This window comes from Heloderma suspectum, chromosome 1 (genome assembly GCF_057233095.1).
Source record: "Heloderma suspectum isolate Gila_16-S chromosome 1, 16-S_ref, whole genome shotgun sequence".
NCBI classification, from domain to species: domain Eukaryota; kingdom Metazoa; phylum Chordata; class Lepidosauria; order Squamata; family Helodermatidae; genus Heloderma; species Heloderma suspectum.
Window position 1 is genome coordinate 354,176,137 of NC_139458.1, and position 117,572 is coordinate 354,293,708.

The 117,572-nt window shown below is 43.0% G+C and overlaps 5 protein-coding genes, 1 long non-coding RNA gene and 2 other non-coding genes across 12 annotated transcripts; 2 read left to right on the top strand and 6 right to left on the bottom strand.

Annotated features, from left to right (window-relative positions):
* Nucleotides 1-19,343: 19,343 nt before the first annotated feature.
* SOD2 (superoxide dismutase 2) lies at nucleotides 19,344-31,626 on the bottom strand. The gene is made up of 5 exons (XM_084827942.1): nucleotides 31,490-31,626; nucleotides 29,233-29,435; nucleotides 24,227-24,343; nucleotides 22,869-23,048; nucleotides 19,344-20,310 (listed from the first exon to the last, which is right to left on the bottom strand). Exons 1-5 carry the CDS (start codon nucleotides 31,522-31,524, stop codon nucleotides 20,165-20,167), a joined length of 681 nt encoding a protein of 226 aa, XP_084684068.1. The 5' UTR covers nucleotides 31,525-31,626; the 3' UTR covers nucleotides 19,344-20,164.
* A 4,313-nt stretch (nucleotides 31,627-35,939) lies between these two features.
* WTAP (WT1 associated protein) lies at nucleotides 35,940-59,260 on the bottom strand. Of its 2 annotated transcripts, none has more exons than XM_084827941.1 (8): nucleotides 59,210-59,260; nucleotides 55,060-55,097; nucleotides 54,924-54,979; nucleotides 53,256-53,314; nucleotides 49,882-50,009; nucleotides 46,043-46,221; nucleotides 39,684-39,838; nucleotides 35,940-37,136 (listed from the first exon to the last, which is right to left on the bottom strand). In XM_084827941.1, exons 2-8 carry the CDS (start codon nucleotides 55,087-55,089, stop codon nucleotides 36,553-36,555), a joined length of 1,191 nt encoding a protein of 396 aa, XP_084684067.1. In that variant the 5' UTR covers nucleotides 55,090-55,097; nucleotides 59,210-59,260; the 3' UTR covers nucleotides 35,940-36,552. The 2 variants fall into 2 exon arrangements, with proteins under 2 accessions (XP_084684067.1, XP_084684066.1); XM_084827940.1 differs by lacking the exon at nucleotides 59,210-59,260 and adding an exon at nucleotides 58,834-59,022.
* Nucleotides 59,261-69,905: 10,645 nt separating this feature from the next.
* Nucleotides 69,906-87,426, top strand: ACAT2 (acetyl-CoA acetyltransferase 2). The gene is made up of 9 exons (XM_084827946.1): nucleotides 69,906-70,011; nucleotides 73,218-73,352; nucleotides 77,244-77,425; nucleotides 80,684-80,801; nucleotides 81,187-81,330; nucleotides 82,868-82,990; nucleotides 83,216-83,370; nucleotides 83,671-83,781; nucleotides 84,762-87,426. The coding sequence occupies exons 1-9, from the start codon at nucleotides 69,957-69,959 to the stop codon at nucleotides 84,927-84,929; spliced, it is 1,191 nt and encodes a 396-aa protein (XP_084684072.1). The 5' UTR covers nucleotides 69,906-69,956; the 3' UTR covers nucleotides 84,930-87,426.
* TCP1 (t-complex 1) lies at nucleotides 85,065-104,812 on the bottom strand. 2 transcript variants are annotated; one of them, XM_084827943.1, is made up of 12 exons: nucleotides 104,726-104,812; nucleotides 102,279-102,364; nucleotides 100,207-100,335; nucleotides 97,353-97,450; nucleotides 90,422-90,532; nucleotides 89,936-90,117; nucleotides 89,255-89,381; nucleotides 87,604-87,779; nucleotides 87,275-87,398; nucleotides 86,750-86,942; nucleotides 86,302-86,465; nucleotides 85,065-85,945 (listed from the first exon to the last, which is right to left on the bottom strand). In XM_084827943.1, exons 1-12 carry the CDS (start codon nucleotides 104,793-104,795, stop codon nucleotides 85,729-85,731), a joined length of 1,677 nt encoding a protein of 558 aa, XP_084684069.1. In that variant the 5' UTR covers nucleotides 104,796-104,812; the 3' UTR covers nucleotides 85,065-85,728. The 2 variants fall into 2 exon arrangements, with proteins under 2 accessions (XP_084684069.1, XP_084684070.1); XM_084827944.1 differs by having other exon boundaries at nucleotides 104,233-104,812.
* On the bottom strand, nucleotides 92,614-95,581 carry LOC146359700 (uncharacterized). The gene is made up of 2 exons (XR_014786749.1): nucleotides 93,719-95,581; nucleotides 92,614-93,316 (listed from the first exon to the last, which is right to left on the bottom strand). It is a non-coding gene; the product is annotated as an uncharacterized LOC146359700 (long non-coding RNA).
* LOC146359701 (small nucleolar RNA SNORA29) lies at nucleotides 99,672-99,806 on the bottom strand. The gene has a single exon (XR_014787063.1). It is a non-coding gene; the product is annotated as a small nucleolar RNA SNORA29 (small nucleolar RNA).
* On the bottom strand, nucleotides 102,857-102,991 carry LOC146359702 (small nucleolar RNA SNORA29). The gene has a single exon (XR_014787064.1). It is a non-coding gene; the product is annotated as a small nucleolar RNA SNORA29 (small nucleolar RNA).
* A 2,099-nt stretch (nucleotides 104,813-106,911) lies between the features above and the next one.
* MRPL18 (mitochondrial ribosomal protein L18) lies at nucleotides 106,912-111,740 on the top strand. 3 transcript variants are annotated; one of them, XM_084827947.1, is made up of 5 exons: nucleotides 106,912-107,123; nucleotides 107,295-107,437; nucleotides 109,264-109,450; nucleotides 110,676-110,910; nucleotides 111,527-111,740. In XM_084827947.1, the coding sequence occupies exons 1-5, from the start codon at nucleotides 107,020-107,022 to the stop codon at nucleotides 111,596-111,598; spliced, it is 741 nt and encodes a 246-aa protein (XP_084684073.1). In that variant the 5' UTR covers nucleotides 106,912-107,019; the 3' UTR covers nucleotides 111,599-111,740. The 3 variants fall into 3 exon arrangements, with proteins under 3 accessions (XP_084684073.1, XP_084684074.1, XP_084684075.1); XM_084827948.1 differs by lacking the exon at nucleotides 107,295-107,437; XM_084827949.1 differs by lacking the exon at nucleotides 107,295-107,437 and having other exon boundaries at nucleotides 109,318-109,450.
* The last annotated feature ends 5,832 nt before the right edge of the window (nucleotides 111,741-117,572 follow it).

Consider the following 117,572-nt stretch of genomic DNA (forward strand, 5'->3'; position numbering starts at 1 on the left):
AGTCCTCTGATCATCTTTGTTGCCCTCCTGTGAACCCTCTCCAATTTGTCTCCAATCCTTCTTAAAGTGTGGTGCCCAGAACTGGACACAGTACTCCAGATGAGGCCTAACCAGTGCTGAGTAGAGGGGAACTAGTACTTCCTGGGATTTGGAAGCTATACTTCTATTAATACAGCCCAAAAGAGCATTTGCCTTTTTGGCAGCCACATCACATTGTTGGCTCCTATTCAGCTTGTGATCCACAACCATTCCAAGATCCTTCTCACTTGTAGTGTTGTTGAGCCACATATCCCCCATCTTGTAACTGTGCATTTGGTTTCTTTTTCCTAGGTGCAGAACTTGGCATTTATCCCTATTAAATGTCATTCTGTTGTTTTCTGCCCAGCACTCCAGTCTATCCAGATCACTTTGAATTTTGTTTCTGTCTTCCAACGTATTAGCTATCCCGCCCAATTTTGTGTCATCTGCAAATTTGATCAGCATTCCCTACACCTCCTCCTCCAAGTCATTCATAAAAATGTTGAAGAGCACTGGGCCCAGGACTGAGCCCTGCGGTACCCCACTCGTTACCTCTCCCCAGTTGGAGAAGGTCCCATTGATAAGCATTCTTTGAGTCCAGTTCTGTAGCCAACTGTGGATCCACTGGATCGTTGTTTCATCTAGCCCACTTTGAGCTAGTTTGCTCATCAGAGTATCATGGGGCACTTTGTCGAAAGCTTTGCTGAAGTCAAGTTATATGATGTCTACAGCATTCCCACGGTCCACAAGGGAGGTGACTTGATCAAAAAATGAGATCAGATTTGTCTGGCAGGGCTTGTTTTTGACAAATCCATATTGGCTTTGAGTAATCACTGCATTGTTTTCAAGGTGCTTCCAGATGGATTGCTTTATGATCTGCTCCAGAATTTTCCCAGGGATTGATGTCAGACTGACTGGTCTGTAGTTCCCAGGTGCCTCCTTTTTACCCTTTTTGAAGATAGGGGCAACATTAGCCCTCCTCCAGTCATCTGGCACTTCCCCCGTCCTCCATGATTTCTCAAAGAGAATAGACTGTGGCTCTGAGAGTTCTTCTGCCAGTTCCTTTATTACTCTAGGATGCAGTTCATCTGGCCCTGGAGATTTGAACTCATTCAAAGTAATTAGGTGTTCCTTGACCATATGCCTATCAATCTCAAGCTGCAATCCTGCCCCTTCAGCCTGCACTTCGCCTTTGCCAGGGGGCTCATAGACCCTCTTTTGGGAGAACACTGAGCCAAAGTAGGAATTGAGCACCTCTGCCTTTTCTTTGTCATCTGTTATCGTTTTGCCATCCTTATTTAATAGCTGAACCACCATTTCTTTCCTCTGCCTTTTACTATGCACGTAGCTGAAGAAAGCCTTTTTGTTGTTTTTAGCATCCCTCGCTAACCTCAGCTCGTTCTCAGCTTTAGCCTTCCTGACGTCATCCCTGCAATTCTGTGCTACCTGCCTGTACTCTTCCTTTGTTGCTTGGCCTTCTTTCCACTTCCTATATGTGTCCTTTTTTGTTTTCAGGTCATCCCTAAGCTTTTTGTGAGCCACATTGGCTTCTGCTGTTGTCTTCCACCTTTTCTTCTTGTTGGAATTGTTTGTAATTGTGCCTTGAGAATTTCCTTTTTTAAAAGCTCCCACCCATCTTGGACTCCTTTTCTCGTTAATGTCGCTTGCCATGGGACCTTACTGATCATTGTTCTGAGTTTATTAAAATCAGCTTTCCTAAAATCCAGTGTACATGTTTGACTACACTCGGCTTTTGCTTCCCTTAGAACCAAGAACTCAAGTGCAACATGGTCGCTTTCCCCCAGAGTTCCTGTAACTGCTACTTTACCCACTAAGTCATCTCTGTTGGTTGGGATCAAGTCAAGGATAGCCGATCCTCTAGTTCCTTCCTCTACTTTCTGTAGGAGGAAGTTATCTACCACAAAAGTCAGGAATTTCCTGGAGGGGCAATTGATTGATGACCACATATTGATATTGATAAGATGACCACAGAAAGGGATCGTGAAGAGCTCTGAAAGCAGTTTAATTTGCAATCGCAAGATGTACTGATGGCCAACAATGTAAATAGCTTTCAAAGGGGATTCAGGGAAATTCAGGGAAAGCAGGGCTATCCCTGGCTACTAGTCCTGATGGCTGAATGCTGCTTCCACAATCCACACAGCAGGCCTTTGCATGCCAGTTGCTAGGGCGGGAGAGGGCTATTGCCCACATGTCCTGCTTGTGGACTTTCCATGGGCATCTGCTTGGCCACCGTAGGAACAGGAACTGGAAGAGACTGGCCTTTCGTTTGATCCAATAGGGCTCTTCTTACATTCTTATGTTTGACAATAGCTAGCATGTAAGCGTCCTTGATTCAATAGCTAAAATACCACTTCAAGCTGTGGATTTAATGGGTGACCATTATTCTCTGCTTCAGAATGCATCACTCATAAACCCCATAGTGAGTCATTATTATTGTTCTATACTGTATTACAGGTGAGATTCTAATAATGGTAGATACAGTAATAATGGCTTTCTATGAGGATATATGAGAGATGAACAGTAAAATATGCATCATAGTACCATGAATGGAATCCAACAGTGTCTGTCCACCAGTGGTGGCGGAATGGATTCACCTCCCCCCTGCAGCCCCCCACTACCCCCAAGATCTGCCAGGGGGTGCAGGGGGACAGTAGAAAAAATCCCATTGCATGAGCAGAAGTCCACTTGTGTGATGTTGGACGTTGTGTTGCCTGATATAAATGAATTATGAGCACAGTTTGAGTCTTGTCTCTCCTCTGGAACCAAAAGACATAAGCTGAACACTCTTCATGCAGCTGTGCTGGGTGGCTGGTGATGGCAAATGAGGCAAGCATTTTTCCACTGCAGGCAAGTCTTTCCAGTATGCTAAGTAAAAAGTGGCAAGCATAGTTCCAAATTCCATCCATTGTTTCAGGATGCCATAAAGTAGACTGAGACCAAACAATGAGGGAAAGGGTTTTTAACCTTCACTGACAAATAAACAAAGGGATTTAGCTTTCAGATGGTGTTGTTTTCATGTCCTCGTTGGGCCATGAACTTTGTTTTTGAAACAGGAGTGAGGAGAGGCAAGAAGCTACTGGATAGACAAGGAGAATGATAAAGAATGCTTTGAAGGGCTTTTAACAATATTTTTTTCATTAGTTAACTGACAGCTCCACAGCACAGAGCATCTGTTTCCAGCTGTACGTTAACTTATGGAAAATCCCCTGGAAACTGCGAAAACTCTCCCCCTTCTTCTCTCCCCCCCCCCCCCCGGCCGCCAAATGCACAAGTGTTGAATCACAAGGCACTGTGGCATGGGAGCATTTCAGCTGTAGTCATTGGCACCTGATTTAGAGCCAGAGTCCAAGGGCAGCTTCAGGTTTTATTTTATTTTAAATTTATTGTTCTAATAGGATGATTTATACAGAAAAGAGATGACACCACTTAGTCTATTCAAGCAGGACAGCTTGGCTTCTTCTTCTTCTGTATTCTTAGCTTATTTCTGTTTAGCTGCTTTTGTCTGGCAGGTAGGGATGTACGAAACCCCACTTACCTGGCTCTGCCAGGTTCCTCGGGGGGAGGGGAGGTACTCCGTCCCTCCCCCTGAATCCTGGCCAGCCGGATCCGCTCCGCAGGGATTCTGCAGAGCCGCCGGCTGGCTCCGCCAGCAGCTGGACATCCAGACATCCGGCCGCTGGCTAGCAGGGACGCAAATGGCGGCGGCTGTAGCCGCCGCCGTTTGCATCCCTGTATTCAGCCGTGATAGGCTACATAAAGACTTATGTAGCCTATCATGTCTGGGTTAAAAAACAACAACAACAACATGTACGCAAATGGCGGCGGCTAAGGCCACTGCCATTTGCGTTCCTTATTTTTGGCCATCTTAGTCTACATAAATATTTACGTAGACTAAGACGGCAAAACTAAGGGGGAACGCAAATAGCGTAGCAGACGCTATTTGCATTCCCCTTTATTTTCACCATCTTAGTCTACGTAAATATTTACGTAGACTAAGACTGCAAAAATAAGGGGGAACACAAATAGAGTCCGCAACGCTATTTGCGTTCCCCCTTAGTTTCGCCGTCATAGTCTACGTAAATATTTACATAGACTAAGACAACCAAAAATAGGGAACGCAAATGGCAGTGGCCTTAGCCACCGCCATTTGCGTACGTGTTGTTGTTTTTTAACCCAGACATGATAGGCTACGTAAGTCTTTACGTAGCCTATCACAAATGGGGGGGGGAAAGACTGCAAATGGCGGCAGCAGCGGTGGCAGCCGGTCGGAAGACCAGCCGCTGCTGCCGCCAAAGTCACAGCTGGAGCCGCCGCCATCCGGAACATCCGCCCCAGGTAAGTCTCGTCCCGGGGGAGATCTGCAGGGGAAGGGGGGGTGGCAGGCCATTCCACCACGGAGTTCAGGGGGCCGAATGCACTGGCATTTGGCCTCACCGAGATCTGTGGCAGAATTCTCTGACATCCCTACTGGCAGGTGGATTTCCTTCCAGTGAGAATTGAAGGAGGGGAGAGGGCAGTTATACAAATGAATAAGAGAATCCACGATACATACACCTTCAGATATTGGATGTAGAGATTTCATTCTTGGTGGCAGGCAAAGAACTGATGCCACCTGTGGGCAGACCACTGGATCTGCTTTCACAGTTCCTTTTTCTCCACGAAGTGTGCTCTCTGAAGGCCAAAACAGGCAGTACTTTCATTTTTTACTCTAGAGTAGGTGCAGGGGGCCTGAAGTGGATTGGGACCCTAACTTGGGGGGGTAGGAGGATTTAACCCTTTCCACAGTTCCTTTCTCTCCTCAAAGTGTGCTCATTGAGGGCCAAAAGAGACATTACTTTAAAGGTGTAGCTATGGCGTCCCCCTCACTTTTATTCTAGAGTAGGTGCAGGGCCTCCAACATGGATCTGACCCATACCATGTGGGATATGGGACATTTGATCCTCTCTCCAGTATGGGCCCAATCCAAATTGGCCTTCCGCACCTGCAATTTCTATTGCAAAATAGCGATCCGTTTGCTAGCAGCTATGTCTTTAAAATACTGTTTGGGGCCTGATAATTACATTTTCTCTGGATGTGCCTTAGCACAACCACAGTCTGTTCAAGGCTACACTCTGGACTTAATGCTCTGGTGTGGGGAGGGTTCTTAGCTTAGATGCTAATGTGCATTACTTCACTTACTTCAAAATATTTTAAGCCAGCCCTACAGGCCCTGGATTTCTCCTCCATTGTACTGCCCTGAGGGTGCCACAGATTCATACTAAAACCACACTCCTTTTTCTCCTTCTAAAGTGAAGATTGGTTTACAGGAGCGCCTGGTGATCTTCTTACAATTAACCTAATACAGGAAGATGCCTTATACTAGGTCAGACTAATTGTCTGTCTGCTAGTCCAGTGTGGTCTACTGTCACTGGTGGCAGCCAGGATCTCAGGCAAGGGGATCTTTCTCATCACCTGTCACTTGATCCTTTTAAAAGTGATGATGTCGGCCAGGGATTAGACCTGGGTCCTTCTTCATCAGTGGAGCCTGGTGGCTCCGTTTTCGGTGGAGCTGTGAATCCATTCTGGGTTTCAGTCAGAACCAGCCAGAACACTAAAGGAGCTAGCCAAGGTGCTGAACCTATTCTGGGGCTAGGGTTCAGCACCTTGAATAGCGGTGTTAAAATATTGGCTGGTTCAGACTGAAACACAGAATGGATTCACAGCCCCACCAAAATGGGAGCCACCAGCTTCCAGCTTCTGTTCTACCACTGAGCTATAGTCCCTTTCCAACCTTATCCTCTAAGACAGATGAATCATAGAATGGTAGGGTTGGAAGGGGCCTATAAGACCATCGAGTCCAACCCCTGCTCAGTGCAGGAATCTAAGTCAAAGCATCCCTGACAGATGGCTGTCCAGCTTCATCTTGAATGCCTCCAGTGTGGGAGAGCCCACCACCTCCCACCACCAGTATCATTACCTTCATGTTACTTAGGGTGGGGGGGGTGGGGGGAGATTGTGAGAGACAGTGATTTGGCTAAGACCACCTCAATCATCTGTGCAGAGGCGAGTTTTGAACCAGGGACTTACCAATCACAGATGCCTCTCCTCTTCACAGCACCAAGGGTGGCAAGTTAACGCATCTTCAAAAAAGAGGAAACACATCACCTCAAAAGAGGACACAGATGTGCACAAAATACACATATGCTAATGTATATGTATAGATGCACATTTTAGAAATAACTGTTTGGAAGGGAGGGATTTGGGTGTACTGCAATTGGAATGGTTTTGTTACATCTGCGGACAGATGAGTACCTCACACGTTGCAGGATATTTTCTCCTCTGCATGTGGAACCAAGGAGGAAATGAATTTAATATATCATGTCACAGTCCCTCAGTAAGTCATCTCAGGATATCATCGTGGAACTCCTGTGTGACTGACGACCTACCGTGTCACTGACAACCTTTTGTCAGTGACATGGTAGCCTCGTTTGCTGTGGCTGCGAAGAAATTACCCAACTGAAGAATAGGTTTCTAGCCTAACTTGTTCCTCTTATTTTGTTTTTGGTTTTATTGTGGTTTCATTGAAATGGGCTATGGCTAAATACAAATAAAGTACTACAGTTACCAGTGCTGTACTTCAAACAGAAATCCAGTATATTTCAGCAGCGTGGGGAAGGCTGCAACCAGGGCTGGTGTGCCTGTTCAGTCTGCTGTCCAGGTGCTGCTGACAGGCAACTTCAAGGCTGCCCTGCCCGCTCGCCTTTTGTATGGTTCTTTATCTTGAAACCAGACTTGGACTCACTGGGCAGCCTTTCAAACAGAGGATGCCTTCAAACAGAGGGCTATCCTCTGTACAGTAGGCCACGCGGCCACTACGCTAGTTCTCTCGACAAACAACTGATCTGTCGTGCCATAGGCTCTGACAACAGCCTCAGATTTTAGGGATCCTTTAATGCCTTAGGAGTTAGAAACAAATGTTGGCATGAAATATAAACAACAGTTTAAAAGCTCGTGTATATGCACCTAGCCCAGCAGTGACAAAATGTGTTTTACGTTGTTTCCATTACTCTGTCCTGTTTTCCACAATTATAATTCAGCTTCTCACACAATTCATGGGCTCCATATATTATTAGTTTTTCTAACCTTGCATGATAACTTTTAAAAACTTACACAAATAGACATATGAGAAAGTCTTTTGGCCACAAAACTGACATTCTCGGTGTTTAAATCAAACTCATATGGGAAGCATATTTATTATGGAGAGGCTATTTAGAAGCTCTCAAGGAAAAAAGAAATACTTATAGCAGATGTTTCTTCTTAAAAGAGAATGGATTAGAAAAGCCAGGAAGAGCTCATCTTGGGCCAAATTGATCTCCAAGTGGAGAACAATCCCTGTGGTGTTCACTGTCGGGATCTAGGCAACCTCCCCATGCTATGTACACATTCTACAGTGAACAAATTATCTGCTGAAGTTCCTAGCTCTCTTGACTCAACTGAATGAGTAAGTGGAAAGACTTACTCTGTAAACAAAAGAGAAGGGGGAGGTTAAAGTTCTTTAGAATTAATCTTCAAAAGCAAATTATGCCACGTCACAGTGTTAGAATCAAAAGAGACAGTGAGTCTAGTCTGAAACATGATCATGGACTGGGAAACACATCCTACAGTCCTGATGATGCCAAGCAGGTTCTGAGATTCTGAGTGTAGAGGTTTAGCTATCTTTCCTACTAACAGGAAATTTGGGTGGTGAGTGCCGACAGGACTGGAGTTACAACAAGGCCACTGACAAACAAGAGGGAGGTAGCAGCATGCTTGGGAGAACCCTGAGCAGAGCACTAATACAAAGATTAAAACCTAAGGAGGCCAAAAAAAGCCCCCACCCACAAAAAACAGCCCAAGTGTGTGACCTAAAGGAAGCAGCAGCTTAGAATTGATACATTCAGGTTTGTATCCCATGGGCTGAATCCAGTGCGAGTATAACATAAGTTCCATTCATTTCAATGGGTCTACTGTAAGTAGGACTAGCATTGATTCCAACCCTCAGTTCGCATGCAGCTCTTTTTTATATACTAACCAAGTTTCTCCAGGGTTAACAAAGAAAAGATGCTTGCAGTTATTCCATTGCCTACTTTGTTAAGGATGTGGTGAATCAGCCAGTCCAGAATGACACACATGTTGGCCACTTCTAGGAATTTCAACAGGCTTGGGGTTTATAGGTAGACTCTAGCTAGAAGTGGAGTGTGTGTGTGTGTGTGGTGAATGCATTTGGCATTAATTGCTGTCTTTCCAGTCTACCATGCTAGTAAGTGCTCCACTCCAAGTTGGCTCATGGAAGCTGCTAGAAAGCTGATGTATTTTCAGACCATTACTATGGCTTTTACTTTATAAAGACAGAATAAGTTACCTGTTCAGGGCAAAAGGAAAAAAAATAGCCCTGTATAGTGAACAAACATCCCCCCCCCCCAAGACGATGAGGATGATTTTAGAAAATAGACCTATTCCCAGTGTCATAAATTCCTAAGCAGTGGCCCAGCTGGCCTGATATAGTCCAGAACTGTCTTCCAGACATTTCCATATATGCTCCTACATCCCTCAGATTTGCCCTCAGACTCCAAGTCACCAGTTCCGTTCTGCTTTGCATAACTATTTAAAATATTGGGTGATCTTAATGTTGGAAAGCTAGGTCAATCTATAAATAGAGGACCCTCTTTAGAGAGGCATCGCTCACAACAGTGTCCCAACTACCATGTTTTTGGGGAGGGAGCAAGCTGCCTAGTGTTGGGCTCCTGCAACAAGAATGGGAAATGGGAAATGAGTACTTAAGATGGCACTGCTGGTTCTCCGTATTTTTAGAAATATGATGTTTTTAATGTAGAATGTTTTTGTTTTAAACTGTTTTTATTATTGTACATCGCCCAGAGTGGCTGGGTGACCAGTCAGATGGGCGATTAATACATTTAATAAATAAATAAATAAATAAATAAATAAATATTAATTAATAAGGAATATGGCTGATATTAAACATTTTTTAAACATAATGCAGAAAAGATAAAATAGTCAACTCAGCTTGTTCATTATTTTTGAGCTCTGGAGCATTAAAGAAGTTTTGTCTCCTTCAGAAATGTTATTCATGACTTTGAACTACTGCTATCTTTTGCACTGCTTAGTTGCTTTAGGGGTGGCACACAACTGAAAATCTCTCTAGGAAATCCAGTCTTATTCTGAAAAGCATTTGAATCAGCCTCAGAAGAATCGATACAAGTACTGGAAGGAGCGGGAACATCAGACATTATCTCTGATGCTACCATGGATGCTCTGGAATATTTCACAGGTGCTGCCTATATAAAGACGAACATTTATCTCAACAGATGCTAAGGTGATGGATGTTCACAAAAAAGCAGGTGAATTCTGCAACAACAACAACAAATCCAACTAGAGGAGCATTGGGTAAAGGCTACTAAAGGCACAATTCTATGCATGTTTAGACAGAAAATGTCCTACAGCTCCCAGCATTCCCCAGCCAGCCATGCTGGGCGTTGCAGGACCTTTTTCAGTCTACACATGCATAGGATTGTGCCCTAAGTCACTGAACTATCAAGCAATGGGATGGCATCCTGAGAATCATGAGGTGGTGGAATGTAATGAACTACATGATCCTTTCCTATAAATGTCTACTCAGAAGTAAATCCCATTAGATTTAATTGGGCTTACTCCTGGGTAAGTGGGTACAGGATTGCAGCCTAGTATTATTCCTACGGATTCCACTGAGATGACTGTCTGTAGGTCAGTGGTCAAGCACATGCTTGGCATACACAAGATCCCAGGTTCAATTGCCGCTGTAGCATCCCAGGCAGGACAGACTCTTGTTTGAAATCCCGGCGGAGCGGAGAGCTGTTGCCAGACAATGTAAAACAGTCGTCTCAATTGGAAACCCAGGGAGGAGGTTTTAACCTGATGGAGCTTTAACTTCCCCTGCCCCTTCACGACCCTGATGTAGAGATCGCTGTTTCTTCCGTTGCTAATAGTAGCAGGGAAACAGTGATTTGACTCAGGATCACGGGGGAGAGGCTTTAAATACCCCCAGTGGAGGCTGGTGGCTCCGATTTTGGTGGGGCTGTGGCTCCATTCTGGGTTTCAGTCAGAACCAGAATTCTAAGGAGCCTTCCAAGATGCTGAACCTCTTTGGGGGAAGGGTTTGGCACCTTGGATAGCTCCTTTAAAGTTTTGGATGGTTCTGACTGAAACCCAGAATGGATTCACAGCCCCACCAAAATCAGAGCCACTAGTCTCCACTGAATGACCCACCCCACCATCACACGTGGCTCTCAAGGCCAAAGAGGTGGTTGACCTCTGGCGAAAACAACTCTGAGCTTGATGGACCCATAGCTGGACTCAGCATAAGGCAGCTTTCTATGTTCTCAGTTCTATAAATAAACATGTCATTAGCCTCAAAATACAGTGTTTTGTCACCGTTACTAACCGTTTTAATTATGCACCTTTTGACACAACATATTTATTTTATTTTATTTATTTATTTGCAATATACTGCTCCACATCCAAATATTTTGGAGCAGTGAACAGCAGATAGGATAAAAGAATAAAAGCCATGATAAAATAATTACTATTTTTTAAAAAATAAACAGATTTGTAATAAACTGAGTTCTGGGAAAACCACAGCCAGTCACTCAAGGAAGTCTTCCTGAAATAACAATGTTTTCAGGAGGCTCTGGAAGCAACAACATTGGCACCTGCCTGACCTCCAAAGGCAGGGAATTCCACAGAAAGGGGACCGCCACAGTGAGTGAAGGCTTTTCTCCTGGTGGACTCCAATCAGGCCATGGGTCCATGTGGAACCACCAGGAGCATGTTAATGGTGATGTTAATGATGAGGTTTCACATTACTAGCAACATTATGTAGTCAATAACATTACATGGTTTCATTTGCCTAGAGTTCGATACCTGGCAACCTGAGAAAGGGTGTTCTCAACCGAGGCACCCCCTCATATACATCAGTGCCGGGTCTTACAAGCCTTTGGCACCAGCTAAATACCTATTTGTTCACCCAGACTTTTGCCTGAATTTGATTTGCTGCATTGTGTGAACTGTTATTTATCTGTGTTACTGTTCTCCCCTGTTTGACTGGGGGCGTGCGGGCAGGGGGGTTGGTTAATGCTGTATGATGTACTGCATTTAATGGTTGAACTCCTCTAGGATTATTTGATAATGAAAAGTGGGTTTAGATTTCATAAGTAAGTGTTGAATGTATAAGCTGAACATAGTGTTTCACACAAGAGCATCAGGAACTCTAGGTTGATACCGAACATGACCCCTTTTAATGTGGACAGGTATGCCTAGGAACATGTGTGCACGAAACAACTGAGCGGGTGTTGAATCTCCCCAGCCCTGGAACTTGTTTGACATTAGGAATCAGTAGACCAACCTTCCCCAAACTGGTGCCTGTGTTGGACTACAACTTCCAGCATCCCCCAGCCAGCAGGAGCAAAACACAAGAACCAGTGGAGCACACAGCCCAGCTTTTGTCCTGCTTCTCATTACTCGTGTGGGGAATGAGAAGCAAAAGTGATGCCCAGTTGGCTGTGACTAGGGATGCACGGACTGTGTAAAATCCATTCCATCAGCATATCGCAGATTGTCAAGTGCCTTTCATTCCATCGTCCGCTCATCGACGGAATCTGATTTTTTTGTTATTTACACAGATTAACAGTTGAGCAAGTTTGGACTTGCGAAAATGTACAAATCACACACACACACCATGCACAATCCCCCCAATGCACAGTTTCACGCTTTAACCTATGGGGAAATGCACAGTTTCATCCAGATTTTTTAAATTTTACATATTTTTTCTATTACCACATTTGTGCAAAATTCTGGAAAGTTAGGAAAATGGTCTGCAAGTCTGAGGAATCCACCCGACTGGGGAAAAGCCAGCCTGTTGTGGAATTGATGCTCAAATTCATAAATATCCGAACTCATTTGATTCCGTTGTGGATTTCTCTGAAATCCCTAGCTGCAACTTGCTGGAACTCTTGCATACCAGCAAAATGGGAATCCCCTTGTTCTCTCCAATCACAGATCGGAGATAACAAGGGGATTCCTCTCCTCAGCTCCACCCCATGCCCCCAGTAGCCTCCAGACAAGAAGGCGGGGCTTGGGGAAGGATTGGGCAAATTAGGCCCATGGGGAGAAGGTTAGAATATAAGAACCATGCTGGATCAAAGCAAGGATCCATCTAGTCCAGCATTCTGTTCACACAGTGGCTAACCAGCTGTTGACCAGGAACCCACAAGCAGGGCATGAGCACAACAGCACCCTCCCACCCATGTTCCCCAGCAACTGGTGTACATAGGCTCACTGCCTCTGGTACTGCAATACTGCCTCTGGTTCCCCCCATCCCAGCGTTAACGTTCTTGTATATTGTATTTTTGGGATTTTAAAATTGGAAGCTGCTTTGAGGACCTATGCTATGAAGCATGGTAGACATTAAAAATTAATTTTAAGAAATATTAATTGCATTCTGAAAGCAGGGTCAAAAGGACTCTGAAATTAATTCCTTGAACCTAAAGGGGCTTTAGAGACCTGTTTTTCTCAAAAAGCTCCCCACCCCATGATACATGTTAAACTGTTTTTGAAACTGACAGGATTCCAAAAGTGGTTTGTAATATGACATGGGGATAAAGAAAAATCCAAAGTTGGAGAGGGGGAGTAAAAATTCCATTAGGAAATAATAGCTTGTTGGATCCCAACCTGTATTTGGAAAATGCGATATTCTTAGCAAGAGAAGGACAACCTGAAGAAAAGATGTGTGGAGGATTTACACAAATATATAACAAGTGCACATTTTTGTACTAAAAACTGATTGTTTAAAAGACCTTCATGTATATTATTTTTCTACTATAGAAAATTCTTCTAATAAACTGCTGATCCACCCATCATAAAAGCTTCAATAAGTAAGCAGTGTCTCCCTTCCCTAATTCTTCTTACCGTAATATTTCAAAGCCATTTCTATGGAAGTCTATAAACAGCCTTCCTAAACCTAACATATACAATAGCCACTGCATTTCCTCCTTTTATTATTATTTTTATCCTACTAGAGAAAGCAGAAATGAAATAAGTTTGACATGAGTCGTTTTGTGGATTACATGAATTGCCTGGGGTCATCATTGTTCCCGGAACTGAGATTATCTCTGGTTTCTCACAATGACATCCATCCAAACATTCTGCATGAGATAAACTGAACATAGCCATTTTGTTTTGTTTTGTTTTGTTTCTTTACTTCTATTTGGAGACTAAAACTAAACAAATGTATTCACCTAATCCACATAAAAAGTTAGGACTACACAGAAAAGAGAAATGGCTCTAAAACTCTGAAACTGAGAAAAGGAGGGAGGGAGGGAGGGAGGGAGATAAAGTCTGCCTTATCTTGACTAATGATGATTCATGCTTAAGGCACCCGGGAGGTACAGCTGCTTTAAATAGCTTTCATTGCCAAGGAGAACAGGTTGGTGTGGGCAGATCATTCTCCAAGATTTTGGAACAGGAAAGAAAGATGAATTTTAAAGAGACATTCTAAACAGGCTAAAGAGGAGGAAAAGAGAAACTGCCCTTGTGCATTTCTTTATGCTAGTTCAGTCTTCTCCAATCTGGTGCCCTCCAGATGTGTTCAGTTGCAAGTCCCATTGTCCCCTATGTTTAGGATGCTGTTCTAGTTCATTGATGTATGTGAATGTTTAAGACTGTGCATTGAGGGACAGGCTAGAAGAAAATGGCCAAGTGGGGGCATCTCTATCATCAGGGATGGGTGCTTTACAACCTGCAATATGTCTGATCCAAGTGAGGAGTAGAACACTTAGTTAAAATTAATTCGGCTAAAATACAGCTGGATTGTGTTGAGCAGATGTGTTTTGTTTTGCTTGAAAGGATTCCTTTGAGATGTATCGTCCATGCTGTCCCTTTGAACACATGGCTTTCTGCTGTGTGTGTGTGCATGCGCACACACGCACACACAACCTCCTGCAGCTGGAGAGGATGTAATTAAACTCTCAGTGTGTACAGAGGCAGATGGACATTTGCACTTTGCCGATGCTTCATTGCCGTTTTGCTGAAGTTAAACTATTGCTCCAAAGCAAATCCAATTCCCGTTTCATTTAGAAAGAAGAGAAGCCGTTCTCAGCAAGACACATGCAGTGTAGCCATGTTTTCACAGTATTTTACTCTTTTGTCTCTCCAGGTTCACAATCACAAGTGATCCATTTGTTATTAAACTCACAGTTTTTATGCAGTTGAAACAAAATAAATATCCATTGTACATTCTTTATTCTCTGGACTTTAAAAAAATCAAATTAAATTAAAGAATAAAGTCTGTGAGTGTTTTTCAACAAGTCTCATCAGAAATCTATTTAAGAACCTGCCAAATTTTTGCAATATTTCTTCTAAGTCACTAGTAGCTTATGCACTCCACACCTGTTCCAATTCACATTTTTCTGCCAAGACGTTTAATGTAATTATTTATGTTTCATAAAGTAGGTAACTACTTGACCTCAATAATAATTCAAATGCTTCTCAGTTCCATCAGTCCCTCCACACTCTGCCTTTTTTCCACTAACTTTCTATAGAGTGTTTTTAAAATATTTAAGCATGGACCATAGGTGAGTGGTAGAGAGCATGTTTTAGAAGATCCCAGGTTCAGTTATTGGTATCTCCACTTAAAAAGATCAGGTAGCAAGTGTGAAAGGCCTTTGCAAGAGACACTGGAGAGGGGCTGCCAATCAGAATAGATAATATTGGGCTAGATGGACAAATAATTTGACCTGGCAGGCAGTTTCCATTGTTCCTATTTATTTTTAAAATCTGATCGTGCACATGTCGACATCAGCAGTGAGCTTTATTGGGCTTTCGGGGGGGGGGGGTCACTGATTTTGCATATGACCACCCATTTTTCAAACTTTGACTCAGAGATGCCTTTTCAATTACTCCCAACAGTGTGGGAATTTAGTAAAGCAACAATTAATGCTGCTATAAAAATAGAAAGAACTGCCCAGTTATTGCAGCTGGAGGAAGTCTGTATGTAGTCTAAACAGAAGTACTGTACACATTCAGAAGTATTAGAATGTATATGTTCAGAAAAAGCATGTGGTACCACTCTTTCAGGTGTGAATGTTGGGGTATTGTAACTCCCTGCACACAGAAAAGCAGCACATCAGGGAAAAGCCTGCACTAGAACCCTTCTCTCTGATGCACTGCCATGTGCTAAGCATTTTTAATGAGAGGCAGCATTCCTTATTTTGCTTTTATTTTATTTTTATAGATAATGTTTAAGGCTGTGCATTCTGCCCTTCAGAGCTGGAGTGCACTGATTTTTTAAAATTGTATTTTAAAATGGACACTAAGCAATACAACCTGTCTCTCCATGAAGCCTGTGTCTCCCCATCCCCTCACAGTATACATAGACTGGATACCAATCTTTTGAATAGTGAGATTATCATGCAAAGGTTAAAACAGGGGGCCTATTTCCACCAGTGATTTACTCCAAACTGGCTGTGTGTGGAGGTCGTTAGGAATACAGGATGTCATGGCCATCCAGCAGTCACCGCGGAGCTTATTGCAGAAAAAACAGATTTTCTAAGACTGCTTAAAGTCCAATTCCTTTCCTTAAGTCAGGCTCTCCCTAGTATAGTTGGTGTGTGCCCCAACCTGTACATTTAGTTCAGATATACTAGCCCTGCCCAGGGGTTGTGCTTTTCACCATGACCCGTCAAGGGGTGTTTTCTGTGTGTTTCCCATCCCTGCACAAATCAATTTGTGTCTCCTCAGAAGTAACTCCCATTGTGTTGAATGAAGCTTGCCCTCTGAATACCCACATAATTTATAGAGATCCCTCTCAACTGACATGGCACAGTTTAAAGCCCAATTCCCTAAGTGCGGTAATGTGTGATCTCAAGGCTCCGATTCTCCTTTTGTTTATTGCATTAGGAAGAAACTACTTCCACCCTTCGTTATAGAGATCCTGCGAGTTAAAATGGGGGCTGGTTTCCGTCTTTGTGTTCTCCTCCCCCGTCTTTCCCAGCACACTCATGTGTGTCTACTCAGAAGTAACTCCCATTGTCCTCAATGAGGCTTGCTCCTGAAATGCAGGTACATCTGGACTTTCAGGGGAAAGGAGAAAGGGGGAGAGAGGGGGGAAGCCTCTCTTACTGGTTGAGCAGCCCCTGCCAGTCAGATGACATTCACTCCAACCCCCACCCCCAACAGGAAGTGTGTTCTGTGAAGCGATCTTTACTGTTCCAGAGAATCTGCTCGTGGAGCCCTGCACACAGCAAAGCCAAATCCTTAAAAAAAAATCTGGTAGTACTTCTCCATTAGCTTTTCCTTCCGTTGTCATGGAAACATGGCCCTGGATGCAGGATGCAGCACACATCCAGTGAGAGGCTGCACCCTGTAGTCTCTATCATATCATAATCCGTGTTCTTTTTTTAAAAAAAACAAGTACATGTAGGTTTTCCCTGAGACAAAGAAAATGATTGACTGTGTATATGGGCTCAGGATATTTGCATGATCAACAAGAAAAATACAATAGGTAACTACACTGCCACATTTTGCCTACATTTCTGTTCTACCTGATCCTCTCCTGCCCTATGTCATACTCATTGCATCATTATCAAGCCCTATTCTCTTCTTCCATCCATTGTCCCCATCTAACACAGATTGTGATGTTCTTTACAACACCCAGCATAGTATTGGCATGAAACAAAGTGTTTAGCAATTGACGTCTTTGGTGAGTTATTTTAGCTTCTAGCGCAGCAAGCTTGCTAATATGTTAAGATTCTGCTGCATGCCATGCAGACATGCTTTACAAGACCAAAATAGATAAAGATCTCCCTCTACTGGTGAAGTTCCATACATCAGGTCACATGAACCCACACACACAAATTTTGCTAAGCATTTTAATCCCTGAGGCAAAGCATTTTTTATCAGCATCTGTGACTGTCAAGATAACATCTGAGACACTGTGTATGTTCTTAAGATGCTAAGCAAATACCAAAATATACAGAGAAAAAAGTTGACAGGCAGAGCAATCCTATCAGTGGGGGGAAGAGGGGAAATCCAAAGGTGGAGGAACCACTTCATCCAAAGCCCTGTTGAGTTTGGGCCTGCAGATACAAGCCCTCCCTCGATCTGCCACCAACATGCTCACAGAACGCCCCCTTTTTGCCTCCACAGATGTTGGGAGTTCCAATGCCAAAAAGGGCTGTGGAAGTTTATGCGGCATCTTGGAGGATGGCTGCTAGGTCTGATCTCCCCCTCCAACATCAGTGCTCTCTCTCTGCCCTTGGAAGGGGAAATCCAAACATCCTATGGCCCCTGGGATGCATCCTAGGGACCATACGATTGCAGCCGTAGAGGTCATTTATTTGCCCATTCCTTTTTAAATAACGTTGAAAACCTAGTAATTTTACTCTGAATGTATTACTGAAGTATAGACAAACTGATCAGCTCTAGCTTTGCTATATCACCAAATAAATTTTTATTTGCATTTTTAGAAACAATTTCAAATCATTTTATTAGAAGGGAGAAAAGGAGAGATATTAAATTGGTTGAGAGAGCTGAATTGTTAGGAAGGAAAAGGATTCTTTCTGGTGAGAACCAAAGGAATGGGAATGGATACAAAGAAGGGGGGGCATTGTTTTATGCCTCTTAACTCTGATGTGCTAGATCAACAACACATGGGATCCAGCATAAAGGTCCCGGAGTTGGGATGTAGGGATACTTTATCCCATTGCCCCAGACTTGGGACCTAGAATTGTTCCCAATACTAGCATGAGGCCTTGTAGGGCTCACATGAATTTTCTTGGGAAAGAGGTAGTTAAGGAGGCAGAACTGCATGGAATTAGAATTCCTACCTTTCTAGTGGCACCACAGCCTTGTAGCATTCAATATGAGACTTTAAGAGCATTTATATTTCAAAGAGCACTGCCCCACTTGTCAAGGATAGCATGCTGCTTCAGCTGCCCCCGGGAGCAGTCAAGACATTTTGCTGCCCGAGGCAAAGGACATGGCTCTCCTCTCCCCAGTCCACATACATAGGATGACTGGACTATCAGCTGAATCTTACTTCAACTCAGGCTTACTTACTTCAAAGTACTTACTTCAAAGTACTTACTTCAACTTCAATGGGGTAGTGCGCTCCACCACACCTAAGGCATAGGGCTAGTTTAGGGAGCCCAGGACAGGTTGTATAGTGTACACAGGGGAACAGCTGGAGAGTTCATCTGCCACCTGAGTTGGTTGCCTCACTCTGTCTAACAGTAGGGCTGCTCCAGCACAACTTGCATTCCAGCAGGGCTCCAGATGCAGGCATGGGTCTGTGCTGGATCTCCCCATTATGCCAGGTTAAGATTGCTCGGTAACTTATCAATGCCAGGATGTTTAATGCTACTTTGCAATTATTTTAGATGTTTATCTAAGCTTTAATGTAATTAGCACGGGCTATATTTCTTGCATTCTATTCCCTCTGACCTCACCATTAAGATTTTTTCTCCTTCTTCATACACCCGTTATATATATCCACCAACTTGGATGACAATCCATGCATCTGATAAGTGGATTTTGGTCTAAAAAACTTATGCCATAATAAAGGTGTTTGCCTTTAAGGTGCCACAAGACTCCTCTTTGATGTGTAAGCAAAATGGGATTTATAAGTATGGTATGGAAGCTCCACCTGCTGGACAAATTAGAGACTTGCTGTTAACTTGCTAGTAACAGTAATCAACATTCTGCAGGTGGGAACTTGCAAGGAATTTTCAAGATAAGGTAGGGTGCTCCGTTTTCCTCTTCCTCCCATTTCCCTTCCTCCACCGGCAGATGGTGGCAGCAGAGAGAGCACTGCCTCGATTTTCAGGTGTAAACTGTGCCTAGTACACTTACAGAACAGTAACAGAAGCTGCCTTATACTGGGTCAGACCATTGGTCCATCTAGCCCAGTATTGTTGACACTGACTGGCAGCAGCTCTCAAGGTTTTCAGGCAAGGGCTTTTCCTGCCCTACCTGGAGATGCTGGGGAAAGAACCTGGACCTTCTGCATACAAAGCATGTGCTCTCCCACTGAGCCTACCCCTACTTTATACCAACTCCATGCTTGATCCTATTCAGCCACAACTGGTTCAGATGAAACTATAATGCATTTTTGGAATGAATAAAACACCAGTTTCCCTAAACATTGTGGCTGGGTTAATATCTCAGTTGCATAATATTTAAGACCCTTGTGTTTTTAAATATTCCATTACAATTAAAGCATATTAAATAACTTCTTATAGTCATTTTAGATTTTATTTTGACAATAAAGTTTATATTTCCAATCAAATATTTTAGAACAAAAGAGAGCCAGCTAAACCAGTATCAGAAAACAATTTGATCATCCATTATTAACAGTATCCTACAGAAGATAAAAGACAAACATTCACACATTAAACACTCTTAACCACAAAGATAATACCTTATACAATTTACCTCTAGATCCGACTTTTCCTCCCTTTTGCGGGGGGGGGGGGGGCAGATTTCATTAAAGATAACCCATTGTCTTTAGCAGCTTACACACACATTAGGAATGCTGATGCTGTAGTGAACAAATGTCTGCAATGTCTCTGTCATTAGGAAGACTATAATGGATTGCATTTTACTCAAGCACTGTCAGGCTCCAACACACACACATCAGCCTTCATGAAACCTACTCAATAAAATGCTCTGGAAGTGCCATTATTTCTCAAATCCTCCCCCTGGATTGGATACACCTAGTTTTTCTTTCACTGTAAGAAACAAATTTGAAAACATCATCATAAACTCGCATGCTATCAAGAGGAACTTCAGCTGTAATACCATCCTGATGTTTTAAAGAATTATATTATTTCAGAGTACTCTATACAGAATTCCTGTTCCTGAAGAGCAGATTAGCACTTTAAGAACTACAATTTCACCAAATTAGACAAACTTTTAGCTTCATGGTGGAGAGCTTTTTTTTTTTTGATGTGCTAGAATATTTTCAGTGGTGGAGCAATTAGCAAGCAAACTTGTTAGACATTACTACAAAAATTATCTGAGGAACACCAAGGTTCTTGTTCTAGTCTGTTGAAGAATGCTACTTTTTGCAAGCTGTATATCTTGAAGATACATTTTCCCAGTTGATCACATTCCAGATAGCTTTGAGATAGTCAGGTCTAACATTCTTATACTGAAGATAATATGCATGCTCCCATACATCAATTCCCAGCAGTGGAACAAGACCTAGAAAAGAGGAGAAATATGACTAAGATATTATGAAGCTTAAACAAATCACTAGAGCTTCTCCCCTACCCCCCTCGCACTTTAGATGATTTCTACATTATTTCTACCCAAACCAGCAATAAGCACCAGTTTGTTCACAGGCATATATAATACTCATTTTAAAATAAACTGCTTTCCTAATAGGGACAAGTACTAGGAGGTTTTCTGTTTGTAACAGAGGCTGTAATCTTCAAGCCATTGATTTTAGTCTACTGCATCATATGTCTCCAGCTCTAGCTGTATCTACATTTGAAGGGGAGCGACATTACAAAGTGCATTAAAAAAAGAAAAGAAAAAAGAGAAGTGGTATATACATTTTCTGAAATAAAATAGCTAAGAACAGGTACTGGGTACATAATCCAGCTTCCTCAAAATCTCCACTTTCATTGAAACAAAGAACTCTAACCTTACAGATTACAAGTGTAGGGGAAATGTCTGAATTCTCAGAAGCCAGTAAGGTGATTGAATAAGATTTGCAGTGGTTGGGGGCAAGGCTTTAGTGCCCCACATAACTCCATTGTGACAAACAATCCGAAATTATGCAAAATAGTAACATTATGAAACAAATTATGCAAAAGATAGACAAGCTTCCTTGGCAAACTCTGCCCCCTTCCCATTTCCAAGTACATACCATGGCCAGAATTCTTCTAGTATAAATACAAACCATTAAAGTATCAGTGTTACTATAGTTTTAAAATGAAATCTGACTAGTTCTTGGTTTTAAAAGGACAGTTTTAATTAGTGTCTTCCAGTATTTTGTGGCCATCTGTTTCAAGTTCTATTAACTACAGCAGCTTTCCCCAATCTGATGGCCTCCACATGTGTGTTGGACCATAACTGGATCAGGATGATGGAAGTTGTAGCCCAGCAGATCTGGAGGCCAACCGGCTGGGGAAGGGCAATTTAAAATGAAGGGCAACTGCTGAGTGTCACTGACTTAAGAATTAGTGCCTAGCAGTGCTGGTACTACCTAAAAGCTACAGAATTGCTAATGATATACCAAGTTGGTTCTGCAAGAACTCTCCACCTAGAGTTCCACAAATGGAGTCTTGGCTAGCAAGCAAACCTTCTATCTGTCCTCATTACCAATTCTTCCCTACCCCACCCTCTGGCACTTGTCTCTTCTGGAAGCTGTCGGCAAGGATTTGTGCTACAATATAGAGAAAGAAAGAAAAAGCAAGAATGCCTTCTGCTTTTTTTTTGCACCCTCCCCGGAATGCTGCACAAGTGAGAAGACTCTGCCTCTCTCCCAAGCCCTGTGGTAATGCCAGAGGGCTTGGGAGAGGCAAAAATCTTGTCTCACTTACACAGAGATGTGGATATATGTCTGTTGGCAGACTGCTTGGCGTAAAAGTCTGAGACACACTTCACCCCAGTATTTTGAAACATTATGAGCTATCGCTTTAAGAAGTTCAGCCTGGAACTCTGTGTACAGACAGGGAATGCATCTCCAAACTGGAATTGGTGTAATCTACCACACTAAAATTGAGTGCCTCATGATTAGATTAAGCACATTAATCAGAAGGTAGGTCTGAATACACCCCATGCAGAGAGTCACATTCCTCCAAGTGTTGCATCATAAGTGATAAATATGGTGGTTGGGCAGACATCCCTCACCCTTGAGTTTGTGCTGCTGTGCTTTGCCTTGGCTAGAGACGAACCAGCCTCTTTCCTCTTCCCATTTCACCATCCTCCTCTCCCTTGTCTCTTTTCTTCCCTCTCCCCAAAAGCCCAAGAACCTAGATTTGCCTAGCCACAACTTCTTCAGTTCCCCCAGAACCACAGTCTAACCCATTTGGGTCCAGACCCACTGTGAACGTCTCCAGCTTAGCGTGCCATACACAGCACCCCTTGGTTTAGGCACCAAACAGGCCTTTAAGCAAATTTCCCCACCTGTTGAACCCTGAGAATGGATGCCTACAGTATTAGTTTTATTTTCTTCCTGATAGATTTAGTGTGCTTTGGACTGTATGTAGTGTATGAACTGATCACTTCCATGCTCCGATTCATATACTGCCTATTACCAACAGGCTCATTCCCAAAGTAATTATTGTGTACATTTTTTATTCTTGTGTGTTTAATAAAATAAGCACCTTTTGGAAGCTGTGTGTATCACTGGAACAAATCTGCCAAGATGAGCTATGACTAACATTCAAAGTCCCTTTAGATGCATGTATCCCAGAATGTGTCTGAACTCATGTTCAGAGAGGTCACAACGCATATCTCAGTTTGAGTGGGGAAAAGTCCCTACCTTTCTGCAAAGTCCTCAATGGCTGCCAGAGGGCTAGATGGAGGGGAAGAGACTTTCCTCAAATGCAAGGAGGTTTGGATAAGGACAGATGAAATGCCTACTGTTGTTTTCTTATCCAAATGGCTATGTAAGTCAAAGGCTAGTCAGAGGCTACAGGAAGTCCTTCTCAGTAGGGAAACAAGGGGCACTATCGATTCCCATCTTCACCTACCGCATAACAAAAATGGTACCTTCCAATTTTAATCAAGTTCCAGTTAGAGAAACTCACCTGTGGTTCCCTGGAGCGGATCCTGATTGGAACAGGCAGTAACTTGCAATCGACCTTGCTCTTTATTAAAGCCTAGCCATCCCCATCCTGAGCCTTGAACTCCAACTGAAACAGTTGTCAGTTTCTCCTTGAAGTTCCCAAAGGAGCCAAAATCACGCTTAATGGCCTCCATTAACGCCCCTTTAAAAAAAGATACACACACCAGATCATTTCAAATTCAGACATAAACAAGAAAAGTCCAGGTCTACACCAGGGGTGCAGAAACTCTTTCAGCCCAAGGGCTGAATTCCATTTTGGAGACACTTTCAAGGCTGCACTCCAGTGGTGGGAGGGGTCAGAGGCAAAAGGGGTGGAGCCAAAAATACCAGCACATTTTAGCTTAAGGCTCTTACTGCCAGTAACTACGTCTTAGGAGAGGCACTTCAACCTTTTATAATGGGGAAAAAACTGCACAAGAGCTGAGAAACCACCAAACAATCAGTGTTTGGGAGAAAGAGGGGACAGGGAAAGGGGGCATGGCCTTCTGGAGAATCTCAGAGGGCTGAATTGGGACTCAGGGCCTGAGGTTCTGCACCCCAGTGTAAACATAGGCAAAATCTTAACCACGGTCAATAGTCAGGGTAGGAGTGAATATGCTGGTATTTTGGCTTCACCCATTTTACCTTTGGCCCTGCCCACCACTGGAATGTGATACCTGAGAGCTTCTCCAGAACTGAATGCAGCCCTCAAGCTGAAAGAGGTCTGACACTGTGAACAGAATGGAAGCAGGTTGCAGAATCACCCACTCCCTCCACAAAGCTTCTCCCCTCCATTCTCCCCACCCCCTCAACACCAGCTTCATGGCTGAAGCTAACCAGGTTCTCTCTTAACAAAGACCTGATAAACAGAAGCTGATTTATCATAAATATCAGTTCCTGTCGAAAGTAAACAAGTTTGATAATGTAAACAAGTAATGGAATCATCATCTTGGTATCATATATTATTTAGAATCCAGCCCAACTAATCAGTTAAATTCACCTCTGAGTAGAGGAGCTTAGGACTGCTGCTCAAGTCCACTATTTTTAACATGCTGTTCACCAAAAGCTCAACTTAGTACAACTCATGGTACATCAAGCACGTGCGTGCAGTGTGTGCACACGCGTGTGTGTTTGCTTTGCTATAGCACCTTACTCCTCTGCATACACCCCACCAAGACTGAGCTGCATTATGCTAAATCAGTGCTCAAGCCTGATTTCTAGGAGTGCTTGCTAGTAGTAAAGAATCCAAATTGTTTCAGTGAAGTGTCCTGTGAAACATAATTTAGCTAGGTCTATATCAGTATTACTGCAAGTTACAATAAACTCTTTTTGATTACAAACCTTGTGGTTCCCCTCCACCGTTTGGAGAAAGGTTTGTCCAAAAGATAGTGTGATTAATGTGACCTCCACCATTGAACTTCAGAGCTGGCTGAAGAGACACCTGAGCAGTCACATCACCTGGAGATGCAAAAAACCAAGAGTCAAGTGAAACTAAGCTAAAACCCAGCACAAAGCATTTTACTTATTTAACAGTACCACTCTGAAGAAAATGGATTGCAGGTTATAAAGAAACAAATATTTGTTGGCAAAGTATCTGCTTATACAACTGATGTACTGCTAACATAAGCAAACTCTAGCATTAGCTACTGCAACGGGTTTTTCAGAGTAACCCGTTGCACCATCTTACGCTATTGGCATAGGGCCAGAGGTTGCTCACAGTAACATTATCTAAGCACAGTGACAGCACTGGATACTGCCCTACATACACATCTTTAGAAAAAGCTTTCAACTGGCAAGCAGACAGAAATCTGGTTGTTTTTTTCAAATCCAGAACACAAGTCTGAACTGCTCCAGGTACATATACTTATTTAAAATATTAATACCCCACCTATACCAGCCTTAAATATAAAGTCAAATCTTAAACATCACCAAATGAAAATCAGCAACAGAAATCAAATATAACTGCAACATCAAATCATGTTAAAAGTAGCAGAAAACAGTTTTCAGGTTCTTCTAAAAACTCAGCATTCCACAGGCAAGGTGCCATGACCAAGAAGAACATTTTCCTATTCTTAGTCGCCACCCATGTCACTTCAGAAACATGGGGGCAACTGCTTTTAGCATCACTTCTGCTCAGAAGTATATTTAAATATATTTATACTGCATGTCAATTAAACATTTCCATGGTATTTTACAAAAGTTATAAATCAATAACTGTATATGTAACTCTTTTGTTTTTATTCAAAGCTTAGACTTTTTATACTGAAAACTTTTTCCTCCGATTGTCAAAGGAGCCTTCCTTCATCAGACTGCAACTGAATTTTCTCCTGATGGAGCACTGAATGCAACTCAAAACACACTGGGTGCATTAGTATCACTACAATCAATCTGCTTTGAACTCACTGACTATTGATTTTCTGTTTCATGTAGTTTTGAGTGGGATCCTCCTTTTTGTCAGGACTACATATCTATTGGCACCACTCATGAATTAGCCTGGCTGCATCCTAAAAAGAAAGGCTGTGGACAGCTGTTTGCTTATCTTTGAGCCACCAGCCAAATGAACATTCCTGTCTCTGCTTAATCATTAAACCCTCACAATAACGGTACTTTTCCTCCTGTTTTCTCTTGCATTGCTTATATCAGCCTTTCCAAATGTGGTGTCCTCCAGATGTTTTGGCCTTTAACTCCCATCATCCCCAAGCACTGGCTATGGTGGGGATTATGAGAGTTAACAGTCCAAAACATCTGGAGACCACAACATTGGATGATGTCTGGCTTATATGGAACAATTACACAGAAAAGCAATGTAGGGGAAGAAGGAAAAACAGCAACAAATTTGACTGTAGGCCCAATGCATTTTTTAAATCCTTCCTCTGGAGCACCTTTTCAGCAATGATTACCCAAAACAAGAGACAGTTCAGAAAATTAGTGCCGCTGAGGAAGGATTTCCAAAATGCGTTGGGCCTTCAATCAGATCTTTTGTCAACTCTAAAAAAAAAAACCACACGCACGCACACACAAAACTTAAGTTGCCTTCTAAATGGCTAATCTAGATAGATAAATTCAACTCCTCTCAAGCATCCCACAATCAGTGGCTCTGAAAATGTACTAAGGGCACAATCCTTTGGAGATAGTAGTCAGTCTCCGAGTTTGGAAGGTGGCTGGAGCACGGAGGAGATCCTCACCTCAGTGCTCTGGCCACCCTGAATTTTTGGCTAGACAAGTGATTTAGCCTGTCCAGCAGGGGAGCTTTGGAGTGGGAGAGGCCGTGCTGTGCATAGGAAAATGCATAATGCAGCTTCTGCAGTCTCTTCGCCTCCCTCAAGACCGCCCCTTTTCCCTGTCTCTGTGCCCCACTTCTGATACGGGAGTTGTAGGCTGGTGTGGAGAGAAGCGCACCAGCTAAGAATGGGCAGGGAGTCCGGTTTCTGGGAACCAAGGTTGGAGCCCTGGCTCTAACCTCAGTTCCCCAAAACTGAAAAATCTTATGGTCCTCTAGACAGTGTCTAGTGCCCATAGGATTGCTCCCTAAATTAAGTAAGTTAGGGTAGAAGCCTGAGTAAGCTCTACAGAAATACACAGGAGTCGCAGAGGGCCAATGAGAAGCTCAAATTTGAAAACAAATAGTTTAACCCAGATGTGTATTTCAAGACCGGTGTATCTGACACCTCCAGAGAACCTATTCCATTGCTGAACTGATCCAGAAGGGCACACACACACAGTAAGCCCACATGTGCTGCATTTCTTCTCAGCAGCTGCTATCCTATCACAGGACCCTTTTAGCTCCTTTGAGTTTAAGTAGTCTGAGGGTTGGAAACTAAAGAAGTTCAAAAGGAAAACCAAAATTATTATTTCTAACTTTGCACATAAGACTCCCATGCATCATTTTCCAGCCATATAGCCCCTTATATGGTTCTGAAAGACTAACGGGACGCAACAGAATGCACATTTTAAAAGTGAGTAAAGCTCTTGAGTTTAAAATGTTTCATAGACTTCCCATTTACTCGCATTGTAGCCTCAATGCCTAACAGTGGATATTTTAGGGAGCAATCCTATGGCCTCTAGATATTGTCTGAGCGGCGATAGGATACTGGGGATTACCCCCTCCAAGGTCAGAGACAGCACTCCAACCATGGAAGGGGGAATTGGAGATCCCTCTCCCCAGCTCCTGGTGCAGAAAGAACCACACCAGCTGCTCTCCAAGGTTGGAAAAGCAAGATGGGAAGTGCTGAAAATACTTTTTATTTATTTTTGTCTTTATAAATGAAACAATACCAACAACCTGCTCAATAACTACAATTTCCCAACAATACAATATTCTTAAGAGGACAAAACAACAAGAAGGAGAAGAGAGGAAAAGAATTTTTTTTCTTTTTCTTTTTTAAAGGGTTAAATTTAAACTCCAACACACAGGCTTCAGATCTCATTCTATTTTAAAAACTATACCTATAACATTAGCAATATTACAATTTAATAATCAACCTTACATTTCAATATCATATCATCAGTCTTACAGCAAGGAAGCAGGCCTACAATTCATTCCCAGTAACCATATATTGCCCTTAAGTTAAAATAATAGTAATAAAGCTTAACAGTTTAACCAACCAAAAATCTTACTAAGTAGTCTTATAGTAATGATGATGATGACAATAATAATAATAATAATGATGATGAAATTATGTTATATAATAATAAAGCTTGGAAGCAACCTTACAACAATCAGTGATATATATTATACTAGATATATAAATGAGTGGGCACCATACACCCTCAAACAATATATTTGAATATATCATATGCTCGACCTTGGGGGAGCTGGGGGTGGCAACAGCCGACAGGAAGCTCTGGCGTGGGCTGGTCCATGAAGTCACGAAGAGTCAGAAGCGACTGAACAAATATACAAATCTTGTTTCCAAAAAAGACTTCCACCCTCTCTTGCCAAACGCAGGATATAATTCTTTGTGGAGATTCTTGCAAATTGGACTATAATCATACAGTCAGTTCCTTTAGCATTTGGCACATGAAATGCCTGCTCAATATCAAGTAAATGGCACAGGGAGTATCTCATACAGAAGCTTGTCTACAAAGGTAGGCAAATTTACATCACTAGGCAAATTTTTAATACCAATAATACGTACATTGGATCTGCGCGTGAAGGCCTCCAGTTGGGAAATTCTGACAGAGAAATGTTTGAAAGAAGCTTGTGTCCTAGTTTCGTTCATTGTCAGCCTATCTTGTAGCTCGTTAACCTTCACCTCCATTTTTTGCCAAGAAGTGTTAATTAAATCCACAGCCCCTTGCAGGGCGGTAATGGAATTTTGAATTGAATCCAACCTCTTGGCTTGCTCCGCAAATTGCGAAGATAAAGTTTTTATCAGAGTAAATAATTCCCCTATATCTTCTGTTCTCGGAGCTTTTGCCAAGGGAGGTACAGGGGGAGTAGGCGGTAATGCAATTCCTTTCTTTCCCCTCACTGTAGCCATGTTGCTCTTCATACAAATCTTGCAGGTCCTCAAATATTCTCAAATATTGTTAATATCTCTTAAACCATCCCTCGGATGTTGTTGATATTTCTTAATCCATATATTACAATAGAACACATCAGCCCTGTTTTCTCCTATTAGATAGGAGTTTCAAAACAGCTTTCTGCGATGGTTAAGTTCTGGGAGGGTAGTCTTGGAATCCAGCCCTCCCGCTGCCTCACGGAGAGTACTTTTCTCCAAGATTTTATCCAGATGCTGCCTTGCCCCCCCCTTTTGATACCAGGGGGGAGATGAAAAGGTTTTTCAACCTTTTAAAAAGATGTCTGAGGTAGCATCCCACGGAGGCTCCACGGAATGCTCCGAGGGCGACATTGGTTCCAACCGGAAGTTCCAAGATGGGAAGTGCTGATGCTGGACCTCATCTGCTTACCTGAGGACAATTGCTAATTGTCCAAAGTGACTGCAAATTACAGCTGTGATAACTAATCCAAATGTAATAAAGATGACAACTGCTTGTTGATGAGAAAGATAATGCAAAGCTCTCCCTTTTAGTACAGATATCTTTACAGTTACAAGTCATTATATTATTATTATAATTATACAAGTCCTTAAATCTCAATTTAATTCTGAGATTAACCTTAGGAGCTTCAAATGTGAATTAGGGTCTCAGGCGCTCCAAGTGTAAACTATGCCCCCACTACACTGTAGCTAGGCACTTTACAAACACATAACAAGAAGATGGACTCTGTCCTAAATAACTACTAACCTTAGTATAAGAGAAAAAATGAAAACACAGTGAGAGGCATGCAGCAGCTCTAGGAAAAAAAGGAGGCAACACATACTCTGACATATAGTTACCCATACCTTTTGCCAAGGCCTCTTTGTATTTTTCTTCAGCAATGTTCAGATTATTTACATATGCAGCATGATGTTTGCTGTGGTGAAGCTGCATAATTTCTGCACTAATATGGGGTTGCAGAGCACCATAATCATAAGGCAAATCAGGAAGAGTGTGCTTTTGTCTGAAGGCCAGACACCCAATAGATTCAATCAGTTTAGTGCCATTTCTGGAAGAGAACAAAACATAAAAAGTTAAAACATTTGACTATCCATTAATAATACTTTTATTTCCACTTAACTTGAAAGATTTATCTTGCTATACTATTTAATACATTTAAGATGCAATCATATGCATTTTAGGATTGTGCCTTCAGCCTGCCAAATTCTTTACAACTGTTTCGGTCTGTTACTTGCCCCTCACAACTAACTTTATCACCGGTGTTTCTGTTTAACTGTGAACTGAGGCCAAGAAATATCATCTTGCCCAAGCCCAATATTATGCGCTTGCACTGCTGAAGAAAGTTTGAGCTTAAGTCTCTGAGGTCCAAACATCACTCCCCATGCCCTGTACCATACTGACTCTCAGTGATAACTTTTGTTACTCTTACATAGAGGAATGCCAAATGGAAATATCAGATACACACTGCTGCAATTTATTTGGAAGAGCAGGGTGGAAGAGAAAGAAAAGCTGAGAATTTCACTCCCTGTGAGCCACAAGTAATTCTTGTGAATCACAGAAACATTGTCACTAAAATGCTGGAAAGGGGCTGTGGAGGGCAGCATTGTGCAAATAGTAAGTGCTAGCTTGGACCCCCCAAAAATGGTTTGACACTAAAACAAGTTTGTAATTGATACTTGAAATACTGCTGTGCTTAAAGGTTTACAAAGCAGGTGTGGAGGTTCCCAAAAGTCAGGCATTACAGGCACATTTCAAAATTCAAATTTCAAAAGTCTTTGTTACATGACATACAATAACTTTTCTCTATCTGAACTAGAACCTTGCAAATTTTGGGGGATGGGGTGAGGGACAGTTATATAAGAAAGCAAGTGGACAGTGAATAGCCAAGAAGGACCCAAAATTGTTAAAACATTTCATTATTAGACCAACTTGATGTTGATATGGGGAGGAGTAGCAAACTAGGCCACACAGTTCTTACATGTAAATCTAAACTTTCCCAGCCTACCCACCCAACACAAGGGATCACGGGGACCATATTTAAAACTCATTTGATTTGTCTATCTTTCGGAGCAACTCTGGTAAAGCTTCAACAGCTCTACTAGACGTAGCTGCATCACACCCTCATCACATGGGGCCACAACATGTATGCAAAAATTAACTGTAGAAGATTTACAGCTTCTTAATACCGTTGTTAGAAGTCTCTTGTAGACATGTGTAACCCCCCCCAAAAAAAAACACCTATTAATCTGCTCATTAGTTACAGTCATAGATACATTCCTACAGCAGCTATGTGTTCTCTTTCCCCTGTCCCCACCCCCCATCCCTGAGATAGGAGAGAAAGTGTTGAAATCCTTTAAAAAGACTAAATACCACTGACAAACAAAACTGGCTTAAGTGCTTAGTTCCAAAAAGCAGAGGCATCAAGAGCTTAAGTCTGCCTGGAAGCCACATTCTGACCCAGAAACATCTTCTTCCTAATCCCAGATGTGCAGTAACTGTATGTACCTACGGGGGCAGGGGGGTGTCCTTATTTGTTATGTTTATATCCCACCCTTCTTCCAAGGGATTCCACATGACTCCCCCCTACATTTTATCTTCACAACTACCCTGTGCAGTAGGTTGGGCTGAGTGTGCACAACTGGCTCAAGGTCACTCAGGGAGTTTCACGGCTGAGGGGTGATCTGAAGCCAGTCCTAGTCCAACACTCACCACCGCACCACAAGAGCCACTCTCACTCTCCGGTCCAAAGCATCTGGCGCCCTCCAGATGTGCTGGACTACAACTCCCCATCATGCTGGCTGGGGATGCTGGGAATTGCAGCGCGACACATCTGGAGGGCACCAGGCTGGGCGCTTTATTATTTTCACGGCTAGACTGGTTCAGTCCCGACCTCCATCCATTTCCCTTCCTCCTGCCGGCCCAACTTCACCACACTCGCTCCTCCAGCCTCCTTTCCCCCTCTGCTCCAGCCCACCCTCAGGCCGCCCCTTCCTCTCTCGGGCTGCTCAGTTTCTAATCTCCCGCTTGTCCTGCGCTCCAGCCGGGCCCACTCCGTGCCCTTGGCCAGGCACTCAAGGGCTCCGGAGCCCGCCGGGCTCTCACCTGCGGCTGCTCCGGGAAACCAACCGGCAGAGCATAACGGAAGCGGCGCTCGAAACGGCGCGCGGGGGAAAGCGAAGGCGACGCAACGGGCGCGGCCGCACTCGGCGACGCAGCAGGCACTCGCGCAACCCGTCCGCGGGCTGCCGGCCTTGGCGGGTCAGCGAAGCGCTTGCGCAGCCCCGCCTCTTTCAGCAGTTGCTGGCTAGGGCGGGGGAGAAGCTTGTCTCCCTGGCAGCCAATAAGAGAAGCGGCGAGGCTGAGGCGGCGAGGGCGGGCGAGGCCTGCCGGGCTTGGCCCTGCGCGGAGTTCAGGGCACGCTCGCGTGGCGTGGAGGACGAGTCGCGACCCGCGGGGGTTGAAGTTCAGCTAGTGAAGGAGCTCTGTGCGTGTCGGAGACACGTCGCCCCGGTGGAATTTCTGCTCGCAAGAGAGCTGGGTGTCACCTGTGCGCTCCAGCCACGGCTGGCTGCTTGCTGGGGCTGTAGGCGATCTGTTCTCCGCGGGCTTAAAGCCGCCACCGCGAGGCTTGGCACGGGGTGGGGGGTCACTGGAGTGGCCGGCTGTTTCCCGCTCCCATCGAAACAGCGCGGGAGTTACGTAAGGGCTCTCGAAGGGCTTGTTAAGAGGGGCGTGGGGAAGAACTTTTTAAAAATACTAAATGCTTAAATTTTAAAGCGAGTGTGTCTCCTTTTCATAAGTTAAGAGTGCATAATATGAAGATGCTTTAATAATGCATAGCCATTTCCCCTAAAATATCACCCCGTGCTTATCATAACAGCCAGTATGGTGTAGTGGCTAGAGTGTCCGAGGGAGGCCCAGGTTTAAATCCCAGTTCAGCCATGAAGCTCGCTGGGTGACCTTAGGCCAGTCACCATCTCTCAAGGCTGTTGTGATGGTAAAATGGGTGGAGGAGAACCATGCATGCTACCTTGAGCCCCTTGGAAGAAAGGTAAGATATCCATGTAAATAAATAAAATTCATGTGCACCTTCAGTTCTTATGTTTAAAAGTAAGTTTCTAACCCTCATGTCTGCACAGGTATGCTTGAAATACTGTGAACAATACCTGGCAACACCCTAGGAACATGAGTGGGGGCAGTACATAGATTTTGACTGATGTGTGAAGCTGGAGCAGGCCTCAGTGCCCTGCATAGCTCAGAAATCTCCTAAATAGGCATGCAGCTACATGCAGATATGTTCAATTTTTAGCTTTTAGAATTTAGCTTTTTTGGTGACTATTTATTTATTTATTTATTTCATTTCTATACCGCCCAATAGCCGAAGCTCTCTTTTAAAAAATGCACAGAATACTGAGAGCCGAGATTAACGATTTGTTAATCATCAGCTGACTATTTCTAAACTTAAGGAATTCATTTAAAGTCCCAGTGAGTAATAGTTCATTTTTTGAAAGTGCTAGCATTGCAACTCAATGCCACGTTCCATGTTCTCATTTCAAATAGCTTAATAGTAACCAATATGTCAGAAACCAAAGGACCCTTGGCTTAACCTTACATCTGGCAGGATGCAGTATTCCTGTGCCCAGTACAATGCAGTTCCCACCTAGGGCTTTCTCCTCCTAATGATTTCGGTTCTTCTGCTAACATGCCATGCACCTCACTTCCCAGTGTTTGAGGGATTTTTACACACTCTTCCCAGAGCAGCTATTAATATTGCAAGCAGGCATACAAATTATATAACTACATGCCATAAAAACCCCACTTCTCACATCTGTTACTGGCAATTCTTCATTGCTATTTGACCAAAAAAAGTCTTTACCATGATTAACCCATTATTGGTTCATATGCTTGCAATTATCCCACATACATACTGTGCTAAATGTTCTGGTGTAGAATGGCAAACAACGAAGATTTCTGATCAATTTAAAATTGCAGAGAATTGTTTGACACTAAAAGTCAAGCCTGTCAAACAAAGACCTGCAGAAAATAGCCAGAAGGCATATTTGGACACAGGGTCCCTTAGCCTTCAGAAAGAGGAAGTACTGACATCCAATTGGCACTTGAAACCTCAGAAATTTTAAGTTCCCAAAGCCATTCTGGTGTTATTCAGGGAATGCAATAGGGAGTGATAGCCAGTCAAATGACCACAGGGGAAAATCAACATGCCAGAGACATTTGGGGAAGGGACACTATATGTAGGTGCTTATATGCTAATACTAGAACCCTCAGCCAAGATGAGAGAATTGGCATGCCTAGTTTTAAGGAGCATATAGTGGGCATGAAACCTGGTAGAATTGAAAGAACCAGTGAGATATAACACTCTCCACAGAAGGACAGAGAAGGGTGCACCGGGGGCAGTGTTGCTTTGTATGTCAAAGAGAGCATAGAATTAAACTAGAAATCCCAAATGGAGCAGACTCCACCACAGAATCATTGTGGGTGGAAATATCAGTATCAAAAGTAATTTAATACAGGGGACATATTGCCCCCATGACCAAAATGTTCAGGGTGATCTTGAGATGGAGAATGAAATCAGGGAGTCATCAAAATAAGTGTTGCAGTAACGAGTGACTTCAATTACCCTCACATGGACTGGTAAATGCATGTTCTGGCATGATGAAGTAAAATTTTCTAGATACCCCAAAAAGCTAGGCATAGAACAAATCAGAGGGGAGGTGACCTCGGTCCTAATCCTAAGTGGCACCCAAAACCCAATGCAAAACCAACATGTTGAAGTGACTGGAAACAGCAGAGTGCTATCAAATTCACCATGTAAGTAAATAGACAATGCCAAGAAAGCCCAACAGTCACATTTGATCAAAAGAGGAAACCTCTCAAAAATGAGAGTATAAAGTCAAAATCAAAAATCAAAAGGGACTTCCAGGATCAGAGACAGCATTCATCTGAATGCATGCTGTGGGGGAACAACAGTAGGAAGGCTATTGCCCTTACATCCTTCCTTGTGGGCTTCCCACAGGCAACTGGTCACTATGGGAAACAGGATGCTGGACTACAAAGGCCTTTGGTCTGATCCAGCAGGGCTCTTATATTCTTGTGATTCAGAGTCCAGTTTTATGCACCAATGTCATCTAGGCCATGCTGGTGTTCTCAAGATTAGATCAAGAGTGCATTGTTCATATGAAGATCCTTGGCAAGATGGCATCACCTTCATCCCAAGAGGTACACAGGAATTATTAGAGGGTTCAAAATAGTAAAGCAATTTTGCATTCACATCTCAAAGTAAATTCAGGTTTGCCACAGCACTATTAAGTGGTCTGTTTGTTGCAATCCACTCTTGCCACATCTGATGCGCAGCAGTACTTTGCTCCAACCCCATGACCTTTTCCCATTGATTTGTTCCCTAGGGAACTCCGCTATACCCCCTCTTTAATGAGCTTCCACCGTGCATTAAAAACGTGGTTCAGGCAGGCATTTGGGGTGGGTTAGGATATTTTAGAAAATGTTTTTATTGTAGAATTTTATTGTTTTAAACTGTTTTATTATATGCTGTACATCACCCAGAGTGGCTGGGTGACCAGCCAGATGGGTAATTATTTAATAAATAAAATAAAAAATAATAATTTACCAAGACCAGGAGCTTTGAAGGATTCATGATGGTTTTCACAGTACAATGCTCAGTTTGCCATTTTTGACAAGAACAAAAAGGCTTTTAGTATACATTTGGGAATGTAGATTTTGTAAGGTTTAAGTTAAATGATATGCTACTATGGCATACAACCATGAACCAGGTCTGGAGAAACTATAGCTAATGTATTTCAGAGCGTGCACTGGGGCAGACAGCTTGATCTGGTATTGTGTCACATTGAAGCATAAGGCAGTTTTTTAACACAAAGCTATGAAACATTTTGGGACCAAACTCCCTCCGACTGCTCTCACAAATTTTTACAAAGCTCAGCAGAAAACAGCATTTGATATGTCAATTCTAGCTGTTAACTACACCCAAATAGGTTTAGACATACTAACCACAAATTTAGAAATCTAGTTCTTCCATGGAAAAGGTGCTCTACAAATGCCTTCTTCCTCCTGTCATGCAATAGAAAAAGAGCTGTGGTTTCAGCTATGGAACATTTTCAGTGCATGTACTAAAGTGTGCCTCTTTCAGTATGTAGGGATATATTTGTGCAAACTGCAGAAAAAAACTCTCAACCCTGTGGCTAGAAATTGCTGAAGTGTGTGTGTAAACTTACCCTCAACCTTTTTAATAGTAAACATCTAGTAACTGCATGTTACTGCATCACCATCTATAATATTTATGAAGTGGCAGTGAATACCTCTGGATAGGAGAGACAGTATATGCTACTTGCTAGGAGAAATGGGTTATTAAATACATCAGTAAATGATAGGAACGCCAGAAGACATACCTTGAACTGACTTCCATGTACATGTTTTTGCTTATTACAATGAAGGTCCCTACATAACATGGCATTAAGGAAAAATCCAAAGTCTGCACAGGACAAATGCAGGGGGACAAAATAAATTACATTATTAAAAATCTTTATTTAGGTTTGGTCAGTACAGGTAAGATAATATTGGAGTCACAGAGCAATATGCATTAACAGGATACAACAGTTCTTAAACTGAGTAACTATGCACACAAAAGTCTTAAACATTCGATCACCTAAAGAGAACGCACAGATGCATGGTGGCAAAACTGGAACACAAACTACTACAGGACTCCCTCACCAAGTTCATTTTAGTTAGAAAACTACTGTACTGGGCAAACTTGGCAGTCATTAACTCACAGCTATTATGACAAATTTTGAGTGTTATAACAGTATGAGTAAAGAATGCCCTTACACAGCACAAATTCTAGATATACACAGATTTGTACAGACATCATTGTGTTATACCTGGAAATAAAATTCCATTTTCAACTTCACGTTAACTCAAAAATACCTTGAGCCTACACAAATATCCTTTTAGCAACATACAACGTAATTAATTGTTAAAATTTCAGAAGTGGCAGAGGTATTGAAGCAAAAAACCCACAAAGGCAGAATTGTGACATATATGCACTAATTTGAACAGTTCTGGACAGTTTCTTCTCCCAATTTAAATGACACTATAAAAATGTAGCAGAAAAAAGGTTACAAAACTGAACCCTGTACATTTACATTTGAGTCCAAACCATTCTGAACATGACGAGACCCCGCAGTTCTGTTACCTTTCACATTGACTGTTTTCTCCTCTTGAGGATCATGATTGGAGTCTGTGTCATTTGAATGGTGAGTTAGAGAATTTTCACTACCAGTGGGAGAGTCTACACTTTCGTACCCAGTACTGAGTTGATTTATATAGCTACCAGATCCTCTGCCAGTTTTATCTTCAGAGTGGTTGGAAAGCTTATTACCATTGTTTGGGGAGGGTGGAAAGTCATCCTCTGTTCCACTACCCTCTCTATAAAAACCAGGCCCAGCTGTCCTCTGATGGGAAGAGCTGCCATTGGTTGGTCCATTAGCCAGACGACTGCAGTCTTTGCTCATAGCCTCTCCCTGATCAGCAGATTCAGAAGTTGGAGTCCGGCTGGTACCTGGGGCTGAGGTTTGTGACTGCTGCTGCTGATACTGAACCAACTGCTGGCGAGTCTCCTTCAGTTGCTGCTGTAGGACTAGAATGGTACTCTGCATACCTTCTACTTCCTCATCAAGCTGGATGATGAAATCATTCAGTTCTATATGAAGAAAAACACATTTGGAGCATACACTTAATAGCTTTTATCTTTCTCCTCAAACTGTATCAGTCATCTGAATATAAGTAATAACATCCTCAAATTAAAAGAGTAATGTCTATTTTTCCTTATGTACAACTCTGATACAATAGTCTAAAGGACATTCACGATTTTTACTTTCAGAGCCGTGTTACTAAAACAGAACAATTCATTAGAGTGTGTGTGTGTGTGTGTGTGTGTGTGTGTGTACACGCATGCATGCTTGCACACATAGAATTTGACAATAAAAATACAGAGCATGGGACATATTATAGAATGCTTGTTTTAATCCCAACTTGCTAGCAAAAGGTTTATAATCTAAAGAGGAAGCCCCTGAAAATCCACATGCACTGAATTTTGTCCCTGGGCCTAAATTTAGCATCTGGCAAGGAATCTTAGAGGGAAAACCTGTTACTGATGGTGTTGAAAAGATGAAGATGCCTGCAAAAGCCCTGGGGTTAATAGGTAGTCCCTGTGAACTACATGGCATATACCTCTCCCTCATTGCTTCTGGTTACTTTGCTTTAAGCCATTTAGTTATAATTTGCTTATACTTTCTACAAGAAACCCAAGTAGACAGGTCAGAATAATACATACAAATTGCTGATATTTAAAGTAAGATTTGCACACACTATTACGTGTGTGTGTGGGGGGAATTGAGGCCGAAATTAGGTTTTCATGGCAAAGAATTTTCTGCTGTTGTGCAAAAAATACATGCCTCGACCATTACTCCACTCACAAAATCTATGTTGTATTATGATCACTTTAATAATCTTCACTATATTATCCACATACAATATTCAACCTCCATTCCAATTGAATTGTGTAGAAGTTTTCTTTGGCAGTTTGCAGGCCACCACCAATCCCAATTATAATAATTATAATATAATGTAAGTATGATGTATATGGTGACATTGGCAATAGGTAAGCAAACAGCTTCAGTTCCACATCCTATGTCATAGCTTGTAACAGCGGGCAAAAAATTACAGTTTTAAAAGTTGGTAGACTGATCTAATCTGATATAGAATTAACTCCAAATCTCAACTGGATTGTCAAATCCAATTCAGATATGTATCCTCTTTTATAGCCTTCAGAACCTATATAATACTAACATGTTTTGGGTAGGCTTGGTTCCTAAATATCCAAGTCTATGGTGACCATCCGTGCAAATGCTTTGGAGATGTGCTCATTACAAAAAAATCAAATTGTTCACTTTTTTTACACTCCAAATTTCAATGCCCACTTCAAGTGCAATTTCATTTAAATTCTCGAGTATCTACAATCCTGCAATATTTAGGCCACAAACAGTGGCAGGAAAGACCTGCCCCAAAAGCAATTTCCAGTTAAGAGTTTAGCCAAAGTAATTGCCACCTCACTCCTATAACTGGTGTTAAAGCAAGTGGTTTGTGATGTGCAAGGCTGTGATGTGGATAGCATTTTGTCTTCAACTCAGTCAGTTACTTACAACCGAGGGCAACATTCATATGCAAGAATAGGTGCAATATTCATTATTTAAATTTGTACAAAATATTTTTGGAAGTGTCCTTTTAGATACTGAAAATGGCATTTAACACCACAAATAAGTGAAACTGGGACATGGGAGTATTTACAAATCCAACAGTAATTGTGGTCCTGTAAACTACTTTAGGCACCCAAGGACTTGTCTGCCACCAGTAGGATTTCTATTTTTTTTCTTTGAAAAGCGCAATTCCATGCTATATCACCTTTTTGCACTTCTACCCAGCTTCCAAAAAGTTTATTGTTACGTAGCAAACAGGGCTTCTGTTTAAGAAACCAATCCAAAGCACCCTGGGGGCACAGAGGGCAGTATCCAACAGGGTGCTTATGCCCCCACCGATTCTCCTGCACCCTGCAGATTCTCATCTGCAAGCGGCACCCACCACTTATGCAAGGGAGACTTAGCACTTCCAAGGGCAACTTAAAACAAGCAGAAATGTTTGTTTCTATAAGGAGGTAGGCCAGCGGAGTTCACATAAAGGAGTTCCACTGACCCACCTCCTTCCAGAAACAAGTGTTTCCACTCATTTCAGGGCTTCTTGTAGGAAGCGCTATATCTCCCTTGCATAAGCAGTGGGTCCCACTTGCTTACGGAGTTGGAATCGCCAGGATCCACCACTTGTGGAAGGGAATCAGCAGGGGGGGAAGCATCCCATTGGATTCTGATCAGAATTAAGCATGTACATATAAAAGTAGTCATACGAATGACTATTTTCTTAGATTAATTGCTTTGGAGCTTAGCCAATTTATTTTGCATGTCAAAACTAAGTTTACCTTAAAGGAAAGGCAGTATTGTAATTTTTTTTTTTGCTACTTATCTTTACAGTATTGTCTTTTGTTGAAAACTGCATCAGTTACATGAGCCTGAAACTATCCCTTTATTCCAAATGTTTAAACAAACATGCTTCACAGTGGAAACTTATAATACATTTAACTTTTGAAGCCTACACAAATACAAGGCAATTCTCTATTTTCTTTAAAAAAATCCCTTACCATCCTGACTGCTTTTAAGCTCCTCACTATATTTCTTCTGTAAAGCCAACTCTGCCTCAAGTTGTGCAATACGTCCTTGGGACAGCTGCCTTCCAAGCTCTTGATTCTCCTGGATAAGCATTCGACACTTCGCCATTAACTTTTTGCCTGTTTGGCTGTAAAGGAAAGAGCCATCTATCACAAAGTGAAGACAAAATTCTCTCATCTCCCTTGATAAAAGTTGTCACCGGAAGTGGTATTTCTGTAACATCACTCTACAGTATATCTTACTGCCAGCTGTACGGCCAGTACAAAGTCTCTCTACAGATACCACAAGCTGATCGTCGTCGTCTGTTGATCTTCTGGCCCTGTTCAGTGAAACCGAAAGGCAAGTTCTACAGTTGAATATTTTAAAGGACCAAAGCATTAATTATGATCAAAGTACCTCTGCTGTTCTTAATCAGAAACTATGGCACTGGATAAATTTAAAAAGAAAATGGACTCAGATTATGTACTTTAAAGCAAGGAGGGGTGGCAGGAGAAGTACTGGAAATAGCAACATCCAATTTCTAGCTTTCATGACCTGAAAAATCCCAATTTTACCTAATACTGAAAGTCTTAGTCAAAGGTTACATCCGATGTTAGCCTATTTAAAGTAGACCTATTGAAATGAATGGGGCTTCGTTTAGATTGGATATAACCTCATAACTATATGCATCATTCCATAACTTCAATGTAATGATGCACACAAGTGCTTTACTAGCTGTACAACAGGCTAACTGGCCTTGCAAAACATATTTAGGACCCAGAAAAACAAAGTATTTTGGAAATGATTCAGCCCCTTCCATATGCAGAGCAGAGTGGGAGGCGCTCCATATTAAATATATCATAATCTTCTAGTGGCCTCATGCCAAGTATGCTGCTCCTGTACTGAGAACACTGCAATGCACCTGGCTATTTCTGAAAAGCAATAGCCCTCCCGCACCTCACTTGTATATACCTAGAAATCCACTGCACAGCCTGCTCCTAGGAGAAGCTCCATACACAACTACAGAGCAGCGAGCCAGTGTATACCTGTAAACGAGGTCCAGGAGGGTATAGGCTTACTAGGAATAGCCAAGAACACTGCAGTATACCTAGCACAGGGCCAGAATGGGAGAGGCCTACATACAGAAGCAGCTCAACCATGCCCATTGTCTTGAGTATTTTTAGCGTACAACTGATTACTGTGCTTAATTTGCAATTACTGTGATAGTTCATTTCTCTCTTTCTTTCTAAAGAGGACGAGAAAGAACTGCAAACATTTTAGGCAATATTTTATATACACCCTTTTGTTTGTATGTCAAGGATTTATGTAATCTTATTTCAGCTCAAAATATACTGAATGGCATTTTACATGTTTTAGAATCATAGAGTTGGAAGGGACCTCCAAGGTTTATCTAGTCCAACTGCCTGCCAATGGTGGCAATCCACTACTATAGCACTCCTAATAGGTGGCCATCCAGCCTCTGCTTAAAAATGTATAACGAAGAAGCATCCACCACCTTCCAAGTCAATCTCTTCCATTGTTGAATAGTTCATTCCATCAGGAAGTTCTTCCTAATGTTTTATTAAAATCCCCTTTATGGTAATTTGAACCAGTTGATTCAGGCCCTACCCTCTGGAGCAACATAAAACTTATGTGCTCTATCATCTATGTTACAGCCTTTCAAATATTTGAAGATGGCCATCTTATTACCTCCTAATCATCTTGTCTCCAGGCTGAACATACCCAACTCCTTTGACCTTTCCTCATAGGACTTGGATGTCTTATCACCATCTTTGCTGCCTTCCTCTAGACACACTGGTTTGCCAATATCCATTTTAAAATGTGGTGCCCAGAACTTTAGTTTTGCCAAACTAAAACATGCAACTCTATTTTACATTTTTAGATTGAAGTTTCAAACATTGTATGACAGTGTATAACCAAAGGAGTTACAGCTACGTCGTAGATCACTTGCTCTGCATGCAGAAGGTCCCAGATTCAGTTTCCTGCATCTCCAGTTAAAAGGGACTCGATAGCAGGGTTGGAAAAAACTTCCACCTGAGATACCGGAGAGCTACTGCCACTTAAAAGAGTAGACAATGTTGGGAGAAATGGACTAATGGCCTGACTCAGTATAAGACAGCCTCATGTTTAAACATTCCTGAAATGTCATGGGCTGGTCAAGAGCAGAAACAACAGGCAACATTTCCCACCTCCTTTGAGGCTTATTAATGCAAGGAAGATCCCCAGCCACGTAAGAAAACATAAAGCAAACACTGAGCCCAGCTTAAAAATTGCAGTTAATAAAGTTAATAGAAGTTTGACAGATATGCCAGAGCAAACGTATCACAAGTAAACTGGGAACATAGCTACATCTGTCCCATTTTATTGTTCTTGTATAGAACAAAAGGAAACACCCCTTTCAGATGACCTTCTCCATAAAAGGTACATGCCATTTACTTCACCTGTTTTTCTGAGCGTGGTACTAAATCCTTGAAGCTTAACTATATGGACCCAATATAATCCAAGTTAGTTAATTTCAACATTTCATTTTCCCTGAGGAATATTTATTCTTTGGAAAGCCAATAAGCACCTATCCCCCAACTGTAAGCAGACACAACAATAGTTTTACCACCTAATTCCCATCTTTTGTGCCTGCTCATACTGCTTCAAGGCTAAACTGAAGCTTGACTCTTCCAATACTGGTTTCTACAACTCAGACATAAAGGGATACTTCACACAAGGAACCTCCCTAAATACATCAGTACAAATCTGTATAGAACACATTATGCCATATACCTTGGTTTTCTACATGGAAACAATATCCATACAGAAAACAATTTGCATGAAATGGCCCTGAACTATCAAATGAAGCCTACAGCTGGGATCCAAAGAGCTCCTTTAGGCATACTGAAGGGCTTGGGCATGCCTGGCAGAATGTTGTTTTCTTGAAATAGCATCCAGCTTTCAATACCTGAAACTCTTCTGTTCAAGAAAAAACAATCTTAACCCCAGACACCTGGAACTAATTGGATAGTTCTTTGCATCCTGACCTGTGTCCCCCAAAATTGTGGCCACTTGAGAACATCCATGTTGAATTCTTCAAGTCTACCCACAACACAATATAAATTCTTATGCAGGTTCTAAAGATTAAGTTGTTGCTTATGTTTCATGTTTACCAACAGTTTGTCATATGTAATGACACAGAAACTTTCTTATATGTTAAACTAGCTTATAAACAGATGAGAGAGGCAAGAGAGTTACTAGCTAATGATATGGTGGATAACATAGTTGCAGGACAATACCACAGTACAAACACTACCTATTTAGCGAAGACCAAAGTTGCAGTTACAAAACAACAACATTTTACTGTAAACTAGTGAGCCTCCATGATGCTGACCCTATTAATGAAAATCTCCATTAGGTGCTATGTGTGATATCAGTTACAATTATAACACACTATTATGCACTCAGTGATTTCCCCCTACTGCAACCAAGAAACCTGTCAATAAGGGTAATTCAATACAGTTCTTAAAACACTGATGAAAAAAGTCAGTCAGATTTTGAGCACAGACTTGCAAAGATATTGATCCACAAAAAGTGATATGCAGATACAAGAATGGTTCCTTAGACACTCTAGAATCATTTTAATAGTGCAGAGGAGTGCACTAGCACTTTCCAGTAGAAGGTCAAAAATGAACTGGCAAAACTCATGGAAAACACATAATTTAAGGAAAATATTTCTTAAAAGGGATAAATGAAGATCCCATTTGTTAAACCAGCCTTACCCAACCAGGTGCCCTCCAGATGCTTTGGACCACAACTCCCATCATCCCAAAATATTGGCCATGTAGTAGACCAAAACAGTTGGAGGGCGCTAGGTTGGGGCAAGGCTATGTGAGACGGCTCAAAAGGTGTAGCCAAGTCAATTGTTAAAGCAGATCAAACTACTTCAATATTTAAGGGCGCAATCCTATGGCTACTAGTCAGTGGCTAGACGGCCATAGGATAGGTCAGTTCCCTGAGAAACGACCTCCACCCCCTCCAGTGCAGCGTCATACGCAGTGCAGATCAGCCCTGTGCTCTTAAAAGCAACGCGGAGCAGCGAAAACGGGGTGTTCCTGGGGGCAGGGCAGGCGTAAGTACCTTTCCGATGCTTCCTATGTGTTGTCTGGCCTTCGCCCCCACCCCCCGCTCCAACTTCCTGTGGCTAAACAGCCTAAATCAGCTGTCTAACTGCAAATGCAGGGCAGCTGAAAAGCAGAGAAGATCCTCTCCATGCTGCTCCTGCCCTGGATAAGTGGTCGCCTCCGAGTTCAGAGGCGGCCACCTATCCCAACAAGATTGCGCCCTCCGGGGATGTGATTTCACACTGCTCATTTGATTTCTAAAATGTGGAAATATGTATACACTGACGACCCGCTTAAAACTACAAAATTGCCATCTTCTACAAATCAAGTAAAAATAATTTTTGCAGATGTCTATTTCAAGTGGAAATGAAGTAAATTTACCTTAAGGTAAATGATACATTTAGAACCCAAACACATTTGAAGTTAGCATCCTCTATCCAAACAGGAATTCATTTGGTTAAGTTGGGAATTCACAAGCAATCCGTATGACATCCCACAATTAAAACATATCTATGAAGAATGATTTTCTGATTATACAATTCAGCATGTTTTACAAAACCAGTTGCAACACATTAAGACACGGTGTTTTTGGTTTTTTTATGCAGGTCTTACCTCTGTACTGATGTTAGATCTCATCACACCAAGATGGTTTTCAAAAGACACAATTTGTTTATGTAACGTTCTCTTTCGATGTATACCCAAAGGTTCATATTCTATCACAGTCTATATGCTGCAATAATGATCTAAAGCAGAGCTGAAATGTACTTCATGGAAGTATATTTAATTTAACTCAAATGAACTAACACTTCATTTTGAACGCTGGAATAGGTATGTTAATTACTTTCCATTACTTTTTATTTTTCTGAGATTTTACCTCCTGTGAAAATGTCTTCACTGAAACCAATGCTTGTTGACTAAAAGTATAAAGTACTATGCCAGTCCAAATAATTTGAGAAGTCCTTCCATTGCAATCTCAGTAATGTACACTACTACTATTCCTAGAAATAACTTGGGACATGGCAAGGCATCAGAAAGTATCAACGCTTCTGAACAGATGCCAACCAGTAGGATGCATGTAGTAAGTTTCAACATCATCTCTCTTTGAGAGAACAGAGCAAGACGAAATAGCAGTCTGTTCTCCATTCTTTTATATTCATACCCCATGAAAGCTTCACATACAATAGTACGACCAGCAGTGTTCCCTGAACTATGCAGTACAACTATTTCAAGGCACATTTTATGTAATAGTGCAGTACAAAAACTAAGTATACAATGGAATGCAAAATGCCCCACACCACTTCTGAAGGCAACTGCTACTGATGTGCCTTGTATAGTCTGCATATATTTTCTCAAGATAAATTATAAATGGTACTTCTGCACTGACAAGGGCAGTGTAAGAATCACAACTAGTTTTTTGATTATATATTCTAGTTGAGATCCAGGGTGTACATGACTGCTTCAACAATGCAAGAATATGTAATTACGTTGCATCTATGTTTGTACAGCACTAGATTTAGGAGTTCACATATTGCCAGCCATCCACAGAACAATTTGTTATTCAAAACCATGACAAGGTTCACTGAAGTCCTATGGCGCCCAAATGCTAAGAAAATCAACACTGACTGTGTGCATGTTCTCACAGCTATTCAAAGCTGATTACCAATATGTGATTTAAACAAAATTCACCTCATTGAGTTTTGACCCAGCAGTTCAGTGAACAAGGAGGAAGTCCACAGTCTTAATGGCAAAACTGACTTAATCAGTCTCTAAGTCACTAGGTTTAGGGTTAAGACCGAAGCATATTCCATTTTTATGTTTTACTCGAATTTGACATAATCAATTCATGATTTAAAATCTCTAGGTTCTCCTCCAATCTGTCTGTAGACATAGTGTGCCACAGACTTTAGACTTCTGCTTCTCCCTCTATTTTCTTCAAACAGAACCACTTTGAAAATGTCTACATGTTCTAGAAAGGACACTTTTTCTGAGGTGGCCACTTCTTCAGAACAGTCCGACGCTGTCAGGCCTCTGAAGCAAAGGGGGGGAAAAGCTGAAACACAAGGTTCATCTGGTAAGTTTTACATTAAGCAATACAAGCTGGACAGTATAAGAATGTGGCTTTTGGCTCAAAACGTCTGAGTCTTGGTGTGGAAACGAGCACGTGGTTGTCCCACCAAAGCATTCTCTGTCAGGGAAGTCTTGACTGGGGAGTATGTTTTGTTTACCTATCAGGTGTAAATTTCCAGGCACTCAGTTCATTTTGGGCTTGTTCCAGTTTGTCTTTAGTCTGTTCCAGTTCACCTTTCATTTTTAGGAAAAACAAGTTGATGGCTGGGTCTACCATTGTTGATCTCAGTTGAGCAACACTCGGCTGCTGGACTTGCTTGAGGTACTGGATCTGATTCTGCACAAAAGGAAAGAAAAATGATTAAGTCTGCATTTATAAAGCTTCAGGGCTCACATGAATAATTTTAGTCTGATACCCCCATATAACCTTTAAAGTTGTCATAACTAATGTTTTCTTGAACAGAACAGCAAACTCTGAAACTGACAGGATGCACTTGAAGCTTAGATACTAGGTGTAGTTCTATAGAACAGTTCAATCCTATGTTTGCTGCCCCACCGAAGTACTGGTGGCCTACAACTGTGATAATCACTATCACCACCCAGAGCTATTCCCAAATTTTAACTCATTTCATCTTCAAATACCCCATGCTAGTGTGAACAATGAATTAAAAGACTGTCTTCTGAGGATATCCTAAACGAAGCCCTAAAATAGGGGTTGGCAACACACTGCCCCCATGGCCATTTTTGCAGCTCCCATTGTGTTCCCCTGCTGCTACTGAAATTGCACCGCCAGCAAACGTCACAGCAAGTTCACAGAGGAAGAAGGCACTTGGGAAGCACATGCCTTCTTTGCAAGCAGAATCATATTACTTGGAAACAAGGCATGCACTCCCCATGAGCCTAGTTTCCCTGCGAATTTGCCGCAATTTTGGCTGCCAACATGCCGGCAATTTCAGCAGGATGTGACCCCCCCAAATCCCTGAGGTTGCCCACCCCAGCCCTAAAACATAAGCAGAAGGTTCTTAAGCATACACTGCCTGACAATTTCTATATCTGCTACTTTAAAAGGAATGCATTTGAGGAATATACAGATATTTTTATGTGCTGTTTGTAATTTTATACACTTTAGGTTACTCAAAGGACAACTTAACACCATTTAAAATTCTACCGTTAAAATGAGCAACTAGAAGGTCTACATCAAATTCTCTCTTTAGTGCTGGCAGTCATTTTCAACTTGTGTATAATGCCAACTGTTTCTATTCATTAATGATTACAAGGAGCTATTTGACAAATAAATACATGTTTTTGGTACTTCAGAAAAAAATGGAATTCTAAAAGCCAATCCTTGCCTATCTTGACAGAAGGAATGCGAACTTGGCTTTTAGTAAGGCAGAGACCTCCAAAAGGATGCATTTTAACTGAATGGATATTACTCCAATAGAGAGAATTGCACTTAAGACCTATACTGCTGCCGCTATATGATATTCATTGCCCAACTAGCTACAGTGACCAAAGCACAATAGCCTTGAACAGGGGGCCGCTGTGGCATTTCCAGAGCACCAAGTATTAGCTGGGATGCAGATGTTCTGAAGGACGAGAACTGTGTTTTCCTCAAGAACCTCCTATCACAGCCCTAAGGCTACTGAGAATGAGGAAGTTCAGAGAACAGGAAATATGCTGTTGTGCACGTGAGACAGTATGATTAGACTTTGTTAGAAAGAAAGAGATAAGACACCTCAATCTCTCTCATAGCACTACACAGATGTCACTAAGTAATCCTCAAAGTTTTATTCTATCTATTCCTATTGCTACTAGTAAGAGCTCTGATACAGACTATTGGTTTGGACGTAAACCAGTAGAGAGCTAGTGTAGCACAGTGGCCAAGTGACTCAGCTAGAAACCAGGAGGGCCCTGGTTTAAATCTCACCCCTGCCGTGAAGTAATTAACAATGCAGTCCTACTCAGACGTAAGCCCCATTAAGTTCAGCAGGACTTACTCAAGTGGAGGGAGCAATCCTACTGGGATAGGCAGCCGCCTCTGAAGTCAGAGGCAACCACCTATCCAATGCAGGGCAGGAGAAGCACCAAGGGAATCATCCCCTCCACACTTCAGCCACCCTGCATTTGCAGCTAAAGAGCTGATTTCAGCAGTCTAGCCGCTGAGCAAGGGAAGTGGCAGCCAGACAACACATTGGATGTGTCATACTGGATTTCCAACTTCCCCGCCCTGGAACACCCCCATGAATGCCCCGTTTTCACTGCTCCATGCTCCACTTCCAAGCACGGAACACAGGGCCGTTCCACATGAGGCAGCACAGGAGGGGAGCAAGGTTGGTTCTCAGGGAACCAACCTTGGACCGCGGGTTCCGACGTCGCTTCCTGGCAACTGACCTATCCTATGGCCATCTAGCCACTGACTAGCTGCCACAGGATTGCGCCCTAAGTGTACTTAGGACTGCAGCCTAAATAGCTTTAGGCAAGCCACACTTTGACTGGGTTCGCACTATCACGGAGGAGGAAATAAACCACAGCAGGTTATTTCCCCTACTGCGTGTGCCAGCCACATGCTGGGGGGGGGGGGGGGTGTTGCATAATTACCCTCACCACGCAGCTTGCCATGTTGTGTGAACCTGGCCAGACCCGCTTGTTGCCATGGTTAGCAAGCCACCCAGAACCCATGGACTGTTTTCCCCCTCCATGATCATGCAAACAAGCTCACTCTCCCAGCCTCCCTATCTTCAAAACGGGGATACAAATACTCTCCTATCTTACTGGGCTGTTGTAAAGATATACAATGTAAATTTGAAATGCTTCAAAGGAACTATATAATCGCTTATTATTATTATGGATCATGCAAGAACAGGGTAGCTTGGGAACAGTTATCAAATACAGCTTGCAGAAGGGATGGTCAAAGTAACTTTGAGAGCCAATGTTTGAACTGACAGCATTTCTGCAGTAAACTGTACAAAAGACAATGAGAATGTATATATCAACTCCCAAGCTACAGTCTGACAATTGCAGATCCTGCTGCCTTTGAGTATAAACAGGCATATAGCTGGAAATACCTGCCTAACTACTGAGTGCCCATATGCAACAAAGCTTCATGCTAGACAGCAGCATGGAGAAGTCAAACCATATTCCAATCCTGTCTGCCAATGCCATTCACAAACTGAGCAGCAAAGCTTTGTTTCTGTATTTATAGAGATGCACCCAGGTGATCATTAAGTGGATTAAATAAAACCAACTACTTGAAGTTCTTCACTAAGAAGAAAAGTGCTGGTGTTCCCCTTACTAGGTACAGAAGACAATGACTACTGGGCCTGCCTCACGCAGCATAATCTCTGGGCCTCCATCACTCATTTGGAAGTAAACACAACATAGACACCAACCTGGTTCAGTGACATAACAGCAGCAAATCATAGAATAATTAACCCACGACTTGCTGGTTTGCATGTGGTGCATGAGCTGCTTCCAGTTTGAATATGCAACCTCTGATCAGCCCAATTGTAGGTTGCTTTGTGACATGTGAACCTGGACACTAGGTGTTATTCATGAGTTAAACAACCCAAAGTTAACCTAAGATTAGTTCTTATATGCATCACAACAGAACTGAATGTGTAAAACAAGATTTTACTGGCACACTACTGTCAGTGATGAGTCTTGGTGAAAACACCTATAGTACATATTTTGCAATTATCTTCATAACATCTATATTTTGCTTAGGTCTGGAGCTGGTCTATGGCAGTTTTCACTTAAAAAAAATACAAAAATTCAGTATCTGTTTATACTACCATAACAATAAATCCAAGTTTGCATTCTACTAGGAATGTGGCCTTCTGACAAAAATAATATGAAAAACAAGGTCATCCTACAAGGTAGTTGGAGCAAACAGCCCAAGATGTTATCAGTATTCCATGCACAGGATTCTAAGCTAAAAATAAATTGCAATGTATCAACACAAACACTTTTGCCCCCCAACAATTTGAACTTCACTTACAGTACACTCTTGCATCTCTTGCTCCTTAGTTGCCAGCCGCATCACCAGGATATTTTCCCTCCGAGCAGATTCTTGCTGTTGCTGTTTCAGCTTTTCTTCAGACTCTCTCAAGCCAGTTACATCATTAGCTAGTGTCAAATGGCAAACAAATTGCAAAGTGTATTAGAAGTCTTTCAAGATTTTACGCCAAACCACTGCTTCTAAACAGAACAAGGCAAAAACTACTTCGTCATCAAAGTTTTTGTCCCTGCTCCTCTTTTAAGTTGGCTAAAGCCATTCATTCATGCAAGAGGGAAATAGAATAGTTCCTCTGCATCCAAAGCTGACAGGAGCACTGAACCAACTGTCTACAAAAAGTATGGGCAGCAGACTGTAGTGATATCATATCCTATTACAGATATGGTGCCCCCTATATTGATGCTGTTGCAGTACATTCCCCCCACCCTCATGTCTGCTTTCATGGTGGTGACAATCACAATTTCTATTTGCAGAGGGCCCCAAACTCCTCAAAATTAATGAAAAATGAGGATTTTTTTCATAGGAGTCCACGAATTAATTTGCTACAGCAACAGTCTTGTGACTTACGCTTTCATAGACTTAGGGGAATGCTGGGAGTTCTAGGGCTTTTTGTCCAAACATGCATAGGTTTGCACCCTAAAGCCCATTTCAAATGCATAATACACACCAGTATAACATTCACAGCATATTTTGCCTACCAATCTAGAATAATGAGATCGTAAAGCATGATATAACAGATTGCTGTAGCTAGAGAACTCAAAAGCAGCTACCTCTTCCACGTTTAAAGAGCTCTAGAGATGGTCATTAAGGGTGCAAGCCTATGGGATGCACCCCGAATACGCATAAGCCTCTGAATTTGGAGGCTTACAAGTATAAAATGCAGAGCAGGAGGCACATCGCACCTCCTGCTCTGCATTTTAGCTAAGACAGGTGATTTCACCCATCTAGCAGAGACTTCAGGGAGGCAGAAGGAAGGAAACTGGAGACAGCTGGGGATACCTCGTAGCCCCACATCCCGTCTCCTCCCCTCCCTGCCCCTGGGAACACGCCCTTTCACCCCCTATGAGCTCACATTTGTGAGCTCATAGCAGCAGCCAGTGTGGTTCTTTTTGCTCTAGCTGTGGGGGGGGGGGGAGCACAGTTTCCTGTATCTGAGCTCAGGAAACGAAAATATCCTATGTCCCCCAGACACTGTCTAAGGGGCATAGGATTGCTCTCTAAATGTACAGGACAATTATTCTGATTGCAGTGTCCCACAAACACATTTAAGCAAACAGCAGGCACTTTTTCATGTGGCTGACAGAGTCAGAGTATCAAGGGTTAGAGACATGGAGTCTTCGAATATACCCTTCCTGCAACAAGCATCAATGTCTGCTTCTAGTTTTCTAAGACCACAGTGGGAAAAGAGAACTGGGATTTCCTACAAACCACATTTCATTTTGAGTCAACAGGTTCATATTAATTAAACCAAACTTGAGAGAGAACTCTCTTAGGTATGCTAGGAAAAGAAACTTGCTTGTTACACTCTAGAAGCTTCACATGGTTACCTCCGCAGCTATCTGCCAGTCCCTAATTGTTGTTTCCAATACTAATCCCATGGCAGACAGTAAAGTCAAGCTTTTATCTTCAGAGGGACAATGTTGAGATTAATTTGAATAATTTAAAATAACCTAAACCCCATGGATACAGAGTTTACCAACCCTTTCTGTGAAGATTTCCAACTGAATGTCATTATGTAAACAAAGCAAATAAGTTTAATTGCCAAAGGGGAGGAAAGTGAAAATAAAAACACAATCCTAAGTAATTTTATAAACAAAATGAAGCAGAAAAGATAGAAAAGCAAGTGTTTCAACTGCCAAAATTCACTACACATGGGAGCACAAAAAGTGTTGGCTGTTTGTTTACACTAAACTGTTGAGTATCTGGTGTTCATGATTCCCCATAGACTAATTAAGCAACTATGGTCTTTCACCTACCCGTAACATGTTTTGTACTCCTACAGAAGTGTGACAGAAGTTACCCCTCACTTGCGAGAATAAAAAATAAACTGATTAGATAGTAGGTTATTCTGAAGTTCAGCGTGCAGCCATTAGAATCAATACCAAAATTAACAGAATCTGGAATGCAGCCATAATTTTCATCACAATTAAATGGAACTATTTTTAAAGCCTTATACCTAAACCGATCAACCAATGTTCTCAAGTGTGCAATGTCAGAACTTAAAACCAAATGGGGCAATCCAAAAACGCTTCAAGAGATGCAAAGTTCTGAGGTTTTAAAATGATTATTACTTCTGACTGCAATAGCTGTATAGTAGCTTAAAACAAGACCCCACTGTATTGGCCTAAAGAATCCCAGAATTATCAGAGGATACACTTCTGTTAGATATCCCATATAAATTCATCAAAATCATATTCATTCGATATTAATGCTGGCCTATATAGAACGATGGTTCTCAAACTGGTCTTTAGCTGTGGCTGCACAGGAGATCGTAGAACATGCACAGTGACCACAGGCGAGGCCACAGCACTGTCACACTCTGTATGTTGACTGAGCAAATCCATGCCTTTATGACAACATCTGAGAAACCCTGGTCAATGAATGCACCTTCCCTTCCTACACAAAAAAACCCATTATGAGATCATGCACAACATACAGAGCTGTATCATATTTGAGCAGGGCTTTTATTTACATTGTGGTGACCCAAACAATATTACCATTAAAATGGGCTGGGCTAATAAGATGCCCAACTGGGAAACCTAACACCCAGTCCAGCTCACAGAGCTACCAAATTCATATAGTTTTAGTAGAGGCACCTTTAATATACCACCAGTTCCTGAAGAAGCCAACAACAATCTGAGAAATTAATCTGAGCCAGCCACTTTCTCCCCTCATCTCAGGGGATATTTAAATAACTTTGGATATCCACCTCCTAATTATTGTGTTTGCTTATTTTATGTGATTTTAAAGAGGGCTTGGTTTTTGTGGTGGTTTTTTTTTTAACATATACTACTTTGAGGTTTGGAAAAGCTGTATTCAAATGTCTTAAATAAATAAAATCCAGTTTATGACACACCAGTCTGAATGATACAATTTGGTTGATTAGTCTTGCGATGCCATCAACATGTCCCCTCCCCAAGCAACTTGCTAACACTTAGTCTTTGAAGTGAACTATGATGCTAAGTAGTTTGTGGATCAGCCTGTCCAAATCTACCTAAAGGACAGTTTAGAGATCTTTTCTGGGCTGTACTTTTGTGCAGCCCAATGGCTGACTCCCAGACAACTCCTTTTTTATCATCACTTCTCTTTTTCAAGGAGTATCTCAGGATTGAATGACTCATTCAGCTTCAACTTACAATTAAGGTCTGTGTATTTTCCCTCCAGAGCTTGCACATATGCTTCATACTGCTTCCACCTAATGAGAAATGAAAAATATTTTTTGTCTTAAAATGGTTAAAGGTTTTAAATACACCACTTGATGTATTTAATTTGATGCAAATAATAATTTGATGTATTAATATTTGATGCAAAATGGTTGTACAAAGAACACATTCTCTCTTTGACACACACAGGCCTTCATTAAAGGTATTAAGTTTTCTCCAGTCAACCATTATGACGTACACACAACTTCACACCTAGAACATTCGAAGCACCTTCTGGAAATTATTGTATTTTCGTTTGTCAGAAATTTAATCGTAAACTCTGCACTCAGGCTTAAAATCTCGAAAACACAACACAAAAAAGTATGGAGAGAGAATAGGGCTGCTTTTGCAAAGCTTTGGCTGTTATGCAAACTTCGGCCCAACTATCTTGCCATAGTTACCCATGCCTTAGTTAATTCCAAAATGAACTACTGCAATACACTTTACATGAGGTTGCTTTGTTTGAGCATGTCCCCCCGCCGCCTTCCCATACCCTATTCCCATAATGCTATTCTTTTAGCATGGCTGCTATTGAATTTTTATCTCAGTTGCTGTATTGCTTACTTTTGCAGTTATTGTTTTTTCTTTGATTTTCATGATCTGGGTCACAAAGAAAATTGTGATTTATTTAACCCATGATTCACAGGGATGTGCAGCACCTGAGAGCTGCATCCATGTACTGTAAACAACCTGTGGTCAAAGGTTGTTGGTGTGACATGTGAACCCGGACCAATGGGTTGTTTAGGGGCTAAAACAACCCAGCAGTTAACCCATGGACTGTTGTTGGGTTAACCGCTGAGTTGTTTAGCCCCTGAACGACACATTGCTCTGGGATTGCATGGGACGCTGACCACCTCTATTTGGGCTGATCACAGGTTGTTTACAGTACAAATAAGATGCTTACGCACAGTGTGCATTCTGGCAATCGTGGGTTAATTAACTTATGATCTCCCATGGTGACAAGTGAAATGGGCCAAAATTTAACTGAGATTATAAACCACCCTATTTGGATATTCAAGCACCCTATTTGGATAGAAAAGCTGGAGGTAAAAATAACTATTAAAAAACTGTTTTACCGGAGGTAAAAATAACTATTTAAAGTCACCCAATAACCCTAAAGGCTGAATGGAGATTTGAACCCAGTCCTCCCTGGTCCAAATCAAATACACCAGCCAAATGTGCACATACATGTCCTTTTAAATAACTCTATTTATGCAGCTTTAAACAAATTTCTAGCCTCACGTATGTAGGACATGATGGGTTGATTTTTGTTAAAAAGAAAAAAGGACTGGATATGGACTCCTGGTGGTATATTTACATTCCTTCTTCCTGAAGTTTCCCCTCCAGTTCCAATACGTTTCATAGAATGGCCAAATGGCAAAAATTGACATTTTAAGTGGAGGATTCCAAACCCCTGCTTACGATAATCAAGGCACTTTATTTTCTCCTCCACACCCAATAGCACATGCTTTAGTATTAATCTTTCTACCTCAGTAAACTTTAAATTGTTTTAGTGATATGTTATTGTGAAGATGGAAGTTATTCAGAATGAGACACTGAGAAATGGACCATACTGAAGTATAAGGTGGTCAATTACTTTACCTTAAGATCAATTCCTCTCTAGGTAGAACCTTGAAGTCTGTTTCACTAAGGCGAACCTACAGAACAAAAATAATCAAGTTCAAATCTTTCACCTGGTGTTGAGGAAAAATAATACGAGTATGGTTTTCAAGATTACCTTCTTCGGAAGTGGTTCTTCATTAGTCATTGTGAACTCTGGGGAAGAAACAAATACCAGCGTTATTCAGCCCTCTTACAAGTATAGCCTGCATCTTTATAGCACATTGAAGTATTAAGGCTGCAATCCCACTCTAATGATTCCACTGAACTTCATAGAATTTTTTAACAATGCCATATGATTGGGTCCTAACCATCTGGAATTCAAGTATAACTAGTTTTAGTAGAAAGTTTGTTTCCCAGCAAAGCAAAAAATTGAAGAGGAACATTAGTTAAATGTTAACAGAAATACTAGATAGTAGTTTAAACTTATCTGTTGTAAAGCCTGAGAAAACTCTCTATCAAGTCCTACTTAAATCCAAAGGACTTTTTATTTTTAAAAAAAAAATTGTATCCCAATTTAAGATCTCAATGGGATCTTGGATTTTATCCACAACTCAACAAAGTGGTGTATTTAAACCCTTTTCTGAGGATCACAGTTTATAACTTTCCATACCTAGTCATGTTATTTTGTTTCTACTACCCAAGGCTTTGCCAATAATATGGATTTTAATTATCTAGCCATTATTTCTTGTCCCAATATCTTCACAAATATGCTTTACACCCTGTTCCCAAGTATACTGTTTTGTCTAATCCAAAGTTACTTTATTATAAGTAATATATTCCATTGTTTTCCAGGAGAAGCAGTACAAGTTCATGGAAATTCAGTACTACATGAGTAAAAAGGTTTTACACAATTATAGACAAATTTGTGTTTCACTAGATTCATGACTTTTCCTGTTTATTTCAGCAGTTAACTGGTATGGACTTACCTTCATTTTTTTCTACTCTATATAACCTATTTGATGGTAGAAGTGTAAATCTTGCACAGCTCTATTCAGAAATGTTTTGATCATGGAGCATCCTAATAATAATGATTAGGTTTTAAATCTGAGGTCCATACTGAATAAAGCTATACTGAAATTATCAGCAAAGAGCAGGCACTTCTAAAAGAGATGTCGTTTAAAAAAAAAATCCTTAAGTACCCGTAAAGCAGCTTACAGTGGAAGCTTATGTATGTGTACCCAAAAGTAAGTCCTACTGCTTTCAATGTGGCTTACACCCAGGTAAGTGTGGATAGGATTGCAGACTTAGGCTGCAATCCCATACACCATTATGTGGGAGTAATGTGCACTGAACTTAGCGGGACTTATTTCTGAATAGACATGCATAGGACTGCACTGTTAGAGACTCACTGCGGTATAGAGTTTAAATAAAGCAGTCTGAAGGTGCCACTGTGTAAGCTGCCTATATAGGTAACTCATTAAATCAGTCTGAACCCATTCCTTCATACAATTAACATAAACCCGGTCAATTTAAGAATTGACTAACCTTCTTGCAAGGTTAGTCAACAGACTTTCTATTATCACTTCTATGTTCAAACTAACGGTAGAAATAAAGCACACCTACAAGATTTTGCTCATTATTAGCCAATAGCTTTACTGAAGCTTCCACTTTTTCCTGTTGCAAATGAGCTTCAGTCCATATTATTCTAGTTCTAGAGTTCAGCTTGCACACTGAGGGCTACATCCAACAACATGCAAACAGACTTCCCCTGGTGCAACAGAGCCTCCCATTCCCATCTTCCAAAGAAAGCTGCTCCAGAGGGCCCCCAACCCTCCAGAGCAGATCTGAGAGGCATGCAGGGGGGTGGGGGAATCCATTCCCCCAGCAGTGTCGATTTCGCTGTGGACAGAAATGGTTAGATACAACTGTAAAAGCCCTCCATCTCCAGAACATGATCTAATACTAGATGCCCACTCAAAAACAACAAGACCTATATCTATACCCTGAACAGCTGCATAAATGCAAAAACATTTTAGAGAGTGTAGTAGGAATAATGGTACTTTTGGTTAACTTTTTACTGGGTTAAATACACAAACTAAACTAAATTGTATCAATGTCCAAACATAGTTACATGAACTAATTCAAAAACATACTGAACTATTTGTTCTCAAGCTCTCTTGATGCTTTCAAGCCATATTTGTTAATCTTTGCAAGTTTCAGTAGGTTTAATGAACACTGCAACTGGTTGTAAAGTAAATATCTAACTGTGCTGTCATTAGACTAGATTGGTTTTCAGTGCATTATTAAGTAACTTTCCCCCCTCCAACACATTTGATCATTTCTAAGCATCCATTGCCAAGCAATGGAACAATCTGGGCCTAACAGACATGATATGGCAGCTACAGTTGAAGTGTTGGTCCATGTTTTCTTGTTCCATGCTTGCCCCATCACATATAAACACACTTCCCACCTGAGTAAGTTATCAGTAGCCTGGACAGGTGTGCCACCAGCGTGCTAACTCTACGTATAAATGTACTGACTCATATGGTAATTACATTTATACAGGATGGGGCATGCAGGGACAGTTTACCCATGGCCTTCATATCTGTACTGGCCCTCTGATGAATGCTTCACTTTATGGTGAGCTGTGATAGCCATCAAATGTATGACTGCTCAGTAGGGATATTATTTTCAGTTGTGGCAATCAGTAACTGTAAACTGCAGCCTGGATGTTGTCCTGGACCATCAGAGCATGTAGTACTCTTTAGAATCTATCATATTACTGAAGATAAAGGTTCCTAGTTCTCAGAGCATGTAGACTGGGTTGAAATGTAATACTGAAAATACCCAAATTTTATGTATTCCATGTGGGAAACACAGTTGTCAGACTTTATGGTACATACATGTGTTGTCACACATGAAGCAGCCTCAATCCCCCATAATAATAATACTGCTGAGTAAAATACTTCAGCCAAAGCTTAGTCTGGCATAGCATGTTAAGATGGTATACAATATTGACCCATATTTTAACAGGTTTTTGAGCACAAATCAAGCTTTAAAAAGTTAATAAATGGAGCTATTGAGATATGGTCATTCAACCTACTTTCACCAAGTAGGAACATAGTCATGACATGAAAAAAAAATTACCAATCCGAGGAAACCATTACTTCCTAGCAAGCCAAGTGAAACCTAAATAGCCCAATCCATGTGATATTCAGACCAATCCTATCCACGGTTACCCAGAAGTTAAGTCCCACTTGATACAGTGGCACTTACTCCCATGCATAGGATTGCCACCTAAAGCACACACATATATATCATGTATGGTTGATACATGCCAATAGGCTGACAGGTCCGTCCCCCGCCTCGGTAAAATTGTAAGAACCCCTGCTTAAACACAATATAACTGACATTTGCGTAAGTAAGTGCGTGTATACACAAACAATATGAAACGAACTACCCAAACGTTGGAAAAAAACACACACGTGCCACTAAGATTTTACACGGTTCTTATAGCTAAAGGGCCTATTCGTAATTAATGAATTCTTTAACACGTCTTTGGAATCCCACGATGTCTACATTCCTGTCTGCGAAGGACGATGGCTTAGGAAGGCCCTCCTCCACTCATAACGCTTAGCGAAGAAGTCAGTGTTTGACTGAGAACAGGGGTTTCCTGCCTGAAATAAGCCATCCAAAGAATCGCGCAGGATGGGGGCGGGGGGCATAGCAAGAGGGAGATGCTACCGGGCGTGGCGGCGTCGGATCCCCGCGACCTGAGGATGGCAATGCCGCAAAAGGCGCCGGGTGTGACCCCCGTTGCGCAGCTGGAGAAACGGCTGCCGCTGTAGCTCGTTTGTTGATTCTTCCCTGCTCAGAACTGGCGGGCCTCTGGGCTCCCCCCGAGAGCGGTGGCGGCCCGCGCGTGAAAGAAGACGAGGCCACCACTCACCTCCCGCCTGTGGCGACGCCGAGGCGTCGTCTCCTGCGCGCACCGAATGCCTCCAAGCCGGGGCTTCCCTGTCGCATCGATAACTAAGACCGCCGATGCCCCGGCCCGGAGAAGACCGTCGCCGCCAGCACCACGCTCCCTTCCCGCCCGCTCTTTATTTGCTGGTTCGCTGCGCGACAAAATGGCGCCGGAGAGGGAAACGGGAGCCGCCTCGCCCCTTCCTTGCCTCCCGCCTTGTCCTAGCGAGAAGGCAGAGCGGCCGCGGCGCAGAGCCAACCACGGCCGCTCACTCCAACCCGGCCCCTCCCCCGGCCGCTGCCCCCTCCTCCCTCCAACCCGGCCGCGCGCTCCCTCGCGCCTCCCTCTTCGCACTTACCGGCCCAGCCAGCGAGCAACTGCTCCTGCAGCGGCAGCCGCGGCGGCGCGTACTCGGCGCCGGGACTACTTCCCTCACCGCCCTGCCAACCCTCCCCCGTCCGCGCTTTCTTCCAATGGCCTTTTCTCCACACACACACACACACACACACCCCGCCCGAGAAGAAACCGCCGTTTGCGTAGGAAGGAGGGGGGAGAAACAAAACGTAAACAATATTTTCGGGGCGAACTGGGGGGGGGGGGAAGAGAGGAGAAGACGCGACTAAAGATGCGAAACGCTCAACTCTCCAGTCCCACGTCTGTCAGGGTACGCAGTCGCAAAGCGTGATGGGAAGGAGGGAGAGGTGGCGGAAGGATTCGGAATCGCACTTTGTAACCACCTGCAGGAGTGAGGCCGACGTAGGCGGAAGGAGACTGGATGGAGGAGGCGGGTTGCGGCAGCGGCGGCCTACAGTTGAGCTCCGTTGGGCCGGCGGCGCTGTTCTTCGAACCCGCAGTTTCCGCGTGGGTTGAAGCGCAGTGCCGCCTTTAAGCCGGCTCCCTTTGGTCCTTCCAAAGTTCGCTCCGCTCCTTATTTTAGGCTTTCCAAATTCTCCGTAGGGTCGGGTTCTCTACTAGTCTTTGTGGGGCACCCGCGAGCAAGTCCGGTGGAAACCGATGGGACTTCTGAATAAACAGGTTCAGGATTCCAGCAGCAGCCGTGGGCTTGAAAAACAAGATGCATCTCTCGGCTTAGCCTCTCGGTGCAGCACTACACGCAAAACTGTGGCGCATATATGTCGATATGTTTGTATCGATGAACAAAGGCACTGGGGGCTACCAGTCGATCTGACTGGCAGTAGTTTAAGGACTAACACGATTATTCACACAATTCATACTTAATTTAAGGCTCAATCCTAGGCATATTAAGACAGCGGGGGGGAAAGTCCTACAATGGGGACTGGGGAACGCTGGGAGTTGTAGGACTATTTGTCTGAACAATACATAGGATTGCGCCCGTAGGGAGTTCACTGCCACAAGACAGGGTCAGCAGCGTAGATGGCTTTCTAAAAGGATTACGGCTCAAACTATCAATAGCTAATCTAGGCACGGTAGCTAAACAGAACTCCCACGTTCAGACTGGAACATAGGCTGCTTCCAGAGGAGGAGGATTTATTGCGGAATCGTTAGGGCGCGTTTCGACTTTTCGTTTGTTCTTTAGAGAAGGACTGAAGAGCAGCCTTACAGGTTTATTTGCCCCTAGCACTACTCTTCCATGCTTTTTAAAGAGGTGGTTTTGATCTGGGCAGTGACACATCGGTTTCATAGCTCGTCACACCTGGGGGAGGTGGGGGGGGGGCTTTTAATCGCCTATTAATTTTTAATAGATTTTAAAGTAGTGCTAAAGCAAAATACCATCCAAATGAAAGTGTGTTATAGTGATATATACCTATAATTTAAAAAATGGTGTGGGGGGAAAAACCTTTTCCAGCACCAGAGCCTACTTCAAATTACAGATGAAAGCTGTTATCGTCACCCCATTCCCCTTCTCGGAGGCATCTTTCTCTGGGAAACAAAAAACTAGACTACAAGGAACACAGGAAGCTGCCTTATACTGAGAGACCCTTGGTCCATCTAGCCCAGTAGTGTCGACACTGACTGGCAGTGGCTCTCCAGTGTTTCAGAAAGGAGTTTTTCCTCCCCTACGTGGAGATAACAGGCATCAAACCTGGGACTTCTTATATGCAAAGCAGGTATTCTACATCGGAACTACAGCCCCTCTCCTACCTTGTCGATACCCTGGCACTGACAATTAACTCGGACAGTTATTAATTTCTTTAAGTGAGTATGCTTTCAATCCAATATCACTTACCAGGGAGTAAACCCTATTGAACTCAGTGGGGTTTACTTCTGATTAAACATGTACAGGATTGCTCAGTGCATGTAGAATAAGCCCCACAGATTTCAATACAAGATAGATTACAATGTTTAAAATGTAAAAATTGACAATTTTTACATTTTTAGAGTTTAGATTTTAAAGAAAAATACTGCAAGCTTCTCATGCATTTGATTCAGCATGTTAAACCTAGACTTAGTTGAATCAACTTGTCCTACCAAACACAGTGATTTAAAGGACTGCTGCTCTATGTAAATAAAGAACCCTGGGAAAAATATCTTGCTGAGGTCAAGTATTATAAATATGGTAACAGCAGGTCATATACTCAATATTGTTATTTGGGGATTGACTCTCACTGGGGCAGGGGGGTGGCAGGGCTGCCTCCCTGAATATCACTGGGAGGATTATCCACTCTGTGCCCACCTGGATGGATGATCCTTGTATATGCCTACTTCCTCCTCTAAGCTCTCCAATTTGCTTAGCTCTCCAAATGTGAATACTTACAGGGCAGTCCCCTAGGCAGATCTACATAGGTTTGCAGCCAAGAACATTTCCTTTTTATTCTATGAAAATAAACTCCTGTCTTCAATAACTACAAGCCCTTGTTTCTGACAAATTCTGGGCCCTTAGTTGTCCCTAAACAGACAAAGATATGTGTGCAAAGACACTTATGCTGCAAAGAGCAAACGTTCTGGATTGTTACCTACTTTGTGTAGTTAAAATTATTTTTCAAATTATAAAAAGTATGCTCTCCTACATAGCATGAATGCTCTATTTAGTTGTAAATTAACACATTTTAGTGGTTTAAATAAATAAATTATTTAAATAAATTATTTTAATTGGCCTTTTTTCTAGATGATTTAAATAAATCCACCCTGATTTACTGGGACTTATTTCCAAGCAAACGGACATTGGATTGTGCTTGTAAGGTTGCAATCCAAGGCATACTTACTCAGGAGCAAGCCCATTTAATTCAGAAATAGTATGTAGGTGAACTCGTGGGTAAGCAACCTCACCAGGACCAAGAAGAAAACCTTTACTTGAATTAGGAGGCAGAGTTGCAAAGGAAAAGGTCACAATTACTGCCACAGAAGAATCAGTAGCAGAGCCAAAAAAGGGGGCCGCAGGTCATGAAGGCAGTCCCTAAGCAAGGAGGAACAGAGCATATTAACTCTGGAGGGTAGTATGTCAAGGAAGACTGGATAATAAGAGGTCTTGAACTCATAGAATTAGTATACAGGAGAGTCAAATCAGATGATACAGCCAGAATCCATAGCAGGCAGAAACATCAGAGACAGACAGAAGAGCAGCCCCCCTGACACTGGAGACAAGAACTCACAGAAAACCAGAGTCCCAGCTTGGGTAGGAATACCACTGGAAACTAAAGGACATAAGAGTAACAGCAGTGAATGGGATTTACTCCAATTATACTCACAGCCAATCCTAGCTAGTACTGCTGAAGGCCAATCAAGTTGGAGACTGTCTGTGTTACGGTCTATCATGACCTGCAGTGCATGCTGTTCCATTACAGGCCAAAGCCCTAGATAGGTCATTTGAATGACTGCTTCCAAGAACAGTGTGCAAGAAGCCCTGCACTTTTGAAGAGCTGAAAAGGGTGAAGTGGAGTCCTAAGCAATCTCATGGAAACTGAAAGAAGTGGAAGAGGGTTCCTCCCCCAGCTCAGCACTCGAACTCTGGTTAATAATGAAATCAAATGCAAAACAATATGGCAATCTGGATCCATATTTTAGGATCTGACAGTTATTCTGTTCTGAAGTTGATGTTCGATCTGTTGTAATAAAACAACAGGTTTCTAATCTGTTGCAGACCCATTTGCAATATGCAGTATCTATTAACTATTTTGGTTGACTATTTAATGAATCTGAGGGTTCTTGAGAAGTTCTGTGCTGTGGAAGACGCAGTCATACTTGCGGTCAATACCAGTAATTAAAGTATACATACATGTGCACATATATATAAAGATACATACATGCATATGCATACACACATACATAAGTTAAAGAAGGGGGAGGAGAGAAGTAAATCCTCATTTTGGCTATTGTCCTGAATACATGTTTGAGTATTCTGAATATCCTATCCCCTCAGACGTCAGCAGAACTGCTGAAGTAACAGAGGATTGCTTTGACAAACAGGCATTCAGAATTGCACTCTAATATCCCCATCTCACCTACTGCTATTACCTAACATTTATTTAGTGCCTGCTGATCAATAAGATCTTGGCCCTCACTATTTTGCTGGTTGTTGATTTACCAACTTTTCTAAACTTTGCATTGATGACACTAGCAGTTCACCTTAGTTTGACATCTGACCATGACTTGCGGTAGCGACAAGATGATGATGATAATAACAATGATATCCTTTTATATAGTTCAAAGCACTTTACATATATTATCAATAACTTTTAAAATGTCCCTGTATAGTCACTACCCCTTCATGGATCACGGCCTTGTTGTGGTGAAGGGGCTTGTGTAACTCTATGAAGCCATAAGCTATGCCGTGCAGGGCCACCCAAGACAGACAGGTCATGGTGGAGAGTTCTGACAGAATGTGGGCCACTGGAGAAGGAAATGGCAACCCACTCCAGTATTCTTGCCAAGAAAACCCCATGGAACGTATCACAAGGCTAAAAGATATGACGCCGGAAGATGAGCCCCTCAGGTCGGAAGGTGTCCAATATGCTACTGGGGAAGAGCAGAGGGTATTTCCAAGTAGCGCCAGAAAGAGTGAAGCGGCTGGGCCAAAGCCGAAAGGACACTCAGCTGTGGATGTGTCTGGTGGTGAAAAGAAAATCCGATGCTGTAAAGAACAATATTGTTTAGGAACCTGGAATGTCAGATCAATGAATCAAGGTAAGCTGGAGGTGGTCAAACATGAGATGGCAAGATTGAACATCGACATCTTGGGAATCAGTGAACTCAAATGGACAGGCACGGGCGAATTTAATTCAGGTGACCATTATATCTACTACTGTGGGCAAGAATCCCTTAGAAGAAATGGAGTAGCACTCATAGTCAACAAAAGGGTGGGAAAAGCAGTACTGGGGTACAATCTCAAAAACAATAGAATGATCTCAGTACGAATCCAAGGCAAACCATTCAACATCACAGTAATTCAAGTCTGATGTCAGGGTAGAAAATGAGCCGATAGAACCCCAGAGCAGTTCTGATTCTGAGGAGGATCAGCCATCCGTGGGAGAGGAGCCAGCTCATCCCTCACAGGCACAGCAGCTGGCGGAGATTCCTCCTGCCGGCATTCCTGAGATAGTGATGTCAGTGAGAAAGTGCGGGAACGAGGCTTGCTAGATGCTCGACGCAGATGCAGGGAGCGACGAGCGATGGAGGGCGCAGAAAGGAGGCGTAGCGCCCGTTTGGCGCGCAAGCAATGGCCGCCTCCTGTGGACCCAAAGAGGGAGGATCACTCCGTAGCCCATAAGTTCAGGGTCTTCACGTGACTCTCCTTCAAACGGGGATCAACTGCCTACTCGGCGCATAGGCCACTCTGCTGTTCCTTGCTTAGTCACTGGTAAATAGCATCTGAAAGAGTCATTAAGTTGTAAATGGAATAAAGTCTTGAAAAGAATCCTTTCGTCTGTGTCTTGAATTGGCTATTGGAGTGCACTGAAAGAGGCCGCTAGAGCACTCCTGACATCTATGCCCCAACCACTGAGGCCGAAGAAGCTGAGGTTGATCGGTTCTATGAAGACCTACAACACCTTCTAGAACTAACACCAAAAAGAGATGTCCTCTTCATCATAGGGGATTGGAATGCTAAAGTAGGAAGTCAAGAAATCACCGGGATAACAGGCAAGCATGGCCTTGGTGTACAAAATGAAGCAGGACAAAGGCTAATAGAGTTCTGCCAAGAGAACACGCAAACACTCTTTTCCAACAGCACAAGAGGCGACTCTACACATGGACATCACCAGAGGGTCAATATCGAAATCAGACTGATTATGTCCTTTGCAGCCAAAGATGGAAAAGCTCCATACAATCAGTAAAAACAAGACCTGGAGCTGACTGTGGCTCAGATCATGAGCTGCTTCTTGCAAAATTTCGGCTTAAATTGAAGAACGTAGGGGAAACCACTAAACCATTCAGGTATAACCTAAATCATATCCCTTATGAATATACAGTGGAGGTGAGGAACAGATTTAAGGGATTAGACCTGATAGAGTGCCTGAGGAACTATGGACAGAGGTCCGTAACATTGTTCAGGAGGCAGCAACTCAATCCATCCCAAAGAAAAAGAAATGCAAGAAAGCAAAGTGGCTGTCTGAGGAGGCTTTACAAGTAGCTGAGGAAAGAAGGGAAGCAAAAAGCAAAGGAGAAAGGGGAAGATATATCCAACTGAATGCACAGTTCCAGAGAATAGCAAGGAGAGACAAGAAGGCCTTCTTAAATGAACAATGCAAAGAAATCAAGGAAAACAACAGAATGGGAAAGACTAGAGATCTCTTCAAGAAAATCGGAGATCTCAAGGGAACGTTTTGTGCAAAGACGGGCATGATAAAGGACAAAGAAGGCAGGGACCTCACGGAAGCAGATGAGATTGAGGTGGAAAGAATACACAGAAGAACTATACAGGAAAGATCTGAATGTCCCTGATAGCCATGATAGTGCGGTCACTGAACTTGAGCTGGACATCCTAGAGAGGGAAGTCAAGTGGGCCTTAGGAAGCATTACTAACAACAAAGCTAGCGGAGATGACAGTATTCCAGCTGAGCTATTTAAAATCCTAGAAGATGATGCTGTTAAAGTGCTACACTCAATATGCCAACAAATTTGGAACACTCAACAGTGGCCACAAGACTGGAAAAGGTCAGTTTACATTCCAGTTCCAAAGAAGGGCAATGCCAAAGAGTGTTCAAACTACCGCACAATTGCGCTCATTTCACATGCCAGCAAGGTTATGCTCAAAATCCTACAAGCTAGGCTTCAGCAGCATGTGAACCGAGAACTACCGGAAGTACAAGCTGGGTTTCGAAGAGGCAGAGGAACTAGAGATCAAATCGCCAACATTCACTGGATCATGGAGAAAGCAAGAGAATTCCAGAAAAAACATCTATTTCTGTTTCATTGACTATGCTAAAGCCTTTGTGTGGATCACAACAAACTGTGGCAAATTCTTAAAGAGATGGGAGTACCAGACCACCTTCTCTGTCTCCTGAGAAACCTGTATGAGGGTCAAGAAGCAACAGTAAGAATCGGACATGGAACAACCGATTGGTTCAAAATTGGGAAAGGAGTACGACAAGGCTGTATATTATTGCCCTGCTTCTTTAATTTATATGCAGAGTACATCATGAGAAACGTCGGGTTGGATGAATCACGGGTCGGAATTAAGATTGCCGGGAGAATTATCAACAACCTCAGATACGCAGACCACCCTAATGGCAGAAAGCGAAGAGGATCTAAAGAGCCTCTTGTTGAGGGTGAAAGTGGAGAGTGCAAAATCTGGTTTTGAAACTCAACATTAAAAAAACAAAGATCATGGCATCTGGCCCCATCACTTCCTGGCATATAGAAGGGGAAGAAATGGAAGCAGTGACAGATTTTATTTTCTTGGGCTCCAAGATCACCGCAGACGGTGACTGTAGCCATGAAATTAAAAGACGCTTGCTCCTTGGGAGGAAAGCTATGGCACACCTAGACAGCATAGTAAGAAGCAGAGACATCACCTTGCCAACAAAGGTCCGTCTAATCAAAGCTATGGTTTTCCCAGTAGTAATGTACGGTTGTTAGAGCTGGACTATAAGGAAGGCTGAGCGCCGAAGAATGGATGCTTTCGAACTGTGGTGCTGGAGAAGACTCTTACGAGTTCCCTGGACTGCAAGGAGGTCAAATTAGTCAATCCTAAAGGAAATCAACCCTGACTGCTCATTGGAAGGACAGATACTGAAGCTGAAGCTCAAATATTTTGGCCACCTAATGCAAAGAGAAAACTCCCTGTAAAAGACCCTGATGCTGGGAAAGATTGAAGGCAAAAGGAGAAGGGGACAGCAGAGGATGAGATGGTTAGATAGCATCACCGATGCAATGAATATGAACTTGAGCACACTCTGGGTGAGAATGGAGGACAGGAAGGCCTGGCGTGCTATGGTCCATGGGGTCACGAAGAGTCGGATACGACTGAACAACAACAACATAGTCAGTAAGGTCAAGATGGTCCCATATTGCAGATAGGGGACTCAGATGAAGAAACACTAGCCTGCCTAAGGCCTATTTACTCTGAAAACTGCATTTTACAGAAGACAGTAACATTGAGGTCACCAATACAAGCCTGCCCTGATATGTTCTGCTGCTGTTAACCAGCGTTTGTGACATTTGAATGCTCATTATTAAAAAGTCTCCTTTGAAAAAAAGAAGAGAAAGTGACAGAACACCATTTGTCACCCATAGCTTCTAGGTAAAACCACTCTAATGTCTCATTAAAGAACTACAGGCCATCCTGGATAATGATACTTCCCCCTCGCAGGCCTTGGGTGGTAGGCCTGTCCCCCTAACCTAGAACAGCTACTCACCAGCAACAACAGGTGACATGACAGGGGCACACATACAGGGACCAAACCCTGCAATAAGTCCAGTTTTGTCCCCACTCTACCCTGGGAACACTATCACAGGATCTAATAACATCAGCCACAACATCAGGGGCCCATTCACCTCACCTTCCAACATGATATACGCAATCACCTGCCAGCAGTTCCCTTTGGCTTTCTACAGAGGATAAACAAGTCAGTCTCTATACAAAAGGATACATGGACACAAATCTGACATCAGAAATGGCAACGTTCAGAAACTAATAGAACGTGTCAGTCACCCTGGACATTTACTGACCATTGTCCAACAAGAAGAATTTCAAAGGGAGGCTCCAGCATGAGATGAAATAAAACTAGTAATAACACATTTGTGTAGAGCCTTTAAGGGCTTTGTCTGCATTATCTAGTTGAAATCCTTACAGCAATCCTATAATGTAAATAAGTATTACTATTCCCCATATTGCAGATGGGAGAACAGGTTAAGAGAGAGTGGCTTGTCTAAAAACACTTAAGTGAGTGCATGGCAAAGCAAAACTTGAACCAAGGCCTTCCTGATTCACAGTTCATCTCTTAGGCTGTAATCCTATACACACTGTCCTGGGACTAAGCCCCACAAAACACACTGGGACGTACGTCTAAGTAGAAATGCATAGGATTGCACTGTTAGCCACTACACTACACCAGGTCTCTAAAAACATTTGATTATATTTGTCTGGCTCTGAATATAGACTATGGTTTCCTTTCCCACTACACGTGTTCACTTGCATAGCAATGCTAAAGTGATTATGTTATCACCAGTTACTGCTGTTGTGAATGGTTGCTGTGCTTATTTTACATACATACACACCCTGACTGAATGATCACATACTGTATTTTTTGGACTTCACCGTTTTTTTTGTCCATTTACCCCTTTGTGTATACTTATACCTGCCAAGTTGCCAACTGAGGATAACACTTCATGCATTTGATGAACCGGACTCTAGTCCATGAAAGCTTATTTGCTATAATAAATGTGTTGGTCTTTAAGATGATACAAGACTCTTTGAAAGAGACAACCACCACACATCACTGAACTTTATATTTATTACAGAGCTTAGAACTTTTGCAGTGTGCACTAAGTAGGCACTGAAGCTCAAAATTGCACTTTGCTATATAAATGATGGATCAGACCTTTTGTAAGACAGATTTTAATATACTTTTATATACTGTTTATTAGTCCATATTTATCTGGGTGGATTTTCTTTCTTCTTATTACTATTATTAATTTTATTAATGTACTGCCTTTCCTCCCAAGGGAGCGTCATATTGCATCATATGTTCCAAGGCTGAACCCTGGGACTGAAAACAGGTTCCACGAACCAAACTCTGGTACATCCCAACTATCCTTTATGCTTATCTGGGGATTTCTGGCAAATCAGATAGACAAGAAAGAAATTTGTTGGAAGAGAATTATCTCACATAATGGCTTTCAGCTAAACAAGAAAAGAACAACATCAATGAATGTGTATTATAAAGCAAATATTGGAGAACTTGATCTCAGACGATTGAATGAAAACAATTGTAGATATGACTTTTTCTAGAACTGTCTTGAACCCTGCTTTTCTGGCAAGTGGTTCAAAAGTCAAATAAAACAAAACCTAGCCGAGGGAGTTTTCTATTAGAATCGTTTGCAATTGTGGTGTAAGGATAAAAGAGAGTGTGTAGTATCCACCAGTGTCAGTCCTACGTAGAGTAGACAGACTGAAATGAATACGACTGAAGTTAGTCATGACTCACTAAAATCTCATTTATTTCAATAGGTCTACTCTACGTAGGACTAACACCCGATATCCCCACGTACTCCGCCCTAAACTCTTCGGTGGGAAGGAGAAATACATGCGTAGTAAACGCGCTCTAAGTGCTTTCGCCAGCGGAATGATAGCGCTGGCTACAAGCCAGTAATTACAATAACGCGTGCAAGTCCCATGGCTCTCCGCAAGGCTTCCTGCACGCCTCTGACTAAAGCACCGGCCGCGAAGATACTCTGTTCGCAGAAACCCGCCCTGAACGGGAACACCGCACCCGCCTCAGCCCAGCCCCCGTTTCTCCACGCAGCACAAAGGCGGCCTTTCTCCGCGCCCGTCACGAGACGACGTCCCCGCCTTCAGCCGAGCCCTCCGTGACGAAAGTGCGGGGCGGGTGGAAGGGCGGAGGAGTCTCGCGGAGCCAGTGGGAACGCGGTGCTGGGCGTAGAGGGCGGGGCTAAGGGGGTGCCGGGTGGCTCTTAGGGTCTGGGCGTGCGGTGGCGGCAGCAGCGGTGCAAGCAGGCGGCGCGTCATGACCACCGCAGAGGAAGCCGTCGTGCTCGTCGCGGCCGCGAGGACTCCGGTTGGTGAGTGGGAGACCGGGCCACCGCCTGCTGCTGCAGCCGCAACCGCCTTTTCCTCTGTACTGGCCTATGTTGCTGTGGAGCAAGCGGGTTAATCGGCTGCCCTAACACCAGATAGTCACAATCCGGAACGATCCATTCATTCGGATGTCTCCGGGAAATCTTCCTTCATCTCTCATGCCGCCTCGATTTGGAGACAGCCCTCCGGCTTCTTCTGCTCGTGGCTGGAAAGCCAGGCAATAACCCTGGGCAGGGCGGCGTTCTGGGGAGCTTTGGGTGGCATCAGTGTAATCCCTCCTTAGAGTAGACCCATTAAAAGGAATGGGACTTAAAAGTCAGACTAACATTGGGAATAACGCGCTGGATGCAACCCACTAGACGTTCCCCATCCCATTGCTAGCCGAAACAACACGGGGTTACGTGTGGGCCTCCCGGTATTGTTGGACTGCAACTCCCATCATCCCATAGTGAGGGATGATGGGAGCTGCAGTCCAACAACATTTGGAGAGCCACACGTTCCCCATCCCTTTGTTAGCCGAAGCAGCACAGGGTTATGTCCAGTGGGTTGTATCCAGCGCGTTATTCCCAATGTTAGGAACTGCTAACTGCTCCATTTTAATGCCACTCTAAGGGTGATGTTGAGCTGCAAAAGCCGAAGAGAGTCAGTATATTTCTGAATGGGGCGGGGAGGTTGAGTATGGCAGGCCCTTTACGACTTTAAGGGAGGATGAAGGGTGAAAGGCTTGCCTTATTTAACAATAAACAAAACTGCAGGAAGCTCTGCTGGTCCATCAGACAATAGCCCAAAGCAGTAGTTGTGATGCCTTTGTTGGTCTTAATAAACAGTATTACATTACTTTTGGATTTCAAGAATAATAAATGTGGGCATTTGGGGGTATTTGATTCCTGGCTTTTAAGAGACGCTTGCTAAATTCTCCTCTGGTATCCATGAGGGCTGGGAGCTCTAAAACAGTCACCCCCAAATTCCACAATCTAACAGCACAAACCTATGCATGTCTACTTGGAATTAAGTCCTGCTGAGTTCAGTGAAATTCACTCTTGGCTAGGTTTGTATAGGATTGCAGCCTAAACTATTCTGATTACAAAGTACTTAATGCTTCTGGAATACATACAGATTTATTATTACATTTATATCCCACCTTCCTAAGGAGCTGAAGGCGGCAGCATACAGGGCTCTTCCCCTTCTCATTTTATCCTTGCAGCAACCTTATGAGAATCGGTTAGGCTGAGAGTGAGCGATCACCCAGTGCGCTTCATGGCTGAGAGGGAATTCGAACCTGGGTCTCCTTTGTGCTTTAACAGCTACTCCTCACACACTTGCTTTTCAGAATAATTCCAGTGGTTTTAACAAGATTAGTCCAAAATAAATGATCTGAAAACTGCACCTTAAAAAGAACCGGAACAGACATCCCATTTCGCTGCTCCACTTACAGCAGCTGCTTTGTGTGTTTTCTTCGTTCTACCTGGCAGAAAATATCAATGCACCCGCCGGATGCTCCTCCCATGCCTGTGCTTTGCTTGCAGTGATTGGGCAGTGGCTGTAGAGCCACCATGTGGAGGAGGGCTGTGATTGCCTAGCAAGGCTCACTGTCGAATAACTCTTGCTCCGATTGGGCTGCGACTGGTAGAACCATGAAACCTGGTCCCCGTCTGTTCTCTCATTACAGTAACAAAACCGAAGGCTGCTCTTCTATTGCTCCCTCCCTCCACAAAGAAATGGGTATAAGGCAGAAGAGCATATATGATGCCCTTTGAGAGTCTTGGTTACAAACTGATGCGATCCAGCTTAGCTAGGGAAATGCTGCAAAACCAAATCCTTTTTTAAAAAGTTCTGGCACTGCAGACTGGGTATCCCTGAGCATGTGCAGAATTACTTTCACTCTTGATCATATGTGAAATACCTTTCCTCTGGGTGGGATGGGAGGACATGTTACCTTCGTTTGAAACAGCTGATAGCTATTGCCAGTTAAGGTAAATAATATTGGATTAAATAGGTTTTTGGCTCAACTTCTGCAAAGTAGCTTCTTTTAATTGGTCTGCTGGGTCAAGGATCCTCTTTGTCTTCTGTTAAACAAACATCCCCCCTCTCTGTCCTTTTACATTTCCTGCTTGGTGTTCTATTTTTATCCTCCCCACTACCTCTTAATGTTCAGATTTGCTTTAACCTAGTCTTTTTCTAGATTTCATTTGGCTTCATGCCATAGTTTCTTATAACAAGGAATGGCTTTTATAACCTGTACAAATCCAGTTTGTTCTAAACAATTGTGCAGTACAGTACACCATAGTTAGACAAAGTGGTGGTGGTGGGATCTGACCATGAGACGCAATTCCTTTCTGATCCCAAACATATTGGCCATTTCAGTAATTCTGAGCATGGCTAATACCAGCATTGAAATGAAGAGGCAGCAAAATAGAAAACAAACCAAAGTATTTCTTTTGCACAGTCAAGCTAAATTTCAGTTAATGCGGGGGACTGACTTATAAAAAATTAAAAACCAATGTAGATTAACAAGAAAGGGCAATCCTACCACGTTCAAAGAATCAAGGGGCATATACCATGAAGTGCTTTGGTGGTACAGCATAATGAGATGTGATATTTGATCAAGTAGTAGAACAAAATGCCAAGGTCACTTTCAGATATTTTTAATAAACAGTGTGACATCAACAAGTTTTATACATTCTTTTAAGCAATAATTCCACTTGTTTTTAAACTGAGTATTTAAAGCTGCTGTCTTAGGCCCCTTACTTGGGAGGAAGTTTTATTGAAATTAGTGGGATCTACTTCCAAGTCATTTGGGGCACAATGCTATGTATGTTTAGACAGAGAAAAGTCCTACAACTCCCAGCATTCCCTAGCATAGCATAGCTGGCCGGGGAATGCTGGGAGTTGTAGGACTTTTCTCTGTCTAAACATGCATAGGATTGCACCCTTAAAGCAGTAGGCCTGTATACATGTTGACATCATAGGCTTCTATGCAGAAATATCTACTGGGGAATATTCAGTTATGTGTGCAGTTCCAGTTATACAACTCTCCAAATAGTACTTCTTTATATATGATTTGCTTGGATTAATGAACTTTTTAAATTAATGATTAATTTGGATTAATGAACTTCTTCCTATTTCTAAAGAAGATTAGGATGAAAATCTGCCTGTCTTGAGACTAAAAATGTCACTGTATTTTGTCTAGGATCCTTCAATGGTGTCTTATCTACCTTGCATGCCCATGAGCTGGCTTCTGTAGCCATTAAGGAATCCTTGCAGAGGGCAAAAATCAATCCGAAAGACGTATCTGAGGTTATACTTGGACATGTCCTGGCTGCAGGTATGTCTTCAATGAACCATTTTTCTCCAGTTTGGATCTGGACCCTGGTTATGACCTCTTCTCTAGCATCTTCTGTAATGTGTTGACAAAGGGTGGATTTCTGCCATGAATCATAACTCTTTATCTTCCTTTATTGTACAGCTCATCTTTTCTTCCCCCATATAAGTAGGGTTGCCAGCTTGCAACTCAGTAATCTGTGTTGAGCCCTTTTAATATCCCTGGCGGCAGGAGATGAGGCAATGGTAACTTCTCCTGCCTGATCCTTTCCCAGTCCTGTCATCTGCAGTCTCCACCCCCTGCTGGAGGTGGGTGCAGGGCTAGGCAAGGAACAGGACGGAGAAGCCTTCCTTCCTGGAGCACTGGAGATATTAAAGCTGCATGGACTTGCTGGATTGTGACCTGGCAGTCCTAACTTGTAAGTTTTAAGAATTCACACATAGGCTTGTCAAATTTCCTGAGAGCATAGGAATGTAGGAAGCTGCCTTATACTGAACCAGACCATTGGTCCATCTAGCCCTGGATTGTCGACACTGACTGGCAGCAATGGCTCTCTAGGGTTTCAGGCAAGAGTTTTTCCAGCCCTACCTGGAGATGCCAGGGATTGAACCTGGGACCTTCTGCATGCAAAGCATGTGCTTGAACACTGAGTTATGGCCCCTCCCTAATCCTTGACTATTATCTGGATTTTATTTGTGAGGAACCAGCCCCAGTCAGCATTGCCAATGCTCAGGAATTCTGGGAGTTGTAGTCAAAAACATCTAGATCGTACCAGGTTGGGGAATGCTGTGCTAGATCCCCTCTAGACCTCATCCACTTCCGCTAGACCTCATCCACTTCCGCTCCTGGGCTTCCAGTCTAATGCCATCCGCTGCATATGTTCTCACCTTTACTGTCCCCAAACCCATTCATTCTTGCTTTTCCCTACCGGCCTTCCCCAACCTGGTGCTCTGCAGATGTCTTGGACTACAGCTTCCATTACCTCCAGCCTGCATGCGCTGGCTGGGGATGCTGAAAATTGTCAAACTTATCTGCAATGCACCAGGTTGGGGAAGGCAAAATTCATAGCTTGCTGAGTCACTCACTTTTACCATCTTATCCTACTAACTCCCAATGGTCCTCCACCGTTTGGCATTCTTCAGTAGATGATGATGATTTAACAGATCTATATAATGCTGAGCATATTTGAAAATATGTCTAAGCGGTTCACAAAATACATTATAATACACATTAAAATACAATTAACATACATAAAAGTTGCTAAAACAATTATATACAGTGTTAATAAAAACATTAAAATCAGTTAAAATGCCATAATTGCAAACAGACTGGGCAGCACATTCACTCAGGGAAGGCCTGAGTAAAGAAATAGGTCTTTAATTGGCACCTTAAGCATGATACAGTTGGCGCCTCCTGAGTACCATGGGAGAGGTCATTCCATAAACTGGGTGCCACCACGGCAAAGGCTTGCTTCCTGACAGCTGTGAGATGGCAATCTGCAGGTCATGGTACAACCAGCAGGACCTCCTCCGATGATCTTAATTCTCACACAGGTCCATACTGGGGAAGGAGAACTGCTCCCAAGCTGTTCAGGGCTTTATATGCCGGCAGCAGGACCGTGTGCTTGGCTCGGTAGCTAATAGGTAGCCAGTGCTGTTGCTTCAGCACTGGTGTAATAGGTGCATGACCAGACACTCCACACAGCATCCTGGTTGCCGCATTCTGCAGCAGCTTCTGGACCAAGCATGTGCTCATAAAGCACATTATAGTCATCTAGATGGTTTCTTACTGGCAAACTCCTTGAGAAGGGCTGAGGTGACAGGAAGTGACCATAGAATGAAAGTTCCTTTGGAGCCCAAGTTGCAAAATGCAGTTTACTTCACCAAATGTCACGTCTCATGGGAAAGAACCCACCTTCCTTTCTAATCAGGGAAGGTGTGAGAGGGGAGGAAATGGTCAGAAAGCAAGCTAATGTTTTGTTTTGACTAATGGGAAAGAGTCCCTTATCTCGTTGATAGAATTTGTTAGGAAAAGTAACCCCGAGGTGAAGGTTATTTCTTTAATATATTTATAGCCCACTTTTCAGACTAAAACCCCCACAAAGCAGATTACAACATACTTGAAAACACAAAACAAATAATCAAATTATTATTGTTACATTTGACTAATTTTTTGTAAGCTGCACATATGAACATAAGAAGAGCCATGCTGGATCAGTCCAAGGGTCCATCTAGTCCAGCATTCTGTTCACCAGTTGGCCAACTAACTGTTGACCGAGAACCCACAAGCAGGACATGAGTACAAAAACACCTGCCCACCCATGTTCCCCAGCAACTGGTGTACATAGTCACACTGCCTCTGAAGCTGGAGGAAGCCTATAGCCATCGGGACTAATAGCCATTGATAGCCTTCTCCTCCAGGAATTTGTCTAACTCCCTTTTAAAGCCATCCAGGTTGGTGGCCGTCACTACATCTTGTGGTAGCAATTCCCATTGTTTAACTATGCACTGTGTGAAGAAGCACTTCCTTTTATCTGTCCTGAATCTCCTACCAGTCAGCTTCATAGGATGACCCCAGATTCTAGTAGTTTGAGAGAGGAAAAAATTGGCCTCCCTATCCACATTCTCCACACCGTGCGTAATTTTGTACACCTCTGTCATGTCTCCCCTTACCCTCCTTTACCCTTACCACTCTGGGAGTCTTCTTTTTTTGGCTGAGGAGTGGGATAAAATACTTTAAATAAAACAATGAATATTCAATGCATAAATAATTAAAATAACAAGTGAGGCAGTAGCAGCAGATAGAGTCTTAGTTAAAAGCACAATACACTAAAATTAACCAAATGCAGTTTGGAATAAATAAGTCCTTTAAAAATCCTCCCAAAGGCTGGCAAAGAGGGGGCCATGTGCACTAACTGGGGAACAGCATTCTGAAGATGTGGGGCCAGCAAAGGAAAGACCCTGTCCATGGTACTTGCCAATCTTGTAGCGCTTACTGGTAGACTGATGTTGACCTTGCACCTTGGGCAAGCTTGTATGGGTGTAGGCAGCCCTTCCGACAACCTGGTCCCAAACTGTTTAGGTAAGAGTGAGGGAATATGTCAGTGTGATGGGGAGATAGAAAAAACCTGAAACAAAAGCCCCACCCAAAGCAGTGTTGTAATGTTATCCCAAAGGCAAGGAAGGGCAAACCCAAGAAATGCAGAGTAATGGTCACTTGAGAGAGAATGAGAGAGAGAGATTTTACAAAGCAATGTTTGGCTTTGAAGGCAAGAGCTAGTTCCTGACTTAATGATGAAACTGGATGTGGATAGCATTGCAACCCAGTGGTGCCTCGATGTCTTCTACCTTCACATATGGCAGGAATTGGTTCAGCTTTTCCCAGCTTGTTGGCTGGGAATGATGGGGTTGTAGTCCAACACATCTGGAGGGCACCAAGCTGGGAAAGGCTGAACTAGAAAAGGTGTGTGTGTGTGTGTGTGTGTGTGAACTTAGGGCATTATCGAATGGAGACCACCCATGAGCGACCAGCACCTCCAATTCCCTTCCACAATCAGCACCCACTGTTTGCGGAACGGAGATTTAGCCCTTCTGGGGGCAACCTGAAATAAGTGGAAATACTCATTTTCACAAGTTGGCAGAGCTCATGTAAGGGAGCTCTGCTAATCTGCCCCCTTCCAGAAACAAATGTTTCCACTCGCTTGCCTCCAGAAGCGCTAAATCTCAATTCCACAAGTGGTGGGTGGCATGTGCAGAAAGGAATCGGTGGGGCTGGCCTCCTGCAGAATAGAAGCGGCAATGGGCCCTGCTCGCAGATGAGCTACATTGGATACTGCCCTGACAGCAATTCAGTATGGTTGCCTCTGCGTACTCTGAGTTTGTTGTATTTCTGCAGGTGCTGGTCAGAATCCTGCTCGGCAAGCCAGCGTTGGTGCAGGGATTCCGTATGAGGTACCAGCTTGGAGCTGCCAAATGATATGCGGTTCGGGCCTGAAAGCAGTGTGCCTAGGGGCTCAGTCCATCATGACGGGCGATTCCAGTATTGTGGTGGCTGGAGGCATGGAAAGCATGAGCAAGGTGAGACTGTGGTTGTTCATAACGGTCACTCAGGCCCTCAGACTTACTGTTTTAAAAAAGCTTGTGGTGAAAAACCCTCAGGACTGAAAGATTTGGACCATCTCTAAATAAGCATTACAGCCGTGACAGAATTGTAATTTCTTTATTATTTATTTACTGTATTTCTATACTGCCCAACAGATGAAGCTTTCTGGGCGGTTCACATCGTAAAAGTATAGCGAGGTTGGATCTAACACAGTCTTCCCCAATTTAGCACCCCCCCAGCTGTGTTGGTCTACAAATCCCATAGTTCCCACGCCTGTTGGGAATTATGGGAATTGCAGAGCACGACATCTAGGGGGCACCAGGCTGATCAAACAGCATGCCCAGGCTGCACCCCTACTCCTTTGGGGGGAGTGTAACCGAATCCAGTCTTGAGGTTCAAGCGCCTGTAGCACTGTGGCCAAGCTACCCCAGTCTAGAAGAGGCCATAGCTGGCAAACCAGCCAAAGCTGGTAAAAGGCACTCTGAGCCGCCATGGCCACTTGGGCCTCCAGCAACGGTGATGGATCTAGGAGTACCCCCAGGCTACAGACCTGATTTTTCAGAGGGAGCGCAGCCCTGTCCAGAACAGGCAATGAGCCTTTCTCCTGGACTTGGGAACCACTCCGTCTTGCCAGCATTCCACTTCAGTTTATTAGTGCTCATCCAGCCCATCACTGAGTCTAGGCACTGATCCAGGACTTGCACAGCCTCACCTGATTCAGATGTCACGGAGAGATAGAGCTGTGTGTCATCAGCATACTGATGACACTTGGCTCCAAATCCCCTAGTGACCACTCCTAGTGGCTTCATATAGATGTTTAACACCTACGTGTTGTTCAACAGCATGTGAGACACAATGGAACCTAGTGGAGCTCCATAGCACAAATGCTATGGGACAGAACAATAGTCACCTAGGACTACTTCCCTGTATCAGTCAGCTAGGAACTGAGCCATAGTACTTCTACTTCCTGTCCCAGACAGATGATCCAAAACAGCCTGCCTCAACCTGGTGCCCTCCTGATGTTCTGGACTTCAACCCCAGCCCCAGCCAACATAGTTAATGGTCAGGAATGTTGGGAGTTGTATCCAAAACTTCCGAAGGGTACCAGGTTGGGAAGACTGATCCAAAAGGATTACATGGTTGATGGTATCAAATGTCTTGCTTAAGATATCCAAGAGAACCAACAGGGATGGACTTTCCCTGGTCCCTCTCCTGGCTGAGAGAATTTAACTGGCTGTTGCATTTCCAGACCTGGGCTGGAAGCCAGATTGAAATAATTCCATATCACCAATTTCATCTAGAAAACCCTAGCGCTGACCAACCACCACCTGCTTACCTACCTTGCCCAACAAATGGTCTTTAGCAATTGGACAATAGTTGTTGAAGTCATCGGGATCTGATTAAGTTTTATTCAGGAGCGGCCTCAGGACCACCTCCTCCCTCAGGGAGGCGCTGTCTCCAGGACCCAGCTGGTAATTTAAATGGGAGTCAATTTCCCCTATACCAGTCCTCCCCTGTATTTTTAAAGAGCCTAATTCTGGAAAAGTGGTCTATCTAGATGTCTATGTATCAGTAAAGAATACCACTGTATTCTTAACCAGTAAAGAATACCACTGGTGGAGTTTCCTTATCAATGGTGGCATTTGGGCACATACCTGAGACTCTAGGCTTGAGACAGACAATTATACTTTTTTTAAACCTGGAAGGTGTCATAATAGAGGCATCATTGCCCATGGCATCAACACTGGGTTCTTTTGGTTCACTGTCATCTCCAGTAAAAGAGGTTTTGCAAGGTTTTGAAATACTACACACCCCTTCAAAACCAGCAGACAAAGACAATCGCAAGAAGAGCGTACACATCATGGGCAACAATAATTCTGGCATCTTTCTGAAAAAAAACTCTATCGTATACCTCCAGTCTTAAAGGAAAATACTAGACACCCTTCTACTTGTTAAAACCATTGGCTTTTTCCCAACTACTGGCTTTCTCCCAACTACATTATCTAGCCTAGAACTTTCCCTTCGCTGTGGAGAAGGAGAAAATGGGAAACTAGGAATATTGGGCCTCACCAATTCCGTTGCACAAGCAGTCCCCACCACTTACGCAACGTCGATTTAGCGCTTCCAGGGCAACCCGAAACAAGCGGAAACACTTGTTTCTGGAAGGAGGCAGGTTGGTGGAGCTCATATAAGAGAGCTCCACTGATCTGCCTCCATCTGGAAACAAACGTTTCCACTCATTTGGGGGTTTCCTCTAGGACGCCCTAGATCTCTCTTGTGTAAGTGGTGGGTCCTGCTTGTGCAACAAAATTGGCAGGACCCACTGCTTGTGGAAGGGAATTGGCAGGGCGGAAGGGACTCATGGGGCGGGGGGGAGCACCTCGTTGGATTCTGCCCACAGGAAGCTGCCTAATACTGAGTCAGACCCTTGGTCCATATAGCCCAGTATTGTCAACACTGACTGGCAGGGGCTGTCTAGGGTTTCAGACAGGATTCTTTCCCGGCCCCACCTGGAGATGCCGGGGATTGAACTTCGGACCTTCTACATGCAAGGCAGATGTTCTACCACTGAGCCACGACCCCTCCTCCTACCAGGTCAGACTACTTGTCTATCTAGTCTACTCTGAGCGGCAGCAGCTCTCTAGGGTCTCTGGCAGAGGTCTTTCACACCTGCTGCCTGATCCTTTCAACTGGAGATACCAAGAATAGAACCTAGAGCCTTCTGCATGCAAAATAGGTGCTCTACCACTGAGCGATAGTTCCCTTCTCTATACTGGATTTGTTTATGGCAAATCTGATGGATAGAAGAGTCATGCATTGATTAAGGCAGATATGGAGAATGTGTGGCCTCCCGGATGTTGCGCTGCAACTCCCATAATCCCTTATGATTGTCTATGCTGGCTAGGGGCGATTAAGGGCTTGGCAGGACAGGCATTATTCCCACCCACTTCCAGACAATGTCACTTTAGATTTCTAAGGCGAGCCAATGTGGTTAGAGTGTTGGACTGGACTCGGGAGATCTGGGTTCTAGTCCCCACTCAGCTATGAACCTCACTGGGTGACTTTGGGCCAGTCCACTGACTCTCAGCTGAACCTACCTCACAGGGTTGCTGTCAGGATAAAATGGAGAGGAAGAGGACCACGTAAGCCACCTTGAGTTCCTTGCAAGAGAAAAAACGGTGGGCTATAAATGTGATAACATAAATAAATGTGTCAAAATTATTTGCTTGCAGGCGCCACACATCATTCATATGCGCAGTGGTGTGAAGATGGGGGAAGCCTCTTTGCAGGACTCTATAATCCTAGATGGTTTGACAGATGCCTTTTACCATTACCATATGGGTATTACTGGTAAGCCACATGATTCTTGAAAATGGTATCTTCAGGTGGGCTTGGGGGAAAGACAACACATAGTGTTCTTAAGGATTATATCCCTTTCCTCTATAGCTTTACACATTTATTTAGGCTGCCTGGGGAATGCTGAGAGTTGTAGGACTTTTTTCAGTCTAAACATGCTAGGGTTGCACCCTTGAACAACAAAAATACCTTTCCAACAAAAATCTGTTTGGTAGTCTCATGAATGAGTAAGCACCGAATGTCGAAGATGGCACATTCCCTATAATCCATTTCCAAGTTTTCAGTATAATTGATGGCAGTACTTTGCATGCTGTAGCGCACAGTAATGCTTGCTGCATCCTGAAAAGAGTATATACTTCGTTATATTTTCCTGTTTCAGCTGAAAATGTGGCCAAGCAATGGCAGGTTAGCAGAGAGGAGCAAGACCAACTGGCGGAGAAGTCACAGAACAAGGCTGAGAACGCCCAGAAGGCTGGCTATTTTGAGAAAGAGATTGTGCCTGTTATCGTGCCATCCAGGAAAGGTGTGTGTGTGTGTGCGTGCGTGCACAAAGCAATAACGGCACTGGCCCTGGGGGTGGTGACTAGTTATAGTGGTCTGTATCTGCTTCTCTGCATCAGTTCCCCCTCTGCAATCAGGCAAGATAATGATCTGAGGAGGGGGGATCTAGCCCACCACCACAAGCTCAAGTACTTAATCATCATTGCTAGGTGAAGATGAAATTATGGATGGTGACCCTTTCAGCATTACCCAGTGGAGTCTGGTGGCTCCGATTTCCCTTTCTGACTGAAATCCAGAATGGATCTCAGTCAGAACTGTAAAGGAGCTATCCAAGGTGCTAGACCTATTGGGGGGGATTCAGCACCTTGGCTAGCTCCTTTAGAGTTGTGGCTGGTTCTGACTGAAACCCAGATTGGATATACAGCCCCACCAAAATCGGAGCCACCAGACTTCACTGGTGTTACCTAATCATAAAGCAATGTATCATGTGCAGAGGTAGAATTGCAGAGTTGGAAGGGACCTCCAACATTTTGGAGACCTCTGTCATCATTTTGCGCTGGGATATGGAACCTCCAGCCCAAGGCCTAATCCGGCCTGCAGAGGTTTCACACTGAGCCTGCGAAGCCTCCATGGAGGAATCCCTATTGTTTTTTCCGATCCCTGAGAAGTGGCCGCTCTTCCTAGTGCCGGCTGATTCCTTTTTCACAGCTGCTGTCCCAGTGCTGGCCAAGTCCCTTCAGCGCAGAGAAAGGCAGAATGGGCAAGGCAGTGTCGGTGGGCGTGATGTGCAGTTCGGCCACCCGCCAGCTAATGGTTCTGCACCGCCAGTCAAGTGTTGTCCAGCTGAATCAGGAAATCCACTGCTATAGCATCACCTGTTTTGAAATGGTTCCTGGGCTGAGCCATATTTCTTCACGTTTCATTGACCTTGTGAAAGTATTTCTCATTTTTAAAAAATCTGAATAATTGTTACAGTAAGAGGGGTGAAAAAACTAAAGCTGACGTTCAGGTTTTATGGGTTACCATTAAGTAGTGCTGTTGTAGCATAGATTTGTGGAACCTTGTTCATACTGGCCGTAGACCAGAGCCCGAGATGTGCTTCAATGGATACACAGTGGGTTTCCCAGTAGGGGAACAGTTCTGCCTGTGGATCTCTCTGCATGTACAGAGCAGCCACTGCCACTGAAGTGGATGGAGAAAGCACTTCCCGTTGCCCGGTATGGGGTACGGAGGAAGAGGGATTTCCACTTGGATAAGGTACAAAGATCTGAGGTTCAGTTTTTAACTTCTACAGCTGCTCCCTTAAATAAAAGCTATGACCTATTCCCCGTAACAATTCTGCCTTTTTAAAGATTTGGATTGATACTCTTACTATTGTTGGTTTTTTTAAAGGGGGTTCATAATTGAATTGTGTATTGTGAAGCACCTTCTGAACCTTTATTGACTTGAAATACAGTGTGTACATAAGCTAAAAAATTGAACTCTTGCAAAGAATGTTCGTCGTCCTCCTCAATGTCAAACCTAAAATAGCTGCTATTGAAATACTTGCTGTCTTGCAGGCCCCGTAGAAGTTAAAGCTGATGAATATCCTCGCCACGGTAGCAGCTTAGAAACAATGGCAAAGCTAAGGCCTTACTTTGTAACTGATGGGACAGGAACCGTGACCGCAGCAAATGCCTCAGGTTTGTTTATGAACCATTTAAAAATAATATGCAATGGCATCTGTTTCAAGCAAGTTTTACATGTGTACAGTGCAGTACAATGTCAGGTGTCTACAGTATGACAGAAGGCCCGGCATACAAGATGTATAGTGTAATACTTCTATGGGCTCCCATATTCTGCTCTACCTGGAGAGTGTGTTCCACCATTCTGTTTTAAGCCCAGAACTATTGTGCTTCTTTCTTCAGGGATAAATGATGGTGCTGCAGCTGTAATTCTCATGAAGAAAGCCGAAGCTGTTCAGCGGGGTCTTACTCCTTTGGCACAGGTTGTGTCTTGGGCTCAAGCTGGTGTAGATCCTTCTGTAATGGGGATAGCACCTGTCTCTGCAATAAAGAAAGCTGTAAGTAAACGATTGGAAACAACACTTGATCCCTTTGGAATAATTAACCCTGAAGCATGGGGTTTGAGTGATACAGTCTTTTTGCCGATAGAAGTTGGTTCAGTAATGTGCTAGCTATCCAGCATATATGTAATCTCCCCTGTTGTGCTTTGCATTGGGAAGAGGAAATGAAGCAAGTCAGGTGCCTTGGTTGCATGTGAACATGGAAAATACAAGGCTTAATTAATGTTGAATGGTGGGTGTGCTCCATAGTCAGAGGTTTTTTTTAAACAATTTTCATGTAATTTTATTCTTCTGTAGGTTGAAAAAGCAGGTTGGACAGTAGATGAAGTGGACTTGTATGAAATCAATGAAGCCTTTGCTTCCGTGGGTGTTGCAATAATAAAAGAGCTAAAATTGAACCCAGAAAAGGTATGCCTTGAGCATTCCCTACCTTATTGGACAGACGATGTAATTCTGCGTATATTACTAGTAGCCCCAAAAATGGGAGATGCCCAGCATAAAGAGTTGGGCTACAACTACCTGAAACCTGCAAGGTCAATTTAACCTTGGGCTAAAAAATGAAGCAGTGGAGGTGTTAGGACCTGGGAAAATATGCCTGTGCGCAACGTAGAGGTATTGAACCACAGGCCAAATCTGGCCTTCCAGGATTCCGCAGTGACCCATTCCCCTGGTCTCCATCCCCTTCCCCTGAACCAGCTACTGTTTGGTGGTTCCTGGTTTTTGTGTGGGGTTCCCCCTGCCACTTTCTAAATGGTTGAAATGCCACTAAGGCTTAGTTACTGGTAGCAACAGCTTTAAACTAAAATATGCTGGTCTTCTCTGTAGTTTGGGACTTGCGCCTGTGGCAACCTATTATGGTCTTGCCCACATGAAGAGGGACTCGGTAGCCATGGCAGTATATAGTGCTATAGTAAGCGCCGTGCAGAACCATCTTTTATTACACTTGCAGCTGATTGGCAGAAGAGCAATGACTCAGCATTACTAACAGGCCCTAGTATAGAAGATGCTCCGGAAAAAAATATGGCTAGCCAAGTACTAAGTTATTGACACTAAAGGCTAAGCATACTCTGCATTGGGGAAAAGAGACTATTCAATCAAGGGCTACATTCCTTTGTGGGGTGGGGGGAAGAAATAGGGGGGTTGCCCTATTTGTCCACCAGACTCACTGCAGGTCTGGGCCTGGGGAGGAAAAGCTGCCAGCTGGATGGGAACTTGCAATGGACTGCAGGTTCCTCCCCCTTGCTCTACATATTTAGCTGTCACCCATCGCACGGTCAGCAGCTATAGCCCAAGAATGGTGACGGAAAAAGCTGTGCACCTCTTGATTTAACAGTGTCCTGCCTAGTTCCATGATTGGTTTTACATTTAACATTTTATTTTTGTGGCAGGTTAACATCCAAGGTGGGGCTGTTGCCCTTGGTCATCCTCTCGGAGCATCTGGTTGTCGAATCCTTGTTACTCTGCTGTATGCACTAGAACGAACAGGCAGAAAACGGGGGGTTGCCGCTTTATGTGTAGGAGGAGGGATGGGGGTAGCAATGTGTGTAGAAAGATAAATGAAGCATTTCCTTTTGTACTAATTTCTAGCATGGCTTATCTTTATTAATAATAAAGTTGCTTTGTTAATTTTAATTAACGTTTTGCAGAAAGGGTAGTGATACAATAAGATCTATCCCACTGGTACCTCTCTCAGTAGTCATCTCAGCTCTATCAGCTTTTTTTTTTTTTTAAGCTGGGGATCTTCCCCAACTATAGTAAGTAGGGCTTTGCCTGTTCTCCCCTAAATTTCTCTGACCAGGGCAATATATCTGATTCCTACCACTACACATGCAGTACTTCACTGTAAGGTAGGTCCTTCTGCTACAAGGGATCAACAAGCTTTCTTTTAAGTCAGTAGTCAGCCAGTGTTTGTTATCATCCCCACCCTTCTGCCACATGCAGAGAACTCTTAAAAGGGTTAGTCTCTCCCTTTGGGGAGAGTCAAAAGGCAGCATGCATCTCATGGGCTTTTCTTTCCCCAATACCTAGCACAAAGCAATGGCCACAGCCCTGGGTGCGCACACATCAGGTAGCAGTGGGTATGAACAGAATTGACTCCTCTCCCTCAGTATTCCTTCGTGCAGAGCTCAAGAGGTGTACTAGAATTACATATATGATCATACCTAGCTTTGTGAATCCTCAAAAGCTTTTTCCAACCCCTTTATTTTGTATGAGAACACTGAAAAGAATACAAAATCCAGTCATTTTTCATTTATTTTCTAGTTAAGCAGGAATCTGACAGCTTGTTTTATGAACATACACTAGTAAATACAGGACTAGAAAGAATTTTACAAGAACTGTTAAATAAAAACCCATTTAATCTTCAATTGCTCCAGAATGAACTGCATCTTCATAGCATCCTCCTTTATCACCTTTACTTTCAGGTTGCAGCTTAATCAGGTCATCAATTCGAAGAATAGTAATTGCAGCTTCTGTTGCAAACTTCAAACTCTTCGTTTTGACCACAGTAGGCTCATATACACCAGCTTGCTTGTTGTCACGAGGCTTCCCGTTGACTAAATCAAGGCCAATCCTTTAAAAACAAAAAGATAGTTTTAAAACACCCAGGACCAAACTTTAACCTGACCCTGTATCATGAGACCACTTTAAATTTTCCCATACTAGGTTCAAAGCAAGAAAACATCTAGCTCCTTTCATCTGTGCAAATTTATCCATTTTGTCACATGTCACCACACCAGTACTACTCACTTTAGGGAGGTCTGTAAGCCTCCCATTGAAGACCAAGGATTTAAACAAATACACCTCATTTCAAAGCAAACAAATGAAAAACTACTTGTATGCTAGCATAGTAAGCACTTAATGTTCCAATAGCGATCACCCACTAATTCTGAAACCACCCCTTCCATTCTTTCTTCCATGTACACCTACCATTTCAGATTTTTGCGTTCTGGATTCACTTGAGCTTCATTGTGAAATGCCCTGAGTTTTGCAACAAGATCTATGGCATCTTGAGCAGCATTGACTGCTAAAGTATTTGGAATAACTAGGAGAGATCTTGCAAATTCTGCAATAGCAAGCTGTTCACGTGATCCCTAATTAAAAGAAGATTCCATTAACATTTCAGAACTTTAAAGTTAGCATTACATTACAAAATATCAATGTTTTATCACAATGAATTGTTTATTCAGATAAGTCTGATTTCATATGAAGTATTACTTAAACACATCAAGGCACTTAAACACATTACGGCTGCTCTTAAACACATCAAGGCAGTTAAACACATTATGGATGGTCTCAAGAATTGGCAAAACCAAAGTGACATTAAAACCAGGTTCACAAGCCGAAATAATGTCAATTATATTAACTAGACACTTACCATGCTGGTTGCATAATTCTCTAGGTAAATGGAAAGTGCTGCCTCAACCGCACCACCTCCTGGTACCACAGACTTTGACTCTAATACTCTTTTGACAACACAAAGAGCATCATGCAAGGATCGCTCCATTTCATCACACATGAAGTCGTTTGCTCCTCGTAATATAATGGCAGCTGACGTCCGTGCCTTGGTACTGTTTCAGAAAGACACAGAAGTGAAAGCTGCTTCCTCCTGAAAGTTATCAAGCACTCAATCCCCATCTAAAGCCATTTAGCTTTTGGGGAGAGGGGGGTGTTACTATTCACAATGTAGCTAGCAACAACTGAATTGTGTCCAAGTCCATCAGTAAAGCTGAGGCATTCAGTGTCTCAACGTACCACTTAGAGGGGACTGAAGATAATATATCCCACGCGTATAACTGCTCACACCACTTAAAGACAGCATGACAGCAATTAAATGGGAAATTTTCAAAAGATGTAGCAAAATGTGTTAGTACAACTACTTTACGTAAGACAGTTTTCTTACTTCTTGATTAAGATCAATTCATCATCACAAATTCTTTCTTGAACCACCTCTTCTGCTTGTCCCAGCATTGATGCTTCAAAAGTTTCTTCACCTTCCAGATTTGCCAGAGAAGAACAAACAGTGGCTTATAAAAAAAAACAAAAAAACAAGGCTTTTAATGTGTTTTATAAAGCCACCCATTCTCATTGCACCAAGCAACCCCAAAATCATATTGCTTTTCTAGGCCCAACAAGTATCAGTATTAGGGCTGTTCTACATATTTAATGTCTCTATCAACAGGATAAGCAAGCTATTAGAATAGATTTAGCATGGAAGATTTCTGTAATTACCTCCAGAAGCCTTAGCAATGCGTTTAAGGTCTCTCTTTAGAACTCTGCGTACTGCCATGGCACCAGCATCCGCAAAGTATTTCAGACACATATCATCAATGCCACCAGTGGTTAGAATAACATTTGCGCCTGTAACCAGGATCTTCTGAATTTTCTCTTTAGTGATGTCAGCCTCCCTGTATAAGATAGCAGGCATGGATAGTTAAACAGAAACTTAAACTCAAATTTGAGATTAGTAGTAAAGCTATATATCTGAATGTAATGGTTGGAAAGTTAGATTTCACAGGGCAGAGCACACCAGACAGCTAACTGTGATGTAATGCATGTCCTATTCCCTCCCAAAGAAAAATACTGTATTCATAGGTATTTCATACAAAATGCTGCAGTTAAAATTTCTATTATCATCCCTCACCCCACTCAATTCTAGGGAATAGGGGAATCCTTTGGAAATTTATCAAGGGATCCACAATGAAAATATTAGCAATGGTGGATAAGCTTCCCTAAAAGATTGTTTGGCTACCATTATTGATCTTCCTCTGGAGATGGGCAACCAAAAAAATAGCATGTTCTAATTGTGTACATAGTTCACACAAAGCAACGGGTAAGGCCTAATATACCTGGTCAATGCCCCACATGAAGTAGTATGTGCCATAAATAATGACCCAGAATCCTCTGCAACATCCAGAGGTTCCTTATCAGATAAATGGATAAGAAAAGGGTTCCCCTAAAGCAGGAAGTCTGAATGCCACTGTCCTAGATGAACTATCTGTTCCCCAAATACTGGTCCAGGTCAAAGTATCTCCTACTTCCAAACAATTTGTAGCCACAACTGTACATGTTCAACAGAGCATCTCAAAATTACTTAACTTTGGCACCAAATCCACCTATGTCACCATGACTCTGCTTTCACATGTTATGTACAGATTTCTGCTAATTCCCCCTGGGTAAGAGCTCAGTCCCCCTATCCCGGAGAGGAAAGGGAGATGCCCTCACTGCCAGCTATTTATTTATATTTATTTGATTTAGATCCCACCCTTCAATGCTGTGATAGAGAAAGGAAGGAGAAGGATAAACTGATTTAGATCTCTCTCAAGTTAGGGATGAGCTTAGGTCCACACACTAAGACTTAGGAGTAAAATTAAAACAAGTTCATTGCTCTTCTTTATTTATTTTTGCATTTATATCCCGCCTTTTTTCCTCTTGCAAGGAACCCAAGGCAGCTTACATTATCCTCCTCCTCTCCGTTGTATCCTCACAACAACAACCCTGTGAGGTAGGTTGGGCTGAGAGTCTGTGACTGGCCCAAAGTCACCCAGTGAGCTTCCATGGCCAAGTGGGGACTAGAACCCGGATCTCCCAGCGCCCAGTCTGTCACTCTCACCACTACTCTACACTGGCTCTCTTTATAACCTTATAATCTTCTTTATAACCAGCTTGAATTATGCTGACTCTTCTACAGCTAAGCAAGGATACAATTTGAAACAGACCAACTATAATTCTTATATCATATATTATCCTGGTTCTTTTTAGCATGTTTTGATATCTAATTAAGATGACAAGCTCTTAATTTCATTAATTATATGCATGTCTGGTACAAATGTCAAACTGATGCATTCTATAATTTTAGTTCAAAAGACTCCCCAAAGTATACCTCTGCCTAATCTGGTCCAGTTTCTCTGGGTCTGTGACCACCACCTGAACACCAAGCTTCATTTTAGTCTTTTGTAGGCTGAAGTCAAGACATGCAATTTTTGCATTAACTATTCTCTTGGGCATACCTAAAAGAAAAACAGAGGGAAAAACATGCCCAAGATTCTTTATTAAAAAACAATTTAACATCTGAAAAATTTAAAATGTTTCAAGTTGAGAATACTTGTGCTATTACTTCTAAGCAAGTTCACCAGTGATTTCTTTTCCTGAAACCCCGTTTACATGTCCTCTAGGCCAAATCAGATGACTCACACTGTGGCTGATACACCTTTTCAGTGCAATCCTATTCATATCTATCCAGAAATAACTCTGAGTTCAGTGGGGCTTACTACTGGTAAGTGGTTATATGATTGTGTTCTTAAACAGAATAGGGCCAGGTGCATTCTGCACATTTTAAACCTCTTTCTAGTAAGTTCCATAAGTGAATTCTAGCCCCTCCCCTTCCCCAAATATTTCACAATTTCATTTTAGACAGAACTGTTGTTGTTGAATATAGCTACTAATACTTTAAGATTTCTTAAATAGAGAGAGGAAGAGAGAGTGTATGTTTATCTTTGCTGCTAACTTCTGACACAACTCTGGAATCACTATACTCCTTTGTTGAATAAGCTCTTGAACTTACCTTGGGAACCCACGACACAGTTCAATGCATAGCCATTTACAAGAATGCTCTCTTTCTGACTGCGACCATGTGCCTTCAAAACATTAATGGAGTTGATGGGATAATGTGCTTGCCCCTTTTGATCTGTGTACTTAACTGCAAGTGCTGCATCCACTACCATGTTGGCAAAGAAGTCACTGTCACTGTAAGAACACTGTTAAGGTGAGTATGGACAGGTGCATTAAATTTACTTCATGGTTCACATTAAGAGGACATTACAAATCTTCAGAAGAGGGCTTCATAATAGCAAATACTGATGTCATTTTACAGATGTCAGTTATCTGAAAAGACATTCTAAGTCAATACACTAGGATTTAACTGTCCCTCATGCAATTGCCCCATAAATCTAAAAACGGAAAACCATTTTTTTCTCCAAAAGGCAATGCTCAAAACATGGTATTCTCGGGAAACTATGTCCCAATTTTTCATTGTGAACTGAAAGGATACATTCCTATGATTTTAGAAGACATTGATGTTTTAGCTGCATTAATAAGGCAATCCTTGCCCAGCTCATCTGAGTTAATAACCAGATTCTCGTTGATGTAACGAACTGCCTCCCTGTTGAACAGAAAAAGTATTTTTTCAGGCTATTAGAATTTTATTTTTAATATTCTCAATGCTTTGCCTATTTATAGAAGTTATTTTAATCACATGTTAAGGATACAGTACTTCATATTCTTGTAAGTGGTATAAAAGCTGAAAAAAATATTTATTTCTGAAATGTACACCCTGCTTGCAATAGCCAATCAGCACTCCCAGGGCATATAAAGCTTTAAATATATAAACAATAAATATATTACAAAACATTTAGAATTTTTAAAAACACAGTATAGCATAATATCCAACTTTTATGACAGCAGCATAAAAATTAAAACCTTATATATTAGCAATTTTGCAGAACCATGCTATATTCATTACACCAGCTGAGGGATCACAGGATGTGGTGGTAGCCTTGCTATGCTGGCGGAGTGCAAGATACACCACTGCCATGACAGATACATCAGTGGACCACCTAGGATAGGGGTGGGGAACGTCTTTCAGCCTGAGGGGCAAATTTCATTTTGGAGAAGCTTTTGGGGGCTGCAGTCCAGTGCTCAGTGAGGCCAAATATACAAAAAATACCAGCATACTGTAGATTAAAGCCCTCATTGCCAGTAACTAAGCATTAGGAAAGGCATGTCAACCTTTTAGAACAGGAAAAAACTGAACAGAAACCACAAAAGGATTGGTGGTTGGGGGAAAGGGGGTGGGGCCGGGGGAAGAGGCATGGCCATTTGGGGAGCTAGGGAGGCATGGGTGTTGTTATAGCGGGCACACTTGGGCACGTACCTGGGATTGCTGCCCCAGTGCTGCTATCTGCTTTCATACAAGCATGCTTCTTCCCTCTGAACTCAGCAACCTTGCAGTTGCTAGAAGACCTTATGACTCACTCCCTTAGCAAACCAATAGGGACAGTATCATGAAGGCACCTGCCTTTTAAACTAGAGGGGAGACTGCCACCTTTCCTTCCACAGTGTTTTCTTTCTCTCTCCCTACCTTTCTTCTCTAATATGCCCATTGCTGGGAGCTTGTGTGCTATGAAACTTTGAAGAGGGAGGGGGAAGGCAGGAAGAGCTCTTTGTGAAATACTAATATTTCACACAGCATCTTGTTTTACTGCCCCAAACTGGCTTCTGCAGAAGTTCAGTAGCTTCAGCACAGGATTTATTTAGCCTTCACAAATTTCTTTCTTCCCCTCCACTTTTATTTCTCCCATGTAGTGTGAGGCAGCAGATTATTTCAAAAGGAGAGTTAGGACTGTGTACTGTCATAATCCTGGAAGTGTTGCGGCTTTTAAATAAGTTTTTATAGTTTTTTAAAAAGCAAGGAAGCCCTCAGCCTCCTTACCTCATGAAGTTAATTTAAGTATGCGCAACTCACACACCCTCCAAAATTCCTCTGAAGTGCTACCCCTCTGAAAGGAGCCACATGGCTTGGGGAATTCTCTCCCCCACCCCCAATTTCCAATCACCGTTGTCATTTTCCTCTTCTTCCCTCCCTACCCTGTTTTTTTTTCCAGTTTATTCCATCCAGAGCACATCTTGTGGAATTCTCAAGAAGGGAGCGTGGTTGGCAAGAGATGTTCTGATCTGTATTTGATTCTATACAGACAAGATAATTTATTTTTCTCCTCCTCCACATTCAAGTCATTGAGAAAAGTAGGTTCACGTAATTGCAGAGGAAGGAATCTGAGGGTTGTTTTGTCAGTTGCCATTATCCAGCAACAGGAAGGGCTGACACTCAGTGGCAGACCACCTGCTTTGCATGCAGAAGGTCCCAGGTTTACTCCCCTACCTATTTCCAGGCAGGGCTAGTAAAGAATCCTGCCTGAAACCCTGGGGTATAAGGCAGCTTCCTATGTTCCTATGAACTGAAAGCTTTAGTACAAATAGGTATTAAATTTTGGGGCATGGAGGAGAGATATCCTGCTCACTTACAGAATTCTACGCATGCTCAGAACTAAGTCCCATTATGTTCAATGGGGCTTACTCCCAGGAAAGCATACACAGGATTCCAGCCCAAGTTACTTTCATAGGGAGGTTATGCAGCCTGAACTGAGTGTTTACACAGAAATAAGTACTGAGTTGTGAGCATAGTACTGCATGCATAATAAAAAGTCCACCCAATTCCCATCCACTGAACTGACTACTCTTTCAACCCAATCCTATGCATGTTTTGTTGTTTTTGTTTTTTCTGTTTGCATGGACTCTAGCTTTAGTGATGAGGGAAAAGCATTTAGTACATGCTCGGGGTTTCCTTGCAACTTAGCCCTAGTTTTGAAAACAGACTCCTTAGCTGAATCCTGGTGAAGGCTTGGCACAAATTAAGTTATGGGGAGTAGGAGACAATGAGAGCTTGCGCATAATGAGGAGTTAGAAGAGAGTTGCACAAAACAAAAAATCTGTTTTTATAATGAGTTGCTAGGGGATGGAAGAAGACTATTGTGTGGAGGGGAACAGAATGGGAAGTGGGAGGCTGTAAGTCCTCAGTCATGAGAAAAAAGCATTCTGCATATGCTCAAAGGCACTCTTTATTTCACTGCTAAATTGGCAAAATGTAAATAAATTTTAGTAATTCTAAATTTGCATGCAAATATATGCACTGAATTCAGATAAAGTCCGAAGCCCCAGCAGAATAGGGCAGATTTAATGCCTTGAAATAACATATTTTGGTTTAGGTTCTCTAAGTGCTGCCGGAGGGAGTGTGGATGAGTTACTGACAGGTCAACCTTCCAATACTAGGGCACATTTTACCACAGTTTCCCACCACTGTGCTTTCGGGGTGGGCAAGGATGGGACCATGCTTTCCCATCGACCACAGTTGCTTTCGAACTGTGGTGCTGGAGAAGACTCTTACGAGTCCCCTGGACTGCAAGGAGGTCAAATCAGTCCATCCTAAAGGAAATCAACCCTGAGTGCTCATTGGAAGGACAGATAATGAAGCTGAAGCTCCAATATTTTGGCCACCTAATGCGAAGAGAAAACTCTCTGGAAAAGACCCTGATGCTGGGAAAGACTGAAGGCAAAAGGAGAAGGGGACGGCAGAGGATGAGATGGCTAGATAGCATCACGGATGCAATGAATATGAACTTGAGCACGCTCCGGGAGAGAGTGCAGGACAGGAAGGCCTGGCGTGCTATGGTCCATGGGGTCACGAAGAGTCGGACACGACTGAACGACTGAACAACAACAACAAGGATGGGACCATGAGATCACCATTCTTCCAGTGCCAGCACGCTTCATCATGAAAAAGCCTTAAACTAGATTTCAAGCACCATAATTCCCTACCCCTATCCTTCTGAAATTTTGCAGCTTTCTTGCCTGGGTATACTTCCATGACCTGTGCCATTTTCATACACATTTATTAAAAAAACATGTGGGTGAAGCAAAGGGGAAGCAAATCATTTCCCACACCCTCAAATTGGAGAACGTCCCTTCCACATGAACCACTAACACTTATCCTTCAAAACCTTTTCTGGTTTCTTACTTAGGGACAGCTCTAGGCTGTCTGTATTTTCAGAACGATGGTCCACAAGGAACACTGGGAGATAAATATGACCTCTCATTCCTTGTGGACCATCTTTAATAACCTTAGCCCTAACTCTCAAAATGTCAAGGCTGCTCTTGAACAGAAATTCCTCCGGCTATCATTCTGTAATGTAGCAGACATGATTCCGTCAGTTAGGGCAACTAATCCTGAAATTTTCATCCAATTCTGCCAAAAAAATAAAAAGATTAGTGGCAGTTCCCTTTAAAAGAAAATCAAAATATAAAGGCACGTAGCACACAAAAAAAACCCTGCACCTATTTTTCTGACACTGGGCAGGCATAATCCCCTCCTAAGGGGCTACTATCCCTGCAACTGTCATCCCATTCAGACCAAGAGAAACAAGATTTTTTTTAAAAAAATCCTATGATAGTCAACAGGAAGCACAAAGCCTTGGTTTTCAAAACTTGACTTAGGTTCAGTATTACGTTAAAGTGGATGGACTCCAGAGTGGTCCAAGCAGAAGTGGGATGTTTTCTGAAATGCCGAATCAGGGTCTGATCTTTTGAATTTTTAGGAAATAGCTGATTGGACCTGCTGGGAAGACTATAGAAAAAACACTAGTCCGCCTCTCTTAAAATATAAAATGTCTTATTATGAAATGCAAATGCCAAATGTTTAATAAATAAGAATTTTAAAATGTAAATAAGTAAAAAGTAGTAATTGTATTAAAGAGAAGATACATAAAGACACAAGCAGGTTCACAATGAATTCTGAGTAACTGGCATAAATAATAATGGTCAAGTTGACCTGGACAGTATCCATAGAGAAAATGCTGAGTTAAAGCCCTATCATCACTTGGGCCAGAAAGTTATTTGAATAATTATCAGGTGTGAAACTGTATTATTCCAGGTCAAAAGTGTACTTAAAAGTTTTCACTTATCAATTAATGAGCAAAAAAATATTGTGCGACATATACACATCAAAAAGCTTGACATACAAATATTTAGAAAAAAGTATAGACTTATGTTTAAAGGAGTTATCTTCTCAAAGATATAATTCAAAATTGGTCGTATGTAGCCTGACAGGTGTACGTCTAAGCCTTTTTTGTATGTTTTAATTTTTTTAGGAATGTGTTTAATAACAATGAGATAATTACGACTGTGAGCCCTAATCTATGATAAATAATATTAGCTATGAGGCAATTTCTATATAAAAAATTTATAAATATGTGCTGATTTTAGAATGCAGGAGCTTCTTATTAGAAAGTTCTCCAGACCTGTGTACCTGTCAGCTGAATAGCCTATTCAGTTTTGAATGGGAACTCAGTACTTATTCCTTTTTAAGCTTTGAAGACTAGAAGTCTAAGAACACTAAATATTTAGGAAATTCTATCTCTTGTTAAACTATCAAGAACTAAGAATCTTTAGTAAAGCTCTGCTTAACAAAAACATGATTATGTTACTTTATGGAAGTTATACTCTGATGTGATGCTACAAGTATATTTCTAAGAAAAATGAAAAATGGATCAAAAAAGTTTTTCTTTACTAATGCAGTATAGAACTAAAATTGAACCCACCTAAAACAATTTTTGGTGTATGCTTTGTTTGAAGTGTATTGATCAGCTACAGGTTGTTATCTGGCAGCCAAAGGTTTCCCAAATACTGGAACTATAGGCCAAATCCGTTAACACCGAATCGAAGCAGGGGGTCGGTGCACACCTCTTAACAAATAAATATAAGCATATTCACATGCGTTTGTCATGGGCCTGTGCCCTGGATCTATTAAGTACCTAGCAATGCCTCTACCAGAAGGGCCTTGAAGCCCACATGGCTCACACCATCACCAAAAGGAGTAACCAAGATGCTCCTGGATGTTCCTCTGTAAAAGAAACAGGCTCCTGCATCCTTGAAAGCTCCATGTCTGGCAGTTAAGCAACAGGTGAGTGTTCCTAGCACAGAGCTGGTGCCATGAGGGACACCACACCTGCTGCTCTGCTGTCTGTCAAGCCACTGTTCAAGGCACAGGAGCCCTGCCGGTGGGTTGGCAACCGCACACACCTGTCTTCTCCTTTCAGGATCCACTCCATTCCAGATGCTTTTTTATAAAGGCTTTGACTCTGCCACATCTTGTTTCTTTGTTGCTAAGGAATAGTTGATAGGAAGCCCTTTCACACATGCTAGTATGATCTGGGTCCAGGCTGGGGGAGAACAAATACCCCATGACATGTCTAACTCCTACCTGCTGCTCAGGCTGAGTGATTAAGGAACTGCCCTATAGCGTCTGCACTGTGGGTTGGAGTCAAGGGAGCTCCCTCTCTTTTGCCTGACATAACTGGTTTTTTACCACCCCCACCTGGTGGGCTTGAACTCATGTCTCCTGCTTCCCAACCCTATGCACTGAGCCACTGGAGGTTGCTGCTGTCAGTGTAAGGTTGTGACTCTTCCTGTAGTGAGTCCTGGCCCCTCCCTTTGGCCACTTGGCAAGAGTCTTTTCTTCCCTTCGTAGGTCTTGAACCCTTGCCCCAGGAAGGAATGTGTGTTTTTAACTAGCCTTCTGCCAAGGCAGCTGTTGAGGTGCTGTATTGTGAGGGCTCCCCTTCCTACCTTTTGTGTGATGTGCTCCAAAACAGTGCTTGTGAACAGCATAAGGGGACTCGAACTCCTGCTCGGAGGGATGCCTGGGGACTAGCAGTAGCAGGGTCATTGCTACCTGTGCCACTGAAGCTCGTGCAGGTGGAGCACTGTGGCATCTTTGTGCCTGATCTGTGTGCGTTGTGAATGATGCAGGAAAGTATGACGCATCCCATCACACTCACTGGCTCCTTGTCTGTATGTCATCGCTGGCAGTCTGACTGGTGGACATCGGCAATGTTTCCGTGGATGCTGGGCATGTATCTGCCACTTTGGGATTTTACAAGTACTGCATTTTCCCCTCTGTGGCTGAGCACACATAGGATACAGAGGTCATTCCACCAGTCTAGCAGCAGTGTATCTCCCCATGCCCAAAGTGTAACTGATATAGTGGATTGCTATATCCAAATGTTTAAAAGCCTGGAAAAATAGAAGTCTTCACAAAGTGCTGAAAAGTGGGTACCAGACACGCCGTCCTGAAAGGGGCATCCTTCCAAAGATGGGGTGCCACCACCCAAAAGTCTTTCTAACTGGATGCCAACTATCTCGTTTCTGACAGTGGATGCCATTAACTGGACCATCAATGTTTTAAGCACATTGTATCAGTAAGGAAAAATAACAGATTGCCCTACACTTTACATCTTAAATTAAAATACAGGTATTAGGGAAGCCTCGCACTGCTTGCCAGTACAGATATTGCTGCTGGAAAGATTTCTTACTTGCAAGCAAGACGATATCCACTAATGACAGATGTGGGATGAATTTTCTGTTTAACCAACTCATCTGCATTTTTCAACAGCTCTGCAGCAATAATTACCTATTAGAAAGAAAAGATATATGATCTAGTAATATATAAGCAATTCTGTGTGTTCAAGGCATAAACACCCAGTGAGAAAAGAATGTTGGTCCTACCATGGCAAGTTCTTTCTCTTCAGTGGACAGAAGTTATCCTTACATGACTTACTCCTCCTGCTCACTATGGTAGGCAGGGCCATTCCAATTAGCCTTATATATCCCCCAAATGGATTAAGTCTGCACATTATTTCAGGATCTTGACCAGTGAAGAAAAAGACAAGGCTCACTGAAAGAAGCCTCAGAAGAAGCTAGCGTCTCCAGACTGTAGTGTCTAATGAACACGGACAACAAATGACTGCCATACAGATGTCCCCAACAAAGGTGTTAGTGCCTAGAGCTGCTGAGGTAGCCACTCTGCATGTAGAGTGAGCCATGATTCCCCTAGGACAGGGTGCAGGCCTGTAGGAGAATGAGAACGCGGTGGCCATGGTCACTTTGGGCTGTGGCCACACTCATTCCCGACATGAAACTCCTGGGAGGTTTTCCGGGTGGCAATCCAGCCCTTGGCCAAAAGAGGTTCTCCGCCCACATTTTAAATACTTTCTTCCCCAGGTAAGAAGGATTAAAGGAGAAAAATAGACTCTCTGAACTTCCTTGGGGGTGAAGACCAAAGGTCCATGACTCACACCCTTTTTGATCGATGCTTACTAGGCTTCGTGTTCTTTCCAAGGTTCTTTGCCCAATGCCTGAGTGAGTTTCATGCTGGCCTAGCAAAGCCAACCTGCCCAGCAGAGTCACTGATCCACCTGGGCCCTCCTCTCTATCACTGCAAATGGCAGCAGCTTTCATGGAGGAGCGTCTTTCAGTGCATGGGACCTGCATCCTTCCTCCTTGCACAGCCCAGGAGCTGAGCTGCGACTCCAGGTCTGCAGCTTCAAACTCCTCATCTGAGAAGGAGGTAAGCACTTGAGAGCGCCTAACAGCTGTGAGGGGTAGGGACATTGTACTGGATATCTCCACTTTAAAAGGCACACATATATGGTCAAAAGCACACATACATGGCTAGTTGGGAGTGGGGGGGGGGCAAAGCAGAGAAGATTAAAAGCCTGTAGATCATGATGCAGGAACACATGGAGGTCAGCAAATGCCCTTGTCTTGGAGGCAGTAGGACTGGAAATTGGGTGGGGACTCTCTCCATTCAGGCTAATCTGAATGGCTCTGCCTACTGGAGCAGGTGGGAGACGTAACCCATGCAGAGATACCTTCCTCCACTGAAGGAGAAAGACAGAAGACTTCTCTCCAATGAAGGGAAGAAAAAAGTATTCTATTAAGTATTACAACACTAGTACTTACAACTTACTACAGAGAGGATATATAGCTTGTCTCCAGGCCCATTTGACAACTTTAAACAGCACCAGTAACCCTATTCATTGTCTCCCATCCTGATTTTGGTCTAATTCTAACAACAAATGAATAAGAACCAATGGAGCCAGATGTCTATGGGCAGGCTCAAAGAGGCTTCCAAGGATTCAATGTTTGGGGTAGATGAGATCATGAGATGGTCCTGGCTACAGAAACAGAATCAGAAGCTACTGGGCTGGTGCCCGAACTGATCTGTTGGTCCTGTTGCTGAGGCAGACACCACTTTAACAACGGGAGAATACTTTCCCAAGCAAATCTTAGCTGCTACTTCTGATTGCTGAGGGGCGGAATAATGGCCCCATTTTGTTTTTGCTTTCTTATGAGAGAGGAATGTAAGGTTCTTATGTTCCCCTCTGTTTCCTTCTGCTGGCTACTACCAAAACGGGGGGTTAGAAACAAAAAGGCTTGTTCCTGTGTCGGTGTCAAAACCTGACCCCTTTGTGTTAAGTCACTGTGTACATGAAGAGAAAAAAAGAATGTCTTTTAGAGCATGGGAGAGAGTATACAAGTGCCCATGAAGCGCAGAGGCAGATCTGTCAGTTCAAAATAGCCAAGGCGGTCCCAAAAGTGCTCCATCCTTTAACTGCACCATCACTTTACCTCAGGGGAAGGCAACATGATGCCCTCCAGATGTTTTAGACTACAATTCCCACTGCCCATGATGGCTGAGGCTTATGGTAGTTCAAAATATTTGGAGGGCACCAGGTTGCCTACTCCACCGTACATCAACTTGCAAGAGATAACTGCACCTTTAAAACAGAAAAGCGTAACTGCATGCTTTCTTTGAATCGAAGCTATAAGGATGCCAAACGTTGTTATCCAATACCATGTTCTGCCATTTCATATAGGAAAAAGATATTGTCAGTCTTCTCCTTCAGACTTTGGCAGTCATTTCTTTATCCCATAAGCATAGCCACTTATTTTGTAGTGCAAATAAGCGGTAGTCAAATGGGAAAGTTTCTCCTCCAGTTTAACTGGTAAACCTTCTTGTAAGTGGATTTATTATGACCTGTCTAAAGGTATTATCAACTGAATTTTCTTTTATATGTTACTGAAAGAATATATTCATGGCCCCAACACACAAACATGTTGGCCGCTGAATTTTAACCACAGACTTAAGCCAGCATTACGCCTAGTACTTGGGCTCAATGGGTCTGTGGATCATACTTCAGTTTTCATTTTTGAAATAGAGACAAACTAATTTTATATGAGCTGATAATCTTATGTATGAAACAAAGGTTTTAAAAAGAATTAATGCTGCTTAGATTTCAAAGATGACAGCAAAGACAGTAACGTGCGCCCCCACCTCACAATCCTTGCTGCAGTGCACTTGAGTCTACATATACATAAACATACCACAGAGGTGGTCCCATCTCCAACTTCTTTGTCTTGTAGTTCTGCTAGTTCACACAGAACCTTTGCAGCAGGATGCTCTACCTCCAGCAACTTCAGAATGGTTGCACCATCATTAGTAATGGTCACATCCTAGTATTCCAAACACGCAAAAATTACTCATGCAGCTTAACATTTATTATGAAAATGAAATACATAATTTCAGTGAAAACAGTAAGTAATAGTCATGATATTAACAATCCAATCCCAGCCAACAGCAAGTGACAGCTGCCTCTGAGCAAGAACAGACTGCTGATCATATTAAACTCCTACTGTTTTTAATTGTACACCTATAGATATCCATCTCCCAGTCCTTTTATGTTAATCAGCCGTTCACATTCCTGCTACTTCATTTCAATAGTTAAGACCACAACACGTCTGAGTAAACATATAAGGGAATGGGCATTAAGGGTGGTAGGATATATACTCCTGGTATGGCAAGGGATTAGCCAAGCTAGAAATTGTGGCTTCCAGGTTACTACCCATCTGCCTGCTTGGCAGATGCCAGTTGCCTCTGCCCAACAACAGCCAAGGAAGCACCCCACTCCACCCCGGTCAACCTTTCTTGTGGTAAAGGCAGTCACGGAGTGTGCCAATTTTGGCTGATCCTTGGTGGAAGAGCTTGGAGTACTACTGCCAAGCAGCAGCCTGAGATATCCCCCACCCCTTTTCCTGTAGCAAAGTGAGACAAGGAGAGTGCTGGTTTGACTGATGGTGACAGCACTCAAAGCACTCCCACCCAGCAAGCAGCAGCCCAAACCCATCTTTTGCTCCAAAACACCAAAGAGTGGTGGGGAGCTTACTACTTTGGCCCTGCATAGCCAATGTGCTTCAGACAATTTAGCCACATAGCAGCCAAAGAACCCCAGCCGTCTTTCCAATGCAGGAGGTGCAGGGGGTAGGGAAAGGAGCAGGAATCACTGCACAGCTCTTGAGACTACTCCCTGCCCACCTGTGTAGCTTTAAAATTGTAATGGAGAATGGGTTGTTTATCAAACTTGCCAGACTACAGCAGCACACTCACTGTGGTAACCCAAAGTGTTGAAACCTAGATTTATTGCTGCTACTGCCAACAGCCCCTTTTTAAAAAATGCCCCCAAAGCTAGTAGAGGCATCTCGTAATATTTTTGTGGGCTAGTGAGCATTTTGCACTTCTGTGCAAAGCTGCTGAGAATGGTTTTTCAAATCAACATGTTTATTTATCCCAACGTTCTTTTAAATGAAGCCCTGGCTGCTGATAAAAATTATGCAAATTATTTGACTGGTAAATGGAATTACTCCATATAATATAAGATAGATAAATATGAAAATAAAAGTTTAAAAAACATGTTGACATAAGAATATTAAGCTGCATTTCTATGCACATTTACTTGAGAGTAAATCCCAAAAACAATGGGAGTTACTTCCAGGTAAATATGCATAGGATCAGGCTGTAAAATATGAAATCCTCAGTTATACTTGAGATTTTAAGGTTATCCTCCATGGCACTAACCATTTGCACCTGTGTAAAGGTTGAATACTTAATTGAGGGAGCAATCCTATCTAGACAGGCAGCCGCCTCCAAACTCAGAGGTGACCGCCTATCCAAAGCAGGGCAGAAGAAGCACGGAGGGGATCGTCTCCTTCATTCTTCTCCTGCCCTGCTTTTTCGGCTAGACAGTGGACTACAGCTGACTAGCCACGGAAGCACAGACAGGGGAAGGAGGCTGCTGTACAACATGCTGGATGTGTTGTACAGGCATTTCCGCCTTCCCTGCCCCAGAACATCCCCAGCCACACCCCTCTCCGGCCAAGCTCTGCATTCCTCTTGTGAGTGTGGGGACAGGGCTGTTCCGCACTGATTCAAAGGCAGCGCGGAAGTGCGGGGAGGTCATTTCCCGGAAACAACATATCCTATGGCCATCTAGCCACTGTCTAGAGGCCATAGGATTGCTCCTTAAAAGACTTACCTCAACTTTCTGCTTTAACATAAATCAGTTGGTTGCAATGGAGGATTTCCTCTTAAAAACTATGCATAGCAAATAATGTCTACTTACACCAATGTCATCCACCAACATTTTATCCAAGCCAACTGGGCCCAGAGAACTCTTCACAATATTGGCAATGGAAGCAGCAGCCATAACTGTTTCAACAAAACACACATATTTTCCTCAAAAAAAGGAGCCAAGTTTTTCCTAACAGTATAACTTTAAGTGACACAGGTTTTAAAAGCTACCTATCTACTTAAATAAAATCCTTTAAAGAAAGCAAATAGTTCTCGTTAAGAAACCCAACAGTTAGGACTTGAGATTTAACTAGTTCACAGAGCACCCTGGCATGGTTTGTACCCGTGGTTGAGTGTGGAAACAAGCTTTGTACAGTGAACCTCTAGTATTAACCAGGGCCTCTGTTCATAGACTCTTGCCCAAATGATCCACCCACCCTTCTCATAATAAATAGACTGCACTAGCAGAACTTATTTGTGTAGCCATTTACTTGTGTAGGCTCAGGTCCATTAGAAATGTCCTACGTGTAGTCCCCTGAATCAAGGGAAGGTTCCCAACATCGATGGGCACACCAGGATGCAACATAAAGTGGTCCTACAAGTGACACATTTAACATTTGCTGTCTTTGTAATGTTATGTTCTGCCATTTCATATAGAAAAAAGGCAATAACGTTCTTCTCCTTCAGACCATAACACGCTTTTCTTTATCCCGTAAGCATAGCCTCTTGCTTTGAAGAGCAAATAAGTGGCAGTAGAATGGGAAGGGACTGACTCCTATAGTAGCACAGATTCTAAATAATCTTATAACTGAGGTTGGGTGGGTGGGTGATAGCTATGTTTGTCAACTCAACAGATTTAGGTGTAATGGTGTTTATAATGGTATAACTAAGTTTATTATTTGCCATAAAAATCTTTCAAATATGCTTTCAAGTATGTCATTACCATAAAACCTACTACACAAAAAGATGCCTGCATGTACATACTGATGCAAGACCTAGTGAAAAAGGTAGAAATTTTTAGGTTTTTCTCTCTACTAGTTGCATGATCTATAGACCTGTATGATTACGTGTAAAAGGAGCAGACCACAAGTACTGTGATACTTTAGCTTAAATAAACCAATCTTTAGCTAGTAAAACAGAAATAGCTGCCAAATCCTAGATCCACCAATGACAGCTTCATTGAAATTAGAACCTATTTAGTAGTTTATGATTGGGGTAGATCTCTTACAGTCAATATGATTTCAGTGAGCCTAATATAAGCTAACATTGTTACAATTAGGTACTGGTGTCATTATTTGGGAATAAGATCAACCTGTCACAAAACAATTGGCATTCTCCGCGAGTATGTACATTATTTTGGAAGAACTCCAAAGTATGCCATTATAGAGAACATTTGATATTAAAAAGTACATCCACATTTAATGTTTTAGAAGTCAGCAACATAAGAGCAATGCTGGATCAGACCAAGGGTCCATCCAGTCCAGCCATCTGTCCAGTGGCCAACCAGCTGCCTGTGTGAAGCCCAGAAGCAGGAGATGACTGCAATAGCCCCCTCCCGCTCATGTTCCCCAGCAACTGGTATACAAAGACATAATGCCTCTGATACTAGAAGCATATAGGCATCAGAACCAGTAGGCATTGATAGCCTTATGCTCCATTAATTTGTCTAATTCCCTTTTAAAGCCATCCAAATTGATGGCCATCACTGTATCGCCTGATAATGAATTTCACAGTTTAACTGTGCAGTGTGTGAAGAAGAAACCAAAAATTACTTTTTAGGTTTTTTGTAGTTCAGCTACCAAATTTATTTAAAAAATTATTTCCCAGTCAATTTGTCCATTGTATTCCCTACAGGAAGGGCCAATGAGATTTCTAAACCTGTTACTGATCATGTATGGTTTCTTACAAATCTATAACGCAATGAAACAGAAAACCTCGAAGACGCAAGCGCCATATAAGGAAGCGATCTGGGCTCCACCACCCCAGTCACTCTGCCGCCAACTCACACGAGGTGCTGACTGGAAACGAGAGGCTCCATCACGCAGGGAAAGGGCGATTTATTTCAAGGATGCTGAACAGACTTTGGGAGGCACATTTGCAACGCTGCGACAAGACCACAGCCTGCACTGCTCTCCAGCACGGGTGTGACATGCGCAGGGAGGATCCGATCGGGTGGATCGTGCATTGCTCACGATGGGAGTCCGCGGCTTCTTTTCGCCTCTCCCCACCTCCACCCCAAGGGGGGGGGCGTCAAGAAGAACGATTTGGCTGCCTTTAGGGTAACCCACACGACGCCTCTATATCCCGGCGCCACTGCCAACGGCTACCCATTCCGCCCGCCGTGCTGACCGCCACGCGTGCCGTAAGCACCGAAAAGCCGCCCCATTTCATCTCGCGCACGCGCGCCCGACTGGCCCCACGCGCGGGAGGAAGCGCCGTCAGCCTCCAGGGAAGCCGGGCCGCGCGGTCGAAACGACCAGGAGGCGGTTTTGTTTTTACCATTCTGCGTGCGGACGTTCTCCCCGGTGTTCCGCTCCCCAAAGACCGCCAAAGGCCCCTCAAACGCCATCTTTCCCGAACAAAGAGACCGAGGCGGCAACGTGCGCGCGCTACCGCGGGCACCGAGTGTTGGGAGCGAAGCAATGCCTTCTGGGTAGCCCTGCCTCTCAAGATGGCGCCTGCTGGGAAGCTAATAGTTCTATGGCTTGAGCGGGGGGCGGGGGGAGAGATCTGCAGGACAGCAGCCATGACGCAGAAAGAAAGTTAACCAATCCAAATGTCTGGTAGAAGCTTAATCAAATTGCGTCGCTGATGGTGATTGGAACTCGGGCTACAAATGAACCTCCTTCTCCCCCCTCGTTGCGTAGCAACAAGTGAGACGGGAGAGGCGGTTGAATGTGTTCTCTGAAGATTCTAGAAAATGGCTCGGGAGTGCCTGATTACTCGGGGTTGAGGAGAATCCCCTAGATTGAATAAGAGATTGGAATGGTCTCATCAACTCGGCCTCCCAACCCCTCTCCTCAATAATTCTACATTAATAAGAAAAGCTCTTTTTCGCCTGAGCCTTGCCCACAGCTTATCACTGTTGAGGGAAGCTTGTGATATTCGAGTAAAGGCCGCACCACCACCACTTTTTTGGCCTAAGGCTAACGCCGAAAACTCGGCAACTGGTGGGAGACGGCTGAGGGGAAGCGCTCTGCTCGCATCCCTTTGTTCGTTGAGTGCGCAAGCGCATTCTGGCTTTCCCAAGAGCGCCCCGCTGAAGTTGCGACGGAAGAAAGGGCTGTGCCGGATGTGAATCAACATTTTTTGTTCTTCTGTTGGTCTCAGTCACATCCACAGAGATAGAAGAAGTTGAGAGAGGCATCTCATTGTCTGTATAGGCAGTTTCCAGGTTCTCATGGCAGAGACGCCATTGAACTGCGGAGCAGAAGCGGCAGCTGTCCTAAAAATCTTAAGGTTTTACTGTAGCTGTGATTCGGTGCTTCCCCCTCCCCCAAAAAGAGCTTCTGCTTTCTCTTTCAGACCTTATTTCGAAACATTCACATTTGGGGGAGTGTCTAGCATTTTGTATTTCGTGTGTTTTTAAGAGTTGGTAAGAGCTCCAATATTTTGGCCACCTACTGCGAAGAGAAAACTCCCTGGAAAAGACCCTGATGCAGGGAAAGACTGAAGGCAAAAGGAGAAGGGGACGGCAGAGGATGGGATGGCTAGATAGCATCACCGATGCAATGAATATGAACTTGAGCACACTCCAGGAGGGAGCGCAGGACAGGAAGGCCTGGCGTGCTGTGGTCCATGGGGTCACGAAGAGTCGGACACGACTGAACAACAACAAAGTTGCCTTGGATCTTTAAGAGAGAGACGATTTAGGACGCAAGCCTGTGCATATTTAGGGAGAAAAAAAGGATGCTGGGAGTTGTAGGACCTTTGCCCGACTAAACATGCATAGGACTGCGCCCTAAGAAATCCAGTGGCTTATCATCATCATTATCATCACCTTCTTCAAAAACAATGGTCCTGCCCCTGCAAATTCCACTGCCAGCACAGTCCGTTATTCCCGTAATGCAGGTTAAGGGAGCTGAGGCTGAAAGAACAGCTTACAACAGCCAGTGTTCTTGGGTTCCCGATACAAAATTCTCCATGCGGAATACCCCTCCGGTTGCGGCAGCTCCGTTGCAAGCGGAATCCTCTTGCTCTGCTGACTTGAAGACGCGAGTTACGCTTTTAAGGGCGAAATCCTATGCATATTCAGACAGAAATAAGTCCTACAACTCCCAGCATGCCCCAGCTAGCCAGTCAAAAAAACACCCTCCGGCGAAATAAGATTATAGTTAGAATGAATAGGCAATCCTGTCTTTGCTGCAATTTTTTATTGAAAGGGACATACTGATGTTCAACCACAGCTGCGCTAAAATCCTAGATTTTTCCATTGATTTCTAAGGACCGATCATAATTCCTTCCGGGGGAGGGGAGAAAATAACCGTTCTATTAAAAGCAGAAACCGGGTCTGTTTATTAGCCTAAGATGACAAGTCTATAGTCACATCCATTCGTCTCGAAACGCCGTTGAGCTGCGGGAACTTTCTAGAGGAAAGGCGGGATTACTTGAGGAGACCAATCAGAGTAGGCTTATAAACCTTCTTTGGTGACGCCATTTTGTTCCAGGGCGGAATTATGCGCTGTTCCTTCCTTGACTTGTAACGGCATAGAAATGGTGGCAAGTTCTGTATGCGGATGGAATGAAGCACTCTGATTCCCTTAGTAAAGATGGCGCTACCCATTTTCTGGTAGATGCGGTGCGGTCCCTTGCTGAGTTTTTCCAGGCATGACGGCTTTGAGGAGATCGGTTTTGCAGCTGGGGATCGCAGCCAGGGGATTCCGAGAAGCTGGCCAAGGTGCAGAACCTCTGGGTTTGGGGTCTGGGTGGAAAGACGCGGGAAACAAATATGAGAGAAAGAAACCAACCAACCCCTCTTCCCCTTTAAGTGAGCGGGAGGCGAGGTTTTTTTTTATAGCACTCTGCTAAATATATTTACTTCTGTTGAATTTACTTTCCCATAACTTAGGTTGCATCCTAGCAGCCTGATCCTAAACATGCTTTCTCGAGAGCAAATCCCATTGAGAGTCTGTTTAAGAATAAAGACTCAGCCACTGGCTTTTAGAACAACTGCTCTTTTCAAGATGTTTGGAGAAGGGAAGAAAGAGAATGGTTAGTGCAGACCACTTTATACGATTGCCTTTGAAGAATGCAATCATATGCACATTTGTGAGAATTAAACTGCGTACAGTTGTGCAACATGCATGCTCACCAGGAAGTCGCACACCCTTCAACATTTGTTCTGTTTGTATTTGTAGCACTCCTGTTTTTGCAAACCCCATTGAGGGACTGCCTGAGCTGCCCACAACTACACAGTGCTGAAGGCTATGCCATTTTGTGTTTATGTTAGTTTCAAGGAGCCATCAAACACATTTCTTTCTCCATGTTAATTTAGTTTGCAGTTGGCTGCCCTATCGTATTCTAGAGCAGGGTGCATAAGGTGCAGTTGACAGTGGTTAACTAGAATGTTCAGTCCCACAGTTATTCTTCCTGTGATACTTACAGAATAACTGAAACACATTTATCAACATTTATAATCCATAAAGGTGGGTATGGGGTGATAGAGAGAAGCAATGCATTGGCGTTATGTGTCCATGTGTGTACATTTATTTAATGCGTGTGATGTGTACTAGAGTCCAGATGCATCTTCTATTCACACATCCATTTGGTGTAATCCTATACTTATTTACTCCAAAGTAAGTCCCACTGTGTTCAGTGGGGCTTACTCCCTAGTTACGTGTGCTTTGGATTTTGACTTAGCTGTGTTTTAACTTCTAGACACCCAAGGGAGTGAGATGAAATCTGAAGAACAGCAACTCTTAGGCTGCGATCTTATACCCATTTATTTTGGAGTAAATCTCATTGAAGCTAATGGGATTTATTTCTGAGTAGACATATATACAGTTGGGCTGTAAGTAACTCAAACTAACAAAATGTTTTAGAGGCATCGCCAGAATCCCTCCAAAAGACAAAATGGGGACAATGACTTGCCAAATATAGTCCCTGGTGAATAGGAACACATGGAGTGTATTAAGTGAACTCAGTGGGAATAACACATTTGGATCAGACTGTAAATATGCCAAGATTAAGGGTGCAATCCTATCAATTCCACTCTCAATGATTGGATGACCCCACACTCAGAAGCTTCTGTTCATCCAATGCCAGGCAGAAGGAGCAGCGCAGGCGATCTTTGCCTCCCTGCCCTCCTGCCTTGTACTTTTTGCTAGACAGGCTTTTGCTTGCCTAGCAAGGTGTTTCAGAGGGCGAGGGAAGGAGGCTGGAGAGCCCTCAGGATAGCTTGTATCCTGGCCTCTCCTGTCTCCTCCCTGCCCACTGAAACGCCCCCTTTTCCCCCTCTTCAAGGTTGCTTTTCTGACCTCGTAGGACAGCCAGTGCAGATCTTTCCACACTGGCTGCAAGGGGGCAGGGGAGGGGTGGATATCTGATTTATTTATTTATTTATTTCATTTCTATACCGCCCAATAGCCGAAGCTCTCTGATTCTCCCTTCTGAGGTCAGAGTGCTGTCTCTGAGCTTGGAGGGGGGATCCTTAATACCCTATGGCTCCTCAGACAATGTCTAGGGGCCACAGGGTTGCTCCCTAACGGTATAATTGTAAGCATATTTATTTAGACATGTCCCACTGATTTCAGTGGAACATACACACTCCTCATTCCAAGATGCATCTTGACTGGCAGGGTGCCTTTGGAAGGCTGTAACAACTGTCCCTCACCAGCACTTTAGCAATAGACTATAGATTATCTTAAATTTTCATTTGTGCATACAGGTAAATGTCTGGAAACTTGCGCCTCTACAGTTCAAGCTACTTAAAGCGATGTTAAATTGTCCTATGTTTTATACTGAAAATCTGTCTAGGCACTGAGTTCTCAACATCTCTTAAATATACATTTCAGTAGTTTTTCTTTATTCCGCTGCAGTGATTAGATTTAGTTCTAATGTTCCCAATTCCACACCTTCTGTTGAGGATGAAGTGGATACAACAGAAAATGAGATTGTTGCCCCTGACTTTACTAACCGGAATCCACGTAACTTGGAACAGTTGGCTGTAGCAAGGAAGGAACGAGGCTGGAAAACCTCATGGCCAACACGAGAGTATTGGCATAGGTAAGAATGTAAAGAATAGCAGAGCTCTGCAAAAATCTGGAGAGCATCTTCTGTTCTTATTATCAATGAAGAAGCAATATCTTCTTGTTCAAAGCTGTCTTTTGTTTTCTAATGAGATTCTCCTAATCTGCAAAGGTCTACTTGTTTTCCGGCTTATATTCGATGCTAATAACCTCATCCCACTTTGCAGTCATTTCAGCCTTTTGTATTGCCTGTGTATCTGCAGTGGCTCTTTTTTGCTTTATCTTGCACACCAACCTTTTAGTCCTTATATTTCTGTTTGACTCTTGACTGTAAAAACCCCCTCTGCTCTGTTGGCTCTTTCATGGTCATTTTGCACTATGCAAATTCATCCTCTGTTTCTGCCTATTGCCTACAATCCTGGCACGTGCAAGCATAGCAGGGTGGAGAACAGGCCCCCATAAGAGGCCAGTGTAGCCTCCCCACTTAGCTTGCACCATGCTGTATCTTGACAGGCCCATGCATCTAATTGGAAGCCTTTCTGCACCTCTTATGGCTTCCAACAGCTCAATGTTTCTTATGCCACAGTGTGCAGCTCTGCTCTTTTGGACCCCTAGCGAAGTCGAGGGCCTCTCTTTAGAGGATGAGCCTGCCAAGATGCAGCACACAGAGCATGACAGTGTGCAAGTGCCCGAGTCGGGGAAGGACAGCTACGTTGGTTTCTTACGAGAAGCTACATCCCCTCCCCTGCTGCTGCAAGATTGCAGCTTTTGACTTCTTCTTGGACTTCCTCCTCTGTGCCGTCTGCCATGTGGATCTCTGTACTTAATAGGGGTGGGCAACTACATCTGGTGTGGAGCCAAATGACCCCTCACCCATCCCACCATGGGCCTGAGGACATCGGGCAGTGCAGCAGCACCCCTGATGTCATCATCTCCCCAGTCGAAGTGCCATCTGGAGCTCCCACCAGCGGTTCACCCTAGGCTGCTTTGCCTGCGCAGTGTCCCATTAATGGGAACTTAGGATCCAAGCCTTTCGTCTTTACGTGGTTGTTTCAGTTTGTGACATTTGAGCTGAGGCTTGAAGGAAAAGAGGGAGAGAACTTGGTATCAAGCAGGTGTTCTTAGAGGGAGTTCCAGGTATGAGGCATAAGACTGACAACTAAAAATGGAGTTATAGGGAAACCTGTCACTGTTCATGGAAAAGTATTTTGAATTCCTGAAATGAAATCATGACTCGATATTTTTCTTGCCTTGTAATTCAGATTGCGACTTGAGCGAACACAGCGACACGTGAAGGCTTACGTTGAGCACTGCAGTGGTCACATTGTGGTCTCTGCTTCCACCCGAGAGTGGGCCATAAAGAAGCACCTTTATCATACATCGGGTGTGACAGCATGCATGAACGTGGGGCGTGTGCTAGCGCAACGCTGTCTTGAAGCAGGAATCAGCTTTGTGGACTTCGGGGCTACAATTCCATGGGAAAAACGTGGCACTTCGGCAAGTTGATTCTTTTGGGAGGTTTTAGACTTTGATTAATCTAAAAAGTCTGGATGCTGCTCATCCCATGTTTCAAGCCTTTGTCACAGTCCTTTCTACAGATGAGTTTATTTCTAGCATGGAGCTGTGGTCTGGCTCTAGTGCTAAATGCATTAGCTGATGACATGTAGTTCCCCTCAATGTACTGCTTCACATTGTGGAGCATGTCTATATAGGGATGCTAACTGTCAGCACAACATGCTAAATCCAATGTTATGCAAGCAGACTTCCATGCATTCAGCAAGAGTTTCCCTTCTCTTCATCCCTGCAGCTCCCAGATCTGCTCTGGAGTATCCCCCAACTCTTTGAAGCTGATTTGGGACATGCCTGGGGGGTGGGGGAAAGACTGCAGTAGGGAAGGGGAAATTCAATCCACCGGTGGTATCTTGCAGAAGGACATTTTTGGATACAATCCATAGAATGAAAAATGCAGTATTTGGGGGGAGAGAAGGGAAAGATCTCTCAAAGGATTGGGATGATAAATGTGAAAAACTAAACCATTCTGTATGTTGAAAATACTAATATAGGTGATAGTTTAAAAGTTATGACTTTATTGCTTTCTCTTAAAAAAAAACAGGTCCAAAGTTTTGAAAAGGCTATGACAGAGGGCGGTGTTGAACTAAAAGAGCTTCAAAGAGTATATGAATAAGTTGGAAATTCATGAGAAGATGCTGAGAAATACTGCTTAAAAAGTCTGCAGTTCTGCCCTTACAGCGAAAGCTACCATACTCAGTTTCACAGTTGTAATACTATTGAAGTCAGTCATATTAAATAAAAATGTAATAGAAAAACTGGTGTTCCTAGCAGTTTTTTTCTTTTTCAGTAGCTATTTTCTAAAAGTTGGGCTGCACCTGGAATTTCATGGAACTAACTGGATTTCAGAACTAGCATATTCCTGCTGACTTTGACAGCTTCTTGGTCAATGATATTTAACTATGAAATAGATCAGAGGAGGGGAAATCTATGACTCTCCAGATGTTGTTGGATTCCAGTACCATCAGCCCAAACCTACATGGTCAATGTTCAGGGACGATAGAACTATGTACTACTTCCAGTACCAGATGCAGTAAGCCTCTGTGATGGCCATTTAAAATATTGAACAAGTTTGAGGCAGCAGTAGCTCAGGTGTGTCCTATTTCTTTGTATTGGTTTCAGTTGCTCTCTATTGCTATCATGGTTTCTGTACATCTATATGGGTGACCACTGGTAAAAACCAATTGGGGAGAAGTTATGCAAAACAGAACCAAAAAATGCATATTAACGTGTCTCATTCATAGAAAAACATGCCATATGCAATAATACACCTTGATCTGTTATCTTGGAAGATATCCCTCAATTGTCTATTAGCTGAGGGCTAGCAAATCTGTTAAATTAGAATGGTCAGTTTAACACCTAATCCTGTACGTGGAACTAAACCAGCCCAGTAGCCAGAAATATTGTGTTAATGAAAAATTAATTAAAAAAATTAAATCACGTTTTTCCTAGTTACTGAACAAGTGCTTAGATTAAGAGGGCCAGTATGGCATATAGGCTAATGTTACACTAGTGAAACGCATTACTCAAATCACAATATGTATTTTGCGTGCTGTGATTAACAGCTAAATTTGCCAGTTTATTTTTTTTATGAGAATAAGCTCCTGTTGCACTTAGAGGATTAAATCCAACAGCATGCTGGCAGACGTCCACTAGCACAACATAACTTTTTTCCCCTCTCCTCCCTGCAGCCTTCCACGCTGTCCAAAAATCTGTTCCAGAGGGTTTCCTAGATTTTGAGGATGCAGAGCTGGGCCAGGGGGGATTGCCTCCCCTTCTCGTTCCACTGACAGAACTGCTTCTGTAGTGGCATGTCACCATTAGATACAACCCATCATGGTTTACTTCTGAATAGACATGCTTATTATTTTTAAGTATATACTGCCTTTATGGGCCATACAGCCCTATCAAGGCAATTCACACAACTGTAGCAGCCATATTGGGGGTCAGACTAAGTAGCCTCATGCAGTTATATATATGAATATATTATAACTAAGTATGAGTTAAAGAGGGAAGAATAACCCTTTGACTCCCAGATGGGGAAGACTGAAAGCTGTCATACTTTCCACCCCCGCAGCTATGAAAGCAGCTAGAGTTAAACCCTAGATACATTGGACACAAGTCAAGAGAGTGAGAGGGGGAGAGTAGACTATGAACAAAAATCCTAAAAATCCTTTGAAAGGATTTCTTTTTAAAAATCATTCTAAAAAAGCAGTAAGAAGACTCAGGCTAGACCTTACTGTGGACACACCTTACTGTGTACGGTCAGACCTGCAACTGGAGAATTGAAGAAGGGGACTAGACCCTACTGCAGCTTGCCAGGTGAATAGCTGCCTGGCGTACGGTCAGATCCCAAAGAAGATCAACCATGCGTGTTGTAGTGTTAGTAGTGTTGCATTGTGTTTCCTTAATAAGGTGCAAAAAGGGGGGTCTGCCCCTGGAAAGAAAAGTTTGTCCCAGTGATTTGCTGATAATTACTGGCTTCACCTGGCTAACATCACGAAAGTAAAACATTTTTGTTTGCCAAGAGGTATACCTGCAAACAGGCTTATTAGCTCTTGCCTAATACCTGTCTGTAGACATCCTGGGAAAATTCAAAAAGATACCATGTTAAGAGTTTATAGTGTAAGTTTAACTTATTCCCAAAATGCTAATTGGGGTGTGGTTGCAAAGATCCTACCCCCTACAGAGTTCACTCTACACACCCCCATCATTGCTGAAACAAATGCTACGTGTGCACGAATGCTTAATTGTCAAAATTTTTTCCAGAAAATATAAAGCTATCCCTGGCCCCCTTCCACTATAATAAAATTCAAAACATATCTTTTAATGATGCCCACATACTTTTGCCTCATGGATGGTTTTAGACATGTAGTTCCCGCACTTGGTCATTCATTCCTGCCAACTTGTCTAATAACCACCCATGTTGCCTCAGCCGCCAATTGAACTGGTGCCAATTCTTCCCCTGTAGCCCAAGAAAATCCGTCGACGGCAGCCTCGAGCACTCCAACTAACTAAAAATTGTAATAGTCATGTGCAGTTATATTCTGACTCAGAAAAATTGGCCTTAACAATGTCACTAGTTGGGGTTCCAGGTTTAGCCTTGGCTAATGGTCTAAAGATCAACTGGTTAGCTTGCAGCTTAGCCAAAAGCATAAATGCCACCTCACGAGCATTGTCATTGTTAAATAAAGAGTTGCGTGATCTAAGAGGTGCAGTTCTAGAAAATAAAGCTGGTATAGATTACCTCTTCCTTCATCATTTAAGTTGTGAGACACACCAAAAGCTCTGTTGTTTTAACTTAACTGATAATGGCAATGCTGTAAATGAACAGATCAACAAGCTGCACAATATAGTAGCTGACAAAACAATTAGCTAAATTAGTTAACCCCTTGGCTTCCAGATCTTAGCTGGTTTAAAGCATTGTTCATCCTAATTCTATCAGTGTTGTTCATAAAGATACTGTTATGTCTCTGCGTTCCTTGTCTTATGCGCTGTTATGCCTCAGCTAGTAAAAACTGCTGCCCTCTACGCTCTAATAGCCCAACAAGAGGCTAAGTAATATGTATGTCACAAAAAGCTTTGTATGGTTATCAGAAATGCTATAATTGTAATGAAATTATGCATTTAAGGGGGGAATGTAGCAGCCATATCGGGGGTCAGACTAAGTAGCCTCATGCAGTCTCATGCTTCATATTCTTGCTGAGCTCTTTCTCCCTTGAATATATTGTTGTAAGCTGACGAGACACAGGAATTCCTTATCTTGTCAAAGGTCATACAATTGTATATATTGTTCTCTGCTGTTCTCTTCTGTTCTCTCCTTATCATGGCTACCCTATAACCCAGTTCTTGTATTATAAACAATAGTGCTAAGAGAAGAAATGTTGAGGACTGCAACCCCACGCGGGAGGGGGAGGAGGAGCCATTTCATATGTGTCACAATGTCTATAAAACCAATGTGCTGATGTATTTCGGGGCTTCTGGCTCTTTGGAAATGATTCCAGCCTTAAGCCCGCGCGTTAAATAAAGAATCTCTTTTTCCTTCACTCCGTGGTCTCTCTGACTCTGAGTTCTGCAACACAATTATAATAAACCATACAAATATAAAATACAAATCAGTATAGAAATTACAAAACAACATCTAAAACAAACAGTAAAATAAGCAGCAACAGGGTAAGTAAAAAAAACATTTTAATCAGTAAAACTGGATGGAAATTACTGGTTTTGGAAACCTGCTGAAAAACAGGGGTGAACAAATTTCCCAGTGTGGGGGGTTCCATCGTGATGGGGCAGCTATAAGAGGCCCTGTCTCTTGTACATGTAAGCCTGATGGAACTTGCCAAGGGGCCAGAGAGCTCAGCCTCAGCAGGTGATCTTAACAGCCAGGATGGCAAGTGTGGGTGCAGGCAGTCCTTCAAACAATTTGGCCACAAGCCATTTAGGGTTTTAAAAGGTAATCACCAGCACTTTTCAAAATGGGCCCTGAAACACACTAGCAACGAGTGCTGTTGGTACGAAATCAGTATTGATGCTCTGATCACTTAGCCCCCACAAGCAACCAGGTACCCATGTTCTGCACCAGCAGACACTTAAGACAGTCCCACGTACAGTAGTCCAGCTAGTGCATGGATAATGGACCTACTAGTGAATAGACGATGGTGACAGTGTCCGGTTTCTCCCAGGGTTGGGCTGCAAGACGCTGATCCTAATCCCATTTCCATGGAAGTAAGCACCATCTGAATAAGTAGAATTTGGTTCCCAATTATGTTTTAGGATCTGGGCTTCGAAAACATTAACAAACCTTATTCATTAAAAATGTATATGCTGCTTTTCTGCCCTAAGGAGAGTCCCCAAAGCAGCTCACAATAAAATGAAAGGCAAGAAAGTCAAAAGCAGGATCAGAATATAAACCACGGGGGAGACAAGCTTCAAATCAAAAGCTAGGTGAAATACAATGGGGAGGGCAGGGGAGCCTTCACAGGCTCATCTAAAACTTCAGTGGGAGGGAGCCAACCCAGCCTCCCCAGGGAGGGAGTTCCAGAGACTGGGTGATGCATTAGGAAAGGCCTGGACTGACTCTGAAAGTGGTAAGGCATAGAACAGGGCTTCTGGAGTGGAGTGGAGTGGAGTGGAGTGGAGTAGATGGGCAGGGCTGTATGGGAGAGAAGGAAGGCAGTGCTTCAAATAGCCTTCAGGTCTGAAGGTATCCTGGGCAAAGTGCCCTGCTGGACTGCCTCCTCTAACAATACACTCTGCTGGGCTTACTCCACAGTGGTGGCAAGCAATGGTTAGCAACACTGGGGCAGGGTGGGGGGGAGCTGCCATTTTAATTTCCCACAATGCCTTGGAGTGATGCTACCTTGGTGGCATTTAAGTTGTAGGAAATTAAAGTCCTGGTCCCATATCATTTACATAAGGCCACCCCCACTTCTGCCCACCCTCTCCCAGGTGTGGCTCCTGTGGATTTAACAATTGCATGACTGTCAGGAATGCAACAGGTGTAGTTTCCCTTGCCAGATGGAGGGGGCGGGACTTAAGTGACTGAATTGTGGTTGGCTAGGAAGTACAAGCTGGGTTTCGAAGAGAACTAGAGATCAAATCGCCAACATTCGCTGGAGCATGGAGAAAGCAAGAGAATTCCAGAAAAACATCTATTTCTGCTTCATTGACTACGCTAAAGCCTTTGATTGCGTGGATCACAACAAACTCTGGCAAATTCTGAAAGAGATGGGAGTACCAGACCACCTTACCTGTCCCCTGAGAAACCTGTACGAGGGTCAAGAAGCAACAGTAAGAACCAGACATGGAACAACCGATTGGTTCAAAATTGGGAAAGGAGTACGACAAGGCTGCATATTGTCGCCCTGCTTATTTAACTTATATGCAGAGTACATCATGAGAAACGGTGGGTTGGATGAATCACAGGTCGGAATTAAGATTGTCGAGAGAATTCTCAACCACCTCAGATACGCAGACGATACCACCCTAATGGCAGAAAGCAAAGAGGATCTCAAGAGCCTCTTGTTGAGGGTGAAAGTGGAGAGTGCAAAAGCTGGTTTGAAACTCAACATTAAAACAATGAAGATCATGGCATCTGGCCCCATCACATCCTGGCATATGGAAGGGGAAGAAATGGAAGCAGTGACAGATTTTATTTTCTTGGGCTCCAAGATCACCGCAGACGGTGACTGTAGCCATGAAATTAAAAGATGCTTGCTCTTTGGGAGGAAAGCTATGGCAAACCTAGTAAGAAGCAGAGACATCACCTTGCCGACAAAGGTCCGTATAATCAAAGCTATGGTTTTCCCAGTAGCAACGTATGGCTGTGAGAGCTGGACTATAAGGAAGGCTGAGCGCCGAAGAATTGATGCTTATGAACTGTGGTGCTGGAGAAGATTCGTATGAGTCCCCTGGACTTCAAGGAGGACAAATCAGTCCATCCTAAAGGAAATCAACCCTGAGTGCTCCTTGGAAGGACAGATACTGAACCTGAAGCTCAAATTTTTTGGCCACCTAATGCGAAGAGAAAACTCCCTGGAAAAGACCCTGATGCTGGGAAAGACTGAAGGCAAAAGGAGAAGGGGACGGCA

Bases quoted from the DNA above. Each gene is read 5' to 3' on its own strand.
- SOD2 (XM_084827942.1), bottom strand. From the start codon at position 31,524: ATGCTCTGCCGGTTGGTTTCCCGGAGCAGCCGCAG. The intron at 29,436-31,489 runs GTGAGAGCCCGG...GTTCTCTTCCAG, and splicing joins GTTTCCCGGAGCAGCCGCAG to AAATGGCACTAAACTGATTG. The intron at 23,049-24,226 runs GTTTGTAATCAA...CTTTTTTTAAAG, and splicing joins CGGTGGAGGGGAACCACAAG to GGGCGTTAATGGAGGCCATT.
- WTAP (XM_084827941.1), bottom strand. From the start codon at position 55,089: ATGACTAATGAAGAACCACTTCCGAAGAAG. The intron at 46,222-49,881 runs GTAAGTGAAGTT...CCTTTTGTGCAG, and splicing joins AAGAGATGCAAGAGTGTACT to AATCAGATCCAGTACCTCAA. The intron at 37,137-39,683 runs GTAAGGGATTTT...TTCTTCATATAG, and splicing joins GCTTAAAAGCAGTCAGGATG to AACTGAATGATTTCATCATC.
- ACAT2 (XM_084827946.1), top strand. From the start codon at position 69,957: ATGACCACCGCAGAGGAAGCCGTCGTGCTCGTCGCGGCCGCGAGGACT. The intron at 73,353-77,243 runs GTATGTCTTCAA...GTATTTCTGCAG, and splicing joins TGGACATGTCCTGGCTGCAG to GTGCTGGTCAGAATCCTGCT. The intron at 83,782-84,761 runs GTATGCCTTGAG...TTTTTGTGGCAG, and splicing joins TAAAATTGAACCCAGAAAAG to GTTAACATCCAAGGTGGGGC.
- TCP1 (XM_084827943.1), bottom strand. From the start codon at position 104,795: ATGGCGTTTGAGGGGCCTTTGGCGGTCTTTGGGGAGCGGAACACCGGG. The intron at 100,336-102,278 runs GTAAGTAGACAT...TTGGAATACTAG, and splicing joins TGTTGGTGGATGACATTGGT to GATGTGACCATTACTAATGA. The intron at 87,780-89,254 runs GTATACTTTGGG...TATCTTATACAG, and splicing joins CTGGACCAGATTAGGCAGAG to GGAGGCTGACATCACTAAAG.
- MRPL18 (XM_084827947.1), top strand. From the start codon at position 107,020: ATGCGGTGCGGTCCCTTGCTGAGTTTTTCCAGGCATGACGGCTTTGAG. The intron at 109,451-110,675 runs GTAAGAATGTAA...CTTGTAATTCAG, and splicing joins ACACGAGAGTATTGGCATAG to ATTGCGACTTGAGCGAACAC. The intron at 110,911-111,526 runs GCAAGTTGATTC...AAAAAAAAACAG, and splicing joins GGGAAAAACGTGGCACTTCG to GTCCAAAGTTTTGAAAAGGC.